The 131,590-nt window shown below is 41.5% G+C and overlaps 5 protein-coding genes and 1 long non-coding RNA gene across 15 annotated transcripts; 3 read left to right on the top strand and 3 right to left on the bottom strand.

Annotated features, from left to right (window-relative positions):
• Positions 1-19,415: 19,415 nt before the first annotated feature.
• Positions 19,416-59,301, bottom strand: LOC122871216. 5 transcript variants are annotated; one of them, XM_044186078.1, is made up of 6 exons: positions 58,643-59,301; positions 29,548-29,964; positions 27,754-27,894; positions 21,190-21,240; positions 20,524-20,589; positions 19,416-20,397 (listed from the first exon to the last, which is right to left on the bottom strand). In XM_044186078.1, the coding sequence occupies exons 1-6, from the start codon at positions 58,653-58,655 to the stop codon at positions 20,327-20,329; spliced, it is 759 nt and encodes a 252-aa protein (XP_044042013.1). In that variant the 5' UTR covers positions 58,656-59,301; the 3' UTR covers positions 19,416-20,326. The 5 variants fall into 5 exon arrangements, with proteins under 5 accessions (XP_044042013.1, XP_044041975.1, XP_044041983.1 ...); XM_044186040.1 differs by lacking the exon at positions 58,643-59,301 and adding an exon at positions 36,710-36,898 and having other exon boundaries at positions 29,548-29,979; XM_044186048.1 differs by lacking the exon at positions 58,643-59,301 and adding an exon at positions 36,710-36,898 and having other exon boundaries at positions 27,754-27,885; positions 29,548-29,979.
• On the bottom strand, positions 42,937-58,592 carry vps37c (VPS37C subunit of ESCRT-I). The gene is made up of 5 exons (XM_044185917.1): positions 58,023-58,592; positions 57,481-57,590; positions 54,414-54,585; positions 51,446-51,528; positions 42,937-49,586 (listed from the first exon to the last, which is right to left on the bottom strand). Exons 2-5 carry the CDS (start codon positions 57,571-57,573, stop codon positions 48,858-48,860), a joined length of 1,077 nt encoding a protein of 358 aa, XP_044041852.1. The 5' UTR covers positions 57,574-57,590; positions 58,023-58,592; the 3' UTR covers positions 42,937-48,857.
• A 1,624-nt stretch (positions 59,302-60,925) lies between the features above and the next one.
• si:dkey-9i23.16 (uncharacterized protein LOC571915 homolog) lies at positions 60,926-68,039 on the bottom strand. Of its 2 annotated transcripts, none has more exons than XM_044186264.1 (6): positions 67,902-68,039; positions 65,647-65,731; positions 65,445-65,555; positions 64,918-64,974; positions 64,295-64,462; positions 60,926-63,950 (listed from the first exon to the last, which is right to left on the bottom strand). In XM_044186264.1, the coding sequence occupies exons 2-6, from the start codon at positions 65,725-65,727 to the stop codon at positions 63,843-63,845; spliced, it is 525 nt and encodes a 174-aa protein (XP_044042199.1). In that variant the 5' UTR covers positions 65,728-65,731; positions 67,902-68,039; the 3' UTR covers positions 60,926-63,842. The 2 variants fall into 2 exon arrangements, with proteins under 2 accessions (XP_044042199.1, XP_044042205.1); XM_044186270.1 differs by having other exon boundaries at positions 65,647-65,763; positions 67,902-68,024.
• Positions 68,018-91,238, top strand: tmem176 (transmembrane protein 176). 5 transcript variants are annotated; one of them, XM_044186111.1, is made up of 8 exons: positions 68,018-68,191; positions 81,970-82,098; positions 84,006-84,116; positions 84,285-84,341; positions 84,572-84,718; positions 86,159-86,278; positions 89,760-89,868; positions 90,857-91,238. In XM_044186111.1, exons 1-7 carry the CDS (start codon positions 68,018-68,020, stop codon positions 89,817-89,819), a joined length of 798 nt encoding a protein of 265 aa, XP_044042046.1. In that variant the 3' UTR covers positions 89,820-89,868; positions 90,857-91,238. The 5 variants fall into 5 exon arrangements, with proteins under 5 accessions (XP_044042046.1, XP_044042056.1, XP_044042036.1 ...); XM_044186141.1 differs by adding an exon at positions 81,571-81,712 and having other exon boundaries at positions 68,079-68,191; positions 89,760-91,238; XM_044186121.1 differs by having other exon boundaries at positions 86,162-86,278; positions 89,760-91,238.
• Positions 91,239-105,227: 13,989 nt separating this feature from the next.
• LOC122871335 lies at positions 105,228-105,667 on the top strand. The gene is made up of 2 exons (XR_006376846.1): positions 105,228-105,405; positions 105,506-105,667. It is a non-coding gene; the product is annotated as an uncharacterized LOC122871335 (long non-coding RNA).
• A 7,966-nt stretch (positions 105,668-113,633) lies between these two features.
• On the top strand, positions 113,634-128,575 carry tmem109 (transmembrane protein 109). Its single transcript, XM_044186218.1, has 3 exons — positions 113,634-114,184; positions 118,826-118,928; positions 127,132-128,575. The coding sequence occupies exons 1-3, from the start codon at positions 113,936-113,938 to the stop codon at positions 127,503-127,505; spliced, it is 726 nt and encodes a 241-aa protein (XP_044042153.1). The 5' UTR covers positions 113,634-113,935; the 3' UTR covers positions 127,506-128,575.
• The last annotated feature ends 3,015 nt before the right edge of the window (positions 128,576-131,590 follow it).

Here is a 131,590-nt window from a genome sequence, read left to right as displayed (position 1 = left end):
CAGAGCCAGGTGAGACCAGGGATGACGAGGTATGGGCAGAGGATGCAGCAGACTAGTACTGGGGCGAGTAGAAGATTTGTTCCAGGCACAGACATGACAGGCAGAAACAAACGAGTTAGTGTCCTCAACCATAAATGGCCACCAAAAATGCCTACGGAGGAAAACCAGAGTGTGGTTAACACCAGGATGACAGGTCAACTTGGAAGAATGAGCCCAGAGGAGCACATAGGACTTAACAGCATCTAGAACAAACAGGCGGCCTTTGGAGGACTTGATGGACGTGGAGGACATGATCAGTGAGGTCTCTGGAAAAAATCTAAATATCATCCAAACCAGTTTAACATGTCCCTAAAGACATCATTTACCAGAGTCTGGAAGATGGCTGGGGCGTTGGTGAGTCCGAATGGCATTACCAGATACTCAAAAGTGGCCCAAAGGAGTGTTCTCACTGGCGGATTTGGATCAAGTGGTAGGCATTGCAAAGTAACCACACAGACCACACCACCACAGTGTGGGGTGTGAAGCCGGGATCGAACCGCCAACCTTCTGATTGGTGGATCACTCTACCACTAAGCCACAGTCGCCCTGTTGCACCCTGAAGTGAATCAAAGGCAGTGTTTAAGAGTGGCAATGGATATTTGCTTTTTACCATGATGTTGTTGAGACCTCTGAAATCAATGCACGGGCAGAGGGTCTTGTCCTTCTTTTCAACGAAGAAGAAGCCTGCACCAAGGGGTGAAGTTGATAGGCAGATCAGACAGGGCACAGATTGAGGCAGAGCAGACTGAAGGCGCTGAGCATGACAAGGACTACAACTAACAATCTTGGACGAAACCCAATCAGTGGAGATTATGTTTCACCAGCCAGAAATTACCAAGAATAAGGGGAACGAACGATGGTCATCTCCTTGCCCCTGGCAAGGAGATGACCATCTAAAGCATTAGCATCTAGAGGATTTACTAAACAAAAAGTGGACAGTCTCAACTGTTAAACAACAACACAGTCCAAAAAACTGTCATCAGCTCCTGAGTCAACTAAAGCCAAAAAATTCATGTGACTGACCTTTCCAAGAGAGAGTGGCATGCAGCTGGGGACGGGAATGGGAAGACTGAAGACAGGCAGCGTGGCTCATTAGGATTCTCCCTTCTCCCGACGAGCCTAGTTGTTTAACAAGTGTTGATGGCAGGTGGCCCGGTAACAGCCCGAGTGACCACAATAGAGACAGCTGTTGGAGTCAATGTGGTGCTGACGTTTCTCCTATCCAAGGCGGAAATGGCCCAGCTGCATCAGCTCATCGTCCAGTGGAGAATCTCTTCCTTCTATGCTCATGTAGACGGTTATCAATACGAACAGCTAGGGAGATCAGATCTTCAAGTTTATGTGACTCAGGATATGATACAGGTTCATCTTTAATTAACTCACTCAGACCACTGGAAAAAGTGACTCCTCATTCCATCCACTCTCAGCTGACAGCGTCCGAAACTCGATGGCATACTCTGCAACACTCCAGGCTTCTCCCTCATGGCGGTGGCCCACGCCAGCACATGTACTCGGAGGGGACTGATCACAAAGGCGATCTTTGCTGCATCCGTCTGTATTATTGTTATCATTATTATTACTTTTATTAATATTAACACTAATATCATTACCACTACCATTACCATTACTATTCCTTTAAATCTGTATATTAATCTCTAAATTTGCATTGTGTGTATGTTCTCTTTCGTCCTGCTTTATCATGATCGTTTAACAAAATTCTGTTGCATGAATGAATGATTCCAATCAAACTGTAATCAGAAAGTAACAAAATGTATTACTGAAGTTTTCTTTTTTACACATGTGAAAAGTCTGGTCTGATATTATGCATAAAAGTGGAAAACAGTTCATTGCATTTAAAATGATTGACAAAATTTACAGAGATCTTGTTGTCCTTCCCTTTCTAGAAAAAGAATTTAGAATTTGAAACCAAACCTATCATAAATCAAAATGCAAAATGAGATTAATACTTGTAAGTGTAGTATATACTGCAATTCAATTCAATTAAATTCAGTTTTATTTATATAGCGCCAGTTCATAACAGAAGTGCAACTACATTGCACTTTTCTTATAGAGCAGGTCTAGACCGTACTCTAGACTCTAGGGGAGAGAGAGGCACAATTCAAATACCACCTAGAATTTTTAAAATAGTAATGTAATATTAATTTGAATAAATTAATAATAATAGGAATGAATGCTATATGAATAATAATGACAGTATTAGTAACAAAGCCAATAACAGCTACTGTAGTAGCAGTTATCGAGCAGGAACATGGGGCAGCAAGTGGCCCACAACCACAGATCCAGTCTCTGCAGCTACAGAGGCATGCTGAAAGCGACAGAAGGAGAGAGGAGAGAAACGACAAAGCACAGAACTACGGGAGAGAGAAGATGGTGAGTCAGTAACATGCAGTAATGGGATAAAAATGCATACAGATGGAGAGGGAGAGAAGGAGAGTGGAAAGAGCTGCATCATGGGATATCTTCCCGGCAGTCTAGGCCTATAGCAGCATAACTAAGCGATGGTTCAGGGCTCACTCAAGCCAGCCCTAACTATCAGCTTTATCAAAGAGGAAAGTCTTAAGCCTACTCTTAAATGTGGAGTGGTGTCTGCCTCCCAAACTCAAACTGGAACCTGATTCCACAGGAGAGGAGCTTGATAACTGAAGGCTCTGTCTAACCCTGCATTCTGGGAGCGCAGTGTTCTAGTTGGATAATATGGTATTATGAGATCTTTAAGATATGATGGTGCCTGACCATTAAGAGTTTTGTAGGTGAGGAGAAGGATTTTAAATTCTATTCTGGATTTTACAGGGAGCCAGTGCAGAGAAGCTAATATTGGAGAAATATGATCTCTTTCCCTAGTTCTTGTCAGTACATGTGCCGCAGCATTCTGGATGAACTGAGAGTCTTAAGGGACTTATTCAGGCAGCCTTATAATAAGGAATTGCAATGGTCCAACCTAGAAGTAACAAATGCATGCACTAGTAGCAAATGCACATTTTGAGACAGGATGTGCCTGATTTTTGCAATGTTATGTAGGTGAAAATAGACAGTCCTTGAAGTTTGTTTCATGTGGGAACCCTGATCAAAGATAACTCCGAGGTTCCTTACGGTGCTGCTGGAGGCCAGAGCAATGCCATCTAGAGTAACTATATCTTTAGATAATGTGTTTCGGAGGTGTTTGGGACCAAGTACAATAACTTCAGTTTTGTCAGAGTTTAACATCAGAAAGTTGCAGGTCATCCAGGTCTTTATGTCCTTAAGGCATGCTTGAAGTTTAGCTAACTGGTTAGTTTCATCTGGCTTGATCGATAGATATAATTGGGTATCATCTGCATATCAATGAAAGTTTATGGGGTGTTTTCTAATAATATTGCCTATTGGAAGCATTTATAAGGTGAATAGAATCGGTCCAAGCACAGAACCTTGTGAAACTCCGTGACTAACTTTGGCATGCACGGAGGACTCACCGTTACCATGTACAAACTGAGATCGAGCTGATAGATAGGATTTAAACCGGCTTAGTGTGGTTCCCGTAATGCCAACTGAAGACAAGTACAGAGACAAGTCCAATGTCTGATGCAATTAAAAGGTCATTTGTAATTTTCACCAGTGCTGTCTCTGTGCTATGATGCACTCATTGAACTGCCCGGACATTGAACTGTTAGCTGTGGGACTCCGGCCATATTATTTGCCACATGAATTTTCACATACCATTTTTATGGCTGTTTACATCCCCCACTCTGCTAACCTGGCATTGGCATGCAACGCCATTCACACTGCCATAGCACAACTACAGACTCAACACCCGAGTGCACTCATATTAATCTCGGGTGACTTCAACCATGTCAGTGTTTGAACAACACTGACTAATTTCACCCAGTATGTGAGTTGTCCTACTAGAGAGGAGAGGACACTGGACCTGCTGTATGCTAACGTTAAGGATCCATACAGCTCTTCCCCTCTCCCGCCCTGGGTAGGTCAGACCACAACCTGGTCTACCTCAAACCCTGCTATGTGCCTCTGGTTAAAAGGCATCCTGCGACCACAAGGACAGTGAGGAGATGGTCAGGGAAGGCCTATGAGACACTGCAGGAATGTTTTGAGGTGACAAACTGGGATGTACTCTATGAGCCTCATGGAGAGGACATTGATGGGCTCACTGAATGCATTACTGGCTACATTAACTTCTGTGTGGACTGCAATGTCCCAACTAAGATGGTCCATTGTTATCCAAATAACAAACTGTGGGTAACAAAGGACATCAAAGACATCCTGAATGCCAAGAGGAGGGCCTTTACTGATGGTAATAGGGAGGAGGTGAGGGCTATCCAGGCCGACCTGAAGGTGAAAATCAGGAAGCTGGAGCGGAAACTCCAGCAGAACAACATGAGAGAGGTCTGGAGCGGCATGAAGACCATCACTGGCTTCAGACCGACTGGCAGCAGAGGAGTTGAAGGCAGTGTGGACAGGGCCAACGAACTTAATCTGTTCTTTAACAAATTTGACACACCGGCTCCTGCTCATCCCCCCTCTAACTCAGCTGCTGTCTGCCCTCAAGCTCCTCTGAGTACTCTGCTCCCCCCTACCCATCAGACTAATGGCCCACTTCAGACTAATGACTCCCCCCTCCCCCACCTGTAACCTCTGCTGTGTGCCTGACTGCTGACCAGGTAAGAGGACAGCTGATGAAACTCCACTCAAACAAGGCTGCAGGCCCCGATGGCGTTTGCCCCGCGGTGCTAAAAGCCTGTGCCCCCCAGCTATGTGGAGTTCTTCAACATGTCTTCAACCTGAGCCTGAGGCTCCAGAGGGTCCCTGTTCTGTGGAAGACATCTTGCCTCGTTCCTGTGCCAAAGACGCCACGTCCCAGTGGCTCCAAGGACTACAGACTGGTGGCACTGACCTCTCACATAATGAAGACCCTTGAGAGACTAGTGCTGGAACAGCTGCGGCCCATGTTCAGACCCCTCTTAGACCCCCTTCAGTTCGCCTACCAGCCCCGGCTGGGAGTTGAGGACGCCATCATCTTCCTGCTGAACCGCATCCACACCCACCTGGACAAGATCATGTTTTTTGACTTCTCCAGTGCTTTCAACACCATCCGGCCAGCCCTGCTGGGTGAGAAGCTGGCAGCGATGCAGGTGGAGGCCCCCTCGTGTCCTGGATTGTGGACTACCTGACTGGCAGACCACAGCACGTGCGCCTGCAGCACTGTGTATTGGACAGCGTGGTCAGCAACACTGTCCTCTCTCCCTTCCTCTTCACCATCTACACCACGGACTTCAGCCACCACACAGAGTCCTGACACCTTCAGAAGTTTTCTGATGACTCTCCTGTGGTGGGATGTATCAGCGGTGGTGATGAGTCTGAGTACAGGGCTGTGGTGGGGAACTTTGTCTCATGGTGTGAGCAGAACCATCTGCAGCTCAATGCGACAAAGTCTAAGGAGCTGGTTGTGGATCTATGGAGGGCCAAGGCACCAGTGACCCCGGTTTCCATCCAGGGTGTCAGTGTGGACATTGTAGAGGACTACAAGTACCTGGGAGTACACTTAGACAATAAACTGGACTGGGCTAAGAACACTCAGGCTGTTTACAGGAAGGTCCAGAGCCGCCTCTATTTTCTGAGGAGGCTGAGGTCCTTCAACATCTGCCGGACAATGCTGAGGATGTTTTATGAGTCTGTGGTGGCCAGTGCTATCCTGTATGCTGTTGCATGCTGGGGCAGCAGGCTGAGGGTAGCGGACGCCAACAGACTCAACAAACTGATCCGTAAGGCCAGTGACATTGTGGGTGTGGAGCTGGACTCTCTGGCGGTGGTGTCAGAGAGGAGGATGCTGGCCAAACTACATGCCATCTTGGACAGTGTCTCCCACCCACTCCATGACGTGCTGGTCAAGCAAAGGAGCACCTTCAGCGGACGACTCATCCCCCCAAAAAGCTCCACAGAGCGCCACAGGAAGTCATTCTTGCCTTTGGCCATCAAACTCTTTAACTCCTCCCTCTAAGGGTTAGTCTATATGACCCTAGGTCACTAAACTGGACATTGATCATTACATCTCTGCAATACTTGAATAATTGTGCAATATCCGTGTAACACTCATGTGCAATATTTAGCATTTTCCTATTTATTATACTTTCCAATATTATACCTCCATTACTGCTATTGCAATACTACTTATTACTTATATTATTACATTGCATTATTATACCGGTAAACCCACTTGGTACTTCACACTTATTTTATTTTATACTTATACCCACTTGGTACTTGGTCCTGTTTTTATAGTGTATTGTATTATATTTTTTTTGCTAGTACAAACTCCTGTGTACACTGACGTAAAGGCGAGCTGCTGTAACAAAGAGTTTCCCTTCGGGGATCAATAAAGTATTTCTGATTCTGAAATCCTGACTGAAAATCCTCAAATAAACTATTGTTATTTAGAAAGTCACACAACTGATTGGCGACTGCTTTCTCAAGGATCTTAGAGAGAAAGGGAAGGTTAGATATAGTTCTACAGTTGGCCAAAACTGCTGGATCAAGAGTGGGCTTTTTAAGAAGCAGTTTAATTACAGCTACTTTAAAGGATTGTGGTACATAGCCTGTTAATAAAGACAGATTGATCATATCCAGTAACGAAGTGCTAACTAAGTTGTTTCTAAGGTTCCTGTGTTTGAAGATAAATCAATACTAGTTGATGGCAGGACGTGATAAATTTTTCTCTAATAGTTAAAATTTTATTATTAAAGAAGCTCATGAAGTCGTTACTACTGAGGGCTATAGGAATACATGCTTCAATAGAGCTATGACTCTCTGTCAGCCTGGCTACAGTGCAGAAAAGAAACCTAGGGTTGTTTTTATTTTCCTCTATTAATGATGTGTAGTAAGCTGCTCTGGCATTACGGAGGGCCTTCCCATATGTTTTAAGACTATCTTGCCAGACTAAATGAGATTCTTCCAGGTTTTTGAAACACCATTTCCTTTCAAGTTTCCGTGATGTTTGCTTTAATTTGCGGGTTTGGGGGTTATACCATGGAGCTAATCTTCTTTGTTTTACTATCTTCTTTTTTAGAGGGGCGATAGAATCGAGTGTCGTTCGCAGTGAGCCTGCAGCACTATTAACAAGATGGTCAATTTGGGAGGGGCTGCGATTTGCATAGGAGTCCTCTATGATATTGAGGCATAACATTGAATTAAATGCAGATGGGATCGCTTCCTTGAATGTCGTTCTGATCTGCTCGACCTTCATATACCTGATGAAGGTCAAACTAATCGAATTGTCCTTTCCTCCGACACATCTGTTGGTGCGCAGAGACTTGATCTTGTGACCAATCCAAAACCACTCCAACAGGACATCTGGCTTGATAACTCTGCCAATCCAGCCCAGTTTCTGTCAGCAGATATACAGTAGTCCTGTTTGTCTTTATATCCACTGCCAAAAAAGAAAAGAAAAATTATTTATAATTAAAGTGCAACTCTTTCTTCCCGAGGACACAGTAGTCACAGGAGAATGACCTGAAAAGAGAGTCATAGATCATGAGATAAGCTGTATATTTGAGTGAGGGAGATGTCACATGTAATTGGTATTATTCTCTTTTTTTGTGTCTCATTTCCGCTTAATTTTTCCTTCTATCCTCCCTCTGTCCCTATATATATATGTCAGTTCCAAATCAGTACAATTTAAAGGGCTTTATTGGCATGAAAGTGTCAAGAATAATGTTGCCAAAGCATCAAGATATAATTTGTCCAAATATTTGGACAGCACACAATAACATATATCTCCCTTCCATCCTCTCTGTGACAGCTGTGTGCGTGTGTGTGTGTGTGGTGAGAGTGGTAATAGAGCAGCAGAAGGGGCTTAGAGGACAATGGATCCGACACTGAGAAAGGAGCTTAACAGAGGAAAGAGGAAAAAATGAAAAACAGCATCAAACTTTTACGAAACAGACCTCCACCTATTTACACTACACTCCATATTTTTAATACAATCCTCATTCATCCAGCAGTGGTCTATATTTGCATTACATTAGATTACATTAACAGTAATGAGTCCTGTGGCGAAATTAGGGTGTTGCAGCGGTAAATAACTGATTATTTTACATCAACATTTCATTACAAGATGTTGCACAAATTCTCAATATTTGTATTATGTATATATGTAGACTGTAGGTCCTCTAATGGGGAAATCAGACTAAAAGTTGGACATTGTACATTTTCAATAGCAATGGTGAAAAGTTTTGTTCTCGCTAGGAAACACTGTTACTGCAACAATAAACATGATTTTTTAGGGTGTTACTGTCAGACAAACTGATATACTGTCAATTAGCAAATTAGAAATGATGCCTCATTGCAGGAACTTGAGCAGGTGCATGCAGGCCTGGAGCCGTGATGTCTATTCAATTCTATTCAATTTTATTTATATAGCGCCAATTCATAACAGAAGTTATCTCATTGCACTTGTCATATAGAGCAGGTCTAGACTGTACTCTTTTTAATATTATTTACAGTTCCCACCATGAGCAAGCACGTGGCTACAGTGGCAAGGAAAAACTTCTTCAGACTCAGGTTGGACGGCCTTCTGCTGCTGCTGGTTGGGTTGAGAGTATGCGCTCATCAAGTCCTTTGAGAGGCTGCTGTTAAGCCCCCTGCTGAACCCCATGCAGTTTTATCTTCCTACACCTCCAATCACACCTCAGTTGCTCTGAGACTCATGAAGGATCCAGTTTGTGGACTTCACTTCAGTGTCAAGACAAAATGAATTATGTTCTGGACTGTGCATGTTTCACCACCCACCCAAGGAGACCTCTTCAGTGACACTGACAAGTGGGGAGTCCAAGGTATTTAAAGGAAAACTATGGTTTATTAAAACTTGGTTTTTATCTTTGTAGTTCTGGCCACTAGTTCGATCAGTTATGATAACATTGTACTCACTTATAACCAACTATAGACCTAACAGCCACCTATAGACCTATATCTAACCTTCCCTTTCTCTCTAAGATCCTTGAGAAAGTGCCAATCAGTAGTGTGACTTTCTAAATAACAATAGTTTATTTGAGGATTTTCAGTCAGGATTTAGACTGTATTATAGCACAGCATGACAGCATGGGTAAAAATTACAAATTACTTTTTAATTGCATCAGACAATGGGCTTATCTCTGTGCTTGTTTTGTTAGATCTTAGTGCTGCATTCGACACCATTGATGATTACATCCTATTACAGAGACTGGAACATTCAATTGGCATTAAAGGAACACTAAGCTGGTTTAAATCCATCTATCAGATCGATCTCAGTCTGTACATGGTAACGGTAAGTCCTCCATGCATGCCAAAGTCTTGGAGTTCCACAAGGTTCTGTGCTTGGACCGATTCTATTCACCTTATATATGCTTCCGTTACATGAAACTTTATATATGCTCTCTCCTTCTGTCGCTTTCATCAGGTATTTCTGCCTCTGGAGCTGCAGAGTCTGGATCTATGATTGCCGGCCTCCTACTGCTCCACAAGCACACTACAATTATTATTATTAGTCTTATTACTATTGTTATCATTATTGTTCCAATTATTATAATTGCTATTTTTGTTTTAATAATATTATATTACCACTACCATTACTTATTTTAAAATGTGGAATTTGCATTGTGCTACTGTATGCTCTCTTTCTCTTTCTCTCTCTCAACCCAACAACTGAGTCTAGTTCTGCTTGCGGTTCCTGCCTCTGAAAAGTTTTCCCTTGCCACTGTTGCCAAATGCTTGCTCAAGGTGGGAATTGTTGGGTCTCTGTAAATAATAAGAGAGTACAGTCTAGACCTGCTCTATAGGAAAAGTGTAATGCGATAACGTCTGTTATGAATTGGTGCTATATAAATACAATTGAATGAATAGAACACTGCGCTCCCAGAATGCAGGGTTACTTGTGGTTCCTAGAGTCTCCAAAAGTAGAGCTATCAAGCTCCTCTTCTGTGAAATCAGATCCCATTTTGGGTTTGGGGGGCAGACACCATCTCCACATTTAAGAGAAGGTTTAAGACTTTCCTCTTTGATAAAGCTTATAGTTAGGGCTGGCTCAGGTAAGTTCTGAACCATCCCTTAGTTATGCTGCTATAGGCCTAGACTGCCGGGAGACTTCCCATGATGCACCTCTCTCCTCTCTCCTCTGCTCCCTCTCCATCTGTATGCATTCTTATCCCATTAATGCATGTTACTAACTCAGCATCTTCTCTCTCCTGTAGTTTTGTGCTTTCTCGTTTCTCTCCTCTCTCCTTCTGTTGCATTCATCAGGTATTTCTGCCTCCGGAGCTGCAGAGTCTCGATCTATAATTGCAAGGCACCTTCTGTTCCTGCTCGACAACCGCTACTACAATGATTATTATTAGTCTTATAGTTATTATCATTATTATTCGTATCATTATTATTACTATTATTATTTTATCAATATTAATATTACAACTACTTACACTATTACATTATTATTACTATATTCTATGTGGAATTTGCATTGTGCTTCTGTATGCTCTCTTACCTCCTGCTCTCTGTCTCTTTCTCTCTCTCTCTCTTAACTCCACTGGCAGTGGCAGATAGCCGCCCACCCTGAGTCTGGTTCTGCTCAAGATTTCTGCCTCTTATAGTTTTTGCCTATTGCTTGAACACTATAGACACAAGCTTAGACCAAAGTTACAAAACTTGAAGCTTTTGTTACTATACCTTAAACACAGTGTAACCATACCTTAAACAAAAGTGCTGCTTTGCATTTCAGTTGCAATTCTGCAACACACTTGCTCCTGCACACTACACACTATTTGACACTTTGTTCATAAATGAAATCTCATGGGTACCATTGGGAAAACACATCTATTCAAAATACAAAACACATTGGGTGATTGAAAACACTTAGACACACACCTAAAAACACTTACTTACAAAACTGATCACCAATCAGCCAACCACAAATAGCCCTCAGTTGAGCCATTTTGAGAACTTTGCAAGCATGGAGGCAGGGAGAGCAAGAGGTAGTGGCAGAGGAAGAGGAAGAGGAAGAGGAAGAGAGAGGTGTAGGACATGGTCGAAGACGCTATGCACGGAACAATATTTCAGATGATATTAGAGCAACGTTGGTGGATCATGTGATAAATCATGGCCTGACAATGAGGGAAGCTGGGCAGAGAGTCCACCCCCATCTATGCCGGTTCACAGTTGCATCCATCATAAGGACATTAAGACTGGAAAACAGGTATGTCTTCAACTCCCCACTCCAGACTGTATCTACAGTATTTACAGTACTGTACCGTATCACATTACTGTATTGCAAGTTGGCTAGTGCTCCTTTTGTAACAAAAAATGGTAGTTACACGGTACAGTACATAGCACTGTACCATTGAGATTTTACAGTACTGTGTACAGTATACAGTACTGTAAAGAACCAAACCAATAAAAATTTGTGGTTGCATTTTTCTACAGAATGTCTAGAAGACCTTCTGGGGGTGGTCGGCAATGCCTGTTCACCCAAGAGCAGGAACTTGCCATTGTGGAAATGGTTAGAGCAAACAATGCAATCCGTCTCCACCAGCTACGGGAACAAATACTTGCAGATAGGCAACGGGTACCTGTGTGTTTGTGTGTTGGGGTGGGGGGTGTGTGGGATGTTCTGTATGTGAAGTTGTGTGTTTTGAGTAATGCCAGCCATCCATGCTATGCAATTTTTGTTGCAGAAAATCTTGGACATGGATGGAGCTGCACAGCCTCATGAATTGATTTACATTGATGAGGCTAGTTTCAACCTCAGCAAAAGTAGACGACGGGGTCGTAATATAATTGACCAAAGGGCAATTGTGCACGTCCCGGGGCAGCGTGGGGGAAACATCACAATGTGTGCCGCCTTCGAGGGCTACTACACCATCATGCCAAACTAGGTCCCTACAATACGCAACACATACTCACGTTTCTCGATGCACTTCATGATGCAGTGATACAGGACAGATCAGAGCAGCCCAGGTTTGTTGTTGTCTGGGATAATGTTAGTTTCCACCGGGCTGCTCTGGTCTGGGATTGGTTCACCAACCATGATCAATTTGAAGTTGTATACTTGCCCCCTTACTTGCCATTTCTAAACTCTATAGAAGATTTTTTTTCCGCTTGGAGATGGCGCGTATATGACTGCCGACCACATGCCCACATGCCTCTTCTACAGGCAATGGAAGAGGCATGTGGAGAAAATGATGTAACGTCAATCCATGGATGGATTCGGCACACAAGGCGTTATTTTCCCAGTTGCTTAGCAGGAGAAAATATTGCTTGTGACGTTGATAAGATCCTGTGGCCAGACCCAAACAGGCGGCAGGATCTGTAATCCCACCCATGCACAATTGGCCTATTTTTCTGTATTTACAGTAGTGTATTTTGTTTTATTTTTGTACTTGTGTTACTGCATTTACTGTACTGTGAAGTATAGTACTGTGATGTACAGTATTGAGTTTATGTCATTTGTAACCTTTTAGTACTTTCATTTTTGGTTGTTGTGAAAACCTTTGTTGGAAAAAAAAGAACAAAACTGATGAACTGAATAAAAACAGTGAAAATTAAAGACTGCAGTGTTTTATATAAAGTACACTAGTGTGTTGCTGCTAATCTGAAAGTGTATTCATATGATGCAAGTGTGTATCATTTTGTCATCAGAGTGACATTTTGACAAAGGATTGTTAGGTTTTCATAGCAGAGTTTCAATTTGACATAGATGTGAATAGTTTATTTCCCAGTGTTGTGTCTTGTGTGCTTGTGTGTACAGTTTTGACACAATGAGCCGAAGTTTTGCAAAAAGTGTTCAAGCAATAGGCAAAAACTGTAAAAGGAAGTTTTTCCTTGCCACTGTCACCAAGTGCTTTCTCATGGTGGGAATTGTTGGGTTTCTGTAAATGATATTATAAAGAGTATGGTCTAGGTCTAGACCAAGGGGCAACCTCTGGGGCTGAAAAATGAAACTAACCTGGATTATATTATATTAAGGCTTAAAGTTCTGCATAGTTAAGCGGGTGGCCTCTTTGAGTGAGGGGGGGGATGCCGGTGCCATTACCGCTAATGCTGTGTTCAGACTACTGTCGCCAAAGCAACAAAACGGCCAAGCGTGGCCAGCTGCAATGTCGATGTGTCACCTTTGAAGTGTTGCTCAATCGCTTGTTGATGTAGTATAGCGTCAGCTAACTTAGCAAAATAACACATTACCACAGCTAGCCATCGTGCGTTTAAAAATGCATACATACCTGGTGCTCCAGTAGCCACGCTGTGCCAAGGTGCACTGGGAACTGGCTAACAGAAACAAAATCAGATGTTTGGTGGATGCTTCACTGCGTCATTGGAGCACTGAAAAAAGTTGAGGCCAGCTCAACTTTGAATTGTAGCTCGTCATGCCCGTCACCCAGGGACAAGTGTCGGGCATCAGTTTGTAGCTTCATGTCATTGAAAATGACTTGTAGCCTGATGCTTGGTCGCTGGTAGTCGGTGAACGCAGCATAATGGTCTGCTGTCTGCTAGCCAAGCAGTCACCTCAGCTCAACTAGTCACCGAACTTGACCTCTCAGCCGTGTTTGACCCTTTAGGAGGCTTTTTCATGACAATATCTGAAGAATAATATGGCTTGCTGTGTGGTTAATTGTACCAACAGACCATCCAAGAAGTCAGTGCTCCAGTTTTTTCGGTGAGTGAAATTCTAGTATTTTTATTTATTTGTTAGCAATAATTAGCAGGTGTCGGTGTCTGTGCTCACCATACATGGCTTGTTAGCTAATTAGCCAGCTAATGAATTAGCTTTGGGTTAGCCTTTGAGCAAGATGCCTAGCTGTGCTAACGATACTAGCTTAACGGGAGTGTATGTTAGCCACAGTTATTAATCCGCCATGCACTGAAGTCAAAATGTAATAAAGAAGTGTTAGAATTTAGGGTGATAATACTTTTGAACAAATGGTGGTGTGTGAGGTTGGGAAATAAATGTCCACGTCACTAGTTAACTAATGTTATGCAATGTTAACGTTAACCTTACCATACGGGCAATGTAATATTAACAGATGTGACAGTTCTTGATTGGAGGTTCCTGGGAGGATGCGCCCTGCCAGCTACACACACCCACACACACACAGACAAACACAGAGGGAGAACCAACAGGGGACAAACAGACACTAGGAGTGGTACGTTGTACCATGACAGTGGCCGACTGAATGTAGGCTACGTTTTCATGGTCAGACCACACTACAAAAGGCAACTCGGACCCCTCCAACCAGTGTCTCCATTCTCAAAATTCTCTGGTCTGATGAAACAAAGATTGAACTCTTTGGCCTGAATGGCAAGCGTCCTGTCTGGAGGACACCAGGTACCAGTCATCACCTGGCTAATACCATCCCTACAGTGAAGCATGGTGGTGGCAGCATCATGTTGTGGGGATGTTTTTCAGCAGCAGGAATTGAGAGACTAGCCAGGATGGAGGGAAAGATGAATGCAGCAACGTACAGAGACCCTTGATGAAAACCTGCTCCAGAGCGCTCTGGACCTCAGACTGGGGCGAAGGTTCATCTTCCAACAGGACAATGACCCTAAGCTCACAGCCAATATAATAAAGGAATGGTTATGGGACAACTTTGTGAATTTCCTTGAGTGGCCCTGCCAGTGCCCAGACTTGAACCCGATTGAACATCTCTGGAGAGATCTGAAAATGGCTGTGCACTGACGCTCCCCATCCAACCTGATGGAGCTTGAGAGGTCCCTGAAAGGTCATTGAGGAACTATACTCTTGTGAAAACAATCATCTGCACACTGAATAATTTGCGATCTCTGAGAATGTCTTGTATGTATTGGACAGGTATTGCGAGGCCAATACTGTATAGTGAGGCAAAGAGAAAAAAACATGGCTGATCGAACACACCCTCACTATATCTATCTATATCTATATCTATATCTATATATATATATATATCTATATATATATAGATATATATATATTATTCATACTTGTATTACTGCTGTGCAATATCCACCGTCTCATAATAATCTTAATAAGCTGCACTTAACTTGACAGTACATGCACTATTACTTATTACTTATATTATTACATTGTGTTATTATACCGTACATACTTATCATCAACCGGTAAATCCACATTGTATTTTATACTTATATCCACTTTGTACTTAACTTATCTTACCTGTACTATAGTGTATTATATTTTGATTTGCTTAGAACTTCTATTCCTGTGTGCACTGACGTGATTGAGCAGCTGTAACAAAAGAGTTTCCCTTGGGGATCAATACAGCATTTCTGATTCTGATTCTGATTCTAAGCCTCACAATACCTGTATATTTGCCTGAGGAAGACCTTCTCAGAGTTTGCAACGTTGCAAATATATTATACCTCCTAGGGGGATTCATAACTACTCAATGTGCAGGTAAGTCAGATTAAAATGCAAAATCTAACATATTCAGTCAGTAGTAAAGACAAAAAGAGTGCAAATATAAATAGAATTTATTCAAATGTGAACCATGTTTTTTTTAATAAATGGACAAAACACAAAAAGGTGGACAATATTTAAAACAATAAATGTAAAAGTAAACATATTTATTCAAATAAAATCAACAGACTGGGCCTGTGCAAGTGGTAACAGCTATGCCCAGAGAGCTGCAGAGTCCATGGGGTGGTAGGGGGAAGAGGGGATAAAGGGTGCGATTGTAGGAATGAGGAAGAGCAGAGGTGGTAACAGTGTTATGGCTACAGATGTTGTTTTTTAACAACCATAATGAGCATAAAAAATAAACTCAACATTAGCCATGACGGTCAGGGCTATGTTTAGGTGTAACAAAATGGGTCCTAAAGTCCAATTCAAAAGCAGTGACGTGAAGCTAGTGCAGGTCCTCCTTCATGATGTTGACCAGCTTGACGCTGCTGACCTCCCCATGTCATTGCTGCCACAGTGGATGATGAGGACATCTGGTGCTGCTCTTCCTCTCAGGGACTAGGAAAAGAAGGGGAGAAGGCCGCAGTCCACCCAAACCAAACCAACAGACTATAGTATGATCTCAATATCAGATAAATCACTATTTCTTTGCCCATTTTTGGTTATCCTGGAGTTGGGCCGAGTGACGTGCTGCCAAGATGACGACGGCCAGCACCACCCACTTTGAGCTTCAAAACGGCTCTTCAGAAACCTATGGGTCACAGACACTACATCCATGTTTTATGCAGTCTATGGTCTAGACCTGCTCTATAGAACAAGTGCAATGAGATAACTTATGTTATGAATTGGTGCTACATAAATAAAATTGAATTGAATTGAACTACCAGATGAATTATAGTTGAGATAGTTGAGTATAATGTTATCAGAACCGAACATGATATTAAAAGATACCACTGAAACAGTGAAGGGGCGGAGCTGCGGTACCCAACCAAATATGATTGGCATGCCTGCCTCCACCTGTCACTGGATCACCAACTTCCTGTCAGACAGGAAGCAGCAGGTGAAGTCAGGAAAACTTACATCCATCATGCTGACTTTGCAGGTGCTGTCAGCAATGGCTTCTTCCACAGATGTGCCCTCCTTCTTTACATAAACTGCACCTCCAGACTGAGGGTGAATAAAAACAAGGCAAAGCAGACAACTGCTGTGGACCCCCAGGGGCCCCAAAGGCACCAGGTTGAGGTGTGTCAGTTGGTCTGTGATAATTTAACTACTTGAACATTTGTTAGAGAATGCACACCACTAAAGCACATAATAACTAATAACTAATCAGCTTAACTGATGTAGATACAGAACCCTGTACATACCTTATGCTACTAGACCTGCAGCATAGAACTTTACAGTACAGGGGATTCAAGAAGCGGCGGCTGCAGCTCAGGGGATTCAGGCGGCGGCAGCTGCACAAGAACCTCCCATTTTATTTTCTTTGCAACTAGCAGCTAAGTCAAAGCAGAGGCTGCACAGATACAGTTCAGTCCCTCAGTGGACTGTTATGTGGAGATCCTGGTATTGAATTTGTTTCTATGTTTGTGTTTGGTTTCATTGGGCCAGATGGCTCACACTGTAGCTTATCGTGAATTTCATTTTTTAAAATATATTTTTTTAATATTTTTTTCTATCTTTGGTGTTGCTGTGGTGTTTTTGTACAGCACTGCCTGGCGATCACTTATCAATCAAACATTGACCAGTAGTACACCTTTTAATGATGTGAGGATATGAAATGGATGTGAAAATATTCAATATGTTTTTCAGCATAAGCATTCAATATGGGCACTATTGAATCCGTTGAATATTGAATATGTTATTTTTAGGTAGTGACAGAGACTGCAAAAATGTGCTTAGAAGAAAATGTAACATACCATTGTTTTAAAAATGTTCTCTCCAATGGCTCTATATCATGCCCAGACTACTCCTTCTGTTTTGCTTTTATCTCTCCTCAATAACTCATCCCTTTTTGACACATCTTTATCTGTATATGGCACATACTCTTCCATATTTCTCTCTTTCTTCTCCTCCTCTCCCTCCATTTCTGTCCGCCACGTCAATCCCCTGCTGGATAATCTGCAGCTGTAATCTGCAGTCATCTGTCATTGTTTCTCTGGATGGGACATTTGCAATGAGGCCAGATTATCATCTCATACCGTGACCTGACCAGGGGGAGGACGAGGCACAATACACCCACTCATACACAGATGGACACACACACACTCACTCACACACACACACACACACACACACACACACACACACACACACACACACACACTCTCTCTCTCTCGAACACGCAAACAACATGTGCACTCACACACGGAAGTGACACTGTGTACTGGCTACACACACACACACACACACACACACACACACACACACACACAGAGGACAGGATGAAATACATTCCCTGTGTGTGTGTGTATATGTGTGTGTGTGTTGGTTACAATAGAAACAGGCCTGTTTATGGGAGATGAACCAAGCAGTCACTAAGTGAGGGAGAGGCTTAAGCCAACAATAGATGGATAGAACCACTTCATCTGCAAAGGGCAGAGAAACGATTCTGAGGTCCCCAAACCAGACACTCTCCTTCCCCCGGCTGTGCCTTGAGATCCTGTCTATGAAGATCACAAATAGAACTGGTGACATGGGACAACCATGGCGGTCAATGTGTTTGACCTCCTGCCGAGAATACGAACACAGCTCTCACTTATATAAGGACATGATGGCTCGTAGCAGTGGCCCAGGCACCCCGTACTCCTGCAGTGGATTGGCAAACTCCTTTGACCCCCCAATAACCCTGCAAGGGTGAAGAGCTGGGCCACTGTTCCACGAACAGGACAGAATCCATCTGGATCTGAGATTTGACAATCAGAGCCTCGTTTCTAGCACCCTCACAAAAGTTTTCCCAGGGAGACTAAGCAGTGTGATACCCCGATAATTGGAGCACACCCTCCGGTCTGCCTTTTTAAAAATGGGAACCCCCACCCTGGTCTGCAAGGCACTGTCCCCGATCTCCATGTGACACTGAAGAGGCGTGTCAGCCAAGACAACCCAACACTGTCCGGAGCCTTCAGCATCTTAGCTCGACAATATCCCCAGTCAGGCTCAGCAGTTCTCCTGATATAATAGTGTTTTCTTTTAGCAAGTCCAAGTCCCTTCATATCACCTACAGAGCTCTACAGTGGTATGAAGTTGGTGTAGCATTATTTTATACTACCTGATGTTGATGTCACAAATAAAAAATTCTGAACAATCCTCATTTATTTTGAGCCAACCAAGAAACAACAACCGGTAAATCTCAAAGTTAGTTTGAATTTATCTCTAAACTGAGAATACACGTCAGCTGATGTGCAGACAAAGTGAACACAGTGTGGCTAAACAAACAAGCCAGACTGTGTTCACTGTGCCATCAGAATGATGTGCGTCAGTCTCATTTCTTCTACACCACTATTAGAGAGGTTTTGATAAAAGCCAATCAGTGATTACTGAGATGTTGTGTAATGATGAACACAGGAATGAACAATCAACCTGAACCCTGACTTCACCACACAGGAGACGAAAAGAGAAAGAGGGAGGAAGCTAAGAACAGAGGCAGACAAAAGAGAAGACAAGAGATAACTGAAAAGAATGAGGTGGGACTGGAAGAAATATGAGAAGACAACAAGGATGAGAAAGAGAGAAGGAGACTGGGGGAGAGGGGGAAAGATATACAGGTTACGACAGAAATAACACTAACAGGAAATTGGTGTCAACGGCAGAGGAAACCACATCTCTGCACTTAGTAACCACCTTCATCTCTCACTCTCTCCTCCTCCTCCTCGCTGTCTTTCTGTCTTCTCAAAAATCTACAACATTTTCCATTTACCTACTTCAAAGACAACAAATCAGGACAAACTCAACTTAGATCATTTTACTGAAAATAATAAGTTCACAATATTAATCCAAAATCCCAAACGGTCAACAAAAGCAACAAAACTCATTATGTTACAATGTCAGTGAATCAGATGTTATTGAATCAATATTCTCAGAAAGTTTTTTATGAATGTTTTTCTGATTAAAGAAACGTTTTGGAAACTACTCTTGTTGTTTGTGAGTTTCTCAGTTTTATCCCTGTTTGTCCAGTACAGAGATAGGTCCTGAATGTGTTTAGCCTAGCTTAGCACAAAGACTGGGAGAAGGAAACTGCCAGCCTGGTAAAAAGTGAAAAATACACCTTCTAACAACTCCACTGCTGTTTGATTTACATGTTGGAGCTTTTTAGCAAACAAGCTAGTCACCAGTGTATCCAACACCATTCAGGACTTTTTAAGTTGCTGTGCCCAGCGGTTGTTATTTAAGAAGTAGCTCCAATGCTAACTGCTAAAACCAGAATGTATGAGTAAAATGTACAATGATGGCTAATAAGTGTGTTTCCCAAAATATTGTAAGGTTCCATTAAAATATCACATCTTAATATAACTTCAGTCAGGTTGATAATACCTGTTCTGGTGTCATTTTCCAGTTTAATTTATAAAAAGGGCTGCTTAATTGAGTTTATATACGATACTATACATTGATGGTTGTAAATACTGACTATTGGCTATAACAGAATTTTTAGTATGGGATGCAGCAAATGCAGGTATATGAAAAGATGAAGTATCACTTTTACATGATCTTGAATAATGTATTGGTAAGTAATTCCTCGACAAACAGGGGTGATATTCCTGCACAAAGATACAATCTGGAGATAGTCACATATGAAAACACATGTTCAGCCCACATATAGAGGATGATGATGATGATGAAGATAGAGGAAGAAGAAGCGTGTCAGAAGTTGAAGTCACTGTTCCTGTTGGATGAAGGCTCTCTGCTGTCACTGACTGCCAGTCGCTCCAGAGCTGATTTGACAACATACAGGAAGAGCAGTCAGATTAAAACAATAGAATAACTGCTGGAAGAGCAGTGAGCTAACTATACTGTATGGTTGGTTTAACATTCTAAATGTGTGTGTGTCTGTGTGTTACCAGGGTAGGACAGTCTCTTCTCTCCGTCATTGTTTTTAACTGCAGTTTTCCCTCGATGATAAGACACTGAGACAGAGACATAAACCCAAGAGAGACAAACATTAAAATGATAACTCTGGTGTTATTCCTTATTGTTCTTACTGTCAACAAATCTCTTATGTAGACTCAAACCAACAGTGCGTTAGTCCGTCTCTCAATACTGTCTGACTTCCTGTCTGTGCCACTCGGCCCATTGGTTCCTCCTGAAGACAGAAAACTTTCAAAACAGCTCACAAATATATACTCAGTCATTTCCTCAAACAGCTGCTCGCTGTAGTTTTTATCAGACTAACAGGAGGAAACAGTGCATCTGTTGGGGACTATTTCCAGCGGCGGATGAATCCACATGTGGTGCTGTAGTGAGTGTTTGGGGCAGCAGGACGGTGTGTGTGGGACTGAGTCAGAATAAACTCCAGTGTGTATGTTCGTGGTGATGAAGGAACATGTCACCCAGTGCAGCAGAACGGCTCACTGATGTGTTTTAATAGTTTCTGGACAACAGTGGAGCTCTGCAGCTCAGAGGAAGAAGGGCTGTGATACACACACAGTACAATGTTGACAGTAAAGTTAAAAGTTAAAATCACCACACTTATCCTTTAAGAATGTGTATGTGTGTTTGTGACTCACCACTGTGACTCTGTGTCGGTCCGATCCAGCGATTCTGCCTCCTGTCTGATACTGAAAACCAACAACATAGCAACAAACCACTGAACATGCATGTAAATACTCCAGGGATAATTCATAGAACTATAAGCCTGATTTTGTCTCAGTCTGAAAGTTGCAGTCATTAGCAATGAACTCTAGGGGGTAATGTTTTTGTGAAACATGGTGAGGCCTTGTGTATTTTGTACTGGAGTGACTTGTTGTGAATATGACATGTTGCATGTTGCAAAGACTTATAGATTTTGTGCTTGTGCTGCCTGCACACCAAAATGATGTGCACCTCTTATTTTTTTTTCTGCCTACCCCTATTGAAATTTATTTCTGCCTTCATTAGAGAGTAGACACTAGAAACCGACAGGAAATGAGGGAAATGATGGCAGAGAGAGAGACAGGGAATGACATGCAACACAGGTCCCCAGCCGGACTCGAACTAGGGATGTTGTGATTAAAGGGCACCCTACCTCTCATCTATCTGGGCTAGACATATAAAAGCAGAGCTATCTTTGTAGCTCAATACAAGTAGAGGTAAGTGCCAAAGTATTTATATATATAATATAGTGGTATATATTAATATCAGATTTGTGTGAACTGACCCCTCAATGCCCTGAATACATATTTTCTTGATCAACTTCTTACCACTGAGTGATGGGTTTCTACATGAACACAACATTTTGCGTTTGCCCTTCTCACTGATTTGAGGTGGGCGGGGCTTAATTTAGAAAAAGGTGATGTCACGTACTTCAGTGCTCTGTACCTCCCACAGGATATCAGTTTCCTGCTGCAGGAAGCTTTTGGAGCAAAACTTACAGAATGATCAGAACACAACACACACAGCTTCTGACTGGCCAGTCACACACTGGTTATGACCAACAGTGAGCCGCTGCACCATGTGCACCTGTGGCCAGTGCTTCAGATCCACACCTACGAAGCCCTGACTTGTTTCTTCAGACCAAATCAGCCCAGACGCGCCATGAAGATATGAGAACTGATGATTATTTACAGCAGGTTTATTAAATTCTATTCTATTGTGTACTCTATCCTGTTCTGTTCTATTCAATTCCATTGTGTCCTGTTATATTCTATTGTGTTCTATTCTATTCTATTTTGTTATTTTCTGTTGTGTTCTATTCTGTTCAACTGTATTCAATTCTATTGTGTTCTGTTCTATTATATTGTGCAGTATTCTTCACACTTCACCAGGTCTGGTGTTGTCTTGCTGTCTGTTGATTTATTGACTGTGGTCAAGCTGTTGTTGATTCTGTGTGTCATAAGAGTTGTCTCTTTTGTCTCTATAAAGTGCAGTCTCTGTTTATATCTGCATATTTTTCACTGCTTTTATCACTGATTGTATTTTCTATGCTTTTATTCATAACTATTGCCTGCCTGGGGACAATAGATGAAAATGAGCCTTTCTGACTAACTCTGGCATATTATCAGAAATGTTCGACGATTAATTCATCTATGCCATCAACCTGTCTCTTAGACCCCATTCCAACTAGGTTGCTTAAAGATGTTTTACCCTTTGTTGGCACCTCTTTACTGGATATGATCAATCTGTCTTTATTAACAGGCTATGTACCACAATCCTTTAAAGTAGCTGTAATTAAACCGCTTCTTAAAAAGCCCACCCTTGATCCAGGGGTTTTAGCCAACTATAGAACTATATCTAACCTTCCCTTTCTCTCTAAGATCCTTGAGAAAGCAGTCGCCAATCAGTTGTGTGACTTTCTAAATAACAATAGTTTATTTGAGGATTTTCAGTCAGGATTTAGAGTGCATCATAGCACAGAGACAGCACTGGTGAAAATTACAAATTACCTTTTAATTGCATCAGATAATGGACTTGTCTCTGTACTTGTCTTGTTAGATCTTAGTGCTGCGTTCGACACCATTGACCATCACATCCTATTACAGAGACTGGAACATCTAATTGGCATTAAAGGAGCCGCACTAAGCTGGTTTAAATCCTATCTATCAGATCAATCTCAGTTTGTACATGTTAACAGCGAGCCCTCCATGCACGCAAAAGTTAGTCATGGAGTTCCACAAGGTTCTGTGCTTGGACCGATTCTATTCACCTTATATATACCTTATATATATATAGCTTCCTCTAGGCAACATTATTAGGAAACACTCCATAAACTTTCATTGCTATGCAGATGATACCCAATTATATCTATCGATCAAGCCAGATGAAACTAACCAGTTAACTAAACTTCAAGCATGCCTTAAGGACATAAAGACCTGGATGACCTGCAACTTTCTGATGTTAAACTCTGACAAGACTGAAGTTATTGTACTTGGTCCCAAACACCTCCGAGACACATTATCTAAAGATATAGTTACTCTAGATGGCATTGCTCTGGCCTCCAGCAGCACCGTAAGGAACCTCGGAGTTATCTTTGATCAGGGTTCCCACATGAAACAAACTTCAAGGACTGTCTATTTTCACCTACATAACATTGCAAAAATCAGGCACATCTTGTCTCAAAATGATGCCGAAAAATTAGTGCATGCATTTGTTACTTCTAGGCTGGACTACTGCAATTCCTTATTATCTGGCTGCCCGAATAAGTCCCTTAAGACTCTCCAGTTGATCCAGAATGCTGCGGCACGTGTACTGACAAGAACTAAGAAAAGAGATCATATTTCTCCAATATTAGCTTCTCTGCACTGGCTCCCTGTAAAATCCAGAATAGAATTTAAAATCCTTCTCCTCACCTACAAAGCTCTTAATGGTCTGGCACCATCGTATCTTAAAGATGTCATAATACCTTATTATCCGACTAGAACACTGCGCTCCCAGAATGCAGGGTTACTTATGGTTCCTAGAGTCTCCAAAAGTAGATTGGGAGCCAGAGCCTTCAGTTATCAAGCTCCTCTCCTGTGGAATCAGATCCCAGTTTGGGTTCGGGAGGCAGATACCATCTCCACATTTAAGAGTAGGCTTAAGACTTTCCACTTTGATATAGCTGATAGTTAGGGCTGACTTGGGTGATTCCTGAACCAACCCTTAGTTATGCTGCTATATTGCATTGTGCAACCCCCCCCCAAAAAAAACCTAACACGGCAGCAGTGGATGCCCGCCAACGTGAGTCTGGTTTTGTCCGAGGTTTCTGCTTCTCTGCTTCTTTTACCTTGCCACTGTCGCCAAATGCTTGCTCATGGTGGGATTTGTTGGGTCTCTGAAATTAATATTATAAAGAGTACTGTCTAGGTTCTCTATAGGAAAAGTGCAATGATATAACTTCTGCTATGAATTGGCAAATTAAATGTAATTTAATTATTAACATGCACTGTACCTGTCAAATAAAGGAAGAAACTAAACTAAACTGAATGATTATAGTCTGTTCGTTTATATTATACTCTGTTTGGTTGTGTTCTATTGTGTTGTGTTGTGTTCTGTTGTGTTCTATTCTGTTGAGTTGTGTTGTGTTGTTTGTTGTTGTGTTGTGATGTGTTCTGTTGTGTTGTGTTCTTTTGTGTTGTGTTGTGTTGTGTTCTATTCTGTTGTGTTGTGTTGTGTTGTTTTTTGTTGTGTTGTGTTGTTTTTTGTTGTGTTCTGTTGTGTTGCGTTGTGATGTGTTATGCTTTGTTGTGTTGTGTTGTTTTTTGTTGTGTTGTGCTTTGTTGTGTTGTGTTGTGCTTTGATGTGTTGTGATGTGTTGTGTTGTGCTTTGATGTGTTGTGATGTGTTGTGTTGTGCTTTGATGTGTTGTGTTGTGTTGTGTTGTGATGTGATGTGTTGTGTTGTGTTGTGATGTGTTGTGTTGTGTTGTGTTGTGCTTTGTTGTGTTGTGTGATGTTGTGTTGTGCTTTGATGCGTTGTGTTGTGTTGTGTTTTGATGTGTTGTACTTTGATGCATTGTGTTGTGTTGTGTTTTGCTTTGTTGTGTTGTGTTGTGCTTTGATGTGTTGTGTTGTGATGTGTTGTGTTGTGCTTTGATGTGTTGTGTTGTGCTTTGATGTGTTGTGTTCTGTTGTGTTGTGTTCTTTTGTGTTGTGTTTTGTTGTGTTGTGTTCTATTCTGTTGTGATGTGTTGTGCTTTGTTGTGTTGTGTTATTTTTTGTTGTGTTGTGTTGTGCTTTGTTGTGTTGTGTTGTGTTGTGCTTTGATGCGTTGTGTGGTGTTGTGTTGTGCTTTGATGCGTTGTGTTTTGTTGTGTTGTGCTTTGTTGTGTTGTGTTGTGCTTTGATGTGTTGTGATGTGTTGTGTTGTGATGTGATGTGTTGTGTTGTGTTGTGATGTGTTGTGTTGTGCTTTGTTGTGTTGTGTGATGTTGTGTTGTGCTTTGATGCGTTGTACTTTGATGCATTGTGTTGTGTTGTGTTTTGCTTTGATGCGTTGTGTTGTGTTGTGTTTTGATGTGTTGTACTTTGATGCATTGTGTTGTGTTGTGTTTTGCTTTGATGCGTTGTGTTGTGTTGTGCTTTGATGTGTTGTGTTGTGTTGTGATGTGTTGTGTTGTGCTTTGATGTGTTGTGTTGTGTTCTGTTGTGTTGTGTTGTTTTTTGTTGTGTTGTGTTCTATTCTGTTGTGTTGTGTTGTTTTTTGTTGTGTTCTGTTGTGTTGTGTTGTGATGTGTTGTGCTTTGTTGTGTTGTGTTGTTTTTTGTTGTGTTGTGTTGTGTTGTGTTGTGCTTTGATGTGTTGTGATGTGTTGTGTTGTGTTGTGTTGTGCTTTGATGTGTTGTGATGTGTTGTGTTGTGCTTTGATGTGTTGTGTTGTGTTGTGTTGTGTTGTGTTGTGATGTGTTGTGTTGTGTTGTGTTGTGTTGTGCTTTGTTGTGTTGTGTGATGTTGTGTTGTGCTTTGATGCGTTGTGTTGTGTTGTGTTTTGATGTGTTGTACTTTGATGCATTGTGTTGTGTTGTGTTTTGCTTTGTTGTGTTGTGTTGTGCTTTGATGTGTTGTGTTGTGATGTGTTGTGTTGTGCTTTGATGTGTTGTGTTGTGTTGTGATGTGTTGTGTTGTGCTTTGATGTGTTGTGTTCTGTTGTGTTGTGTTGTGCTTTGATGTGTTGTGATGTGTGGTGTTGTGTTGTGCTTTGATGCGTTGTGTTTTGTTGTGTTGTGCTTTGTTGTGTTGTGTTGTGCTTTGATGTGTTGTGATGTGTTGTGTTGTGATGTGATGTGTTGTGTTGTGATGTGTTGTGTTGTGCTTTGTTGTGCTTTTGTGTGTTGTGTTGTGTTGTGATGTGTTGTGTTGTGTTGTGTTGTGCTTTGATGTGTTGTGTTGTGCTTTGTTGTGCTTTTGTGTGTTGTGTTGTGATGTGTTGTGTTGTGTTGTGTTGTGTTGTGATTTTGTGTGTTGTGTTGTGTTGTGTTGTGATGTGTTGTGTTGTGTTGTGTTGTGTTGTGCTTTGATGTGTTGTGTTGTGCTTTGTTGTGCTTTTGTGTGTTGTGTTGTGTTGTGATGTGTTGTGTTGTGTTGTGTTGTGATGTGTTGTGTTGTGTTGTGTTGTGCTTTGATGTGTTGTGATGTGTGGTGTTGTGTTGTGCTTTGATGCGTTGTGTTTTGTTGTGTTGTGCTTTGTTGTGTTGTGTTGTGCTTTGATGTGTTGTGATGTGATGTGTTGTGTTGTGATGTGTTGTGTTGTGCTTTGTTGTGCTTTTGTGTGTTGTGTTGTGTTGTGATGTGTTGTGTTGTGTTGTGTTGTGTTGTGTTGTGTTGTGCTTTGATGTGTTGTGTTGTGCTTTGTTGTGCTTTTGTGTGTTGTGTTGTGTTGTGATGTGTTGTGTTGTGTTGTGTTGTGATGTGTTGTGTTGTGTTGTGTTGTGATGTGTTGTGTTGTGTTGTGTTGTGTTGTGCTTTGATGTGTTGTGTTGTGCTTTGTTGTGCTTTTGTGTGTTGTGTTGTGATGTGTTGTGTTGTGTTGTGTTGTGTTGTGATGTGTTGTGTTGTGTTGTGTTGTGTTGTGTTGTGTTGTGTTGTGATGTGTTGTGTTGTGTTGTGTTGTGTTGTGTTGTGTTGTGTTGTGTTGTGTTGTGTTGTGTTGTGTTGTGTTGTGTTGTGATGTGTTGTGTTGTGTTGTGTTGTGATGTGTTGTGTTGTGATGTGTTGTGTTGTGTTGTGTTGTGTTGTGATGTGTTGTGTTGTGTTGTGTTGTGATGTGTTGTGTTGTGTTGTGTTGTGTTGTGTTGTGATGTGTTGTGTTGTGTTGTGTTGTGATGTGTTGTGTTGTGATGTGTTGTGTTGTGTTGTGATGTGTTTTTTGTGTTCCGTCTCTTTGTTTCAGTCTGACAGAATCCTTTGGAATCAAGACAACAGTCTTTCTTGAACATAATCTTTAATCTGACATGTCTTAATCTGAAAATTTTTGACTTTTTAGGTCAGTCAATTCTGATTGTATGCACACACGTGTAATGTGTCTATTGTGTGTGTGTGTTTCTGTAGGAATTTGGAGGCATACAGATGTGTGAGCATCTGTTCCTCCAAGAGTGTGAAGACTGCAGACTGAGTTTGAATATGTAGAGATGCAAGTCAGTAAGCAAATCTGTGTGTGTGTGTGTGTGTGTGTGTACTCACGTCTCTTCTGCAGGGCTTTGACGGTGGGTCTTGTGAAGCGGATCAGTAACAGGACCAGCAGCACACAGCAGAGCAAAGCTGTCACCACTTTGTAGGCATGCAGCTGCCCTTGTACATCTGCAAGGACCTCAACTGAAAACACTCACACACACACACACACACACACACACACAAACCAAAATCAAATCAAAACATGATGGCGGTTCAGTGTGGTATGGTCAGCGGTGGGGAATCTTCTCCACATGAAGTAATGAATCCAAACTCTGGACTGGTCCAGGAAATTTGGGCTCATTTCCTCAAACCCCTCCGTCTTTAATAATGTGAAAATATTACAAAAAGGCCAATTGCAAGCCTCATAAGTGCAGACTATTTCTCTGCAGGTCAGTTTCCAGATTCAGGTCTGGAAAACATCCACTGAAAATCCATGAAATGATGACAGAACTGGCTGCATCTTGAAACTCCAAACCCTTGAGTTAGAACTAGCATAGATCTAATCTCCCTATATTTATTCAGAAACTACAAAGTGTAGCTTTTTTAGCTCACATTTGACAGCGTTTGCAGAAAAGGCATGGTTTTCCAGTTTTGAAATCAGAAACAGAGACAAATGACAACCATGAGGGAAATGCTTCTGTTCAGTCAGCTGCAGATGAAATAACGTCTGCTGTCTAGCTGTGAGATCTGATGTTGGAGGTTGTTGTAGTAGCTGGGTCAGTTAAAAGGGGGCACACAGAACAAAAGCAGTGTTCAAACAGCAGCTGCAGGACTTGTTCTGTGCAGTGAGCAGTTCAAAAGGCCGATATCTGTCCTCCTTTTATCAGGATGATCTTACGCTACATCAGCATCACTAAGTGATCAGTCACACCGCTGCTGACGGCACTGCATTGCTGTGGAAACAGCTTGGGTGCAAGTTAACTATCAGTGTTGACAGCAAACACTGACATAGCAAAAACAATTTCTAAAGTTAAGTGAAGAGTGAAGTCTGTATTAGCTGGACTGGACTGACAACAAGTGGATAAGATGTGCTCTGTATATGTGTCTGAAGACTGAACGACAGATAACCATGCTGCCATTCTCAATCATCTCTTATCTCATAATTACAAGATCTTTTCTCCTAATTATGAGATACTGAGTCAGAATTATGTGAAGAGTCTCCTTTTTTCTGTGCTGTAAGAAGCTCACTTTTGTCTCATCTCTGCTGTTGCAGTGTTCCTAAACAGTGACAGAATCTTGTGTTAAATATGAGCCAGTACTTTTTAAGTATCCAAAACGTTCATAGCACTCATTTACATTGAAAAGAGGATTGAACACTGTAACATACTGAAAGCCGCATTGAATGCCATACTGCAATGCTATACTGTTTTTAAATTGTTTTATCATTGTTTGTCTACCAGTTTTATTTTGTTTTGTAAAGCACTTTGTTTCGAAAAGTGCTATATAAAGTTTATTTTATTCTTAGTTTACTTGGATCAGAGAGTTCCTGATTTAAATCACAATTTTCTTCAGTTCTTATTTGGCTGTTTGTTTTAAGACACTGTTAAACACAAATGCTTTTGATAAGTTTGGTTTCAAAAGATGAAAAATTGGTTTTATAGAAAAACTCAAGTTCAAGAATTGTTTTGGGATTAGTACCAAAAATCAAACTGGCACCTGTATTTAAACATCCAAACGATACTACAAAACAACACAGACCTAACCTGTAGGCAGACTGACAGTGGTGCTGTGGTGTCTTGTGGTTTTACACTGCATCACGTTAGCATCATGAAACGAGCTCACATCCACAGACAGTAGACCAACCTGTGCAGTGGACGCTCAGTGTGCCACAGCTGGTCTGCTCCTTTGCTCCGCTCTCTGTGATGTGATAACCATTCAGCTGCTGTTTGCTGTTTTCCCAGCGTGGTGCGCCTTTACAACCTTTCGTGTTCTCACACACATTTCTCAGAAGACTCTGGACGCCTGTCTCACTGCCATGACAGACAGGCAAGGAGGAGTTGGAGGGATGATAGAGCATCAGGTAAACTTTTCCTTCACATTTTCTCGTCCATTTAACTGTGAGGAGGCCCAAGGCAGGTGCAGCGCTGCTGGGGCTGGAGTTGGGGGCAGCAGTGGCTGCTGGAGCTGCACTGGGGCAGGAACAGTTGCTGGTGGTGCTGTTGGGCTCTGCGGGGAAGGAAGTATCTCTCACGTTTGTCCCAAGTGTTGTTGGATCTGATTCTGAGAGACAGACATCTGTTAGTATGGAGAACACAGAGATCAACACACTGGTTCAACAGTACCGCTCTGTTCTGGTCCACATTCATGGAAAACATTTACTGGAGGTTCAAACCTGCCGGGTTCATTTGACACCAACCCTGCTGCAATACTGTAACTGAAGCTGCTGATATTCTGGAGTCTTTTTTGCCCTATGTTTCGCCTTTCAGGCAACATACAAGCAAGACTGCATTCTTGCTGGAGGATGTTGGGGGTGTATGCAACCTGAAAGGAACACCCGCGGACAATAATCAGGGCTGAAAAGAGTCCCCCACGTCCTCTTCATTTTTATTTGAATTCACCGAAAAAGACACTAGAAAGAGAGGACAGTGCTCTTTGTGGTAAAGATGGAAATAAATCATTTATTGAGTATATGGGTTCATTGTTGATGAAAATTGTTGTTAAAATAGTGGTTTGAATTTTTTGTTAAACATTATATATGTATATATATAACTAATCGACTGCCTTGTGTGTAGCACCTTTTGATATTTACAGTATAATACTATTAGAATAGCAAACTCTAATAGCAAACAAGGGCAAAAAGCAAAAAAATTAATTCAGACACAAATGCATAAACATGGTAGATAAGGGATGTCTAAAAGTAACATAAAAACGTTGCAATAATCATACTAAGTCATCAGATAAAGAAAGAAGAGATAAAGAGAATACAAAAACAGTAGCATAAAGTCTGGTGGTAACGTGGTCAGTGGTGGAAGTCTAGGCAGTGCAGCTATACTAGGGCCCATCGTGTGACGGGGCCCGTCCATGGGCCCTACAGGTATGAGTTGTATTTCCAAATGATGTGTACGGTCAGATTATGCCTCTTATTTTGTCCATTTTGATTAAAACATTGTTGGACCAAAGCAGTTTGTATAAGGTACCTTCAAATAAATAATTTCTATGTATCATTTTTGGATATACAGTAGGTGATTAGGCTATTCTTTTGCTTTCAGATTGGCTGCTGTGCCGACCTGTTATAATTTGTTATTGTTGCGTGCGTGTTATAATGTGAGATATGATAGTCATGTACCAAAGGTGAGCAGAAAGCTGAGAAAACATTCTTCAAATATTCCAATAGTTTTAAGTTTGTGGTCAATGCCTGGAGTCTCACAATCTGTCTGGCTCACTTAGGAATGAAATAAATTTTGGTTAATAATTGTCATCAGAATTTAATTTACAATACTTGTATGTGGGATCAATGAATATATCCTACTATCAAGTATTGTGTGTGTGCCTGATACATCTTCTTCCTCTGTGCCATAGAGCCGCACTGCTGCACTGGGTGACATGTTCCTTCATCACCACGAACACACACACTGGAGTTTATTCTGACTCAGTCCCACACACACCGTCCTGCTGCCCCAAACACTCACTACAGCACCACATGTGGATTCATCCGCCGCTGGAAATAGTCCCCAACAGATGCACTGTTTCCTCCTGTTTGACTAAAAACTACAGCGAGCAGCTGTTTGAGGAAATGACTGAGCCTTTTTAAACATCAAGCTTATACTCTGTGATAGTCTGCTTTAAACCTTGATCACAGCTATGTAGCCCTAAAGTCCTGTAGCCTCTCACACTGCACTGCCCACCATGAAGAGGCATCTTTAAAACAAATAACAACTGTATTACAGTTTATATCTAATTTAATGTTCTTGTGCATAAGAAATGGTTTTGTGAAAGCCTGACCAATAAAATTTATAAAATGTCTGTGTGCATGTGTGTGCACGTACTACCTGATGCCACTGAGAGCTGTACAGTGCAAGCTATTGGTCGGACAATGAGGCGACTCAGAATGAATATGAACACCGTTCCAAAGCCAAGGTGCCAATACAGCTAAAACTTGATCATCCTCTAGATTTGAACCTGGACTCTGGAACAGCTAAAAGACCTAAACTACGAGATCTATGAGGTCTCTTGGGACAGTGAGGAGTTAAAAATAAGCATGAAAAGTGTGGTATGTAATCAGTAAGATTGTAAAATGGACCCTGACAGAAACTGGCAGTCAAAGAGGCTAAATTGGGTGATGAAAGCAGAGGTCTTAGTAAGTAACCTGGCTGACTGTCATCTACAGTGAAAGGACATGTTAGCATGACAAATGATATGTCCTAATGGTAGCATGCAGTGAGAATACGATTGGTCCAAGAATTGATCCTTGAGGTACACCACATGCTATCTCTGAATCAATGGAAACATATATATATTTGACAGATGAGAACCACGCCAGCACTATTCACAAATACTCACCCACTGTTTTAATCTACTGATTAGAATATCAGGATCAATAGGAGAGAAACCACATTATTAATACTTCTTTAAGAAGAACATGAACAACAAAAGTGTATTTGTATTGAACCGAATCATGATGTCACATTACAATCAGTACAGGATAAAGTCTTCCCATATACACAACCAGTGCAATATTGATCAATTTTAAATATGTAATCAGGGTTCAACTTGAATGAGTTTTGCTGATCACATCATTTTTTTTATATTCACCTGCAATGTGTTTTCATGATCATTTCGCACGTTTATAATTTAAGAATCAGCACAGTACATAAAACACAGCAAAACACATTTATTTAAGAGCCACTTCAACCCCCTCCAAATAAATAAATAAACTAACACATTTTCTCATTTACCCATCGAGGTATGTAGTTGTGCAGACACTTCGTTTTCACTGGAACTATCAAAACCGGTTCTCAATAAAAACAGTCACAGCTCTGTCAGTTTTTTCAAATGTCACTTTTTGATGCTCTGAACACCACAAACCTGTTTCTATTCAGCTCCGCTGCGTTTGGGTGGCGGCACAAGTTTCAGCGGCACGGATTTCAAAGCCTCTGCAAACAGAGCTGAAACTATCTGCATAGCTAGTGCCACTACGGGTAAATGTGAAATGTTTTTTTTTGGATGGACCAAAGTTCTACTGTTCTACTAAGTTCTACTGAGCTGTTTCTTTGTCTTCTGTTCCTGGGCCATTAGGAAGCTTTTATTAGACACTTTATACACTCTGACAGAAGCACAGTATTGATCAACTCTATCTAACCTTTAATTGATTTTTTAAAGGAAAACATCAAGCTCTCAGTAGTTGTTGAGGTTACTCTTCATTTCAGGACAAAAAGCTCATTTCATTTGGTTTGACGTGTTTAGCCCATAAACTACATTACTGCATTTACTTTCTACTTCTTCTGCATTTTTGGGGGAATAAATAAAACAATTACATTCTGAGAACTTAGAATATGTATACAAAATATGAAAAGTGTCATTGTGGTAAGCAAAATGACCTTTTAAGATTATCTGATTAGCTTAACATGAGCAACGAAACTTCAAAATTTCGAGTTGAAGATGCTTTAATTATAAATGTTTTTATGCAGTTCAGTGTAGGAGTTAACATACTGACACTCCACAGGTATTGCACAGGCACATACTGATGTGTGGATGCCTCCAGGGTCGGTGAGTAAAAATATACAAATTATTTTGCTGGTGTTAATACAGAGGACATTGTGGTATAATTATCAGTATCATTTGGTATATATATATATATTATTTTTCTTTTTATGTTTTAGTTTTATATTCCGCATGTGTTTTCATTATCATATATTTTTATATTAATATAATTTTTTTCTTTCTCTCATTTTGTATTCTTTGTTTTTTACTTATACAAGATCAAATCAATAAAATGTTCATTTAAAAATGACTTGCTGTGAAGTGACAATGACACGATCCCTCAGCAGCTTCCCACCCATGAACACTGACAGTTGGAGGCCAGAGACCCACCTGCCAGGTCTCTACACCACCTGAAAAAACTCCATGACCATAGCTGCCTCCTTAATGAGACACAATCAACTTTCAAGACTTTTAATGAAGCAGTCTTCCTTATTCTGTCTTATTTCAAGAAGTGCCGACTGGTTCTTGAAACAAGTCTGTTTATACTGGAAACAGATGACTTTTAGGACTCAATAATAGACCAAATGTGTGATTTGTTTTGCAGCAGCCTAATAAATACACAAAGAAAAGATTTCCCAGTGTCCCAGGGAGCCATGGCAGTGTGAGCCAGCATGAACAATAGGACCCTGACACTGCATTCAGCCATCATTCATTAGATTATTTACACCGGCGCTTTTCCTACTGTCACATGTGTTGAGTGAAAAAGGCCTGTTAAGAAAAGGCAAGCGACATTCACTTGAACTAAGTCCAATAGGTTCCTAGGTCAGCATTAAATATTCCTTCTGTACTTAAAACTAGTTTTAAAATCCAAATTTAAAATCATTCACTTCCTGGTTACATAGTTTTTGCTATGTAGGTGTGCAGACTGTCTCATACTGTACAGTACATTACTGTAGCGCAGTGGTTATTGTGATTTTAAAAACTGATTTTCCCTACATTCATTTCTCCAACAGGTTTGTGTCTTGATGGATCTGGAAGGGACGATGAGAATGAATCAACTCAATTTTGATCCCAGGCTGAAACATATTGAATATCATGTGTATGGAGGTGCATGTTCTACCGTAGATATTTGACTATTTGGGAGTGGTGGGTCAAGTCTGGAGTTTTATTAGCCGTGGATTCCAACAAACACAGTGTGTAGAAACTTTCTGTCCTGGATTTGTCACGCAGTAATCTGGATATCGCTTATTGTCTCCCGAGCCAATGTTTGGTTTCAGTCAAAGCTCAATACTTTATAGTCAATTCTGATGCGTAATAAGCAGATTCAAAAATGTAATCATCAAAGCAAACAAAATGACTTTTCATTTAATATTTGCCTAGTGAGCGACTTACTTTAAATAAGTGCTTTTAGTGTATGAAACGGTTGAACCACCTTTGTTGTTTTGTTTGTTATAACTGTTCTAATGCTCTCACAGTGAGCCAGGGGTCCTGGGGCCCCTACCAAGGGGCCCTTACCGGGTGGTCAGACAGAAACCAGCTCTGCATTACAAAAACACAACTGCGTTGGTGGGGACGTGTTGTTTCAGGTAATGATGAGAAATCCGATCTGGGGGGCCAGATTGAGTACGACAACAGATCCATGAGTTTGACGGATCAGACACTGCACAGAGGTTGATAACACCGTGGACAGGGTTTTACATCTGTGGAAGGTCACCATGCTCTGCCTCTGTGATGTAAACAGTAGACTGGTGTCACAAAGTCATCCAGCTCACATGTCTGTGCATCAATGAAGGATGACATAGAATTGTGTTGCGGCGAAAGTAGAGCCAGGTGCCAGGTTTTTTTCTGAAGCCTCTTGCAATGTGACCCCCCTGTCACTGAAATGAATGAGGGACCTGCTGTTGGTCTGAACATGGCTTTACCTCTGACCAGACAAATTACAAATGTGAAGTCACCATTCCTCTGTTAATTAAAAAGTATAAAAATATATGGAGCCTGGCAGGAGTTTGGGTTTTTTTGTGTTTTATTTATTTTAATGCATGTGCACAAATCAGTAATTCATGCTCTCAATATTGTTTGCGTTTTACTGGGTTAATAGACCTTTTACACAGCAGACAATTTGACTTGCCCTAGCATGCAAAGCACAGGGGAAATTAACATATACGATCACTCTGTTCCATCTTGGTGAGCTAGTAAGTCATGTCAGTGAGCCACCGTACACAACAGCAGGGCGTTGGTCCAAGACAGACATGACTTCTTGTCAGGTCCACCTGGTGACTGACAAGTCCAAATGTCTGCTGAGAGAAGGGTCTCCTTACTTTGGTTTCTGCTGCCTGGGAGACAAGCTGCTGAACCAGGCTGAGCGGCCTCCGAAAAGAAATTCAACAGCAAAGAGGCAGAAAGTCGGGACAACACAAAAAGCCTCGTCATGGCTGTGTGATAAGCACGCGCTAACGTCACTGTGTGCGTGCCGTGGTTTGAAATGATAACGAAAGGACTGGAAGGGATGCTTTTAGAGGATACTGCGCTGCTATTATTAGCATGTACCAGTGTATGCTAACTCCTAAAGCAAAAAGCACAGCATTTTTCAGCTTGACCTATGATCAAATGTTCCACGTGCAGGTAAACAGCTCTCAGTTTTTTGTCAGTAGTTTGTACAGTGAACAGCAGACTTCACCTCCCTAAATTGTTGCTAAATCTACTAGATTTCCAGAACCGAGCACTATGTGAATCAAACCCATTATATTTGGATGCAGCCCAACTTTTCAGGTGATTTTACAACCAAACAGGACATAGGTCAGTAGAACTGGGAGCCACACATGAGAAAACATTTTACTACATAATCAACATGAAAGTCAGCTCCAGCTAGCAGCCCTCAGGCTCGCTTTAGGCTAGTGTTGGCACCCAGAACTGGCCGTTCATCAGGAAGGTGGCATGAGCTGGTAACCAGGCGACACGGATTAAGATGCTGTTGAGACATTTTGACTGTCTGGGAAAGATGTTGGTCCAAAATGGAAAGTTCTTTGTGTAAAAATGGACACACGTCTGTTCTTCCTCATATTTGTCTCATTTGTTGTGTGTTGGATGTATCAAAATATTTTCTGTATTGTCTTACGAATTGTGCTGAAGCTTTAGTCTTAGCGGTAGCCGACTGCGGCTAGTTTTCCACACGTTCATATTGTATGCCGTGTCAGTTCAGTTCACTTCAGGCCTGCATGTCCCAGTATCTGAGGGGGTTAAGGCCAACATCATACCAAAGCAGTTTAATTGCCTGGTTCTTCTATTTTTCAATATTCTATATGTCCCCAAAATAATATGCACTTACCAGCAGTCACGAGTAAAAGAGCTGAGATGGTCACAACAGTCCTGAGATCCATCACAGTAACAATGAACACCAAGTGGAGGAAGAAGACAGACAGACAGAGCGACAGGAGAACAGACGACCCAAATCAGATCAAGACAACAGCAGCAGAAAAACTGATGAGAAAGGAAACGGTGCAGAGGTGTAACATTCTCTCTCTCTCTCTCTCTCTCTCTCTCTCTCTCTCTCTCTCTGTCTCTCTGTCTCTCTCTCCATACAGTGAATCACTTCATCCCCGGCCTGCTGCCGCTGCTGCTTGTGCAAAAGTGCAGATTTCCTCCCTTCAAAGCGAGCTGGGTGAAGAGAGGTAGAGAGGGTGGGGAAAATAAGAAATGATGATAAGAAGGGAGGAAGGAGGAAGAGGTAGGAGGAAGAAGTGAAGGGAAGAGTTACGTGACTCTAGACTAAATTCACTTTTTTCAACATGTTTGTGAGTCACGAGCCTCTGCTGAGTGACAGAGTACACGAGTGCACCGAGGCTTCAGGGAAGGCCGAGGACTCCAAAACGGTGTGTTAAGGATTTAGCAAATGAAATAATCAAACTGGATAATAAATGTCATTTTACCATACCAAACTCCTTACTAAATAAATGTTCTTTTACTCACTTACTCCATGTTAGTAGTAGTTAAGGTGGTGTTTCCATGTTAAGAAACATGCTTTTGTCTATCGAGATTTTTTTCAGTCGTCCCAAAATTATTTTTCACTCGCATGATTGGATTATGGTTTGGTTATATATACCCAACTTCAAGTGAACTACTCAGTCATGGTTGCTGTGTAAGTCTACAACTACTCCTACTAAAAAACGCTTTTTGCATTTGCACTTAACGCCTACATGTACGCAATTCGCATAGCCAATTCCGTGGTGTGTAAAGGCGACGATGGAGAGGGAATGTTTTCTACAGCAGAAACAGTATTCACTGCTCCTCTTTTATTCCCCTCAGGGAGCTTTAATCAGAATCAGAATCAGAATCTGCTTTATTGGCCAAGTATGTGATTCCGGGTTTTGAAGTGAGCTCATGTAACTTTTGTTGTACAGTGGAAATGCTAAAATGTAGTGAAACAGTAGCACAAGTAGGATTGAGTAATGTCGGTTACACAGCAGCGTCTATGTAAAGTTTTAGCATTAGCTAACATTAGCCACAGTAAACTTTGGATTGAATTGTGGATGGAATTTATTGCTTATGAAATCAGCTCATCATTTTTAGGAGGAAGACACAGTGAAAAATGAAATTATTGCACACTGTCTGACAGGATCATATTTGTGTTCCAGTGCTTCAGTCATACGAATAGACGCTCTTCAAACACAAGACTCCATGTTTCAGATGGAAATATTCTACAATATACATTTCAGCTGACATATGACATGCTGGATGCGGACAGCAGTGCCGAGAGGTTCGTCTGATGCTGAAATGAGTGAAGCAAACTTCTCTCACTACTTCTCTCAACACTACATGTAGTGTTTTATTGTATTCTTCTATTTTTGGGCACTCCAAGGTTTATTATAGAAGTCAGGAATTAAGCTACTTTGAAATTGTGTCACGTTTTTAAAAATATTTTTTCAATAATTATTAAAATAAAATAATTTTCTGTTATGGACTTTAGAGTTATGTTATGTTTTACAGTATAAACACATGACTGTTGTCATCATTAAAGCTATATTATTTTCTAATGTATTTTTAATAATGCAGACAGATTCTCTGAAAGTGTATCTTCTACAGTGGGCATATAGCATACGACAGTGTTTTATAACAAAACCTGAATGTAAAATCTCACTGAGGAGAAAAACAACAACAACAACAGAGAAATCAACATTTTACAACATTAAATGTGGGATAATAACAGAGAAATGACTATACTTTTAGTAAAGTGTACAGCTGTAATGGGAAAAGCTGAAGAATCTAACTTCATATTTAGGCTACTTATAGTATGTATTGTATATATCATGTATATATATACATGTATATACGTATATATATATACATATACTTATATATATATATACATGTATATACGTATATATATACATATACTTATATATATATATACATGTATATACGTATATATATATATACATATACATATATATATATACAGTATATATATATATATATATATATATATACATATATATATATATATATATATATATATATATATATATATATATATATGTAGTGACCCCCAAACCCCATGTTGTGTGCTTACTGGTTAAAAGAAAATGTATTAATAACACAATAAAGCTTACCACATTATTTTATTAATAAGCACCTGTACACATATGTATGTAATGCAATGATGCAGGGTGCTTTATTGGAATTCTGTATGAGAATAAGTCATTTATGTATGTAGAGGTATGCAACATGAACACTGTGTAAAATGCAGGTAAGTATGTTAGTAGTATACAGTACAGGTCGAGTCTGAAAACACTCCAGGAACAAACGCTGGTGCTCTTAAAAAAAAGGGTTCAAATCTTCAAACATGTACAAAAAGGCCAAACTGAGGCGCTCGCGGGAACAGAGGCAGCGGCAGTTAAAAGCTATCGTCGTACATTTCACACTGCTGCTGCTCCCACACACGTTTGTAACAGCTGTTGTGTCTCACCGAATGTCCACCTTCCCCAAACGTAACACTGGAGCAAAGGGGAGACCACTAGGACCGCGACTGCTCACTTCTCTCTAACATGCTGCAGTTACATGCTCCCAGTCACAGCTAGCCCACTAATGAGTTAACCATGTCTGGCCAGTTCTGACTCAATGACACTTGCAGCCTCCAATATGGCCGCTCATTAGTGTGGGAGTTTCTAGCTAGTGTGCTATATTCATTTCAGCCATTTTATCTGAGGGCATTCAAATAAAATGAAAAGTTCTATTGTAGTCTGGATTTCAAAGCACCATGATGCAATGCTTCACGCCTGGAGGATGACTCAGTGTGTAGGACCTTGTTTATGTAGGAAGAGTGAATGAGGGAGTTTTAAACGCATCATCTCCCGGTTCTGTCACAAGTGAAATATCTCGTCCTCCTGACTCATCTCAGCTTTGACTTCACACAGCGCTCTACTCCATCACCTCCGTCACTCTCGTTTTCTCTCATCCTCCGCCTCTGGTTTACGGAGCCGTCGAGGCGACAAAAGCCCCGCAGACTTTCACGTCCTCCTCCTCTCTGCTCGTCTTTCTCACCACTGTTCAGAGCTCTCTCTTCACTCTTCTCAGGGGCCCAAAGCATTTGAATTTGCATGAATTTGGGAAACGAAGTGTGTGCAGTGAAGTCTGAATTTCTGCTCACGGGGATGACCTTCACCTCATGTGTCTGTTAACGGCCTGTCGATCAGCTCGAGCTGTGTCTCACACACCGTAGGCCAGAACACAATCCGGAACCGCCGGGTGAGCTCACATGAAACACCAGAGACGCTGACTGCTTTTTCTTTTCACACGCTCCATCACCAAAACACGGCTGACACAAACACACACGTTTGTAACGGGTTTTCAACCTTAGAGCAGTGCTTCTCAAACTGGGGGTCTGGACCCCAAAAGGGGTTGTGAGATGTGATCACAAGAACACACGAAATTATTCTACAAAACAAAAAAAGTGGAGGCACTTTCTGTTTCTGTCCTGTGAAAAACTCTAAAGACAATTCCACTCAGACAGTCTGAGGAGGAAAAATCCCTCTTTGATTCTGCGACTCAACACACAGAGTATGGAAATGTTCTGGAGGCTCGTATCTTGTATTTAACAGGAGGTCTGCTGGAACTGTCTCGGATTTTAAATCTCACCTATAAAAGCAGTTTTGGTAGAATTCGTTATCAAAGCAGCACAAACATGTGAGAGCCGCGTCGCGTGCCACTCATCCTGTCTTCCACTGCCGCAGCTTACTGCTCTTGTCTTAGTTTTGTCTTGTTTTGCAGTTTTATGCAGCTTTCTTAATTAATTTTTACATTTAGTACTTTGCGCTTATTATAACAACAAAATAACATTATTATTAATAATATTAAGAGCTTAAACAGATTTGTTTAAAATCAGCAACAGTCTTGATTATCAATTGTTTGAGTCATTTTAAAGCAAACATGCCAAGACTGGTTCCAGTTTGTGGATTCTGTTGTTATGTATCGCCATACTAATAAACTGAACCTCTTCAGGTTTCGGACTGTTGACATCTGACATCTGAAGACGTCGCCTTGGACTCAGAGGGATTTCGATGGATATTTTTGACTATTTTCTGCCATTTTATGGACCAAATGACTAATCGATTAATAAAGAAAATATAAAACTGGTCGGATGAATTAATAATAAATAACAATAATAATAATAATAAATAAATAATCATTAGTTCCAGTGATAAAATAGTTCTATATGTTATAAACTGAGAATGGTTTTTAACTGAAATTCAGTTAAGTGTGGTACAGTATGTGAAACATAATGATTTATGAAAGATATGGAATTATGTCATCTCTGAAAACTACTGTAAACAGGGAGCACTTCAATAATGACTTTTGCTGCAATCGTGCAGCAACAAGGAAATAATAAAAATATGCAAATTATGAAAAGAAAGATGTTTTTTTAAACCAAAAAATGAAATAAATGTAATGAGCAGATATCAACACTGATACTGAGACGGGCACATCTTTCTGGGACAGAGCACGTTGAGTGCTTACTAATTTGACTTGTGGTTCCGGATTTAAATGATTTCAATTGTGCAGAACTTGTTTGCTCTGTCAAAACCACATCCTGCCGATCGAACTCGAAAGGGACGACAAAAATGGAATTTGGCCGGCGGATGGCTGCGGTGCGCTGAGGCCTGGTGCAGTTTTCACCAGCGGCTGCAGGGCGAGGAGAGCAGAGCAGAGAGAGGGTGAGGCTGGTGTGAACGGAGAGAAGGCGTGACTACTGGCAGTGAGTAACGCTGAACAACACCAGCACATCACAGCTGTGCACCGGCAGCTGAGCTCCCTCTAGTGTTCTCCATGCAGATGTGAGGGTCCGGGATTTATTGGTCCAGGTTTGAGATGTCTGTCCCTGAGATTTCCGCCTCCACCCCGACGCACCGGGATGGCGTTTCATTGGTCATGCTCTCATTCACACACCGATGGCGACAGAGCTGCCATGTCCATCAGGAACGCCTTAGGGTTCAGTGTCTTGTCCAAAGAGACACTTTGACATGTGGACTGGAGGAGACGGGGATCGAAACGACAACCCAGGGATTAGTGGACGACCCGCTTTACCTCCTGAGCCGGCCTTCAACAGCACAACCGTTCTGAGGAAAGTACTTTCATACATCTCAAAACCCCTGCGACTAGCCCGAAGGCCTGAGGTGGCAGAGACCGTAGGCTGGGTGAGGGGACCCTTTAACACATGAGCACAGACCGTTGCCCACATCACGCAGGTTAGAGTCTGTCAACGCTACACATGTGCTCTCTGAATGCGATATCACATTTGTATGCCTTTGGTACAGACTTTGACAGTTGAGAGATGAGATGCAAAGCACTCAAACTAACCCCAGTAGCTCCAAGTCTAATTCAGATCCATTTGGCAGCTTGTACATCTGTCAGAAATTCTCTACCATCCATTGGAAGTCGCCTCCGTGCTCTTGAAAATAGAATACAAGGCACTCAAGAGTCACGTGACAATGTGCAGGGCCGTGGATCTGCGTACTGTGCACTGGACTACAGAGAAGAGAAAATAGTTTGATGTCTGGTGAAAGATCTCTGATTGTATTTTTACAGTGTAGACTGTAACTCCCCAGGATGAGATTAAAAGCCCGGCTAACGTTTGTGTCAAAGTTCTCCATCCGAGTGAAAACCCGCATTCACTCTACAGCACTTTAGCTGATTGCTCGCTCCAATCAAATCTACTTTTGCTTTTGGACTTTGATCCTTGACCCGAACGGCCCGCTGGCCGAGGCAGCGCGCCACGCGCCGAGTGGTGAAGGTGTGTGTTCGGCCGTGCTGCGTGACAACACGAGAGCAGGCTTCATTTGAGAAATATTAAGGAAACAAACGCATTTGCGTCGACAGAATAAAATTGACATTTTTCCTTTTTATACTCATATTATTAACATTCCATTCATCCAAATCATATATTAAAATAACCAAGAAACCCCAATAAATGCTACACTTCCTGAATGTATATTTTGTTCTCCATGCTATTAAATGAACAGCACTTCAATATTTGGAAATGAAGACTCGTGAGTGTTTTCATTTAGATCAACTTGTTTAATAATTCACAACCCCAAAAGAGAAAAAACAAAAAAGGCTCTTTAACAATCCACAGTCATCATGATCATCATATGTCACCATCAGAAGAACGGATAATCCATCTGAACGTTATTTCCCTCTGGATATTATTAATGCTAGACTATATTAGAACATCTCCCTTGTGCTTCTTCTAAAACACTGTAATCATTGTCATTCTGTCTCTGGGACACTGACGTCCTCAGTGCAAACCCACTACAATCATTCCTGCCTTAAAGTTGAATATGAAAAGCTTGTCATGCTTTGTGTTTCAGTATCTTCATCTCAAGTGGAGTTGCCTTGTTGTCACACACACACACTGTGTGTGTGTGTGTGTGTGTGTGTGTGTGTGTGTGTGTGTGTGTGTGTGGGGTGAGTAAAAGGTAAGACTGAACTAAAACACAGGAGATACAGAAGTAAAGAGAATGATGTCAGCACCAGGACATCACCGGCCCGAAAACACAACTCCTGCTGTTGCTGCCGCACGATTCTTGTCTCTCCTGTATCCACATGGTTGAATGCCCTTACTGTAAGAGTCAGAGCACCAGCTAAAGAAATGGAAGGTCAATTGGAACTAAGGGCTTATAAATGGTTAATTAATCATTTCCTAGTATTTCTATATCAGCTCTAAACTATAGATAATGAGAACACATTTTGGGTTGGCAGGTTGTGCAAAATCCCATTGAGCTGTTTATCCTTTCATATATGTGTAATGTAATAATGCAGTAATAAGTGTTGGTAATCCACGGGGGCCGTCAGTTGTTAACAGTTGTTAAAGAATGCAGAGGAGGACCGGCCCTGCCAAACTGCGGCGGCCGGACGAGGACCAACAGCAGCCGCTCATCCGTTCAGACTCAGCTTAGCGGTAACTCCGGCGCTCACTACGCGCAGGCTGAGCATCACTCACTTAGAACAAACTAGTTCTTATGTCGAGACGAGTGGTTTCTAAACATCGACACCCACTAACTGCAGGTGGAACCGTCGATCAGCTAACTGACACCACTAACGTTAGCTTGCTAGCATGAGCCGTTTAAATGAAAGAGTGAAGATTTAGCGGGATCAAAATGCTGTTTATTAATGATGCGAACTGGGAAGACTTTAAAGTATGTTTCACAAATATCATGGAATATTCCTCAAATGACTAAATGTTATGACCTGATGCCATTAGCTGATCGTTCTAAACTGCATGAATCCAACTAACACACACACGTGGTTCTTCATGAGCGCACGTGTAAACCCAACACTCACTTAGGTGTTAGTTGATATATCCTTTGGGTCAGTTAGGATACGGCTTGTGATGCTACAGTGACTTCCTGTTTATGTAGTTGATAGCTTTGGATTGGACAGCGCTACAGATGTTTCCTAGCAACCGATTTACACATTCCTAAAGTCTTCAGCCCACTAACTAAGAGTTTTCTTAAGTTTTAATGGTGCAACCTGATTTAGTGAATTATTAGTTTGAAAGTAGCTGGTAGTTACTAAGAAGTCAGACAAGCTGAGTGACGGACTGATGAAGAGCGGCTGCAGCCTGAGAAGGTGGTGGCATTGTTTCTGAAGCATGAATAAAGGGTGCCTTATCAGAACAGGTGCTAGCTCTGACGGCGTCGTGCCGGGCCTGTCAGGAGTACAGCCCCACACCAGGAGACCAGCGACCCACCACACTTTCTGCTAAATAAATGTCGATTCTGAAACTTTGCTGACTGATCGAACAGAAGAGTGATCCAACACCTTTTTAAAGAGATTTTTCCATTTGCTGTTCCAATCATATAATGTCTGGTGGCTCTTTGCTCGAGAAAATTCTCTGGTCCCAAAGAAATGATGTCTTTAAAAGGTCGGCTGGGCTTGTAATAAGAACTCTGGAGTTGTAGCGTAGAGCTTTGAGCGACTACATCAAACCAAAAAAACCAATCATTGTCATTGTACAAATTCTGGGGCTCTGAAATTATCGCCAGTGTTTTTCTGGACATTTCTAAGAGACCAAAAAGCCGGCCCATAACATCGGCTGTGCTTTAGTGATGTAACGTTCAGAAACCTGCGCTGCGTCTTCAGGTAACTTTGTTGGTCAGCGGTTGGATGAGCTTTATCCATGTTGTCATTCCTGCTAAAAGAACCAATGTTAAGTAGTGATCTTTGGGAGAGCAGTGGCAAAACACCCAGTGCTCTCAAAAAATACAACTGCTGCTCCCATGAGTCTTTTGACATCCACATGTTGTCACAGCATCATGGAGCTGGAGTCGTTAAATGCTTATTATTCTGTATTATACAGCACATACTCCAGGTACACATTTAGCTCTGAATATGAAGAAATCATCGGGAAAAGAAAGTGATGCCAAACTTTAGGAACTGAATATTTATGAGCACCTGCTACCAGAGATGTTTCCATTGAAAACCTGCTTGTTAAAAACCACCTGGTCTTGTTTTCATCATGTTGCCCATCATCTCTATAAGATATGATAACTGACAGGAATGCTGCTGAGCTCTGCGGACGTGGTAGACACACTTTATAATGGAGTCCATTCAGGCAGACAATATGAGCGGTCAGACACGTTTAAACAGAAGGTCAGTTTTACCGTTCCATGGATAAACTAACGGCTGAAACCAGGAAACTCAAAAACAGGTCAGAAATAATAACACTAAAACACCACCAGCAGAGTTTTCCTTTGCTAATGGCAACCACTGTGCCTTCTCGGTGTTGGAGTCAGCCAGATGTCCAGTCGGCCTGTGGAGGTCACTGATTGGCTGCTGGTCCACGCTGCTGCTCAGGGCACCACTTACGGCTCTATTAAAGAGCCCAGCAGGTCAAAGGCCCTCTGCCATAAAAAAAGGCTAATTATTATCTTTTGGATTCTCTGGGCACGCAGTGTCATGGCATAAAAAGAAACTGCTGCTAAAACCTGTGCTGCTGCTCTGTGCCCTCCCTGCAGTCACTCAGCCACTAACAGCACAGCTGCCCTCCAACTCTCTTCATCTGGCTGCATTTCCACTTTTCAAACTGGAATTTAATAACCCATTCAGTTATGACCTTGCAACTCAGTAGTCCTTTTGCGCTCGAGTCAATGATCCCCTTCCTTTGCTTTTGGGGAGTGTTAACAGCAGTACAGTATTTTAGAGGCTGGGACCAATTTGGATTCAGTTCAGTCACTTCAAGATACAGCTCAGCTCAGCCATGAAAGAAATATTGTGATCTGAAACACTCAATATGCTGAAATTCCAACATATGTTGAATGTGACAATATTGGCACCTTAGTTTAAAGACAAACTTCCTGACATTGTTACACCATCCAGTCCTCCCACTTTACTGCTGATGTTGGAGCTGGGAGGAAATTTTAGGACTTGATGCTACAACAATATCAGGGAGAGAATGTTTCACTGTGTAGCTGCTTTTTAGCTAGTGATAATACCAAGAAAGTGCTCTGAAGTAGCTGAGGGGAGATGTCAAAGATAAAATATGATTAGTTTGATGAAATGTTACATTTCAAAGTAACAATTTCATGTGATAATCTAGTTTGATGGAAATCAAACTATTTTCTTCTGGTAATCATTGTCAAGCATCAGTTCATGTTCAATGAGCAGACGTGGGGAGGAGGAGAGTGATGGAGAGGAGGAGAGGACACAGGAGTGTTGGAGGGGAGGATACAGACAAAGTGGGAACAAAGAAGTGGAACCATGTTTGGTTCGGATTCAAACAGAGACTCCAGCGGGTATCATTGTCTCGAGTCAGGGAGTTACTACGGCTACGACTACAGCGCTCCTACCTCCCCCTAAATCTCCATCAAACAATCCATAGTTCATTGCTAACACCTCTAATCCACAAGACTTTTTCATCCGACTTACTCTGAGTGCAAAAACACCGTCCTTTATCGGTAGGGATTTGCATTTGTTGATAAACAGGCAGACCTGCCTGAGTCTACGGATTTGCTGGGACTGGTCCAATCCCCCCAGGCCCCCTAAACAAGCTGGCAACCCAAGCATCTGAAAGGTGAAAAGAGCTTTGAGTTGCTGAAAAACTTTAGTCCTGATGTGTTTGTGGATGTGGATATTTGTTGAACAGGTTGGCAATCTGTCTCCAACAACTTTAGTCGCTAGCTAGCTAACGTATGTTGTAACAAACATCTGCCTTCCACAGCAGCACGTTCTGTAATGTTTTACAAACATCTGGTAGTACTCCCTTCCTGACCTAATTTTTGTGGAATAAGCTACATACATGAAACTACGAACGTAAGATATGCTAACAAAGACTGCTAATAACTGAAAATGAAAACCTCTTTTAGCTCATCATGTTGGTTTTCGCTCTCATCAAGCTTGTTTCCAGCAGCAGCAGCAGTTTTCAGTGAAAAAGTGGCTGAACACGAGCTGCTGAGCAGCAGACAGACTCAGTCAGAGAGCCGCTGCTGAACATAGCGGAGCATCTAGCAGCTAAAGAGCCAGATGTTTCCCTCAGCAGCTGCTGGAGACCAAACACAGAGCTGACAGAGAGAAGACCGGACTGACGTCCATCAGGAGACACAGACTCGCCTCCTGATGAAGCGGCATGCAGCTCTGTAGCTGCTGGAGGCGGAAACAAGCAGCTGTTTGCTAAAACGATCGCCATATCATCTTTACAAGGGGATAATATCTCAATGTTGTTACAGTGGAAGAAGCTTTCCGGTGCCTCCAAGTGGCCAAAGAGAAAATCTATATTAGTGCAGTAGCTTACACTTATTTCTGTGACTCGAATGTAGGGCTAGGATGCGCTGTGGAAAACACACAAAGACTGGTTAACATGTTTGTTCACTCTTCAGCACAAAATTGAAACAAGATGAACTGACCTCGGACAGCAGCTAAAGAGCTTGCTTAGTTTGGAGAGCTTGTTCCCCCTTCAGTAACTCTACTGAATGAAATGATGAACAATCCTGAGAACAGAATACCAGGGGGAGTAAACTGAAAATACGTCACCAAGCTGGAACAACATACTTCGCTGTGCCACTTTCTGCTGTGACACTGATGAAAAGGGAAGCACAGCTGCTGACACACAGCTGCAGCTAACTTCCTCTTTAACGTTCGAGTTAAATTAAAGGGGGGGAAAGCACTGCCATTGTCACAAGGTGAAGAAAATAAAGGGTGACTGGTCGTTCTTCTGCCCACTGTCCACAGGTAATTGTGCATAATGAAATTCACCTGCCACATTTCTGTTTGGAGTAGGTAAGGGTCTGGAAGAACTGACAGACGTAAGGGTTTGGAAGAGCTGATAGACCAGCCATCCACTTTTCTGATTGAATTCTAAGTGAGTTAATGAAACTAGCCCAGGACGTAAACCTTCCATTACGAGATGTTCTCTCAGCGCAGACTGTGCTCATGAATAACAATATGATTCCGACAGATTCTGGTCAGACAGCTACTGGACACTGTTGTAGTGTTGCAAAGACAAGTTTTTTCATGTATTTGTCATAAGGGGGGAGTGCACTTGTGTCTTTCTGTTTGCCAAATAGCAACACACACACACACTTGAAATGGAAGAGGAGGAGGGAGGGAGAGAGGGAGGACACTGAGTGTATGAAGGGCCAGATACAAGTGTTTTAACACTCAAACACAACGCAACAACCTGAGACTAGTGTGGGGGAGTTGGTGGATTGTAGGGAGACAGAGAAAGGGAAAAGGAAAGAGAGAAAGACGGAGAGATCAACAGACAGATATTTAGAGAAAGAGAGAAATAGTGCAACAAAGATAAGTAAAGCGAGAGACCTCTTGAATCTGGGAGCATGGGAGAAAGGAAGGGGGAGGGTAGAAAAGGTAAAAAGACAAGAGGAGAGGGAATTAGGGTAAGGAGACTGGAGGGAGAAGAAAAGGGTGAGACAGCAAAGAGGGGAAGAATTGAGGAGAAGAAATCAGACAGAGGGGCAGCAGTGCTTTCAGGAGTACGGCTGTGGAACTCCATATCCTGGTCTGTAGATTGGTCTCCCTGTTGGCGACTGAGAATTGGAATAGGTGGGCCCGGCTGGGTAGCTGTAGCCGCCATAGCTGTAGGAGGCAGGGTAGGGAGCGGGGCCGCTTTGGGGCTGGCTGGGGGTGTACTGGCCGAACGCTGAGCCCGGGTGTGGGGCAGGGAAGGAGGGCTGGGTCGGGTAAGGGCAGGCGGCCGAAGTCGGAGGCCCGAATGCGGACCTGGGGCCGGAGTAGCTCCCTGCTGGGGTGAAAGGTGAGCCGGAAGCTGGGTATGGAGGGAACTGTGACGGGGGGTTGGCTGGGCCGGAGCCTGCTGCTGCCGCAGGGGATGGGTTAGGGGGGGGGGCAGGGTACGGGCTGTAGGGAATGCCAGAGGAGCCCCCTGAAGACGAGGAGGCCGGCTGCGAGGCGTTTTGGTAGCTGGAGGACTGATGTTTGGAGTTCGGCTGCTGCTGATTTGTCATCGTTGCTGTTGTTGTGTGTTGATTCCATGGTGAGGACGTGGGGGCGGGATCCTGGCTGATGCCTGCCGATGATGTCATGGTGGTCGGATTGCCCTCGCTCCTCTGACGCAGGATCTCCTGGAGTTTCTCTATCCGCACCCGTCTTTTGTGTGCGAGAGAGCGCAGGGAGAGGAAGCGGTCGAGGAAGGAGTCCAATGGCAGAGAACCCTCCAGAAACTCATCAGCTAGAGCCTGCAGACAGAGACACACAACTGGTAACAGGGATGCTTACTGCTGAGCAGATCATACTACTGCAAGTACTAAACTCGTCCTAAAGCACCTTCTCAAAATAACTCCCTCCAACCAGAAACTTCACAGAAGGGCCACTGGCTGTCTAATGGGCCATCCACACATATAGAGTCAAAAGCTGGGACAGTGATAAGCTGCTTTTCATTGAGAAAGGGACCTGGCGTTTTTGCCCCACGCCGCCCAGCTGAGCTACAGACATTTAAGAAGGTGCTCAGCGGCACTACAGGGGAACCAGTTGATAAAGCTGGACTTTATGCAAATGTCCTCTGACACAATGCAAGTGACACCCAGGCGAGAGCCAATCGCGCTGCTTTTAATGTCTGCAGAAACAGAAGCACAGAGTTGTTTACCACTCCTTAACACATCCAGAATGTGCATCGATTCTAGCACAAATACAGGACCGCAATGCTGATCAGTCTTGCCCGCTTGTTGTATCCAAACAGTTTCAACAGCACATACAGCGTTAAAAAAAGGCAGCAAACAAATCTGTCCTGCACTTAGAAAACAAACTGTGCAACAGGAAATTAACTACTTGCTTGTGTGTAGTACAGCACCAATGTCAGAGCAGAGTATGTAAATTAGGTGTTCAACACAACACACTCACAGAGCTGCCTAATGCATTATCTGTATGTGTGAACGCAGCGTCAGGCTGGTTGGAAAGGAATTTAAAACCCTGCTGCAGGTCCACAAACCTGTGAAGGGACTAGCCCAGCACCTGCAGCCAATGGACCTCATCTAGTCAAGAATTCTTTATGCTATGTCTCCATGAATTATACCTCTACAGTAACTATAGTTTTTTTTCTTTTTACTTCCTCCAAGCACTTCCTAGGCTCCAAGTCCAAGTCTGTAAAAGCTTTGAGCTGTGACCTGAAGCCTAAAAACTCTTAAACTGTAAGGACGCATTCAGACTGGCTTTAGCCCTGCATGACAAAACCACAGGCCTCTCATTCATTTGAATGGAGCCAATCCATCAGCACAGGGTCATCTGGCAAAAAACTTTTGCTAAAATGTCATCTGACAAGATGCTGCATTGGCCAATCAAATACATGCAAGCACACATTGCTTGTAGATTACTCTGCAGCCCCCTTCATTGTTTTGAAGCAGGGCTGTTTTAGGGCGAATTCAGTGCTTTCATTGTCATGAAATCAAAGTATGTCCAGGCTAGATATGACAGATGAGACGAGATGCACACTCACGACTACACCCCGTGACTGAGGCTGCAGCCTGACGTTCAAGCACGACTATCTCATGAGACATGACGAGTTCACTTGAACATCAGTGTCAACATATTGTGCTTTAGGATTCTTAAGTAGCATAGCGGGGATTGTGAGCTTTCAGACGAGCAGTTTTATAGACAGCTGAAGACATGAAGACATGTGCCACCAGTAAATGTCAAACAGCCATAACCTGACAGAACTGCCAGAGAGCAGAACAGTTTACAGAGGAAGTGGCAGCGGCTATGGAAGGAAACATCTTTGCCTCAGTCAAGTTATTAAATAATATGTTGCTGCTAATGGAAGAGGCTGCATCGTGATATATCAAAATATTATCATGACAAGCAGCCAACAACCGTCATGATATGGAGCGGAGCACTCAGGAGTTGCAGTGTATATGTCATGTGTTTGCAACTCTTAAATTTCCCTGGCTTTGACCTTTGACCTCTTTACAACTGCTTGCTCGTAATATTTATGGCCTACTAACTGAAGATATTGTGTGTGTGTGTGTGTGTGTGTGTGTGTGTGTGTGTGTGTGTGTGTGTGTGTGTGTGTGTGTGTATCTATATTTAACAGTTAAGTTCTGACCTCTGACTCTGCCTCCGTTTTGCTGCCCTCTGTCTGTAGTCGGGAGAACAACGCCTCTGGAGATACCTGACCCACCATCCCATCTGAGAAGGAGGAGGAGAGCAAGAGTGGGGGAGAAAGACACAGAGAGAACATAGGAGACAGAGAGAGATATGTTCATATTACTGTTATTATGTGCTGTCCAAATATTTGGACGAATTATACTTTGATGATTTGGCAACATTGTTCTTGAAACTTTCATGCCAATAAAGCTCTTTGAATTGAACTGACGAGAGAGAGAGAGAGAGACAGAACGACAGAGAGAGACACAGAGAGACAGAGACAGCAACTGACGCAGAGACACAAAGACAGAGACAGTGAAACAGAGAGAGACAGAGACAGCGACTGACACAGAGACAGAGAGAGAGACAGTGAGACAGACAGAGACAGAGACAGTGAAACAGAGAGAGACAGAGACAGCAACTGACACAGAAACACAAAGACAGAGACAGACAGACAGAGAGAGAGATACAGACTGACACAGAGACACAGACAGTGAGACAGAGAGAGACAGACAGAGAGACAGAGAGAGACAGACAAGATAAAACTACATCCCAGCAGAGCACAGGAAAAACAACTATTGATTCATTTTACATTTCTACATTAATCTTGTCTTTATTATTATGTGACTAAAAACTGCGCCAACACTTGCCTTGGATAGTCACCTACAGATAGCTTACAGAGTATTTGTAACATTTCAGCTGTGTCGCTGGTGTCTGTAGATGTTTGACAGATTAGCAATAGAGTATATGTGACAATACATGAAGATACTAGATGTTGTTTGAGCCTAACCAAACCTTTATTTGTCAAACAGCTGACACGTTACAAATACTCTAGAAACGGACTATCCAAGTCAAGCGGAACCAAAACGGCTTACTTTGTTTGAGTAACAGTCCAAAAACCGCCTAAGAATTCCATTTACAAACGAGATAGAAAAAAAGCAGCAAATTATACTTCCACTGGAGAACTAGGTTTGAAGCTTTTAAGAAAATGTTTACTAATGTTTTATGTCTAAGCCATTGGACATTTGAACACACTGACATCTACAGTAATATGAAACCAAACATACTACTGCTAAAATAATTATTAGAAAGCCATCATCATCATCATCATCATTATGATCATATGTGCACTGCGGAGCTCAGTCAGTCACTATGTAATAAAAGAAAATAGGAACAAGGACTCCCCAGTTTAGCTTTTACCTTGCAGATCAATTGCAAAACACCCTTCATTCAAACTGGACAAACAAAACTCACCAAAACCGTCTTTATTAATCTTTCCACTGTTCCAACAGTCACAAACTCTGGTTTGGTTGAAATAAATCTTTAATTCACCGCGTTCGATGAGAAAAAAAACAAAAAAACAGCTCTCCTCACAGGCAAACAGTTTCACACGAGGGACTCACATTCAATTTAATTTGATTTATATAGCGGCGATTCATAACAGAAGTTATCTCATTGCACTTTTCCTATAGAGCAGGTCCAGACCGTACTCTTTATAATATTATTTACAGAGACCCAACAAATCCCACCATGAGCAAGCATTTGGCGACAGTGGCAAGGAAAATGTTCCTTTAAGAGGCAGAAACCTGGACGCTGCTGCCGTGCCAGGTTTTGAGAGCACTCACATGCACTAACACATACGCACACACACTCACATGCACGTGCGGTGGAGCGGCTATATAAACAAAGCACACAGAGGCTGTGATAACAACACAGGCAGAGGGAGTGTGAGGTCAGGGTGAGGGTTTAACTTATTAAAATCACGAAGGTTTCAATTTCTGCTGCAGGTGATTTGTCTTAGAATATGGACAGCAAACACCAGGAACACGCGTCATTTTTTCAGAAAGACAAGTGAAAGAAATGGTGAATGAGAGATTGCATTTACTGCAGATACAGAAGCTAGTGGAACAGAGGCTAGACAGGAAGTGACATCAGGACTTTCGGCTCTCTATGGCAAGTGCTTTCTTTAATCTATTTAACATGAGTAAAATAAGTTAACGTAATACTCACAATAGCAAATCACTAAAAATATACCAAAAAGCAATACCAGTGTACCAGTGTTTCAATTATGTACTCAGACACCATATCACAATAGATTGCCAAAGTGATTACATTTTTCCATTAACTAAAGCATAGCTGATATCTCCGCCTTTTCTGACAGCAGCCTGAGCAGACTAGAATGCAATTCTGCCAAGCTACAGCTCGCATTTTGGCAGACTTACAACCTGTGGTATGTCATGTAATGCTTTCCCTAACAATATTAAATAGCTATTTTATAATTGAAACAACCAAGTTCAGTGATCAGGTTTTACTGGAAACCCTGCAGGATGATCACTGTTGGTGCTCTTGTCTCTGTTGCTGTAGTTCTGTGCTGATTCATGTATTTGACTAGCTTCCGGCAGGGTTGCTCATGTCTATCCTCCAGTCAACTTTAAGATGGAAAACTTTAACTTTCCTATGAGATGACATTAGTTACTGACTCGACATCTCTCTCCTGTAGTTTTGTGCTTTCAGCAGGTATTTCTGCCTCTGGAGCTGCAGAGTCTGGATCTATGATTGCAAGGAACCTTCTGTAGAATTGAATTAGGTGACTGTGCAGTTGAGCAGCTGCTCGTGTTGTTAATTGATATGTCATTTGGCTCATTTGTCAGTCTATTTGTTTGGACACAAGCTGGGAATTTTTGTGTGTGTTTCACTAGGTAATAATATCAATTGTCCTAACATTGATCAATCAGTGTGAAGAAGACTTTCAAGTTTTTCTTTCTGGCAGACTGCAGGAAAAATGTGTTAACATTTTATTTGTTGTGAAGCTGCTTGACAGTTGGACACAATCACAGCTCATGAGTTACTGATTGAATGTCTCAGAACTCTCCATTCCTCACGCCACTTATTCATCCACCCTTTGTTCCTTTCTCCTTCCCTCCTACCTCTCAGGGAGCAGTGTTGTCTGTAGGTTTCTCTGACGGCCTCTAGCTGAGAGTATCTCTCCACCAGCACCTCCTTCTGTGACTCCAGACGAGGCTTCATGTCCAGGTTTTGCTCAGCCAGGCTGCGATTTGATGCCAGGGCCATCTCTCTCTCCAGCTGGATGTTCTGGATCTGATTGGGAGAAAGACAGGCATCAGACTACGTCAGCTTTACATTTTGGGCAATTTGTGGATACCACTAAATGCAGAGGGATTATTGTTTTATTTTTTGCAGTGCAAATATTCTGTGGGGAGTAGGGCTGAGTATCAAACCTCAATATAAACTGTAAAATGAAGAAAGCCGGCATCTGGTCAGATTCAATATGTAGTTTTCTTATTCTCTGATCAGATAGTTCCTGATTTGCCAGTTTTAGACGATTCTATTTAGACAAAGTTCTAGTACACATGTTTGTGTTTACATATTCAAGATCTTTGGCTTTTTGTTTGTAGAAAACTATATTTCTCAAAGTAAGGTTTTGGCAAAGGTATTTTTAGCTTAATGGGTAAAAAATATCTTTGTCACAAAGTATCTTTCTATTATCAGTACCAAAACTGGGTATCATATTGATACTAGTATCAACAAATTTCAAACAATACCCAGTCCTAGTGGGTAGAGGGCACTGCGAGGCACTTCATAAGAACTGGTGGAGAGTGATTTCATATTATAAATGAATGTTAGAAAAGATAATCATGTGAACACACCACCTCCAACCTCATTTCCATGTACAGTATTAGCCCAATCAAAGGGGTAAGCATGTTTGCAGCCCTTTTCACATATGGATGATGTAGCACTGATGACTTCATTTATTTGTTTAAGTGACGGCTTCTTGTCACTCGGACATACAAGTAGGTATCTGTTACATAAATGTTCCTCATGGTTTCATTCAGACATGATGGGATGTTACAGAAAGAGTCAAAATGCTGGGTGACATTTAGCACAGAGGGAGTGGTGTCACAGCAGTGGTGAGTTGGAAAGTAATAATATGAGAGGAGTGTTCTCAGTTCTCTCACAGGCTGCATTGCTGATGGACTTCAAAACTAGTTTTGCCATTGAGGCCTTAAAGTCCAAAAAGTAATTTTTTTGTCTGCTACAGCACATATCTGCCGTGTAAATTACTTGTCCTGTGTTCTCCTTTGAGGAAAAAAAAAAAATCAGAAACCTAATAGGGAGATATTTTTATTTCATATTTTTGGGTCACACTAAGCTAGATGCTACACAACACAAGAGCCACAGACTCTGAACAACAACCCACATTAGCTTAACTGTTAAAAGTCTCCTTCTTATCTAACTTACAAACATGAACACACATCTTGTCCTGCACCTTAGCTTGTTGAACGAGCCACTGACAAACATTCACCAGGGAAAAGTGCACCGCTAACATCAGTTTGCAGGTTAGATAGCTAATTAGCTGCTCAGCTGTGGTACAATAAATAGCATGCAAACGCACCTGCAAATTGCGCTTGGGTCCACTTAGGTGCTGGTATGGTTCTTACTCTTCAGTACCACTAACAACATACTGTCTGCCCGCATGTAGCTGCAACACAAGTTTGTTTACTTTGTCTCTTGTTCCCTACGGTGTAACACCGGCACTCTCTAGTTCCCTGTGGTGTAACAGCTGTCAATCAAAAACAGATGGGGACATGCCCCTCCATCCTGTTCACACACACTGTATGTAAAACATTTTTCTGGATGTTCATAATTTTATTTGCAGTTTTAATGCAGTTAGGCATTAATACAAATGCAAAATATGAGGAGGGATACAGCTGGTTTTGAATATTATTGTGGTGTTTTTCACATTTTTTTTTTTTACCTTTTGCCCCGTCATTTTTACAGATTGATCTAACATGAGAAGAATCTCCCTAACAACTTAAAACTAGCTAATTCAAAGTGTTTCCAGGTTTATGAAATATATTTAATTTTCTTTGTGCAAAAGAGATTTGAATGATCAGTGTTACAGAAATGCTACAGGACTGACCTAGTCAGATTGCCGTTGTGATTTGAGTTCTTATTCAGACATGAGAAGGACATGTTAAAGATCTCTCTCTCTCTCTCTCTCTCTCTCTCTCTCTAGTAAGTTCAGATATTTTTAGTCTGTAAACTGCATGGAAAGCTAAAACCATTAGGTGCCACCGTTTCACATTTTCATTTATGCCAACAAGCGCTCCTAATTCTAACACAGCACTTTATCTTATCCCCATTCGTATTGATGCTGTTAGTTTTTATTATATGCAGTATTGCGTGTATAGATGCAGCACTTTTAATGTTTTCAATTCTTAATGTCTCAGTGAGAATGTCCCCTTGTGGGACAATAAAGAGCTGAACCAAACTGGCATTTGTTATTAGTTTAAACAGTTGTTTAAATTATTTTTTAAAAGCTTAGTTGATTAATCTAATACATAAGCTTAATTTCCACATTTCTGCTGATGCCACACATTGGTATATTTCATTGGACCCAAGTAATGACCAAAAGTTTTGCCATTTATCAACTGGTTTGGCTGCAGTAAACAAGTGGATGCAGACCAACTTTCTTAAATTAAATGGTCAGAAAACAGAAATTTTATTAGCTGGTCCACAAACAAAAAGAGAACTACATCTCGTCAAACTTCGCATATTGGACCCACAGGTTAAATTTGAAGTCACAAGCCTGGGCGTTATTCTAGACTCAGGCTTAAACTTTAAATCCCACATAAAGAAGGTGACCAAAGCAGCTTTCTTTCATGTAAGAAATATTGCAAAGGTACGGCTGTTCCTATGCCAACAAGATGCCGAAAAACTTGTTCAGGCGTTTATTTCAAGCAGATTAGACTACTGTAATGCATATTTCACCAGCAGTTTGGGTGGTTTGTGTCATTTCATTTTACCTACAGTGAGAGGCTCAACCAACCCCCTGCAAGGTTTAAGGACTTCTAAATCAAATGGCTAGCTTTTCACAAAACCCTTTTATCTGAGAGCTCAGCCTCTCTGAAAGCCAGAAAATGCTGCCTTTCATAAACGGACGCCAAATGGAAAGTGAAGCATCATTTTTACCTCGTCAGACTCCAGAGCCATAGACTCCACCCTCTCCGGGTTGTCGAGGAGCTCCTGTAGCTCTGATTGGCTCAAGTCCTGGAGCTTCTCCATTTGATTTGCCAGGATGGCTGTCCGTCATAAAGGAACCAGGAAACAAGAGTTAAAAACAATGTTTGGAAACAAAAAGTGGACAGTCAGAGGCCTAACTTAGATATTTTAATGTTACTAACCTTGAGTAGATAATTATTAGTCACCGACTTATCAAGATATTGTTGACAACTCAAGACAAAAAAACATGTCACCTGCAGCCACTCCCTTTATAAAATAACCGTGTCCGTGATATATGATAAATGTGAGCATTTTTTAATCAATAGAAGTGATGGTAACACATTTAGAATGCAATATTTTGTACACAGTTGGCTAATAGCTAGTTAGCATATTAAAGTCATAGTATGGTCATACTATCGAGGTGAGTGACTGTAGGCCACAAAAGAGAACAAGCCGTTCAGACACTGGTGACAGTGAAGCAAGAAAACGGGAGAAAATGAACTGGTACTTACATGATGCTAGCAAACCAAATTCAGCCTGACACTGACTGGCGGTGACATCCAACACCACCTATTTATTGCAAGTGACAGGTGACGTGACACGTCCTCAGGATCTTCGACCTGCCCGGAATCCAGCACAACGAAAAGCCGAGTCGTATCGACGCGCTTTGGCCGCCGAGCTAGCTAGCTAGCTAGCTAGCTACCCGGCCGACTCCAGTCTAACCTGACGGTTCCGCGTTGAGCAATCTGATGATAACAACAGTCGGTATGATCGTAATGTCAGGCTCCCACCGTCAACTTCGAGGGAAGCCCAGCGATTTGGCGATCAAAAACGGAGCCTAGAATGACACCGCTCGGCCCCGACGATCACTGTCAAACGTCTCTGTATTCCGATAATGCTTACTTTACTAAACAGACGACTGCAGTCGACAAAATATGCTAGAAAACGACCAAATTTCCGCCCAAAATATGAAAGTTTCACTCCACACTGACAGAAACCGCCGCCATTTCAGGAAGCATCCACGTGCCATCGTTTGCGGGGGGTGATGGGACAAAATTTAAATGTTCTAAAACAGCACTGGTGAACTGTAACGGACTCGTGATTCATAGTTCTAAACGTTTTGAATACTTACTGTGTGCCGACATATTTAGGTGCTATTATTTGAACTGGGCCCGTTCTCCCGCTGGCGTCCCCTACATCGCAGTGTAATGGTGGGGTCCTGTGCTCAGCTGATATAAGGGAAACCCCTATGTGACGGTAATGTTCCATCTCCTGCTGCCAGTGTGCTGCACGCGCTGCTTTCTTCAGAAACGAGGACTGACTCACAACAGACGTCATTTCAGCAGCGCCTGGATGCTGGAGCTGGCCCGGCACATTTCTAGCTCTAGCTTCAGACTTACATTTTTGGAGACGTCGATGGGGAGATAACATTTGGATGGCTTATGGTAATAGTAACTGTGCTGGTGCAGCTATATTGAAAGGATCACTTCAGGAGAAAGTACTTAAACATATTGCTCATGATTCTGGAAGATGGATCATTTTAGTTATTGAATTTATGGATGCTGTTTTTTTTATTAATGGTAACATACTGTATATGGTTATTATAATAATAGCCATAGAAACACAATCCTTTTTGAGGAATTGGAAGAAGACATTTGGCCTTATTGAACACCTCATGGATGCTAAATTAATGTTTGGGGTGCATGGCGATGGTTCACATCTTTGCACAGAGACAGATAACTTATGGTACTTCATTCCAAATTGTATCTTGAAAAAACATTGGCGGTATAGAGTTTCTTCTTTTGATGTGAATAAATTCCCTCTTCAATTAGCCAGTGTTCACAGGCAGCCTGTCTTATTTATACACACTCTCAGTTTCTCTCCACACAAGCATTTAATATGGAATAATAAAAATCTGAAGTATAAAAATAAGTCAGTATTGATAGATGGGTCCGAAACAACATTTTGATGATATCACTTACACTGAATTCCAATGCCCACACAAGAATATAGCATAGTATTTGATGCAGTAGCTGCATGTTTGTTGAGGCTGTTGCAGGGCAGCAGTCAGTGTTCGAGACAGACATTTTGTTAAATGGCATCAACAGACATACGATACGTTGCCCTGCCACTTCTCGTAGGAAACACTCCTGGAAAAATCTCCTTAAGAGCATTCATTGGGAATTGATTTGGACTTACCATAACAAATACTTTGTCAACAATAAAGTTAAGGAAGTGTATTTTAAAATGATACATTTAAAAATGACAACAGCAACATCAAGCCAATGATAGACGCTTACCACAATGAATTAAAGCGGTAGATTAAGACCCACACCTAATAAAGTACAGTTCTCGGTAAGACACTGTAAAGATAAAGAGCAGGTGTGCAAGCCTCTGTATTACATTAAGAGATTCAGCCTCTTAGTGGCTACAGGAATAAAAGAGAGGCCAGTGTGCTGTGTCCGGGTTCCCTGGTCAGAACGCTGCTGGACCTTTTTACAGAGAGCATCGGTATTTGAGTCAAAGCGCAGCGTATCAATGAGTGTTTTCAGTCTGATAGTTGTTTGAAAATGAAGGCAATCATCAGGGAAAAAATCCAAGACATCATTAAGCATTCAGTGAACACATTCAAAGCTGCGAGCGCTGCGTCAGTCGTAGACAGTGGCCACGGATGCATCTGAACAACTGATGATATTTGATTTGTTATAAAATTGTAAAGACATAAAACATTGCAAAACACAATGTAAAATATGTATGTACAGTAATAATAATAATAATAATAGAACTTTATTTATAGAGCACTTATCAAAACAAAGTACAACGTGCTTCACAACAAAAGAAATAAAATACCACAGTGAATGACAAAATATTAAAAAAAAAATACATAAAATACACAAAAGCAATAAAATAAACAGTCAGTTCAGGTAAAATCAGGATCTGCTTTCAGATAAAAATGTGTTTTGAGACGAGACTTAAACGAAGACACTGACTCAGACAGCCTGATGTCTTCGGGTAGGTTGTTCCAGAGCCTCGGAGCCCTGATAGCAAAAGCTCTGTCCCCCTTTGTTTTCATCCTGGACTCAGGAACAGACAGGAGACCCCTACCTAAAGATCTCAAACTACATGAAGGTTCATAAGGGATTACAAGGTCTAAAATATAATCTGGGGCCAGGCCATGAAGAGCCTTAAAAATAATCAACAAGATCTTAAAATCAATCCTGAAACAAACAGGGAACCGATGTAAAGAGGCTGAAACAGGTGTGATGTGGTCGTACTTCTTGGTCCTGGTAAACAGCCTAGCAGCTGAGTTCTGTACAGTCTGCAGTCGTTACACAGTTTTTTGATTAAGACAAGTGAATGTACTGTACAGTACTGTATGTGTCATCGGGGTAACCAATAGCAACTGCCAAAAAAAGGCTGTGCGCATTCTCATAAAACTGCAGTTACATCAGGTAACGTCGATTTCCCCAAACTGAAGTGTTTCAGTACATCTGCTATGGGTAAAACAATATGCACAGATTCATGAAGAGCAAGTGTGATGATAGATTCTGTTATATATATATCTGTTATATTTACAGTGATACACTTTTGTCATTTTGTCACATATTCATATTTCCTGCCCTGAAAAGGTTAACCAGTCACTTTAAGTATATATCAGACATATGGTCTCTGAATTTGGTCCTAAGCATTCCAACTCCAGACCAAGAGATTGATTTAAAGACACAGTGATATTGAAAATACATTTTCCAAGTTCTAATCCTGCGTCCCTCAGTTGTTTATCTCTACAGGTAGGCTACATGCCAAATATATTTGTGTTTTTATATCAAAATCCCTCTCTTTTCCTGTAAAACATTCAAATCATTTGGATGACTCAATCTGTGATTAAAGGCGTAAACATACATTTATCCAATCATACATAATTAGCCGTGCCCATCATATAAAAACCACACTTGACCGTTAGCTATTAGGTAGTAGCTAGCAGAGCGCTATCATAGCAGGAATTGTGTGTTTACAAGTCAGTTGGCAAAACCTTCGTTTACTGTACATTTCTACTGGAATCCTGGCTTGAAGCGCCAATAATCTGGGTTTCTTCTTCTACCACAGGATGTATAATATCTCATTTTCGCCTCTTAGTTTTAGTTCCATTGTTTGGTTCTAAATGCACTCTGTGGTTACTGCTCTTCTCAGCTGTTTCCAGCAGGCAGCTTTTTTTAACAAACACTGAACCATAAAGCAACTGTACACAGTCTGTCCAGCATCAGATGGCAAAAACACACTGTTAGAGACTGGCTGCTGAATAAAGTCAAACATCGAGCAGCTAAAGAGCCAGATACTTTTCTCAGGAGTTGATAGAGACCAAACCAGAGCTAAAAGAGAGTGAATATTGGACTGAATGCTACTTTTGCTTTGAATCAGTTGGAAATGTAAATATGTATTTGTGCCAACAAATACAATAGCGACTTTCTAAGGCAATAATATGTCAGGCTGTGGATTTGTCAGCTTGTTAGTGAATTTTTCTGCCCCCAAATGGCAAAAAATGCTTAGTTTAGCTTTAGAGCTGCAAAAATGAATGTGTTGTGTGTGTGTAGTACTCCAGGCCCAGCCACATCCAAGTTTACATTCACATCAGCAGGGCTCCTCATTATTAAGGCTCTCACAAATACGATGGAGGTTTAGGGAAAACATGGTGCACAATCTTTCACAAAAATTGTATTTAGTAGATATATTTAAGGCTGCTTGCCTTTAACCACCATGCCAGCTATGGCTCCCTGCTGAGGTATGTTTGTCATGGCTATGTGGGCTGGCAGTGTAGCCAGAATGTTTTTTCTAAATAAACAAGACGGCAATCGTAATAAGTTTTTGTTTTCTCTTGAAATCGTCATTCAATGGTTCCAGTTTCCGACTGTCTCACCTGAGCTCCAAAGAGCTGGAGCGATGATCAGGTAAGGGATATGTGGCCCACAGAAAAGATAGCGAAACGTCAACAGAAGTATTAACAGAAATACTTGTGGGGTCCTGATGCCCAGGTTGGGAACCACTAGCCACTAGGACACTAGAGAAAACTAGCTGACCAAAGTTCCACATACAGTAATGAAATCCAGGTGAATGAGGAGAGTGCTACAGGGGCTACTTGACCAAACTGACAGACTTTCCCTTGAACGCCTCGAACTTTCCTGCTGAGAGTGATTGATACCACTGTCATGTTTGTGGGTTAAGTACGGTGATGGAGCCAGAAGCTTAGCTTAGCATAAAGACTGGAAGAAGGTGGAAACAGCTAGTTGTATTTTGTTTGTTTCATTCATACACAAACAGACATGTAACAACAATGTGTGGTTTTAGGGGGAGTCAACATGTTAACTGAGCTTGAGAGGTGTTGGTAGGTATTTTTAGGCTAGCTGTTTCCCTCTGCTTCTAGTCTTTATGCTAAGCTAAGCTAATTGCCTCCTGGCTCCGACTCCATATTTACAGGTAGAGACATGAGAGTGGTATCAGTCTCCTCATCTCACTCTCAATAAGAAAGAAAATATGCATATTTCCCAAAATGTCAAAGAATTCTTTAAATAGTGCGACTACTGGAAAACACATTCTGCTCCAGGCTTCTACTGACCTCATCGCACGGTTGAGTCGCAAAGACTAAATAAATAAAATAATTATTTATATATTGGGCTACAATATTTTTGTTAAACATAAACACATAACATAGTCATCATTTATGAATTCATGAATTTGTTTTAGACGTATACTGATTGGGACGTGCCAGCGCTCTCTGGTGGACGAACTGTTTGACCTCAAACCTACTTTAGCATTTCTGTACTAACATTTACAGTTACTGATCAGACCACATATATACCGATTTATCGGCTAGCAGTCTTGCTCTAATATCAGTGATGATATAAAAATAACATTATTTTCATGTCTTATCTCACTTATGCCATGGTAGGCTGTGTTCAAATAATCCATTTTTTAAAGCTTGTTTGGTTGTTGGTGGTTAAATCAATTAAATCCATTTCTTTTCTTTTTATTTCTGCTTTAAATATTTCATCACTTATTTACTGGCTATTTAATTCTGTGCTAAGAACTTATTTCCTGCCTGCCACTGTTGTTACACTCTATGATGTCAGGACACATGTTGGTGTGAATAGAACTCCATTGATCAACTTTATGAAAACTGTGTCACCAAATCCACTAAAAGAGAAATCTGCAGGATCGACACTTTTAAAAATCTGTAACAAGTGTTTTTCAATTCTACTGCTAATGAGTAATTCAACACGTACAACATGTGTGTTTCCTGTGTGTGTGTGTGTGTGTGTGTGTGTGTGTGTGTGTGTGTATTAGTCTGTTTTGAGGGCTTTGAGGGCAGAGACAGACAGGAGGCAGTGCAGGACCACAGCCCCAGTGTCGTACAGCAGCAGCAGCAGGGTCAAACTCCAGAAGTAGGCCTGCAGGAGATAAGAAAACACATCATGCGCTTATACACACTGAAGTGACTAAACTTCTACAATTATCTACATTACATAATCTACACCGAGTCTTCTCATGAGACAGGACTATCCACTTGTCCTTATCTCTTAGGTCAGAAATCTGATGGTGCTGCAACCTTCTCTTTTTATCCTTCTACTGAATCTAGGCGTTCATTTACTTCTCCCCATCATCATCACCATTCTTCCATCTGGCCCATCTCTCCATCCTCCCTAACCTCCACCATTCAGCGTAGCCATTAATCCTATTATCTGTTTGTTCTTTTTCCTAGAAAAGAAGAGCTGGATGAAGGAAACACACTGACCGTCAGGAGCTCCAGGGGACAGCCATCACTTGAATGTCCGTATCGGTCAAAAGAAATGGGCGCACACAGCTCTTCTTGGTGCACAGTGCTCAAGCTGTAGCAGTAGAAGCAGAAGGCAAGCAGCGCCCCCAGCAGGCCAACCACATTACTGCACGCACAACCTTGAAGCTGTGGAGGGGGGCAGTCAAGATCCATCACTGTGCACTTTGAAACACCCGTACACTGGTTAAACTATAGTCAATTCTGGAAGAGGTGATGCTCTTCACTTTGATGTGAAATGACTGTAAACACTTAAAAAGTACATTACTATTATTACTACAAGTAAAGTAACATTACATTGGCCCCAAAAGGCACGGGCTGTCAGTTCACCTATTCCTTAGGCTGACGATGAGTATTATCTTATCATATGGTTGTAATATTATGAGTTTGTGTTCTTAGAGTACACAATGTAACACTCAAGTTTACATGAGATTTTATTGTTTAAGAAATATTTTCAGGAATGTGACATTAAAAACCTTCAATACTGCAAGAGCTACATTTTCAGCCTAAAAGTTTGCTGTTAGAATGGAAATACAGAAGGTGGGTAGATCCCATGAACCTTTACATTAGCTTGTTATCAATACCAGTAATCTGCTGGGGTTCCTCTCATTGGCCATGGTGAATGATCCTCCTGCCACAATCTGCAACACACACACACACACACACACACATTGTGATTTTGAGGCTGAGCTGTTGCTGTTGCTTTCAGTCACCACTGAGGGGCGCTTTAATGACACTGACGACTCAGCACACTCAGTGAGGAATGTGTACAGCTGTCAGCCTTACATTTAAGTGCTCTTATGGGTCTATTGGGGTTATATATACTACCCACATTTTAGATTTTGGTCATGGTATTCTTGCCTGATGATGGTCTTATGACCATATAAAGTTATATGCAAATGCAGACAATCTGCAAGAGCTTGTCACCTTTTGGTATATTTGACCTCCATGTCACTAAAGACTCTAAAGAGTGATACTCATTAAGATTTTTACAGTAGCATCAGTGTGCTAAGGGCTTCATAAGATATATACATTTACTGGAGGATTACAGTTGAAGCTGTTGAAACTACTGATAGACTAAGAATCAGAATAAGAATCATGAGGTACATACTACAATTCCTAAGACAAGTGGCAGTATGAAGAGCTCTGGCAGAGTTGGGTCAGTGTAAGCGAGCGGGACAGACAGCAGCACCTGGACCAGCCCCAACAGGATGGTCACCACCTGCACAGACGCAGAGATTTGGAATTCCACTCTACTGAATAATCATTTATGGGAAGTTAGACTTTAAATTCAAATAAAGCCCTGATCTCACCGCAGCAGTTTCAGGGTCAAACCAGGCGGAGAGGCGATGTGACCTGGGTTCTGCTGCTGGCACCGCCCCCTCAGAGGACATGTTACTGCAATCGACAGATACAACAGTAGAACTGATCTGAAGTGAAGAGATGTTTTCCACAAGTCCACTTTTGTTAGAATCAAACCAAGTACATACCACTCTAGATTACCGTCAATATTAACACATAAACAGTACATTTCAAATTCCACCCGCTATCACCGGCCAAGTGAACTCTGCTGGACTCTAAGACCCTCAGTCCTCAGCCCTGCGAGTGCAAAACTCGGAGATACTCAGAGATTGTGTGTGGAAGCTCCTGGCAGCAGAGGATGGGGAGGCCTAGTCAGAGGACTACAATGCACATATACAGGATATATAGGATATAGATTAGGGCCCATGAATCACAGTGTAAATATTTCGCACATATGGGCTACCAATGAAATAGCTACAGGGTACATACTGGTAGCTAAAGGAGGGAAGGAGTACAGGGAATGAGTGGGTAACAAATTTACATTTAGGAGGGACCTAGAAATAAATGACACTGTAAATACTTTGTTAACTACCCAAAACATATTAAATAATTATTTCATTGAAATGTAATTTGTAAGAATAGCTTGCCACACTGCTCTTTCCACTAAATTTCGCCCACTGAACCTTAATAAAGTTTGGTTCTCAGTGTAAGAATATGCATTCTGCCCCTTCATTGTTTATGATCTGATGATATGACAGGACATAAGAGGTGATTCTTTGACATCCGATTTGATCCTCGAATGGATCCTACACAGGATCCAAACTACATTAGTCTCCCCCAGTATTTTATTATAGTATGTATATAGTATGTAAAAACATACCCATAACTATTTTATAGCCATAGTTATAGGGATATACCCTTCTTCCACAGCTCACCATAATGTTTTGTTCCCCAGCAGCAATAATAATTTACATCACATCATATTAATTTGGCAACATGCAGCAAGTGAGTGAGCACAGCACTGATGGCGTAAGCCCACCGCCATGATTCAAATGTAGCAGTCAGACGTATGGATTTGATAGCAGAACCTCCTGTGTTGTGGCTCTCTACTGATATCCCTCCGCAATGTAAACAGTACAGCAGATGCATCCAGACTGAGCACCTGTTGAAATGTTAAAGCCTTACGTTCAACAGTTCGAGGAAATTTGTTCCCTCTGATTTTGCCCACATTACAATATGTAGAAAAAAATCTTTTCTAGAGAATTAATGTTGTCAATAGTGAATAATGTTTGAAAACTGAAAAACCAGAATCAGAGAGAAAGAGGAGCAGACTGTACAAGAAAAGCAAAGACATGAACAGACCCAAAGAACAACAGAGGCAGACCACATGAGCCCGACACACACCACTGGAGAGGGCCGAGGACAGTGGGAAACCAATGAAACGCTGCAGCGTGTGTGTGTTGGATTCATGCAAGATTATTCATGTGTGTTTCTGCTGTGTCTGTTTGGGCTGGGAGGAAGGGATTGAGGGACAGAGAACAAAATGAGGTATTGAAAGAGAGAAAAGTGTGTGAGTGTGTTACTTCATCAAAACCACATGCCAGAATCCTCTTAGGAAAGACAGGAATGCAGCAGGATGAAAAGCAGATGTGGTGGGAGGAAGAGGAGAGAAAGGGTGGGGACTGGGGGGGGAGGGGGGAGGTTGATGATGAAATGATAAGTGAGGGGAACATTTTGGCCATCACTAGTCTAGAAACAAAGTCACTTGATTCTCTTCATGCACACATTTATCCATCTGTTGGTTCATCTGATGCAGCTTCACTAACCATATGCTTATCAGTGTGGGCATCTAAGAGTTTGAGGATTTCCAAGTGGGTCCCCATGTCCTTAACAAACACAGCTAACAACATGGTTATCCTCTTAAGTCAGAGTTTACATACAACGTGAGACGAGGTCACAAAGCAGCAGAATTTGTGGGAAACACAATTAAAATGTTTGTGTATTGGTAGAGCCAGCTGCAGCCATGCAGACACAGACATGCACTTAGTTGCATTCAGCGCTTTCACACACAGACACACACCGACGGCAGCGAGCCACCATGCAAGGTGCAGACCTGCCACAGCACCGCTGTCTCTGACACCAAATACTGAATATGACAACCTTATGTGTCCCTGTCCTGCTTATGGACACTTTCACACAACATATCATTAACAACACATAACATTTAAATAATCTAACTATGTTCTATAAGCAGGGGGTTACTCACCTCGACTAGAAGTTAGTACAGAGATGTCTCTGGATGAGACCAACAGGGTTGGTATGGTCCTGTCCTTCTGATGAACTTTTAACGGTAAAAATCCGGACAAGAAAAAGATTCCTGGAATGAAAGTAGCAACGGAAGGGAAGGAGGAGCTCTGCTGGATCTCATCCAGAGACAGAGAACAGTCTCTCTCTCTCCACCACACACACAACAACAAGAGAAGGCAGGGAGGCGCACTCAAAATCAGGAGTGGTCGTAAGAAGCCTAAACTTATAAAGGAGAACAGAGAGATAAAGGTAGGAATGAGACATTTCGTGCTTTCTAATCTAATAACTAGACAATCCTAAATGATACCGTCAGAGTGAGACTGTGCTGAAAGTCTATTAAATATGTAGAATGAACTGACGATTAGGGGGTGATCCGTTCATGGACACATGGCGCACACAACGCAAGTTGCCAAGCGTAGGCAATATGCTCTAATCAGTTTACAGTAACAATATATCATGTGCAAGGTCCCAAAACTGTGACACTATGCTGTGAACACGCAGCTGTCACAGTCTTAAAGGGCCATAGCAGTGTGTTTGCATGTATACTGAACAGTTGTGCTGGCCAGTTTCCAGAGTAAAGTATAGCTTATACAGTTCCCCAGGCAGCCATTGGTTTCCACTCATTTCTGTACAAGCTGACAATCAATTAACAGACAGATCAAAAGACTGCCTCAATTGTGTTATTCATCACATTGAACATGAAGCCTGCGTAATCTGTTTTATTTCTTTCATTTAAAACCCCTGAGCCCAAGCGCCCCCGGTACCAGCCAGTGCATCTCGCAACAAACACCATACAAGGGCATGCTAACCATGTAGCAACATATTCATGCTGCACACCCACTTAACCATTTTTACCTAAAGCAAACACAAGTCAAACACCAAGCAACTGACTGAGTGTGTAGCTACAAGTATTCTATCTGAACAAGGTGCATGCCTGCAGTCACAGCGCTCCTGACAGCTTTCATTTCGCGCTATCCACACAAACGACACCTGGAATGAACACTGAAATTCCACAGATTCCAGCAGTGTAGCTCCTGTCACAATAAGAACAAACTTCCGTTTTTATATTTACAACTATAAATTGTGTCTTACCTTTGCTGTTTATGTAATCAAAAGTTGTGTCTGGTCGCATAAATCCATTAATACTTACTACTCAAATGTCTCTGGGACATGTTGAGTCCATTCCAGCTGGCATGTACCCATTTGCGTTGCATGGGGAAGAAACGGCAGTCGGCGTTACTGCAGTCGTCCATATGGACACACAGTCTGTGTCTCGGGGCTGGAAATAGGTTTACTTACAGTGGATTCATATTCCTTAGCCTCTGACATATCAAAGGAGACCAGAAATATGCATATAAGCCTTCTGATTGGGGAGCTATTTCTGACTCATTTTGGGTATGTTATTTTACGTTTACGTACGTTTTTTCCTAGGGCTAGGGTTTAAGAGATTCTTTTATTTGCATTTTGCACCAAAACCTTCAAGAAAAACAATTGTCTACTTTTAAGGACATTTGTATGTCTAGTCAAACATATCGTGAGTTTGAACAAAGTTTCATTCACTACTACCATACAGTCTGCACTGAAACTTATTGGTCATTAAGGTATGTTTCAATACTGTGTGATTTTGTCTTATTTTAGTAATTGTTACTTTAATATTGTTTGATAATGTTTAAAAATGTTCTTTTTTAAATGTATTTATTTTATTTAAAAGGGACCATGTACAGTTTAAAACATTAATGTCATCATTTGATGCAACGTACCAGATTATAGCATTAAGATAATTTCCATCTGGAGTCCCTTGGCAGGTCAAAACAAAGAAACAGCACAATAACATAATACAAAGTTATTCAAAAAGTCAGTTGTTACTGACCAAATGCTGAATAATTGTCCATTTAACATATTTAATTATGACACAGTAAATGCAGACATAAAGGAAATACCTGTAACTATGTGTTATAGTTTGAGGTTTAGTCATATTTCCTGTTTTATTTTGTAGTGTTCTCCTCCCCTTGTGTGTCTTGTGGTTTTGCTTCCGGGCTTTGTTTGCTTTCCCTCCAGTTTTGATTGTTGGCCCTTCCTTGATTGTTTGTACCTGTGTCTCATTGTCTCCCCTTCCTTAGGGTATTTAGTCCAGGTCTTGTCCTTTGTTCATTGTCGGATCATTGTGTTCCTGTCGTGTGTGTGTGTGTGTGTGTGTGTGTGTGTGGCTGTGGCTGTGGCTGTGGCTGTTGTGTGTTGTGTGTCACTGTCATGTGTCGCTGTCATGTGCATTTTCATTGTACCTTGTTCCCGTGTCCAGTTTCCCGGCATTTAATAATAATAATAATAATAAAACTTTATTTATAGAGCACTTATCAAAACAAAGTACAACGTGCTTCACAACAAAAGAAATAAAATACCACAGTGAATGACAAAATATTAAAAAAAAAATACATAAAATACACAAAAGCAATAAAATAAACAGCCAGTTCAGGTAAAATCAGGATCTGCTTTCAGATAAAAATGTGTTTTGAGACGAGACTTAAACGAAGACACTGACTCAGACAACCTCATGTCTTCGGGTAGGTTGTTCCAGAGCCTCGGAGCCCTGATAGCAAAAGCTCTGTCCCCCTTTGTTTTCATCCTGGACTCAGGAACAGACAGGAGACCCCTACCTAAAGATCTCAAACTACATGAAGGTTCATAAGGGATTACAAGGTCTAAAATATAATCTGGGGCCAGGCCATGAAGAGCCTTAAAAATAATCAACAAGATCTTAAAATCAATCCTGAAACAAACAGGGAACCGATGTAAAGAGGCTGAAACAGGTGTGATGTGGTCGTACTTCTTGGTCCTGGTAAACAGCCTAGCAGCTGAGTTCTGTACAGTCTGCAGTCGTTACACAGTTTTTTGATTAAGACAAGTGAATGTACTGTACAGTACTGTATGTGTCATCGGGGTAACCAATAGCAACTGCCAAAAAAAGGCTGTGCGCATTCTCATAAAACTGCAGTTACATCAGGTAACGTCGATTTCCCCAAACTGAAGTGTTTCAGTACATCTGCTATGGGTAAAACAATATGCACAGATTCATGAAGAGCAAGTGTGATGATAGATTCTGTTATATATATATCTGTTATATTTACAGTGATACACTTTTGTCATTTTGTCACATATTCATATTTCCTGCCCTGAAAAGGTTAACCAGTCACTTTAAGTATATATCAGACATATGGTCTCTGAATTTGGTCCTAAGCATTCCAACTCCAGACCAAGAGATTGATTTAAAGACACAGTGATATTGAAAATACATTTTCCAAGTTCTAATCCTGCGTCCCTCAGTTGTTTATCTCTACAGGTAGGCTACATGCCAAATATATTTGTGTTTTTATATCAAAATCCCTCTCTTTTCCTGTAAAACATTCAAATCATTTGGATGACTCAATCTGTGATTAAAGGCGTAAACATACATTTATCCAATCATACATAATTAGCCGTGCCCTATAAGTGAACAGGCTGTTACAATAATCAAGGCGTGAGGAGATAAAAGCATGCACAACAGTTTCTGCATCACTAAGAGTTAAAATAGATCGTATTTTTGCAATTTTTCTGAGGTGATAAAAACATGATTGGACAAGCTTAGTGATATGTTGCTCAAAACATAAATTGCTATCAAACAGACACCCAGATTTATTGCAACAGGCTTGATATGTTGTGGCAGGTTACGAGTAGATGGCAGTATTTTTTTAGTGATGAGTTGGGGCCCAATAACAAGGATTTCAGTTTTATTTGAGTTGAGCTGAAGAAAATGTATTGACATCCATTTTTTTATGTCAGACAGGCAGTCCTGCAGAGAACTCAGTGTACTAAGGTCAGTGGGCTTGACAGGGAGGTACAACTGCATGTCACCCGCATAACAATGAAAAGAAATACCATGTCTGCGGATTACATCACCCAAAGGAAGCATGTACAAGGAGAACAGTATTGGTCCCAGAATTGAACCTTGAGGCACATCGTAGTTGATATGGGAGAAGGATGACATGAAGTTATTAATGCTGACACAGAATTTCCTATTGGACAGATAAGATGAGAACCAGTCTAGTGCAGTGCCAGATATGCCCACCAAGTGCCTCAGTCTATCTGAAAGAATGCCATGATCAATTGCATCAAAGGCAGCACTTAAGTCCAACAGCACAAGAATTGAACACATGCCTGCATCTGCATTCATTAAAAGGTCATTGGTGACTTTGAGGAGGGCTGTTTCAGTGCTGTGGTGTTGACGAAAGCCAGATTGGAACTTTTCAAAGGTATTATTATTTTCCACAGCAGCAAGAAGCTGCTTAGATACAAGTTTCTCATCCACATACCGCTTCCTCATCATCTGCATTTGGGTCCTCATACTGCACCCCGTACAACAGAATGATCCGTCCAATCATGGACCCAGCAGACTTTTCTGAGGATGTGGACCAGTTGGTCCATGACTTGACGTGCCTCAAGGACATATGGGAAGAAATAAGAGACGAGTCCCACAGAGAGGCAATCGGATTTTGGGTAGAAGCAAGATTTTTGACATGGCCTGGGCTGAGGGAGGCCATCCCTGAGTGGCTCACGGACTAACTCTATACCCAGACACCCCAGCCTGCAACTCATCAGCCTGTTTACCAGCCAGACTCCTGGCCCGCTAGCAAGCAGCTAGACTACCTGACTGCTAGCCCTTTATCAGTCAGGCTTGGTTACATGAGCCTGCAATCTGCCTGTCTCGAACCGGTCCCAGTTCCGAACCCATACCTGGGTTCCTGCCTGGCTCTCATTGGTCCTCGCAGTCATCAGTCTGCACCCTGGTCTGCCAGTCATCAGCCTGCTGGTCCCCAGCTCATATCCCTGCATGCTTGCCTCCTGTGTGCTAGTCTCCAGTCAGCATCTCAGCTTGCAAACCAGGTGGTACCTCAGTCTGTTGCTGTCTTGGCACCTTCTAGTAAGCCCCCCAGGAGGAAGCATGGCTCCCACAGCTGCTCGCCTGCCCAGCTGCCTGCACCACCGCCCAGCACCCCAGAGCCGTCGCTGCCCAGCGCCCCAGAGCCGACGCTGCCGTGGCGGCCTCCAGTCTCTGCTGGATCACAGCAGCCCCCTGGACTAGGACTCCTTGCTGGATCACATCACGGTTTGGTCCAGATATGCTCTGTACGAAATTTGGTTGTGAATGAAAGCTGAAGGTTTGAAGTGACGAACAGTTAAAACCAGAGAAAGAGAGGGGGAGGGGGGTCTTATCAGAAGGACTGTGTTTTGGTGCCTCAGTCAGCAGATTGGGAACACCTGTGTGTGTCTGCGTTTTTTTCACCTTCAACTCTACTGAGTGCTACCCTTAGCAGGGTTCAAACCCACAACCTTTAGATCCAAAAGGGGCACAGAAGTGGAACGATCTTAAAGCACTGGACTATTCAATGAGAAGATATGGTTTCGACACACCTTCTTACAATGTGAGGCAATGACATCACGTGCCAGCCTATAGTCAAAATGTTGGTGAGAAAATTCACTCGTCATTCTGCTGGTTTCGGGTGTATTGTCAGATATTTTGGTGAAGTTTGATCCAACACTGAGCAAAAAAGAAAATGTTATGCATACAGTACTAATTACAGTAAGACATTGAATGTCACTGCAGACTCATTGTCTGTCTGTGTCAGTTTTGGTAGCATTTGAATGAAGACTAGAATATATAGATCTTAATTGATTTTGCATATATTAAAAATATAGAGTGACAGACTTCTGAATTGACCAAAGGGTGCAGTGAGGCAAACTTCTGTCACATATCAGTGTGTTGAAGCCATTTCTATGGAAGTAATAATATTTTGAGTTTAAATGAAATGTAGAAATTGGAATGTAAACAGTTAGCCAGTGATCTAGTATAATGCAATTTGATTAGCTGTTAGATTTAGCACAAAAGAAATAGAACCCTGCGAAACAGTCAGAAGCCACTGGACTCTGGAGCAACACAGTCTTTTGACCTATACGGAACTACACAGTTAATTTGTAAGAAAAGTTAAGATCCTAAGTTTTAAATTTTTTATGTTGCGAGATTAATTAAACAGTCAAACGAAGAACTTTGGATTCGAGACTTTTATTCACTGACGTTTTGTGTTGAGTACAGAAGAACATTGAAGTCTTGGGCTAGTGAGTTAGCTTGTTGCACTCACAACCAAAGTCAAAAGACTGCTCGATAGTCAAACTTTCGAGTAAATTCAGAAGATTGCTCGACGAAGCAAAAAGACGAGCCGCATGAGAAGATCGCTAAAGAAAAAGACACTCGTGATGACGGCGAGCTAATCGACTGGGCGGATCTGAGGGAAACTTGCTAGCGGCTGCTAACAAAGATAACGGACCAATATGGACGAAAACTACATTGCAGCAAAAGAATACAGAAAGAAAGCCAGAGGTAGCCTACCTGGAGAGTGAGTCGTCGGCTGAATTACACTGAATGAACAGTTCTGATATTTTCTTCATGTCTTTATTAGCCATCGTCCAGAAGTGGCAGTAAGTGTTCACTGGATATTTCATCTTAAAAGTCATAGAGCTTGACATAAATAAATCCTGCACATCAGTGACTCTTTTAAACGAGTGTTTACAAGAAGATTAGAAGCTGTGGACAATATTAAGAATTGTGACAATTTTGTGTGAAGATTTTAAGGTGACATGACATGGCAGGTGAAAGTGCAGCTGCGTGTGTTGACCAAAAGAGGGCGCCAAAGCTCACAGAAAAGGCTGTAGCGGATCAAGAAGCTTATGAGAACAGATATTCGGAATTTCAGCAGTTTATAGAAGACACAAATGAATGGATTGCAGATGTCCTGAAAGATGAGAAAGATGATATTAGGCCACATGATAGTGTATCCAAAGCTAACTCAGTAGTAAGCCACACTTCCAGTACTACTTCTGCAATGTTGAGAATTAAAGCTGAACGTGAAGCACTGTTGGCAAGAGCTGCAGCAATGAAAAAGAGAGAAGCCATAGAACAGGAAGAAATTCGCTTGAGAATTAGAAAAGAGCAATTGGATCTTGAAACTGAGCTTGCTGCTTCAGACACTGAAGGTGTACGAAGACTTTGAAGATGCTCATGAATCTAAACATGATTTGTCAGAGCTACCTTCAGGACCCAGATATGAACCCTTGATGTATAGACAAGAAAAACACAATGTAGACGATTATGTGCGTCGTGGAGCTGGTAAGACATCCCTTACATTCAATCCAAAGCCAGCCACTCAAGTTGGTGCTTCAGATAGAAGAAAATCATCGTCAAGGTTTGATGCTGTCAGCAGCACGCCGCATCTTACTCATCATGATCACACTGATTTTTCTACAGATAGCCTGCACAAAGTGTTACAGCGTCAAAACGAAGTCACCGAGATGCTCATTAAACAACAGAGTGTGTCTCAACTCCCACAAAGAGACATATCCACGTTTACAGGAGATCCTCTGACTTACAGATCTTTCATAAGGGCATTCGAGCATGCTATCGACAGTAAAACAGACAGTCATCAGGACCGGTTGTACTACCTCGAACAGTTCACGAGTGGAGAGCCACTTGATCTCATTCGGAGCTGCGAGCACATGAAACCCGACAGAGCTTATAAAGAAGCTAGGGAACTGCTTGATCGTCACTATGGAGATGAAATGACCATCGCTACAGCTTATATCAAAAAGGCTATGGAATGGCCTCAGATAAGGCCAGAAGACAGAAAAGGATTGAATGCGTTTGCTTTGTTCTTGGTTGGATGTTGTAACACAGTGAATGATGTGGACTACATGGACGAAATGAACAATCCTACCAACATGAAGTCCATTTTATCCAAACTTCCATTCAAACTGAAAGAAAGATGGAGAAGTTATGCTTATGACATTCAAGAAAGAACAAGAAAAAGAGCCAGATTTCATGATTTAGTGGAATATGTGTACCGACAAGCAAAGATTGCCAATGACCCGCTATTTGGAGATATCCTGGACTCCACTTCAAGTAGTCAGAACAGCTCAAAAAAGCAACCAAGCATCAGAAAGAGTGAGTCTAAAAGAAGCAGCTTTGCTGTGAATGTGTCTGCTACCGAAAATAATGTCAGTAAAGGCCAATCTGAGAAGAAACCTTTTGCAGCCAAGTCAGCAAGTGTTTTTCAAAGTCCCTGTCTTTACTGCCAGAATAACCATGCACTGAATGCGTGCAACAAGATTCGCCTCTGAAAGAAAGAATTCAGTTCTTGAAAACGAACGGCCTTTGTTTTGGGTGTCTGACGGCAGGTCATATGTCCAAGGACTGTAAAAAAAGGGCCTCTTGTCCAGAGTGTTCACTCAAGCACCCAGCTATCTTGCATGTTGTTAAGACAGATGCTTCATCAAAGAACAACAGTGCAGACGACAGGTCACCAAGCACAAGCGAAGTCACAAGTGCTCTCGTGTCTGCAGGATGCAGAAAAGGTGACCATACTGGGGCCGGGAAAAGTGAGTGTATTCTTCCCATCGTACCTGTGCAGATAAAACACAAGAAAGACACAAAGATAATCAAGACCTATGCTTTCCTGGATCAAGGAAGTACAGCGACTTTCTGCACTGAAGAATTGGCGAAGAAGTTGAATTTGCGGGGCAGAAAGGCAGAGTTCCTGCTTTGTACTATAGCGCAAGAACAGAAAGTGAATAGCTATGAACTTACCATCTGGAGGTGTGTGGCTTAGAGGAGCAAGAGTACCTGCAGATATACCTGCAAAAAAGGCCAACATCCCACAGAAGAAAGATTGGATTGGAAGAAGTGGTCTTACCTGAGTCGAGTCCATCTCCCAAAACTTGAAGCAGAAGTTGGTCTGCTCATCGGTGTCAACACGTACAAAGCCATGGAACCATGGGAGATCATTAATAGCCAGAACGACGGGCCATACGCTGTGAAGACAGCTCTTGGCTGGGTCGTCAATGGGCCAATCAGCAGATGCCAAGAGAAAGAATCAGATGATGGCAAAAGTCAAAGTTTCCTTGTCAACCGTATTTCTGTGATAAGCGTTGAAGACATGCTGATGAAGCACTACAATGCAGATTTTCCAGAAAGAAGATGTGACGACAGACGAGAACAGTCACAACATGACAAACAGTTCATGCATACAGTGACTACATCAGCTCAGCTCGTGGATGGTCACTTCCGCATCAAGTTGCCTTTAAAGGATGACAAGGTGAAGATAACATGCAACCGTGGTATTGCTGAACAGAGGCTTAACTCTTTGAAGAGGAAGTTCAGTAGGAATACAGACTTCTTTCAAGAGTACAAGGCTTTTATGGACAACATACTGGAAAAAGGCTACGCAATAAGGATTCCAGAAGAACAGTTGAGTCGCAGTGAAGGAAGAGTATGGTTCATTCCACACCATGGAGTTTACCATCCAAAAAAGAGGAAACTCAGAGTCGTCTTTGACTGTGCGGCAACTTACCAAGGTGTGTCGCTAAATGACCAGTTGTTGCAAGGGCCTGACTTAACTAACACTCTCATCGGAGTATTGTTGAGATTCAGACAGGAGCCTGTCGCCATGATGGCAGATATAGAGTCCATGTTTTACCAGGTGTGGATTCCAGACACGGACACGGATATGCTACGCTTTCTCTGGTGGCCAGGTGGTAATCTGAATGTGGAAGCAGAAGAGTACAGAATGTGTGTACATTTGTTCGGTGCTACATCTTCTCCTAGTTGTGCGTCATATGCATTAAGAAGAACAGCGGAAGATGCAGCATCAAAGAGTACCCCTGAAGCCACACAGACAGTCCTCAAGAACTTCTGAAGCGGCTGAAGTCAAAGATCTCAATCTGGAGCATGATGAGTTACCAGTGGAACGGGCATTAGGCATGCAGTGGTGCACAAGTTCTGACAGCTTCAGGTTCCTAATACATCTACCGGACAAGCCATGCACAAGACGGGGCATTTTATCTGTAGTCAGTTCGGTGTATGACCCAATGGGTTTTTTGGCACCACTCCTACTACCCATCAAGCTCATTTTAAGAGATCTCTGTCAAGAGAAGAAATGTTGGGATGAAGAGATCCACGAAAAAGCATGCCGGACATATATGAAGTGGCTGACAGACTTAGACAAGCTTTCAGAACTCCGTCTGAATAGATGTTTCAAACCTCCTGCATTTGGGCCTACAAACACTGCTCACATTTCAATTACACAATTTCTCAGACGCTAGTCAAGACGGATATGGCGTTGTGTCGTATCTCTTGCTAACAAATGACCGGGGTGAGAAACATGTATCATTCTTGATGGGAAAGTCCAGAGTCGCTCCACTCAAACTGATCACGATCCCGAGAATGATCGATCGATCAGATGTTGAAAGAAGAACTTGAAGTTCCCCTGCTGGAGTCGGTCTTCTGGACGGATAGTACAACAGTACTAAAGTACATAGAAAACTATGCTCTTCGTTTCAAGACGTTTGTAGCCAACCGTGTCTCTTTCATTAGAGAAGTGACTACATCTTCTCAGTGGAAGTATGTCAACACCTCACAAAACCCAGCAGATCAGGCTTCCAGAGGTTTGAAGATCCAGAGCTTCATGGAAAGTAAAAGCTGGTTTCAGGGGCCTAGTTTCCTGCGAAAAGAAGTTGAATGGCCAGAACAACCTGAACAGTGTCCTTACCTGACTGAAGACGATGTTGAGGTGAAGACATCCGCTGCAGCGTCGTGCTCAAACTCAAACGAATGCACAGATCCACTGAATCGGCTCGTTGAGTATTACTCCAGCTGGCATAAGCTAAAAAAGGCGGCATCTTGGATTTTGCACTTGAAAAGGACATTGCGGCACTTGAGCGAGAAGAGAAAAGAGTTTGAGCAGAACATACAGCAGAATGAGAATGATCCAGAGAAATGCAGATCTATAGTTGAACAGCAAATGGTGATGTACAAAAAAAACCTGGAAAAAAGAATACTTACCATGGAAGATCTATCCAGAGCTGAAATTGAACTGGTTAAATACAGTCAGAGACAAACTTACACAGAGGAGATACAAGCCTTGCAGTCGGCAGGCTACCGTGTGAAAAAGAACAGTTCTATCTTCAAACTGGATCCATACTTGCAAGAGGACGTGTTGAGAGTAGGAGGACGTTTGAACAGATCGGCGATGCCTGAGGAGGCCAAGCATCCTGCCATTCTGCATAAACAGCACAGAATAGCTCATCTCATTCTCCACCACATCCATCAAGAGTGTGGACACGGAGGTAGGAACCATGTCTTAGCCATATTGCGACAACGGTATTGGATACCAAGAGCCAATGCAGCGGCAAAAAAAGTGATTTCAGAGTGAAACCTCTGCAGAAGACTACATGCAAAGGCAGGAGAGCAGAAAATGGCGGATCTGCCACAAGATCGTCTGCTCCCCGACAAACCACCCTTCACCAACACGAGTGTAGATTATTTTGGACCTTTTGAGGTCAGAAGAGGACATGCAAAGGCTAAGCGTTATGGAGTGCTCTTCACATGTTTAACTGTCAGGGCAGTGCATATAGAAGTAGCCCATTCTCTTGACACTGATTCATGTATTAATGCCATACGGCGTTTTCAAGCCAGAAGAGGTCAAGTGTCAGTTATTCGTTCCGACAATGGCACCAACTTTGTCGGCGCTGAACGAGAGCTGTGTGAGGCATTGGCAGAGCTGGATCAGTCTCGCATCTATGAAGTCATGAGAAAAGGTGTACAATAGATTTTTAACCCGCCTGCTGCATCTCACCACGGTGGTATCTAGGAGCGTCAAATCCGTACAGTGAGAAAAGTGCTGAGCTCCGTTGTGAAGCAGCAGCTCTTAGAAGATGAAGGACTACACACTCTCTTATGCGAAGTTGAGAGCATCATCAATGGGAGACCTTTAACCACGAACACAGATCACCCCAATGACCGAATCATCTGCTTGCATTGAAAACACAGCCTAGTTTTCCACCTGGTGTGTTCACTAAGGATGATGTCTACGCCCGCCGCCGCTGGAGACAAATACAATACATGGCGGATCTGTTCTGGCGAAGGTGGACTCACGAATACCTACCGCTTCTGCAAGAACGGCAAAAATGGCTCGGCTTAAAGAGAAGTTTCAAGGTTGGAGATGTTGTCCTTGTCGCAGATTCTTTCCTGCCAAGAAACTCCTGGATGTTAGGCAGAATCATGAGGGTGATGCCTGACTCCAAAGGCATTGTCTAAAGTGCTGAAGTTCGGACGAAGACCAGCATCATTCAAAGACCCGTAACTAAACTTTGTTTGTTGCAGGGAGAAGACTGAAGATAGAAGAGAAAGACTTGAATAGAACAGAAATTACCAGTTGAATAATCTGTGAGAAGCATTTAGTTGTTAATACTTCACAGTTAATGTTTATCTTTAAATACTTTTCTGTGAAGAAAAGAATATTCTTGCTAAAAGGAATTGAGAAAGTGTTAAATGTAAGAATGTAAATGACTTCAGTTTAAATTTAAGTTGATAATTGATATGTTAAGGCCTAGTCAATTAGGGACTGGGATATGTTGAAGCCATTTCTATGGAAGTAATAATATTTTGAGTTTATTTTGTAAATCTGAGAAAAACTTGTGTTGCAAATGAAACGTAGAAATTGGAATATAAACAGTTAGCCAGTGATCTAGTATAACGCAATTTGATTGGCTGTTAGATTTAGCACGAAAGAAATAGAACCCTGCGAAACAGTCAGAAGCCACTGGACTCTGGAGCAACACAGTCTTTTGACCTACACGGAACTACACAGTTAATTTGTAAGAATAGTTAAGATCCTAAGTTTTAAATTTTTTATGTTGCGAGATTCATAATTAAACAGTCAAACGAAGAACTTTGGATTCGAGACTTTTATTCACTGACGTTTTGTGTTGAGTACAGAAGAACTTTGAAGTCCTGGGCTAGTGAGTTAGCTTGTTGCACTCACACAGTGGATGTGCTGAAAACATTTTAACTCTCTAGGACCTATGGTAAAATTTAAATGCTTTTTGAAAGTTTTGACTGCAATATAGATGAAAACATGTGTTTAAGCTTATAAACCTCTCCCCTTTTTGCCAATCATGACCAAACTTTTTACAATGAATTGAACATGGCTGTAGAACATGTGGAACATTTCTTACTCAAATCCTTGCAGTTAATTATGAGAGATACATTTTTCACATTTGTGGCGCCCCCTAGTGGCAGAATATCCCAGGACTGCTCAGCGAAGCTTGGACCTAGCATACGAACATGTGCAACGAGTTTGGTTACAACAGCTTAAGCCAATTTTGATTTATGAGCGTTTATGTAAAATTGAACTTGAAGACGTATAATTTATAGAATTTTGTATAATGTGTAATTTCAAAACTGTATGGAATATCAAAAAAGTACTTTTTCCGGGTTGGTCCAGATATGCTATATGAAAATGTTGATGGAAATTGCTCAAAATTTGTAGGAGGAGAAGTGAAAGAACAGATTTGGACATTTTAAATGGCAGGAAATATATCCAGGTGCAAATGGGCGTGGCTTACATGGACAGATTCGTCTGGACCCACATAATCCAGGAAAAAAGGAATTTGTTTCTGTCACTTATGGTTCAAAAGTTATAGGCCAAATGTTAATTTGTTGTTATAGCGCCACCATCTGACCAATTGGTACAATTTTTTTTGAGTAGTGGGTGAGATTTCCAGCCCATCTGCCGAGTTTGGGAACTGTAGCTGTTACAGTTTCTGAGATCCAGATACTTTTGGGGCACAAGAAGAAGAAGAAGAATCCTAACAGGCTTTGCTGCTTGGACCCCTAATAACAAATCCAAGGTAGGTCAGCAAGTTCTAGTGCCCTGGTATTGTATATGATGGCTTTCTGGAATGGCTTACTGGGACATTACCAAGGAACAGAGACTTCATTAACGCTGTTAGTTACACCTGTGCTTTACAAGTCATGTCTGATGTGGTAAAGGTCTACAGCGCCTCCAAAACTCCACAGCTACAACACACAACTTGGCTGGTTTTGTGTGAACTGATCTGTAAGAATGTCCTGCAGTTTGGAAAGTGAGCTCTTCTGTCCTCTGCAGGTGATGGCAGTGGCAGTATCCAGGGATCTGACAGTGCAGGTGCTGGAGGATGTGAACGCTGTCAAGCTGACTGAAAGACAGCAGGCTCTGCGCACTGCCGTCCTGAGAGGAGAGCCCAAATGTCTGGGGGTGAGTCTAGAAGTCTCTCTCTCAAAACATAAAAGCAACATAGGGTGATATATAAAAAGACATTTAAAAACACTTAAAAAGATTTCAATAGAAAATAAAAACAAGATATAACAGGAGAGTAAAAGTTACAGTGTAGTGTAAGAAATTAATCATTATTTGATTTAATTAAAGGTGGCAGCAAACAGAAAAGTCTTCAGCCTTGATTTAAAAAAACAGAGCAGACCTGCAGTTTTCTGGGAGCATAAAAACTGAACGCTGCTTCATCATGTTTAGTTTTAACTCTGGGGACAGAAAGCAAACCTGATCCCAGATGACCTGAGAGGTCTGGATGGTTCATAACATAGCAGAAGATCAGAAATGTACTTTGGCCCTAAACCATTCAGTGCTTTATAAACCAACAGTACAATGCAAATACCACTTAGAATTTTAAAATAGTAGTAATGTAATGGTAGTGGTAATATTAATATGAATAAATTAATAATAATAGGAATGACAGCTATAGGAGTGATAATGACAATATTAGTAACATAGCCAATAACAACAACTGTAGTAGCAGAGAGGGAGAGGAGGAGAGAAGGAAAGAAGTGCATCATGGGAAGTCTCCCGGCAGTCTAGACCTATAGCAGCATAACTAAGGGATAGTTCAGGACTCACCCAAGCCAGCCCTAACTATAAGCTTTATCAAAGAGGAAAGTCTTAAGCCTACTGTTAAATGTGGAGATGGTGTCTGCCTCCCGAACCCAAGCTGGGAGCTGAGTCGGATAATATGGTATTATGAGATCTTTAAGATACGATGATGCCTGACCATTAAGAGCTTTGTAGGTGAGGAGAAGGATTTTAAATCCTATTCTGGATTTTACAGGGAGCCAGTGCAGAGAAGCTAATATTGGAGAAATATGATCTCTTTTCCTAGTTTTTGTCAGTACACGTGCCGCAGCATTCTGGATCAACTGGAGAGTCTTAAGGGACTTATTCGGGCAGCCTGATCAAAAGGAATTGCAATAGTCCAACCTAGAAGTAATAAATGCATGCACTAGTTTTTCGGCATCATTTTGAGACAGGATGTGCCAGATTTTTGCAATGTTACGTAGGTGAAAGAAGGCAGTCCTCGAAGTTTGTTTGATCAGTGGAGTGGTGAAACCATTGTCAGGAATGTGTAATGTGTCACACATTACATGTGCTGCATGTGAATTGGGTACCCACTTATACAAAAACTGCTCCATAAACGCGACTACAGGTCAATAAGTCCACAGGGAACCATTAAATGGCCAGTTAAACGTATCATGTTGCTGTAACACCACTTACAGGAAAACTGCCATTCAATGTTGCAGTATTTATCAGCACTGATGAATGTGTGTATGTGTTGTTCGAAATTGTGTTCAAGAATTGTGGCAGTTTTTAGATTAAGCTAGATCATGTCCACCACACTTAAGCCAAATCTGGTGAAGATTGGATAGTGACAATTTGAAACAGAAGAGGTTTTGCTAAGTATAGAAATTGAAAAAAAAAAACACTGATCGAGAAAAAACTACACAGAGGAAGACTTTGAGATGTGGTTCAAAGCTGAAGAAATGGACCTTGAGTAAAGTTTTTTTTGTCAAAAACAAATGTGATTTTCCTTCTCTATCTGAAGGTTCAGGTGTTATGGGCCAAAATAGAAAGTGCTTCAAAAACTGGATCTAGGTCCACAACAAAGACTAACACCAGAAACACCAGAAGTAGTAGTTACTCACTCACATTTTCCACCACTGCCTGCTGTGTTGTGGTGGTGTGTTTTGGCAAGCCATGGCTTATTCTTCAACACAGTCGTACTAACTAGTTAGTCAGCTAGATCCTGGATCAATGGTGTCACAAAGTTGGTTACTGGTAATGGATTGTGTGTGTGTGTGTGTGTGTGTGCACGCCAGGTGAGTCAGGTGATGCTGGGGCTGATGGTCATGTCCTACTCCATTCCTCTGCACTTCACTGAGGTCACTGAGGTGGTCAGTCTGGGAGTTCCTTGGTGGAGCGGCCTGACAGTGAGTCTCTCTCACACACACACACACACACACACACACACACACAGTTAAAGTATTCATTTAGATTCCACTGATATCATGTGTGCTGATTGAGCTGAGCACAGGGATCTTAATATTGTGATATGTGTTCCTCTGTGCTGACTGTCTCCTGGGTGTGTGTGCTCCCAGTTCATCACAGCAGGAGTGGTCGCTATCATCTTGGACAAACACTGCACCATGAAGATTGTGAGTCTCTAGACAACACATACACACATATGCAGCTAGACAGTGTGTGCACATGCATGGTTATATACAAGGACACTGTCTTTTCCCAAGCTCCATTTATTTCTTACATCGTATCTATGCAGCTAGGCAGGATGTACTTGTACTACTGCAGTTGCTGCTCATATTACTACTACTACTTTTCTGCCTCCGCTAATGTTTAAAAAGAGGAAATGTTGTGTGCGTTTTTTCAGCTGTGGGCGTGTTTGATGGTGAGCGTGGTGTCCACTGTGCTGTCAGTGGTGGCTGTGATCATCTACTCTGTGGACATGGACAAGAATTCTGAGGTGCCCTGCGTCGAGACACTGCATGGCGACTGTAGCGAGATACACTACACCACGGTTGGTATCAACTTCATTTCACGTCACCCTGCTGTCGTACAAAAAACATAGCTTGAAGCTTAAAATACTTAAAAAGTGTGTCTTGTGGGTGGTGCTAGAGTAGAGGCAGCTAAATTTGCAAGATCACGTGAGATCATGCGAGAATCCATTTTGCCAGGCTTCAAGTTTTGCGCCCTGTGGCCAAACCACAGTGGTTCGGGCCGATCAGCGTCCTGTGAAGAACTACTGCCAGGTGATTTAGGTGTGACGACAACGAGAAGCGAAGCGCCGCGACTGTTTGTTCAAAAACAACAAAGTATTTTTTGAAAGTGCCAGCCCTTTTCCAAACTGTTTCCAAGGACGACTTCTCAAATGCTTTTGTGTAACAAACCATCTGGCACGTCAGGTTAGTGCTAGAGTGCTGGTCCAGTGGAAATGTTGACCTAATGGTGGTGCTCCTCTGGAGCCTCAGCCCATCCTGCTGCACTGTTGCCCCTGCTTCTACACCATCTCCAACTGAAACAAACTCACCAGCATCACACATACTGTACTGCCTCCAAAATCATCTGCCTTCGCACATCCAAACTCTCAGACATGACCCACAGATCCATCACACGCCTAGCACTCACAATAGCACTGGTTTACCCCTTCAATCATCACTTCACCTTACTATAGAAGGTGAATATAGTGAAGTGAATTTCTGTATTTGTTCAAATGCTGTATGTAAAGGGGACAATCAAGTGTGTGTCTGAAAGTGGCTCAGAACACTGGAAGAATTTTACATAGAAATTTCCAAAGAATTACAGGAACCCCTGTCCACAGAGCAAATGTATGTGGCTTATTGAACGTTTAGTACTCACAGTGCTTTGGTCCATTTATTTCAACGTACATCCAAAAACTTGAGGTTAACATTAAAGTTACAAGTCCCACAGTCACCTCTATTTCAGGCAGTAATCACAGCCATTCACAGTGTGCTAGGGGATTGGTGTGAAGCGAAAAGGAAGGATGGAGAAAAGTTTCTACAGCCTTGAATAAAAACAACACTTCCTTTTATGAAAAGCTGTCATTTTGGTTAGTAATTTCCTACCCTGTGTTGGAACATGGATAATCATGGGGTTATGGGATTTTTTTTATTTGGAGTAACTTGTGTTAAAAGTAGTAAAATGTTTGTCCAGGGCCACCACAACTCAGTACGGTCTGAGCAAAAGTGTGTGGCGTCGTGCCTGGATGGCTTTATCTATACATGAAATACTATGTACCTCACTGAACACCACTGTGACAGACATGTACATGTAACTGGGGATAAGCTAAACTCATTAAATTGATTAAAATCAATAAATAAATTCTCCCTCCCAGCTGCTGGAGGAATGGGCCTGCTGTCATACCTAATGAATGTGTTGTGTGAGTTGCAATGACAAAAGTGATGTGAAGTAATGTGAGTGCTGTGTGTGTCCTTTACAGCAGATGCTGAGCATGGGAGTGAAGTCGTCCCTCCTTCTCTTCACCCTGGCCCAGACAGCCATCTCTGCCATCCTCTGCTTCCTTCTCTTCAGGCACAGACGCTGCTACAGACAGTACGCTGTAAGACTCTAACACTTTCTCTTAATTAGCAAAGACTTGATTTGTCTACTCAAAGTAAATCAAGTGTTGTATGACAAGCAGGGCTGACATGTTGGGCTTTTATTACTATAAAAATCAGTGTGGTCCACGTTTGATTTGGTAGAGGTTTCTTGCTGTATTTAGTTGGTCCACATGTTGTTTTTATTCCCATTTTTGGCTTTTTAAGAGGTGGGTGGACCAGGGCATGCTTTAAAAAAGTGGTACAGGGCCAGTAGCAAGAGAGGAGTTAATCATTTGACATATGTGTGGACCTATACTCCCAATAACCAGTAGGCGATGTGAGGGGGGATTGTTAGCAATATGACCAAAATGCATCCCCCTTGTTAACCTGCCATCCCCCCTCTCCATCCCCTAGTAGCAGAGAGAGTGCAGGGCCGAGGGGTCGTTTAGTTGAATATGTTAGTCTAGTCTGATTGACTCATTGATCCTATATTTGACTGAGGTTTGTGCAGTTAGCATCTATGGTCCCGACCATGGCTCTGAGATATCAGTAGCCTAACTGTGCTGTGTATTGATTAATTAATGGTGCTGTCCATGGTTCTGAAGTAGCAGACGAATTCATAATTGTTACTTATTCTCTCAGTCCCGTCCTTCTGTCAGTTTCATCTTGGATATATAACATTCTCTAAACTATATACTATAAATACTCAATACTATACTATATTGTAGCCTATACTCTATGGAATAGTGCCACCTTCATGATCAATATTTCAATGATCCTTCAGTAGCGTTGGTGCTGCTGAAAATACACTCCCAGAGCAAGCCACCTCTGTAACAAAATATTTTAGGGGAGACATGACTACAGATGTAGTTTTTACAATAGATTTTTGGTGTAACCTGGAAGTGGAGCAGGTCATGTGACTCAGGAAATTAACCTGCACTGACCGCACCGCCATCAGCTGCTACAGTTACATAATTCCAGGTAAAGTTTATACCGCCAAAACTACAGTGTGTTTTGAAAAATAAGCATCATTAAAATGCTTAATGTAAAACAGAGGTGGATCTGAACTCAACTGATTGAACATATATACAAATTTACTTGGAGGGGCTGACAACTTCAATTTAGTTTGGAGTGAGATTTGGTATCGGTGAAGTCGGTGCATTTTATGAGTAGGCCATCTGTGACATTACCCACCGCAGGGGTCGGGGTCATCACTCATCAATCCCCAGGAATTTTTTGTAAAAAGTTCAGCAGCCAAATTCACAATTTTAAAGCATGTATAGATGAAAAGCCAAGTCAATAATCACGGTCCATGATGAGTATGGTTGATCAGCATACTTGCCAACCTCCAGACATTATAGCCTAAATCAGGAGACCAAACCTAACCAAAGTATCTGAGGATCTGGAGGGTATAACATATGAGCGGATATGATTGAATTTTGTTCACATATATTGTTAATGGTTTGGTGATTTGATTTTCAAATTTGTAGTATTCATCTCAAGAGCGTAACATTGGTTGGGGGGCGGGGGGCTTTTATCATATTCAGCTATTTCAAAGCAACACATTATAATTAAAATGCCTATCATGCTTAGTTTAATCAATCACTGGAGGGCTGCTTTTATTGGTCATATGAAACAGCAGCCACATTAAAATATTTGAGGCAGTTGAGGCTCCCACACAACACCGAAGCAAGAAAGAGGGAAAAGTCAAATCAGTGCTCTCTGTGATTCAAAGTAACAAATACACAACTCTATTAGGTAGATATGGAAAAATTGTACTAATTGACCCATTTATAAACCCTTTGCTAAGCCAAGGCGTGAATCAGAGTGGTAGTGAATTCAAAACACTTTGTTGTTACAGTTGCTAACAAAACGCAGTGCCATAGTTGCTGAACTCAAGCAAAGTTGAGCCCAAAATTAAAAGGGAACTGATTTGTACAGCTGTGAGTCACATAACATTGTCTATGGGAAAAATTAATGGGACTTCCAAAATAGCTCCTTCCACTTCACAACTCTATTTCCATTTCATATGTTTCTTTAACGATTTCTTCAATGTTACTGAACATTGCACACATTGAAACACAAGGCTCTTTAGGGTGATGTAACTATCATATAGGTTTATGTTATGGCCACCAGTTTAAATCATTTCAATGGTAAATGGACTGTACTTATATAGCGACTTTCTAGTCTTTCTGACTACTCAAAGTGCTGCAACTACGTTTCACATTCACACACATTTCACAGTCCGACAGGACTAAATACTACAATACCCCTTGATAGATACATGCATTCAAGACTGAGGCTAAAGCTACATGTCCCAGGCAAAGAGTCCTCATCCTTACCAGCTCAAGCTGATGATTCATGTAGAAGACATGTAAATAAAGAAAGTTAGCTTTTGTATAAAAGAATACTATATGGAAAAATGTAAAAAAAAGAAAAACTGTATTATAGTACAGTAGTACGGTAAATTGAAAAACGTTATATTCTAACATAACCATGTTTGAATACTTACTATAGAAAAATAAATAAAAGGTTAGATTTATGATTTATTGTTTAACTTATACAAGAGGAAATGCTTTTAGGATGAGGACTAACTAATGTGTTTGGCTAAGGTAACACTATTTTGGGTAACGAGTTTGGCTGGGGTTGCTGGATTGTGAACCTCACAAAATCCAATAAAGATCAGGACAGTCCATGTTTGTGCTTGCCAACTGTTGCATCTTCTTGTCGCATGTTACTCAGTTGTCAGCTGTCAAAGACTAAAACATCTGTGCAAATTGGTGGAAACAATCTTTAGGTGTGGTTTGTCCAGTCTAGGTCTTGTAGGTTTTAGCTCGTCTTCAGCTTTGTCCCAAGCTTTACATTTGAGCAGGCAAACACAATCCATTGCTTATACTTTTGCTCTTTTGGAAAGCCTATAACAAAAAAGACAAAAACAACAACTATGTAATATGCTAATGTGGGGAAAATAAAGACCACAGATCAATTGGTCCACTTCCAATTATTAAATTCCAATTAACTGCAGCGTAAACTTGAGAATCTCAGTACACAATAGGTCAGCTGTATATGCAAAATTTGAAATAACTTTTCAACATGGAGTTTAAAGTATCCAATAATAATGAATATGAATGAATATTTATTTGGATTTAAATGGAGCTTTTCTTTCAAGGAAATTGCTATTTTTCCCATAATTAGTACCAAATTACATAATTCTTTCCAGGAAACATCAGGGAAATGATTAGGAAATTACAGACCTCTTTCCAAACCTACTAGTTTGAAAATTCCTCCTTTTCACCAACATTAGCCTTGACTAATAATACAAATCAGTCAGCCACTGGAGATGTGTCCCAGTTCAGAGACTGCCTCATCCAGTCCACATTTCAAGACTGAATACAGTACATCATTATGAGCATTGTACTGACAACTTTCTGTTATGAGAAGAAAAGTAAGATGTGCAAAGTGCTGACATGAATGCTGATGCTCTCTTTCTGTTTTTTACAGTCTCTCACTAAAGCTGCTCCATCAACCCCGACAGCACTCATACCGCCTGACCTGAACTGATCAGTAATTGGATCAGTACTCATGGAGGTGATGGATCACTTCTCATCAGGTGACCGATCACCTGTTCTTCAGATTGAATTTGTCTGTCTATTTGTATCTATGACTTATCCACTGTGCATGAGCATCTGCTTTCAGATTGTTTCTATGAATGTCTGCCAAGACCTGGATATTAGATTATTGGTACACTTCAGCCAAATGATTCAAAACTTCAAGGAACAACAGAGCTGTAATAAAAGAAAAGAAGAAAGGAATAAATAGAAGAAATAATAACTCTTAAACATTGGCATAATGACAATGACAAATGCATTAAAGGAGACGTAAGAAAGATAGAACGAAGAAATTCTGATACATGAATAGACAAAGATATTGTTCTTTCCTGTGGTAAAACCATCACAAGACACTTTGGTGGCCATGAAATGTGACAATCTGATAAAGGTAGCAAACTTTCTGTGTGGTACAGGACACAAAGCACAGCCATGTGATCAGGAAGTGGTGGGTATTTTTGTGGCTGCAGGCTCACAGTGCACCTGGGTCACAGCTGGAGATCGGGAAGAATCTGTCATATACACAAAATAACTGTTTGCATAAGTAGTCTCCTCCTTAATGACACACCTAAACCATCACCACATAAAACATACATTAAAAGCTGCGTCAAGATCGCCTGTGTGTAATCGAGGTGTGACAAGTGATTTTAGGTTATATATTAGCCAACTTCCTCACAAAAACTTTGTCAAGTTGCCAGGGTGCTTCACCGGTCATGACTGTTGAAAAAACTCATGTCATCTGGGCCAGAAGGCAGTCTGGAGACGAAGTGGAAGATCCTGGTTATTATTAACACCTGGTTATTATTAACACCTGGTCTTCATCATCGGATGGAGTTTGCTCAGGATCTGTTGACATGCAAGCTCAGTAGTTCAGTTGTATCAGCTTCATCCAGTGATGAAGACTGTGTGATATGGTTAAAAGTACTTGAGAAAGCTAGTAAGTGGACTATGAGTTGGGTTTTTTTTCACACTTTCATGCTTATTCCTGACCAGAATTTCACCAATGGATTACCAATGGCACTGCAGTGCACAGAGAGTTGCCAAACACCAAACTAGTGCATGTGAGGAAGAAACCTTACTGAACATGAGGAAGACTTCGCTCCATGTGCCCACACAGACACAGACCCCTCTGACTTCTCTCCTGTTTCTTGATTTTAAAATGTTTTCATGGTGTTGTTGCAGTTTTCTGTTTTTCTCTCTCAGTTTTGGTTGTGTGTATGGAACAAAGTATATATATAGTCATGTGCCCTGTTTTTATTTTTCTTGACTGTTTACACAGTCTTATGATATGTCCATCTATTTTGTATTAACTATTTGATATAATCTTGTTTATTTTATACAAAATAAAATCATATGTACATATATATGAATTAAACCAGTGGTCCAGTGAAATCCATTTTGTCAAATACATTGTGTGTGAGTGTGACAGAAGAAGTATGGGGTTATAAAGACAGCTGAAGGAGTGGGCTGTTAAATAACAAAGGCCTTCAAATGCCCACAGTCCAAATACGAACAGGAAAACAACAGAACAAGCACACTGCTGTGATTCACACACAGCTCTCCTTTATTAATCCTATCAATGTCACATGTTTCAGAACATTATGGAATAAATGGAAACATCTAGATAAAAGCTAGTGTATGTTTCAAGTATTCATCAGCAAAGAACTCATCAAAACACAGTCAAATGAAGCTCAAACGCACAAATGTTTTTGTGTACTTCATTTGTCTGTGTAAATGACTTTCCCTTTCTACATTAAAGGCTAATGGCAGATAGACACATGAGCTGACTTCTTTTGCGGGGGTGGGTGAGGGAGTTTCAGGCAGTATTTTTTTTAATGAGGACAGCATTTTTTAAACTTATTTTGCAAAAAGATGTAGTAGATTGAGGGGAAAATACTGAAATTTTTTGGTGGAGCTTGTTGGGGAATAAGCACTGCCTGAGAATAGAGACAACATATTTGCAGTCTTGCTGAGGTGGAGGAAAGATATATTTGGTTTGGGAATGTATTCTTTTATGCAGAATATAGAGATAATGGAAAACATTTGCAAATACTCTTCCAGTTTTCTGCTGAAACATTGTGAAGATTGGGCAAAATTACAAGTTCTCAAAAATAATGAATAATAATAATAATAATGAATTTGCATTACAGTAATTCTTGTGACTGTAAAATCACAAATTCCTGTAAGGATTGGGTTTATAAGACCATTCCCAAACAACACTGCAGATAAGCTAATGACACAGCAACTGCTCTGCCTATATTTTTTGCCATGCTAGCAGCGTGGCTCTATGTCAGTGTTTTGTAGAGACATTCATCGTGCCGAGAGAATAAATCCTACTGATGCCACCCTCAGGACAAACTATTGTTAGCCATACTGTTGTGAGGCTCTAAGAATAGTAAAAATCTTGTTGCTCTAGTATGTTACCATTTGCTCTCTTTCTCCCTCTCTCTCCCTGCCTCTCTCTCTCTGTCTCTCTGTATCTCTCTGTTGAGGGGTCTGGTTTTAGTCTTGTTCCATGATGACCTCCTCTTCCTGTCTGTCAACAGAGATTTCTTTCTTTGTCTCTCTCTTGCTGAGAAGGAAGTTTGGGGTTTCTGCATGAAAATGGCTCAGTCGTCGGTTCTGTTGATTGTTCTCAGCCTCAACAGTATCACATGAAGCATCGTAACCAAAACAGTCTATAAGGATGTGTAGAACTTCCAGTGGAGATTCCAGTGGTGGCTGCGTAAGATTGTTTGTCACTCACATGATCCAAATAATTCTAATAACTCCAGAGCGTTTAAAAGTCCAAAAGTAAAACATTTATTGAAAGAAAATAGATGATTGAAAATACCTATCCATACTGCTATATATATTTTTTTTTTTTTTTAATTAAAAATGTAACTAAATGAACAATACTTAAATAATTTGACTCATGTCATCTCTTTGCATGCAAACAATGAATCTAAATTAAATTACATTTATATTACATAATCACAATAACCAAAAATCTAGGGTGAGTGTCAGGTCTGACCACAGAGCTACAATGGCTGTGCGCCAGAGCTGCAGCTGTGTCTGTACTGAGCATGTGCTCCTCATTACTGCACGCTCTCAGTTGAACTGCTGGGATTGTCATGGTTTTGGGTCTTGGGTTTTGTTATTTCCTGTTTTATTTTGTAGTGTGCTGCCTCGTGTGTCTTGTGTAGTTTTACTCCCTGTCTTTGTTTGCTTTTCCCTCCAGTTTTGATTGTTTGCTCCACCCTAATTAGTGTCACCTGTGTCTAGTTACCCTGCCGTCACCTATGTGTAGTCTGTGTGCTTCCCATGTTTCATTGTCAGTCAGTCTTGGTTCATGTGCCTTGCATTCCAGTTATCTTTCCTTGTGTTTGTTCCCAGTGTTTTGGATTTCCAAAACTTATTGGATTTGTTTGCCTGTGTTTGGATTGTCGTTTTGATCTCTACCTGACCAGCCCTTTAAGTCTTTGTACTTTGACTTTGTTAAACCACTGCACTGCACCAGCTCTGCTTCTGCCTCTGTGTCTGCAATTGGGTCCAATCCCTCGTGTTCCCTGTTACACGGCTTGAACTGTGATAGGGATACATGTCATCATTGGGAGAGATGGTTACACAGTATGTACATCTACAGTCAATGTTTCAAACCCCAAAGTCTCATTTTAATGTGGGCATAGCATAGTACATGGCTAAGCACAGGACTGTGTTACTTTGGTGAATGTACATGTATTTGGTTCATTGAGTTTTATTGTTGTGATGTGTTTTCACTGTTAGATTACTTTGGTAGCGACATGCTAAGTTGATGTTAGTGATGTTTCACATAGATACAGGGTCTTGCATGCAACTAACTATCCTCTTTTCTAACCTGGCACCGTTATCCTACACAGTTAACACATACACTTCAATTCGGCCCTTTAACAGAGTCATACTCTTTAACATACATTGCCTTGCTGCCATTTTTAAGTTCCTTTCTTTGTCTAACCATGCGGCCGCTGCTCTGCTGCTGCCATTTTGGACCCAAACAGCCATTTTGGATAACACACACACACACACACACACACACACACACACACACGCACCCTTTGTTCTGTAGTTTAGTGCAGTTAGACTTCATATTATTTGCTTTGTTTTCTTTCAATAAATGCTTGTGCTTGTAAAATTTATCAAGTCCTGCCTTTAACCGGTGCCGACTTGTCTTCAAACACAGGAACCTTAGAAACAGCTGTAGAGCCTGATGTGTGTTTTGGCTGCTTTGCTCCTGTCAACCTTCTTCAGCTGACTTTGACGATTAATTCATCTAAGCCATCAACCTGTCTCTTAGACTCCATTCCAACTAGGCTGCTTAAAGACGTTTTACCCTTAATTGGCACTTCTTTACTGGATATGATCAATCTGTCTTTATTAACAGGCTATGTACCACAATCCTGTAAAGTAGCTGTAATTAAACCGCTTCTTAAAAAGCCCACTCTTGATCCTGGGGTTTTAGCCAACTATAGACCTATATCTAACCTTCCCTTTCTTTCTAAGATCCTTGAGAAAGCAGTCGCCAATCAGTTGTGTGACTTTCTAAATAACAGTTTATTTGAGGATTTTCAGTCAGGGTTTAGAGTGCATCAAAGCACAGAGACAGCACTGATGAAAATTACAAATGACCTTTTAATTTCATCAGACAATGGACTTTCTCTGTACTTGTCTTGTTAGAGCTTAGTGCTGTATTCAACACCATTGACCATCACATCCTATTACAGAGACTGGAACATGTAATTGGCATTAAAGGAACCGCACTAAGCTGGTTTAAATCCTATCTATCAGAGCGATCTCAGTTTGTACATGTTAACGGTGAGTCGTCCGTGCACGCCAAAGTTACTCACAGAGTTCCACAAGGTTCTGTGCTTGGACCGATTCTATTCACCTTATGTATGCTTCCTCTAGGCAGTATTATTAGGAAGCACTCCATAAACTTTCATTGCTATGCAGATGATACCCAATTATATCTATCGATCAAGCCAGATGAAACTAACCAGTTAACTAAACTTCAGGCATGCCTTAAAGACATAAAGACCTGGATGACCTGCAACTTTCTGATGTTAAACTCTGACAAAACTGAAGTTATTGTACTTGGTCCCAAACACCTCCGAGACACATTATCTAAAGATATAGTTACTCTAGATGGCATTGCCTTGGCCTCCAGCACCACCGTAAGGAACCTCTGAGTTATCTTTGATCAGGATTTCTCCTTTAACTCCCACATGAAACAAACTTCAAGGACTGCCTTTTTTCACCTACGTAATATTGCAAAAATCAGGCACATCCTGTCTCAAAATTATGCCGAAAAATTAGTGCATGCATTTGTTACTTCTAGGCTGGACTACTGCAATTCCTTATTATCAGGCTGCCCGAATAAGTCCCTTAAGACTCTTCAATTGATCCAGAATGCTGCGGCACGTGTACTGACAAAAACTAGGAAAAGAGATCATATCTCTCCAATATTAGCTTCTCTGCACTGGCTCCCTGTAAAATTTAGAAAAGAATTTAAAATCCATCTCCTCACCTACAAGACTAGAACACTGTGGTTGCTAGAGTCTCCAAAAGTAGAATGGGAGCCAGAGCCTTCAGTTATCAAGCTCCTCTCCTGTGGAATCAGGTCCCAGTTTGGGTTCGGGAGGCAGACACCATCTCTACATTTAAGAGTAGGCTAAAGACTTTCCTCTTTGACAAAGCTTATAATTAGGGCTGGCTTGGGTGAGTCCTGAACCATCCCTTAGTTATGCTGCTGGGAGACTTCCCATGATGTGCCTCTTTCCTCTCTCCTTCTCTCCCTCTCCATCTGTATGCATTTTTATCCCATTACTGCATGTTACTAACTCAACATCTTCTCTCTCCCGTAGTTCTGTGCTTTGTCGTTTCTCTCCTCGCTCCTTCTGTTGCTTTCAGCAGGTATTTCTGCCTCTGGAGCTGCGGGGTCTGGGTCTGTGGTTGTGGGCCACCTGCTGCCCCCGTGTTCCTGCTCAACAACTGCTACTACAGTTGTTGTTATTGGCTCTGTTACTGATGCTGACATTATTCTTCCTATAGCTGTCATCCCTAATATTACTAATTTATTAATATTAATACTATAATTACTATTCTACTATATATAAAAAAAAATTCCATGTGGTCTTTGCATTGTGCCTCCCCAACCCTATCCCCTTCCCCCAAACCCCTCCTCTCTCTCTCTCTCTCTCTCTCTCTCTCTCTCTTAAAACCTTACAAGGCCGCAGCGGATGGCCGCCCACCATTGAGTCTGGTTCTGTCCAAGGTTTCTGCCCTCTTAAAGGAAGTTTTTCCTTGCCACTGTCACCAAATGCTTGCTCATTGTGGGATTTGTTGGGTCTCTGTAATTAATATTATAAAGAGTACGGTCTAGACCTGCTCTATAGGAAAAGCGCAATGAGATAACTTCTGTTATGAATTGGTGCTATATAAATAAAATTGAATTTAATTGAATTTAACTGTATAATTATGCTGGTTTCTTTAATGTTGCACAACAGTGAATAATTTGCCTCTTCTATGTTGAACTCCAAATCCTTTAACCTACTAGCTATTGCTGGTATTTTTTTCTTATAGTTAATTTAATTATTAATCAGCATTCCAGATTGACAGTTTAGTATATTTTATGAGACTGAATCAATTAATTAGCTATAACTTTCCCTTGGTTAAGGGTGGTGCCCCCTGGGGACTTTATACATTAGTTATCATTATGACTATCTTTGATAATTATGAGCCATAATGAATTGATTGCACCTACACAATTTGGTGCCCCTTTAACCAAGGTAACTCCCAAAAGTGTTCTGGCTGCCAGTAGTTACCTCAAACTTAGCTACACTTTACAAAAGGAAGCGCAGGGATTGGATTAAGTGCAGCAGACCGTGAGCCGATCACTGCCCATAACATCTTCCAACCAGCCAAACCAAACATCACCACAAGCGGTGCGACCACCCCAGGAAGAGGGGGGAGAGAGCGGGATAACAGCTAAGCTAACCCCAGATTGGACCTAAGGCTACTCCACTACCCAGCCTACTCCTGACTAATGTCCAGTTGCAGAAAAATAAAATGAATGAAATAAAACTCAGGCTAACTCAGCTATGGAAAATCAGAGACTGTTGCGCCCACATCTTACAGAGACCACCACAACATCCCAGATGAAGCTATTGCACTCAATGGGTGGACCGTGTTCCATACCGACAGAAAGCATCACCACATCAATCATGAGGAATATACATCATCAGTGACATCAGCAAAGGTGTTGATGATGTGGTGATCATAAAGACAATAAAATCATTCACCAACCAGAAAGCCTGGATGAATGGAGAGGTGATGTCCCTATCCAGAGTCAAAAAAGCTGCCTTTTGGTCAGGTGACAAGGAAGCTTACAGCTCCGCTAGAGCGAGACTGAAAGCTGGCATGAAGGAGGCAAAGCGGAGACATCAGCCGGACTGGAGAGAGACCTCAACACCAACAACACCAAAGAGATGTGGTGAGCGATCCAGACCATCACAGGCTACAAAAGCAGGAGCGCCCCCATCATGTGTGAGACAACGCTACCAGATGAGCTAAATACATTTTATGTTCGTAAAAGTCTACTCCGCCTCCAGAAGACTGGCTATTGTCAGTGTCCACAGCAGATGTGAGATGCTGAGTGAATGAGTAAAGCCGCTGGGCCTGATAACATCCCTGGCCGTGTACTAAGAACATGTGCCAACCAGCTAGTTGATGTTATTACTGACATTTTTAACATATCACTGTCACAGGAGATTGTTCCCATTTGCTTCAAGACAGCCACCATCGTCCCTGTACAAAAAAAGTCTGCAGTCTCTAGTCTAAATGTCTACCGCCCTGTGGTACTCACCCCCATTCTGATGAAGTGCTTTTTCTCCAGCATATCAAAGACAACATCCAAGTCAGCCTGGACCCTCAACAGTTTGCATTCAGAACCAACAGATCCACTGAGGATGCAATCTCCACTGCCCTCCACTCACTCTTCATACATCTAGAAAATAACAACACCTACATCAGAATGTTGTTCACATTCAACACAATCTCCCCCATGAAACTGTTCGGAAAACTTAGCACTCTGGGCTTGAGTGCCACACTCTGCATCTGGATATTGGATTTTCTCACAAACAGGCTCCAGACAGTTCAGACTGGCCGTCACACTGTTGAAGGAAATTGTGTTATTTGAATAATCAATTCATAATCTAGATGTGTTTTATTTTAATCAAAGCAAACATTACTTGCATGAACCTGATAGTGGTGAAGAAAAAAATCAACCACGACAACCAGTAAGTGATTTGAGGGGAGATGCCATCCCCAATCCCCAATATGACCAAAATCTGTCCCCCTGGTTAACCTTTTCAAAACCTGTGCTTTGTCTTTGTGGTGCTTCACATTGCCACTTTTAACAATTGTATGTGTGTGTGCTCATTTCTCTCGCTCTGTTTAGAGACAGCTGACAAATATGTATCAGTATCACAGCAGTGATGCTGCTTCTAAAAGTATTCCTATAGCACTCAGTAGCAAAAACTTCACAAGTTTCTTTAATGATAAAATTTTAACTATTAGTGAAGTGGCTGTTTAGTCTCACCTATGTACCATTCTTTGCAGTTTTCCTCACTGCACTGAATTGAATAAACTACATTCCATGTTTCCATGATGGCCCAGTAATCAGGCCTATTGTCTTCTGGCTGCACCTCCCTCATCACTGTTCAGTACCTGATTAGCATATGACTGGCGTGACCAAGGTGCTAATTTACTGTGGTAAACCTTGGTTAGATTGAATCTCAGACCACCATTCCTGTTCAAGGAGGGGTTTTCTTTTTTCACAAAAATGGCTTCTTTGACACACTGTTCAAACCAACTCTTCTCTCTACTTAGAATCTTCACCTCACTGTCTTCAAATGTGTGGTTTGTAGCTTTTAGATGCAAATGCACGGCGCTCTGTAATCCTGAGTTAGCGTGTCGTCTGTGCTGATAAAGTCTTTTGTGAAGTGGCTGTTTGGTTTCGCCTATGTACCGTTCTTTGCAGTTTTCCTCACTGCACTGAATGGAGTAGACAACATTGCTCTGTTTTTGTGTCGGCATCTTGTCCTTAGGATGAACAAGTTTCTGTCTTAAAGTGTTGCCTGGTTTAAAGAAAACAGGAACATTGTGCTGTCTAAAGATCCTTTGTAGTTTTTCAGACAGTCCAGATACATAAGGAATGGAGACACCGTTCCTTCTTGGTTCAGTTACACTTTTGTCCTGTTTTTTGGCTCTTTTAACTTTGTTGAGAGCCCGAGTAGGATAACCACAGGCTGAGAGAGCATTCTGGACATGCCTTTCCTCCTTCTTCTTACCCTCTGAGCCGGTGGGCACTTCTTGGGCTCTGTGTTGTAATGTCCAGGATTACACCCAGCTTGTGCTCTATGGGATGGTGTGAGCCAAAGAGCAAGTATTGATGTGTTGGTTTCCTGTACACTTCTATCTGGAGCTTTCCGTCCTCTCCTCTGAGTGTAGAACAATCAAGAAAGACCAGGTGGTTCTCTTTGGCATCCTCTCGTGTGAACTTGATGTTGGGGTCCACAGTATTGATATGCTCTGAGAACACTTCCAAGTCTTGTTTCTTGATTTTCACAAAGGTGTCATCCACGTAGCGATACCAATGACTTTGTGATGTGCCCGGGAACAAGGACAATGCCTTCTTCTCAAACTGTTCCATGTACAGGTTGGCCACGATGGGAGAGACCGGAGAGCCCATGGCACAGCTGTGAATCTGTCTGTAGAAGTGTCCCCGGAATTGGAAGTAAGTTGTGTTAAGACAGATGTCTAATAGTTTGCAGATGTGTTCAGGTGTAAGCTTGGTCCTGCAAGGTGGAGTCCTCCTGCAGTCTTTTCCTCACTGCTGTCACTGCTTCTGAGGTCGGAATACAGGTGAACAAGGACACAACATCATACGAAACCATTCCGTCATCTGGGTCCAACTGGAGATGTTTCACTTTGTTCACAAATTTCTGTGTGTTTTCCACATGATATTCTGTGTTCCCCACCAGCGGAACCAAGATTGTAGTCAAATGTTTGGCTACGTTGTATGTGATGGAATCTGTGCTACACACGATGGGTCTGAGTGGAACATTCTCTTTGTGAATTTTGTGAAGGCAATGAGCAATGTAGTTTATTCAGTTCAATGCAGTGAGGAAAACTGCAAAGAACGTACATAGGTGAGACTAAACAGCCACTTCACAAAAGACTTTATCAGCACAGCTAACTCAGGATTGCAGAGCGCTGTGCATTTGCATCTAAAAGCTACAAACCACACAATATTTCTATTTTTGGTTAATATTCAAGTTCAGCATTGGTCATAGTAGGCTTATGTGAAGTGTATTTATATGGGTGGCATACTGTATCTTGAAGTACATTTGTCACAGCCTATTAATGCATAGTAGTATGATATTTTTAACTAAGCAAACTTTGAGCTTATCAGGGAAATGCTTATTTTTCAGCCATACTTTGTTAATGCATCCATTTACCTTGTGCATAGTGGAGAAGCTCTCTGAACTTAACCACTATTTACTCCTCTCTTGGTCTTCTTCACGACAACAGGGAATGACACATCAAGGACACTAAACTGCCACCTTCTGGCCAAAAAGCAAAAAAATAAATACATTTAGAAATTGCATGAATGTATCTGAGCACAGCTGGCTTGTTATAACAGTAGAGCTTACAAACCTGCTGGCCTCTGGCCTCTCCACTCCCAAAATCTGCCAAGTGTGGCTTGTAGATAATTCACACTATTTGTTTCTGAAAAAGGGACTGAACAGTCTTCCAGTGTGCTTTAAAATCATGCACAAGCAATTCACTATCTGTTGTACACTAGAATGCAATTACAGTTACATTTAAGTCTAAAACTACCTCGTAGTACTTCATACCCTTGACTAACTGATCATAGCAGCTTTGTCGTTGAAGGATATGGACATGGACATGGAAAAGTATTACATTCTGTACAAATGCATCTTTGTTGTCCATGCTGACTGGATGTGTCCTGTCAGAAGGTAGTCCACTACAAGAGGAGAAAGGAGGGCTGGAGGTTCACCACCCTGGACTATGATTGTAGACATCATCTGTCCAATAGTGTGGTACACTCCATTCTGCACATGAGAAATATTCATTCTTAGAATGAAGCCATTTGGCTTGTGCCAATGTTTAGGACAAAAAATAATCATTCAAGATTCCATGACCATAATCTGAATACCATTAACCTGTAACAGAATTATTTTGACCATACATCAGGCCTCAAGTGTTCCAAATCTGAGAGGGCAATAAAACTTTAGTAACACTTTATAGGTAAAACACAAGTAACTACTTAGACCTTTATTAGATATCAGTAGGTTAGAGAACACTAATACTTAATGGCAATCTAATTAGCCGCATAGGCACTATTGGTTCCCAATGTGTTCCCTATATAAAAGTGTTATCCATTATCAAGATTTTTATCTAATAAAAGGTCTTATTGGTTACTTGTGTGTTACTCAGACTTTTAGAGGGCAATTTACCCATTACATTAAAAAAAAAGCATTTTAACACCACAGTAGTACATTTAACATGTAGTAAATAGAAATGTATGCAAAAAAGTTTACCTTCAAATGCTCCACTCGCATGACTTACTATTGTCATAGCCTGTCATGGCCTCACCAGCCTGTAATCACCCACACCTGCTCCCAGTTACACTCCTGCTCTCAATTAGCCCCAATCACAGCCAGTATATAAGCACACCACTCACCTCATTCAGTGTCCGACCTTGTTCGCATATAGGACTCTGTGTACCATATAACACAAGTGCTCTTTGTGTTAGTTTCCAGTGCTTTCCCTCGTTTCCAGTGTGTCTCTGGTTTCCTGTGTCTCCTGTGGTTTCTCCAGTCCTCCGTGGTTTCTCCAGTCCTCCGTGGCTCCTCCGGTCCTCCGTAGCTCCTCCAGTCCTCCGTGGCTCCTCCAGTCCTCCTGGGTTCCTTTAGTCTCCTGTGGTTTCTCCAGTGGTCCTCCAGTCTCGGTTTACTTCAGTGACCTCCCTACTTCCACTACCCCTTTCCTAACACTCTCCTGGCTGTCATTAAATAAAGTTCATTCCTGTCACTCTCGGTGTCCCCCTCCTGTCTGTAAATCGTAACAACTATTACTGCAGACATTTTTTTTTCCTGAAGTAAAGACACTTCTAATGTTCGTTTCATTTTAGTTTGCCAAGGAACTAAATATTGTGTTAGGACAGTGACATTAAATAATCATCGTAGAAAAGGTTTCAGTCGTAGTCATCTGGACACTGTTTTCAGAATCAAGACGTTTCGGCTCCCATCCGGAAGTCATTCTCAATTGTGAAAAAAATGGGACAGGAACTCAGAAATTTAAGCTACTCTGTGTTACATAAGCCCTGCCCTCAGGAAGGAGTCTACCTGAGTATCTGTTGATTAGCTAGTTTCAACTGTTGAAACTGACCTAATTGTTTCCATGACGGCCCAGTAATCAGTAATCAGGCCTATTGTTTTCTGGCTGAACCTCCCTCATCACTGTTAAGTACCTGATTAGCATATGATTAGCGTGACCAAGGTGCTAATACACTGTGATAGACTTTGGGCAGATTTGGGAAACAGAACCAAGAAGGAACGGTGTCTCCATTCCTTATGTATCTGGACTGTCTGAAAAACTACAAAGGATCTTTAGACAGCACGATGTTCCTGTTTTCTTTAAACCAGGCAACACTTTAAGACAGAAACTCGTTCACCCTAAGGACAAGTTGCCCACACAGAAACAGAGCAATGTAGTTTACTCCATTCAATGCAGTGAGGAAAACTGCAAAGAATGGTACATAGGTGAGACTAAACAGCCACTTCACAAAAGACTATCAGCACAGACAACACGCTAACTCAGGATTGCAGAGCGCCGTGCATTTGCATCTAAAAGCTACAAACCACACATTTGAAGACAGCGAGGTGAAGATTCTAAGTAGAGAGAAGAGTTGGTTTGAAAGAGGTGTCAAGCCATTTTTGTGAAAAAAGAAAAACCCTCTTTGAACAGAAATGGTGGTCTGAGATTCAATCTGCCCAAAGTCTATCACAGTGTATTAGCACCTTGGTCACGCTAATCATATGCTAATCAGGTACTTAACAGTGATGAGGGAGGTGCAGCCAGAAAACAATAGGCCTGATTACTGATTACTGGGCCGTCATGGAAACAATTAGGTCAGTTTCAACAGTTGAAACTAGCTAATCAACAGATACTCAGTTTATTTATATAGCAAGAGAGAGAGGAGAGGTTTAGAGAGAGAGAGAGAGAGAGAGAGAGAGAGAGAGTGAGAGAGGTTTTGGGGGGGGTAAGCACAATGAAAATACTACCTAGAATTTTTTAAATAGTAATAATGTAAAGGTAGTGGTAATATTAATAAATTAATAATAATAGGAATGACAGCTATAGGAATAATAATGACAGTATTAGTAACAGAGCCAATTGTGGTAGTAGTTGTCGAGCAGGAACACGGGTGCAGCAAGCGGCCCACAACCACAGATCCAGTCTCTGCAACTCCGGAGGCAGAAATATCTGCTGAAAGCGACAGAAGGAGAGAGGAGAGAAACAAGAAGGCACAGGACTACGGGAGAGAGAGATGTCGAGTTAGTAACATGCACTAATGGGATAAAAATGCATACAGATGGAGAGGCAGAGGAGGAGAGAGGAGAGAGGAACGAGGTGCATCATGGGAAGTCTCCCAAGCACTTAAGTCCAGCAGCACAAGAATTGAGCACATGCCTGCATCTGCATTCATTAAAAGGTCATTAGTGACTTTGAGAAGGGCTGTCTCAGTGCTGTGGTGCTGACAAAAGCCAGATTGGAACTTTTCAAAGGTATTATTGTTTTCCACAGCAGCAAGAAGCTGCTTAGATACAAGTTTTTCGAGAATCTTGAAAATAAAAGGCAGTTTGGAGATTGGTAAATGGTAAATGGACTGTACTTATATAGCCTCTTTCTAGTCTTTCTGACTACTCAAAGCGCTATTGGACGATAGTTATCCAGGAGGGTGTGATCAAGCCTGGGTTTTTTTTAGGACTGGCTGGACACAAGTAGTTTTAAAGAAATCTGGGACGCAGCCAGTAGACAGCGAGCTGTTAAAAAAATAATTAGCAAAAGGGGCGTAATACAATCCATAACTTCCAATAAAAACCTAGTTGGGATTTTGTCCAGAGGGCTGGAGGATATTCTCATAAGAGACATGATGTCTGCGAGTTCAGGCAGAGTAACAGCAGAAGAATTGCTCAAAGAATCGATGAGCAGGTGGTCCACATCTAAAAAAGCATGGTTGGGGGTGATACCAGATCTTATTAACCCCACCTTTCCAGCAAAGTGCAAAATAAATTTTTCACAATCAGCAGTGGCACAAGGAGATGCTGGGTTAACTAACTGATCGACGGTCTTAAATAGGAATCCGGGGTTGTGCTGACGGGCAGAAATAAGTGCAGAGAAATGACATGTTCTTGCATCCTTCACCATCCTATTATAAAGGAGTAATAACTCTTTCATAGCCACAAAATGGACCTGGAGACCTGATTTCTTCCATCTGCATTCTGCTCTTCTGCATTTCCTTTTACAGCTTCGAATACTGTTATTTAACCATGGCTTTTTTCTAGTCCTTGAGTTTGGTCTATTTTTCAGAGGAGCTATGAGATCTATGGTTGAAGAACACAGGTAGTTAAAAGAATCAACCAAGTTGTTGGTGTCGGAGGAATCAGGAAACACATTACCAGGAGAATTGAAAAGTGTTCCGAATTTTGAGGCACTATGCTCATTAAGGATGCGTGTGTACTTAGAGCGGGATAAGACAGTACTAGCAGCCTGTAATTCACAGTTAAAAACAATACATAGGTGATCAAATACAAACATATCCCTGATTTCCACAGATGGTATTCTCAGAGCCAGACTAAAGACTAGGTCTAAAGTGTGGCCACGGGAATGAGTTTGGCCAGACACATGTTGTTGAAAGTTTAAAGAGTTAGTGATATTTAAAAAATCAGCAGCAAGGGCGTTAGAAGAGTCATCAACATGAATATTAAAATCACCACAAAGAACAATTATATCATAATTTAAAACGAGACTGGATAAAAACTCAGAGAGTTCCAACAAGAAGGAGCCACCTGTTTTAGGGGGGGCGATAAATAAGTCACCAATTTTAAACATGAGCACTTCAAAGGAGGAAAAATCATTGCAAGCTCTGAGATTACACTTTAAATGCTTCCTATAGACAGTAATTGTGGTAGTCTGCCACCTTTTCCTCTCCAGCCCTGTGTTCTCTGTGTTCCCCTTCCTGGTGTGTCTTGTTGGTCCCCTACTTGTCTTTGGATATGTGTGTGTGTATGTGTGTGTATGTTACCTGCCTGGCTCTAGGAACCTCCCACCTGCGGCTGATCACCAGCACACCTGTCTCCTATCTACTCATCAGTCTTCACAGCTTATATACCAGGCTTTTCCACTACTCCGACGCCAGATCGTCCCCGTACATTGTACGACAACTACGTCTAGGCTCTCGCTAAAGCTAAGTACTTTTTGCAAGTGTGTTTTTCCTTTGTGTTTTTGATCCTGTCTGTTTTTGCTCTGCCTAAGGCATTACCCGGTGCTGGTGATAGCCGCTCCTGTGGTTTCCTGGATTCCTGTCTGCCTGTCTGCCTGCTTCTCCAGCCAGCTTCACCTTGCCTGTCATCTGTCTACACTGCTCATTCACCATTCGACTTTATTACGAATAAAGTGTGTTTTGGATTACAGAGACTTCTCGGTATTCTGCATTTTTTGGGGTTCGAAGATCGTGCATACGACAGTAATAAGGTCACCACCACGACCACAGTCCCTAGGGTGGCTAAAGCAGTCATAATCTGGAGGGCACAGTTCAGCAAGCTGAGTGTGATCACCAGGACATAGCCAGGATTCTGTTAAAAACATGATCTAAATCAGTAGAAGAGATAAAATCAGAAGGTGCATGGCTGTTTATGGTGGGCAGAGAAGAGAAAGAAGAAGAGCAAGGGGAGACAGGTGATGTAAATAGTCAACTATATGAGGAGGAGGACAGCACAGCGTGCTGCAGGTTATCCGCCAGCATGCGACTACCTGACTTGTTTGGGTGAAGAAAAATGATCCCAGCATAAGTTAAAATTGTGAATAAAACCAATGTCATGGCTACTGCAGACAGACTGGAGCCAGGTATGAAGGCTGAGGATCCTGCTAAAATGGCCAATTCCACGACCCAGTGTAGGAATTGGACCCGAAATAAAAGCGTGCTTTCCACTGCTGTTGAGCAGGTCAAAGAGGTGGATGAAGTCTGCTTTTGTCAGCTCAGATTGCTGACGGGCGGTGTCATTGGCGCCGACATGGACTATGATTTTCGATAGTCGTGCAGCCAGATAGTCGTGATAGTCGTGCAGCCAGAAGTTGGCTGAGCTTTTTGAGGATGTCGGGCGTCGTGGCTCCGGGAAAGCAGCGTGTGACCGCATTAACGAAGCGGACATTCCTTACTATGGAATCTCCAACTATCAGCGTAGTTGGGGGGCATGAGAGGAGGCAGAGTTGATGATTGTGGAGACCGCCGAGTTCCATCAGCTGTCCCTGGGATAGTCGTGGCCGGAGACTGCTGCGGCAAGGGGACGGCGTCCTTCTTAGCAGAGGTGTTCTTTGCCATCTCTGGATGAATGAGACCTCCAGAGCTTCTCTTGATCACAGCCTCTTTCAGTAACTTGCGGCCTCCACTGAAAGTCCTGCGTATCCAGGATGTCAAACCTGTTGGCCAGCGGGAGGTCCCGATGTGAAGGAGGTGCTCTTTGCACCATGTCTGTCCTTGGAGATGGAGCCAGGCTGAGCTGAAATGGCTTCATGCTCTGGGGTGCCAGGGATGATGGAGCTGAGCCACGGAAGAGTGGGATCATTGCCCAGTACTGGAGTAGAGCAGTCAGGGGAGTGAGATGGGATGGTCGCATTCTTGTTGTCGCAGCCAGAGGAGCTGAGGACTGCAAAGTGTTTTGCCTGGGCCGAGGCAACAGTGGAGAATTCCAGGATGAGCTCGTCTTTTTCTCTGAGCTCGGCTTGCAGACAGGCAATACTTTTCTTCAGCTTTGAGAAGGTAAGGTGACAAGATCCACACTCAGCCAGCACGCTTGCAGTTAGTCCATGAGAGTGCTCAAAGCTTAAAATCAACAGTAATGTCCATTAAAATGCTAAAAGCTTTAAATCCTTAATAAAAGCAATCGACCTGCCTAGCCGCCGGGCTAAAAACAAACCTGGCTGAGCTAGCAGAAGTGGAGGCAGTCTGGTAAACCACATCAAGTTGACAGCCAGCTTAAAATCACTTAAGAACCATACGTCTGATGACTGAAAACTTTTACCAAGTTAAAACATATAGGTAAAACAATAGCCAGGAAAACAGTGTAGCAGTGTAAAATGTCAATTTATGATGGTAAGACGAAGCTTCTGGCGAGCACACAAAAAAGCTGATGCATGCGCGTCTGTCACAACCCACAAGTACCACAAAATGTTTCGAATTAGAAAGTCACACAACTGCTTGGTGACTGCTTTTTCCAGGATGTTAGAGAGAAAGGGAAGGTTAGATATAGGTCTATAGTTGGCTAAAACCCCTGGATCAAGAGTGGGCTTTTTAAGAAGAGGTTTAATTACAGCTACTTTACAGGATTGTGGTACACAGCCTGTTAATAAAGACAGATTGATCATATCCAGTAAAGAAGTGTGAACTAAGGGTAAAACGTCTTTAAGCAGCCTAGTTGGAATGGGGTCTAAGAGACAGGTTGATGGCTTAGATGAATTAATCGTCAGTTGAAGAAGGTCGACAGGAGCAAAACAGTCTAAATATATATCTGGTTTTACAGCTGTTTCTAAGGTTCCTGTGTTTGTAGATAAATCGGTACTGGTTGAAGGCAGGACATGATGAATTTTTTCTCTAATAGTTAAGATTTTATCATTAAAGAAGCTCATGAAGTCGTTACTACTGAGAGCTATAGGAACACATGGCTCAATAGAGCTGTGATTCTCTGTCAGCCTGGCTACAGTGCTGAAAAGAAACCTGGGGTTGTTTTTATTTTCCTCTATTAATGATGATTAGTAAGCTGCTTTGGCATTATGGAGGACAGGTAAGAGCTGGGAGGTAGAAGGTCAGAGCTAAGAGGTGGTAGCTGAGAGATGGGAGCTGAGAGGTGGGAGGTGGTAGCACCAAGCTGGTAGGTGGGAACTGGGAGCAGCGAGGTTGGAGGTGGTAGCTGACAGGTGGGAGGTCAGGCTGAGAGGTGGGAGGCAAAACTGAGAGGGGCTGGATGCTCCCACAAAGATGCCCCTGCTGGAATTTGCAATTGTTTTCCCTTAGTTAAACAGGGTGGTGTCCCGAGGAACTTTAGTGTTAATTAAAGTTATTATTTAATATCATTTTTGATAATTCACAATAGCCCAAAAATGTATCTAAATAATCTGTTGCACCTATACAAGTAGGCATATCAGGTGTGTTTTAACAGGTAGCTTGTAGGTAGGCAATATGTGTAGCCTATATGATAAACATAGCACGGGACAGATGCATCTTCATTGCTGGAAACAACAAAATGATGTAATCCTTCTAGAAGTTTTGAAAACTCCACCTTTTTTGCTCTGTTCTCTGTGACTTCCCTGAACACCTAGTCAGATGTGCGCTGACCCAGTGGTGAGCACAGCGCAAATTGCATTGTGTCTGAAAGGGCCTTGATGAGCCTAACAGTTTTTATGCATGCTTTGACAGGGACAACCAGAAGGCGGCCATCAAGGCCTCCCACCCCTCTACTCCAGACTACCACACACCTACCTCCAACCACTGAACTTACACTTTCTTACTTGCACTATATATGCTCTCACATACCCATACAGTCATACTACTGTCCATACTGTATATATAGTATACTTATACCTGTACTGCCTACTGTAACTGCTGCACATGTTCATACTGTTCATACTATATATCTTAGCATATTTGTATCTACTCCTTACTGTTTATTTATACTGTATATACCTCAATACATATTTACATTACTTTGCACTTTACTGCTTTTTTCACTTCTGGTTAGATGCTAAACTGCATTTCGTTGTCTCAGTACTTGTACTCTGCGCAATGACAATAAAGTTGAATCTAATCTAAAGAAGTAGAAAGTGGGCGCCACAGTAGTCAGCCTGGTATAGCGGGTACCATGTATCAAGGCTGAGTCCTTACCGCAACAGCCTGGGTTCGAATCTGGCCCGGGCCCTTTGCTGCATGTCATCCCCTTTCTCTCTCCCCTGCCTTTCTTGTCTCTCTCTCTACTGTGACTATCAAATAAAGCACAAATGCCGAAAAAACAATCTACAAAAAATTATCATTGGTACCCATTGACCAAGCATCAGTAATATCAGTGAGGTGCCAGCGCAGAGCCAAAAGAATACTAAAAGCCAATTGCCTGTTCACCCTGCTGCCCGTACCACTAGACTACAGAGCAGCCTCTTTCCTCAGGCTGTGAGACTCCGCAACGCCACCTCACCCTCCGCACTCCACCATAAATAAATGACATGGAACTTTCTGTTATGCTGGTTTTGCACATTACCATACCACTACATTTTGCACTACCCTCATTCCCACTAAAACTGTGTATATATATATATATATATATATATATATATATATATATATATATATATATATATATATATATATATATATATGTGTAAATATATATGTGTAAATATATATGTGTAAATATATATATATGTGTAAATATATATATATGTGTAAATATATATATGTATATATATATATATGTATATATATATGTGTATATATATGTATATGTATAGATATATATATATATATATATATGTATGTATATATAGATATAGATATAGATATATAGATATAGATATAGATATAGATTTTGCACTACCCTCATTCCCACTAAAACCAAAGTCTTTCATTTTGCACAAAAATTTAAAAATACTCATATTACACTGATATTGCACATACTGTACATACTTTCTGTGTGTATACATGTATATATATATATATATATATATATATGTAACTATATTTTTTATTATTTTTATTCTGTTCTAATTTTAAAGGTACTATGTGAAGCAATTTACATGTATTAATCACTTTGTATTGCCAATGTGTGAACAGACTGTTACATAACTTAAAAAATGTAGCTACTGTAGCTATTTTCCAAGGTACACTAGCTTGGAAAATAGATATATGGGGCATTGACTTTGATGAATTTACTGTTTATCAGACCACAAATAAGACAAGAATTATGTTGGAAAAAAGATAGACGCGTGTTTCTTGGGGCCGGGGCTCACTGATTACTGTGCAAAAACACAACTTTGTAAGTTGTACAAAAACACAACTTTATAATTTTATTCACTAATTTTATTCAAACTGGATCAAATTTTATGGAGAAAATATTTTCTGGTTTTCCCTTTTGATATGTTCTGGCTGCTCTGCCTCAACTCGCGGTGATTTATGAACTTTCCTGATGGACAGATAGCTTTACTTGTTGCTAAAGTAAACGCTAACTGCTGCTAACTATAGCTGGCGTTTGCTCAGTTAGCGGTGCAGCTAGGGGTCCTATTAATTGACTCTGCCCGGACTGGGAGCTCGGAGCATCGGAGGAGTGTTGGTATTGTTTACGCTGCTAGCACAGGAGCTTTGGACTGCCGGGAGGAGGCAGTTTTCAGGCCAGGGGAAGGGGAGACCCAGCGGGGAATGCTGGTGGGGAGCAAGCAACAGAACCAAGCTCAGCAGCCTCCCAGTGAACACAGCTGGACCGGGACTGAACACAGCCTCCGAGACCGACAAAGGCCAGTTTGACGACAGGGAATACAATACTGAGTGGAGGTTTTCTTGCCGGGTTTGGCTCCTGGCACAGCGGGGCTGACCCTGCCGAAACCCCTGCTCAGGCATTTGGAGGTGGGTGCTGACTGATGCCCGACTTCCCTTTCGCTCCTCTCCCGCTTCACTCCTCTCCTGTCCCCGCCTGAACCCACTGTGTCTTCGTCGTCCCTGGAGTCCTGGTCGGAGCTACTGTAAATCACCTCTGTACTGTATTCCCTTTCGTCAAACTGGCCTCCGTCGGTCTCGGAGGCTGTGTACAGTCCTGGTCTGGCTGTGTTCACTGTTTTGGCCGATGCCCAGGATGCTCGCTCATGCCTGTGGGGTGCGAGCATAAGCGGGAGCACAAGCAACAGCATGCGGACTGCAGTTCACTTAACGGCCACCAGTGTCATAAATAACAAGGATTTTCTGAAAATTCCACATAGTACCTTTAAATATTTGTATATATGTTCTATGTGTGTGTAGCATGAAGGGGGCTACAACTTTCATTTCATTGTGGAACTCTGTGTTGTAAAATGACAAATAAATTAACCTTGAACCATGATCATTTCCACAATCCCTGTTTTTAGTCTTTTACTCATCTGCAACCAGCTGAAACTCCAGACGACTAGTCTTCTCTGGGATGTTTTTCTTTCTTTTTGTGGTAATCATACTGATTATTCATTAATCTGAACTCATGTCTAAGAAGGATCAAAAAATGAGGGGCATGAACATGGAAAATGCACACGGTGAGAGTCCCACTGCAACAGACAAGTACTGTATCTGATTGGCCAATGTTGCCATCTACTGGATCTTTTTTAAAACGTTCTTTCACATGTACAACAAAATTAACCTTCAGATGTCAGCAGCAGTGCCTCCCCCACCTCTGGCGTCACTTTTACTGTGCTCAACATGACAGATCACGGCAGCGGCGGATGGCCGTCCATCATTGAGTCTGGTTCTGTCCAAGGTTTCTGCCTGTTAAAGGAAGTTTTTCCTTACCACTGTCGCCAAGTGCTTACTCATGGTGGGATTTGTTGGGTCTCTGTAATTAATATTATAAAAAGTACGGTCTAGACCTGCTCTATAGGAAAAGCGCAATGAGATCATTTCTGTTATGAATTGGTGCTATATAAATAAAATTTAATTGAATAGATTACAGTTATCCATTCAACTAATGTGCAAAAGGGGTGCGATGACGTCAACACTATCAAAACAAACTCATAGGCTGAATTAACCTGCTTGATGACCCTCAAAAGACTTCAAAATTTGGAAGCAATGCAGGACCTGCCTTATAGGAATACTACTACATTGTGGGAAATATGCTTATTTACTTTCTTGCTGAGAGTGAGATGTTCAGATTGATACCACTCTCATATCTGAACGGTACATATACAGCTAAGGTCAGCAACCGGTTAGCTTAGCTTATCTATACCACTACCTTTGTATAATATATGTATATAAGTAACTATATATTGTTTTAATTTATTTATTTATTCAATTCAAATTTCAAATATTTGTATATATGTTCTGTGCGTGTAGCCAATTTGCCATTTTACGAGGGGCTTAGGGTTCTTGGCAACATGACATACAATGACAATGCTAACATGCTGATGTTTAGCAGGTATAATGTTTACCATGTTCACCATCTTAGCTCATTCTAATTAGCAGTAAATACAAAGTGTGTAAGTTCTGCAGGTATTTGGTCATAAACCAAAGTGTTGGACACATTGAAATGTTGACCTGATGATGGCGCTAGATGAAAAATCAGAGGATCAATAAAGTTATTACAATTAATCCTGAGGGGAACATGAATGTCTCAACCACATTTCATCATAATCCATCCAATAGTTGGTCAGATGTCAACCTCATGGTGGAGCTAGAGGAAAAGTCAGATGATCACCAAAGTCAGTAGGATTCAGCCTCTGGGGCTACTCTGCTAGGATAGTTAAAAACAAGACCAAGCTTAAAACAAATGATATACTGAACAATCAGTGCATGCAGTATGCTTCATTGGGACCCAACCCAACAGACCCTGAACTGTGACTGTTCCACCAGTAGAACACATATGTAAACTAGTTTACCTGTTATGTTCTGTGTCACAGATATCCTACTGTCCTTTGTCACCTCAGTCTTTGCAGGCAAACAATGGATGCTATGTACTGAACAGCTGATTTGGAAACCCCAGATGCTGGGCTTCCAGCACATGAATGCAGCATAACAGCTAAAGGATTAAAAATGGAAATTCCAGCTCCAAAGTGAACAAAATCTAACTAACCTATCAATGGGAAGAGGGCTGTCTAAGACATATCTGTTTATAACTTTTTGTGATTTAGACCAGATGTGAAACATACTGCACCTCACTGGTAGAGGTTAAAAACTCTCCAACCCACTTTACTTCATTACTTTACTTCAGTCAGATTACTTTCTAATACAGTCGATGGTCTGTACAGCTCTGTGCTTGTGCCATTAAAACATTTTCAGAAGATGTATTTCTAATTCAAAGATAATGATGATGACAGAGATATGCACTGCTTTCAACTGACGACTTGCATAAGATTCATGCCTGAAACGTCTGTCATCATTTTAGCTGTAAAGCTGATTTTTCTTGGACCTTCTTTTAGCTGTTTTTCTTTATTCTGTTGTCATTCTTTGCGCTCTCTTTTTAACATTTAAACTTGTGGTGCCCCTTTCCAAAAAAACAAAAACAATAATCCTTGTAAGATATCACATTGTTTTTGAAATCATCATTTCCTTTACAACATACCATCTTTTCTTATTATGGCGTATATCTTGAATTATGTTAGTTTGTAGTTCGTCCTACTTTTTACAAAATGGCACGTAAATGCGACCAATTCAACGGCTGGAGTACGGACTTTCCCATCAGCACGGGAACGCAGCACTAGATGCGGCTTTAAAGACTAGTCAGCAGAAAAATGTAACTGATTCTGGATCTGATAGTTGCCAGTCCATGTCTATTAATATCAGACAGAGCCCTTTTTAACTGTAAGAACAAAGGATAGACTGTAGCAAGACTTTACCGAGGGAAGGAAAGTAACGCCGTCATGGAAACTTGTTGCACACTCAGCCCAGTGGGTGGCAGACATCTCTTTTCATTCCTACTAGCCTACTAAGTTTTTCCACATCCTGTGCAGCCTCCCTTCGCTGCTTACCTGTAGATGCAACTTTTTACTTATAGGTTGTCATTAAGACCCACTTTCAATATGTTTTCTTATTCAAACCCAAGAGCTTTTAGCAGGCTGTGTGTGCTTAGCGTCTTGTTGCTGTTTGTTTCGGGAGAAAAAGTGTTCGACAGTCGGTCCGGGATGATCCAGGAGCTCCGGACAGCCCTGGCTGACCTGGCCGGGGAGGGAAGGACCTACCTGGGCAGGCTGGCTGGGGAGCAGACGGTGCTGTCGGTACAGAAGGTGAGAGATAGAAACTAGAGTTTAACGTCAGTAGAAGAGTCCAACAGTGTGTGCATGGCTTACTGAAGAAGGCCAATACGCAAAATATGCATTTGCATATGTATTTAATGTCTGACAAGGGAACAGAAACATGTAGGCTATTTCCTATAGGCTAGCCTATCCTAACAACAAAGGGAGGCATGATATAAAGGCAGCTGTCTTACATCAACGCGCTTTCTTTACACACGTGATAGCCCGGGAAGACTTAGTATAGGCTACGAGTTTAGCACGGTATATATTCATGTGCGCGGTGTAACATAATCTGTTATAGGCCGAATATTCTTTAGACATACATTTTAACACGTGGCTTTGAGGTGTGTTGCTAACTTGGTCACAAACATAGTTTACATGAGGGGAGAGTTGACCTCTGCCATGTTGTCTGATGTAATGTGTCCAGCAACATGTAGAGTTACTTCCTGGTTCCATTCTTTTCACCCTCTGTCTTAACCATGTCTCCTGTGAGGTAGCGAGCCAGCAATTAAATAACTAGCTAGCCTACTGGCTAACCAGGTTGCTGGCTAACCAGATAAAAAAAAAAAATTAATATCAAATATGAGGAAATGATTTGAGCTGACTTAGTTTGAGCCAGTGTTAATTTTGGCAGCTATTTTAGATATAGTCTTAGTCTTAAGATGAAAATGCTTAGTTTTAGTCACATTTTAGTCATTTTTATTCTTCATAGTTTAAGTCGACGAAAACTCAAAACGTTTTAGTCCAGGTCTACTTTTAGTCAAAATGTTTTCTCATGTTAAACTAACTAATTCTTTACCATTAAAACCACACTAGTCCTGAAACAGTTTGTCAATTAATATGCCTACTTTGCCTTTAGAGTTAAGAAATCATACACAAATATCTTCCAAATAAATTGCTGTGTAATCTTAGAAACAACAGTTTGACTAGATAATAATTGCAGTTCATGTTCAGGGCTTGCCATTAAGCTTTTCCTGGTAAGGACAAGTAAGTGAAAATGGATTGAGCATAATTACAAGTTGCTTGTCCACAAATAAATAAACTCGCAGGCTATAAATGTTACAGCAGCAACACGTGACGGATAATACACATTGGGGAAGAGGTCTGAAAACCAACACGGTTTTTCCCCATTTGTTTCACTCCAGCAATAGGACAATATATGATAAAGCATTTCACTTGTCCGATCAAAAAGTTTACTAGACAAGTTATGACGTTAATTGTCAAGCCCTGCATGTTTCACTCACAAGCTTTGAAGCTAGCAAACTGAATTTAGCTAACACATTAACCCAGCCAACATTAGCCTGGAAACCAGGCTCATTCATTCATTTGCTACCACAAACTGAAAACTTTTTTTGCAAGAAAAACTGGCTTCCAGCCAGGCAAGCCTATGTTGCTTGCTAGCAAATTTGCCACAAGTTGACATAGCTGACTGCCCAGTAACATTAATGTTAGAAAATGTATATGCTTAGTTAACATTAGGACAGTTAGCGCCTTCAAGTGTGTCTTTAGGTTGGTTGTATTCTTCCCACCTAATAGCCACAGGGCGTCTCTCTGTCTCCTGTTAATACAGTGCATTGTGTTTTCCTTTCTAACGAATTATGAATAAAGTGTGTCCATTAGGGATGTGCCATATCATATTGTTTACGATAATACCGGTATAATTTTGTTTTTCAAAATTGTGATAATGGTAACATTCCAACTTGTTGTCGTAATGATGTCCTACTGTTATGCATAGCAACAACAAGCATTGCTGAAAGCAAAAGTAACATTGATACCGGCTCCATGTTGGAGGAGTTGGTTCCAAAAAAGGGAGTGGTTTGGTGACAAAAGATCAAGCAGTGTTTCCCACACATAGACTTTACGTGGTCGGGCCGCCCCAGGTACAGTGGTGTGCAAAAGTGTTTGCCCCTTGTTTGTCACACTTAAATGTTTCAGATCATCAAACTAATTTAAATATTAGGCAAAGATAATACAAGTAAACACAAAATGCAGTTTTTAAATGAAGGTTGTTATTATTGAGGGAAAACAAAATCCAAACATGGACATGGCCCATGCCACACAGGGCCCATACACGGCCCTGTGTGAAAAAGTGATTGCCCCCTAAACCTAATAACTGGTTGGGCCACCCTTAGCAGCAACAACTGCAATCAAGCTTTTGCGATAACCTGCAATGAGTCTTTTACAGCTCTGTGGAGGAATTTTGGCCCATTCATCTTTGCAGAATTGTTGTAATTCAGCCACATTGGAGGGTTTTCGAGCATGAACTGCTCTTTTGCACACCACTGTATATTAACGGCGCCATCCACGATCGATTAACTAGTGGACAATCTCCCCTCGCTCGACTCCTCCCGTGCAGTCTATTGACAATCGCACATGCTCTGCAGAGAAACACAGAGAGAGAGAGTCTCCTACTTATGCAGTTGTGCAGTAAAAGCTTGTAGCTTGCACCTGTCGGTGCCGATGTCATTCGGTACCACGTTGGTTTCGATTGTTTTTTGATAGGCGACATCAGTAATAACAATCCTCCTTCACACGTGGCTCACCAAGCTGCTGTGAAAACAGACTTGCAGGTGAAAAAGTCCAAAACGCGAGTTTTGTTTTTTGGGCAACTTTATAAAACATACTGGCGACGAAGAAAGTCAACACATACAGGGAGAACAAGAAACAGAAAGAGTGTGTGTATATGTGTGTGTGTGCAATATCAACTTATTTTCATATCATTCAAACGTGGTTACTCAAGATCGCCAATAAGACATCCAATCGCCAGGGGGCGGCGGGAGTAGAAGGGGGTGGGGGGGGGGAAAAATGCAGCAACCTGCGGTGGAAAAGTTGAAACAGAATCAACTTTTGGAGAAACACACCCGACGTCACGATGCGGTGGCCAATCTGGCGATCAGTAAGTCTGCTCTACAGTCGGCCTGAAATATCACAGTGATACTAAGAAGCTTCCTTTGGTTTGTGTTCATTTGTTTGAGAGAGAGGTGGATGAGCGACCTCGAGAGTGAATGATTAGAGGGAGTGCTGGTAGCGAGAAAGCCGCTGCTGCTTTATGTAAATTTACTTGATAGAGATGCCCTGAAGGTAACAATATAGCCATGTGAAGTGCAGCTAGACTCGGTTAGCTTTGTTGTTATACGGAAGCCCACTGGGTGAGCGCGGGCATCAGAAGGTCACGATCAATGAATGCATCCTGGTACATGTTCACGGCCAAAGGAGAGAGAAGGGAGAAGGGGAGATAAGCCAGAGGAGGTGTGCGGTAGATTAGGACCACGCAACGGACCACTGAAAAACTGGTCTGGACCCCACGTCGGACTACTGAGCAACTGGTCTGGACCACAAGGACCACGGACGGACGACAAGGACCATGTGGACCACCGGTTTATATTTATAAACAGTTAAAAAAAAATAGCTACTCACATGCTGTGCATAGATATAGATTTAGATAGATAGACAGATATAGATTTATTACTATGTAGCTTTTATACGGTAATATACCAATAAGAATATAGGCATAATCGATAATAGAGTATATTTAATACAGATTAAGAAAAATTACGATCTCTGCCATTTATTCAGCGATGCCAACACGGCCAGAGGAGGGAGAAGGTGGATTAGGACCACAAAGACCACTCCACAGAGCGCTCACTAACTGGTCCGACCACTAGCTTCAGCACCCCTAGTGGTAGTAACCCAGGGCTGGGTATCGCTCAAAAAACAAGCTTGATACCGACTTCGATACCGGTTCCTGACCAATATTTTTTCGATACCAACTTTATAAAATCCATTTTAACAAAAGAAAATTACATTACACATTATGGAACAATTACTCACTTCAAAGGAGGAAGCCTGTTCAAAGACCTATGAGCAGCTGGAGAAACAGTTTTTACTCTGCCTAATTGAAAAAGAAGGGCATGACTGTGTGTGTGTACCACTGTTTGTGGTACTGGGAAATAGTGAGACCTCTTACTTTGTGCTGAAGAGAAGCTAGCCCGGGTCTGACAACAATCTACCAAGTCAACGTCAGGAGTATTTCTCTCCATTATCTGTCGGTCTGTAACGTTAAGCAACACAATGTTAGCAGTGAGAAACGCTCTCTGCCTCGGCTCCAGGTTATCCATACCCATGGTGGCAAAGGAGAGGATGCGCTGGGGCTTTGATCCCGACGAGCAGGTAATGTTACAGGTTAGCAGCACTGGCTAGCTAACCAGCAGCACAAAGTTCACTTAGTTTTCTGTGCAGATAAGCAGCTGGCAGTGAGCCCCGTCTCTGGGCGCAACATAGTGTTTTTCCTGCATGCCTCTATGACATGTAACGTTAGACAGCCAATCACCAGCATTATTAGATCTTGGTACAAGCATGCTGCATGCTTATTGGCGCACTGACGCTGATGAGACTTACTCCTTAGGTATTGAAATTTGGTACTGAATGACAAGGCATTTTTTGATACTCGATGGTATCAAAGGAATTTGGTCGCTGCCATAAAAGTATCAAAGTTCGGTACCCAGCACTATAGTAACTAGTGATCCGTGTTATCGACCATGGTCAGTGCACAGACCACTGAATTGGCTACAAGCCTGCTGTCTCCCGCCTTAACCCTTCGTTATCTAACCATGAATCCCTCCTCCCCTCCAGGCTTTCTCTCAGGTTCTGGGTGTTGTGGCAGTAAGTTTGGCCGGAGGTCTGAACGTGCTCCTACAGTATGTCTCACACTTCCTGCAGGCCGCTGGAATCCAAGGTGAACATCACACATCAAAGACTGTACTGTCCATCACAGAGACAGACCAGCATCACTGGTTCCTGTGATGCTGCAGGCTGATGATGAGTCAAGGAGCTCTGCTTCTATCAGCAGGACAGTCCAACCTTTAGTCTCATTGCAGTTTCATACAACTTGGGTCTTATTGTCTAGTTTTTGCCATCATTGGTATCAGTAATAATATTGTACCCACCAAATTAATTATTGAGATCCTGTGAACACAGCTCTGCCCTCCTGTGGCTTACAATACATACTAAACAGTACTTAAGTAAAGTAATATTACTGATTTTTAAAAATACTCAAAAAAGTACATGTACACAAAAACAACTAAAGCATTTTCTCTGAGTCTAAGATACATATCATCTTTGCACACTGTTGTGGATCAGATCATGATCACAAGGCAAGGCAGCTTTTTTATATAGCAGTTCAAAAGTGCTTTACATAGGCAAAGACCAGAATAAAATCAATTAAGATAGAATAAAATGAAGTTTTAATGTGAGATCAAATGAAATAAAATATAGTGAATCAAGTAACAGTGAAGTAATAAGTTGTAAGTTGCCCCAAATGCAACATAGGAAATAAAAGTGCTGTAGATAAACCAATCAAGCAAAGGCACAGGAGAACAGAGTTTTTAATTTAGATTTGAAAGTGGCAAAGGTTGGGGCGCATTTGAGATCATTGGCAAGTTGGTTCCATGTGTGTGCAGCTTCATAGCTAAAAGCAGCTTCACCCTGTTTGGTTCTGACTCAAGATACTAGCAGTTGACTGTTTCCTAAAGATCTAAGGTTCCTATTGAGTTTATATTATACAAGGAGATCAGAACAGGAGTAATGTGCTCAGTTCTTTTGGTTCTTGTTAGAACTCTGGCGGCAGTGTTCTGAATGAGCTGAAGTTGTCTACTGGTCTTTTTGGGAAGACCAGACAAGAGGCTGTTACAATAGTCCACCCTGCTGGAAATGAAGGCATGAATGAGTTTCTCTAAATCTTGTCTGGACATGACTACTCATTGCCTTGATGTGGCTGCTGAAGCTCAGATCTAAGTCTATTAATACACCAAGATTTCTAACTTGGGTTTTTCAAGCTGAGCAATAACTTCTACTTTGTTGCCAAATACAATGATTTCTGTCTTTTGATAGAGTGAGTCTAAGGGACTGTAGTCATTTGGTGAAAGAGCTAAGTAAACCTGAGTGTAGTCTGCGTAGCTGTGATAAGCAACATTATTGTCACGCAGCGGCTGTGGCTTGGTGGTATAGAGCGGGTCGTCCACCAATTGGAAAGTCGGCGATTGCTCCCGAGTGCTGTGCCTTTGGTGTGTGTGTGAATGAGTTAGTTTCTTTGAACTGATGAGCATCAGTGTATGAATATGTGTGAATGGGGTGAATGTGATATGTAGTGTAAAGCGCTTTGAGAAGTCAGAAAGACTAGCAAGGCACTATACAAGTACAGTCCATTTACCATTTACTATGTATGATGTATGATTTGAACTAGAGGGAGCATGTACAGGTTGAATAATAGCAGTCCAAGAATTAAACCCTGAGGGACTCCACATGTCATGAACGAAACGATCTCCCCTCGGGGATCAATAAAGTATTTCTGATTCTGATTCTGATGGCAATCCACTCAAATTTATGGTCACTGGTGGCAACGACATAGCCCTAGCCTTCGAGATATGGTCTGAACCAACTGAGGATACTAATAATAATAATAATAATAATAATCTCACCCACCCACTTCTGTCAAGAAGTGTTTTATGGTCCACAGTATTAAAGGCTGCACTAAGATCAAGCAGCACCAAAACTGAATCAGTATTCGGACGAATGTCATTTAACACCTTCATCAGTGCCTCTATCAGAAGCCAGATTGAAATCTGTCCAAAAGTCCATTTACATTTAAAAACTGATTGAGTTGAATCAAAACAGCTTTCTCAATAATTTGTCCAATAAATGGAAGATTAGAGATGGGTCTATAATCATTCAAAATTGAAGGGTCCATGTTGCCTTTTTTTAGAAGGGGCTTAACAACTGCAGTTTTCAGTGATTTGGGAAAAATGCCTGATAGGAGTGAGCCATTGACAATTTTCAGCACATACATTTCCAAGCAACTGAAAACATTTTTGAAAAAGGACCTTTTGCTTATTTTAACCTATGCACTCTCACCTATTTTAAATACTGAGCTCACCGGTATGGTTGGGTACCGTTCACACCTAAACCAATACCAGTACCGGTACCTGGAATTCAGTACCAGTACCCAACGGTACCTTTTTTCGGTACTTTACTCTCTCTGTAATAACAAATGTAATTTCAGTTGTAAAAAATAAGTCCAAACTTCTGAATTTCAACATTGTTATTTATTTAGAACATTTTACCTCACTGCCTCACTTAAAGTTTAGTCATCCATGGAGGGTAAGTTAACTTCTGGCTGCAGGCGTGCTAACGTTAGCTGCAGCTGCTGCAGGGGACTTGGCTTTCAGACTATCAAACACGGTACCCTCTTCAGCTTTTAGATATATTTTGTGTTTGACCAGGTGTTTCCTCAGATTAGACGTGTTGCCCTGGCCAGTTTATGCAGTGAGTGTTGTCTGCCTCGAGTTTTGAAAAGTGTAACCACACTTGCGACCGCTTTCAGCTCGCCCTTTTTACACAGAGATCCCGCAATACAAAAAGAAGAGCCGTCATTACGCCTTTATTCACTGACAGACTGTAACCTACACTGTACATTTAATACCAGGTTGACAGGTTCACTGCTTACCTTTTCCTCTGCACCGCTGCATTCACGTCACTCTCTGCGCTCTCTCTCTCTTGTTCAACCACACACTCACTACGCACACACGTCACTGTGACTTGAACAAGCGGCAGCGGTGACGTAGTCTCTCTCTCTCTCTCTCTCTCTCTCTCTCTCTCTCTCTCTCTCTCTCTCTCTCTCTCTCTCTCACCCAGATGCGCTCTCAGGTACCGAAATTTGGCACTGATTGATTTAACGTGAATCAGTACTTGGTAGTATCAACATAATTCAGTCTGTACCCTTAAAAGTACAGATTTCGGTAACCAACCCTATTTACCGGTGTATAATAGTGAAAATGACAGCCAATACTTCTCAGAGCATTGTAAATATTAGAATATGGTAACACAAGCATAAGCATAAGTGTCTTTTTACATATATAGTAGTATATACTTGTTTTCAGATACAAGAACAGCCACTATACACACATTTAGTTCCACAACTATTTATTAATCTGTAGAAATATAAATGTGCAAAATACAGTGTTTGTGTGCTTCAGCAGGAGGCGTGGGACGAGGGCTGCTGGGGGTCGCAGGGAAAACACTAGTCTCTGCAGCCTGCAGTTCAGTGTGCCTGCCCGTTTCATCTGGAAAGCACATTGATAACATGATAACAGAACATTAACATGATATCATTTTGTACAATTGATTTCGCCAACCATTGCCTTAAAGAACACCACGATTCTAAACCATCAGCATTAGTGGTTGGCGTTAGAATGTAGCTAACATTAGCTTTTGGCAAGGGTAACATTAGCATGACAACAGTTAGCATTATAGCATTTAGCAAGAATCTTGTGGGCCATATATGATTTGCCTTCAACCGACTGGTCATCTGTTTCCGTGTCTTCCATCACGGCTTCAACAGCGCAGTAGCTGAGCCGCTGCGCCAGATAAGGTCGGCCTGTGACCCAGCAACGCATCGATCCAGACGGTCAAACCACCACTGGTCCACTGGTCGGAGCTCAACCAATCAGAAATGTTCCTCCAAAGGTTCCTAGTCCCTGGGGGGAAGTTCCTGTAGTGGAAATGTGGCTTTGGAGTTTTACAGTCAAAATGATCAAAGAGTGAATCAACAGAGTTTATTGTCATGGACATAGATTTAAATTTAGACTTTATTGTCCCAGAGGGAGATTTGTTTTCACAGCCAGTTCAACATAGAAACACACAGATATAAACTGGGCAACATACTGAGGTGAGGTGGCTCCCCTTCAAGGTTTCTGGTGTGTTGTGTTATGTCTTGATGTTGTTTTGATTCCTCTTGTCCTTAGCAGAGGGAGCAGATAGGATGGAAGTGAAGTAGGTTTGAGGTGAACAATTTTACTCCTTACTTGTTTAGGCAAATTCCATCAGCCCTAAAACGCTGTCTGCGGTCCCAGAAAAAGTTAAAATTGTCAATGAAGTGCACTGAATGGAGGCAGGGCTCCATGCTAACTTTTTTTCCCCAAGGAGACCATGTGAAAAATGTTCAAATAACAGTTTATTAACAATTTATTACATATTTATACTGCGCATGCATGTGTGTGTTTGTGTGTGTGCTCCTTCTTCTTGTGTGCAATTATGATGTGAAACCCAGTGGAGGACCCTAGTATCGAGACACTAGGCACGGGCCTGAGAATATTGACAGAGCTTTTTAAAACACTGATCACTCATCACAGTGATGAGTGAAAACACTCAATCACAGAAAGCTCTACTGTGATTGGCGCATTGCGGCTTGTGGAATGGGGCACTTGTAGTTTTTTGAACCAGTGACGGATGTATGACACCAGCACCACCCACACAACCCACGCCACACTTTATGTAAACAAGATTATTGAACACTATTTATAACAATAACTTTAATAAAATAGATATAAAATAGAACAAGGGGAACATGTTGCTCTTGGGAGGAGGCTGGCTAGAAGGAGCACATATTGGCACAAAGGCACTGGCATCCTGGCTCTGGCTAAAGGGAGCAGTATTCAAGTAGTTGCAAACTGCAATTTCACTGCTAGATGCCACTAAATCCTACACTCTGCTCCTTTAAATAAAAAGTGTAATGTTAATGTAATAATATAATGTAAGCATAATATTAATATATTAATTATATAATGTTAGTATAGTCATTATAATTTCATATAATAGTATGCTATATAGCCTACCACTAGTATAATACAGTATTAATTCCAAAACAGCAGTTTAAGAAACACACTACCAACATTTATCATTTTTGTAGGTTTTGTTCGTTCATTAAATCCTCGTGCAAGAAAAATGGTCTACAGTGGTGGTTAGTCTCTAATTTGTTAATGTTAAGTACTAACTTGTCAATTATTAAAACCATTCATGCATTACAATAAGTTCAACATTTCGAAAGTTTACTGTAGCAGAGAGCCCTGGGAGGGTACATGCAGTTGAAAGCCAGGAGTTCAGTTCCAACAATCTGGTGGTAGATAAACACCTCAGTATTCAAGGAGCTTAGTGTGTTCCAATAGATCAGTAGTCTTGTTTCAGTATCTCTGATTGCTGTTTCACAATGTCATCGATCCCCATGTGCACTGATGTTTTTCACAGTCGGGTGTGCAGGATTCTTTCTCTCATGTCACAGACCGTATCCTTGGGAAAGCAGTATATTTTGGTGTTCCTAATGCTCATGCCTTTTACATCTTTTACAGCAAAATCACCGATAATCGGAGTTTGAGGCCCACTTTTCTGTGGCCTTTTGCTTCCAGAATTACTCTCTGTCCTTACCCTGCTGTGTGAGGAAGGAGGAGGTTATCCAGCTCATGTGACAGAGATCCAAGGTCCTGAAGCAGTCGTGCAAATCTGTTCTCAAATCTGTACACTTTGTTGGAGAGGTTTGTTGCTAACTCTTCCTTTCCCAGCTGTCCACGGCTGTGTCCTACTAAGCACAGGGGTTGATGAGGCGTTCTGCCTGGATGGTAGTGCAGACCAGCCAATAGCGTAAATCTCAGGACGCTGGGCTCTGGCTATCTCTCATCCTTCCATTTCCCACGGAAATGATTTATTCCAGCTGCGTTACTGACTGGTAATGCTAGATAGCCTACCAGCTGGGCCGTATACCCCCACAGCCCCGCAATGTGAGGGGCCGCAGCTTCAGCGAGCGAGAGCCCGGTGTGCACCCCGCAGCTTCTGCTCAGGGTTAGCTGCTTCCTAATCGTCTCCTCAAACCCGTTAATAATAATAATAATAATAATATTTACAAGCTTTATAAACACTGTGTTTTATTAAACAGGGGTGGGGTTTTGTGAACCTCAGTGATGACTCTCAGCAATGCCATCTGCCATGTTGAACATGGCGCCCTGTAAATATGGGTGGATTTTCAAATTGCTCTGAAAGCGATATCGTTCGCCACTGTCGTCATTATAGTTGTGGTGTGGACTCCGCCATCCACTTGAGTTAGAATGGTTTTTAAAATGATATATCCTTGAATTGGTGAATTTGAGGGGGAATCAAGGCCTTAAAAAGTTTTTGAAAATAGACATGGGTTATTGAAAGTGCTTGAATTTATATATTTTGTGCAAGAATAGAAATTTGACGTTCTTTTGATAGTTTCTTAAAGTAACATCACTGTAACACAACACACATTCAAGCCTCTCTCTCTGTTGTCTGTGAGCTACTGTGAAGCCGGCTACTTCTCATTATAAAAACTCTGTGTTGTAACAGTAATTAACCTTGATCTAGTCTCAAACTATGCCATGTTGTGTCCTTGAATTTGAGGGAATTGGGCCCGGAAAGTCCTTGAATGTGATGTTTAAGAAGGTGTGGGAACCATGTTTATAGTTATTGTTATAGTTATCGTTCTTGGTGTGGACGGCCCTTTAGGCTTTGCACCAAGAGAGTTCCAGAGAGGACGACTACTTGCAGATTAATTGCCAGACAGACAGCCCTCCTATTTCGTAGTAGTCTTGTTGGTGTTAGTTAGCCGTGTGTTAGCATTCTCTTGTCCACTGTTTTGAGTCTATGGTAAAGTGGTATCATTCCCACATGGTCCTTTCACCTCCACATTCACTTTTTATCAGTGTGTCTTAGTTTCAAGCACTGCAATTTTCAGAAGAAGTTTGTGGAAGTCGTCCGTGGAGAACGTGGGAATCCTGCTGCTAACTAGCTGCTAACAGCTAGTCCCCGGTTTCCAGTCACTGTAGTTCAGTACAGTGAGAAAGCAAAAGGCTTGTGCTGTTTGTAGGTCACGCTCGTGCAGTACTGGAGAAGTAACAAAAGTGATTTAAAAACTATGGTGGTAGCCTTTGATGTCTTTCATAAATAAAAGTCCCAGTGATTTATAAGTATCCAGGATGCACTGTCCATAACGTTTTGTAGAAAAAACAAGGATATCAGCAAAAGAATGCAACCAAAGTGGTGAGCAAGCAGTAAAGCTTCTGAACTGTAAGAAAGCAGGACGCAGAATCCTCCAAGCAGAAAAACAAAGACAAGATACAGCAATAAATACACATGCCTAACACTCTCAAGTCCTGTTAGAGTCCCCTAGAGGATGACCGCTCATTCGTCCCCTGATATGAAAGTGATGCACAGTAAAGGAGCTGTCTCATCTGTATGCGTTAGAACAGGAGAAATGATTCTTTCCTTTAAATAACACAGGGATATGAGACTTATCACCCTTTAAAAAAGATTTTAAGATACAAAACAATAAAAGATTGATCACAATAAAGAAAGCATTGGGCAGAAGAAAAAAAACGTAAACAAAGATTGTTATTTATAATTCAGTAGAGCTGAAATGATTAGTTGATTGACAGAAAAAGAATCACCAACCATGTTGATAATCAATTCATTATTTAAATCATTTTTCAAGCAAAATGCCCAAAGCTAGCTGGTTCCAGCTTCTCAAATGTGAAGATGTGCTGTTTTTCTTTGTCTTATGTAATAATAAATGAACATTTCTTTAGGGTGTTGACAGTTTTTCAGCCAAAAGAATTCTTTTAAAGACGTCACCTTGGACTCAGGGAAATTGTGATGGGCATTTTTTTTAACCTATTTTCTGACATTTCATAAACCAAACAATTAAGAAAGTAATCGTCAGATTGATCGATAATGAAAATACTTGTTAGTTGCAGCCCTATATAATTGTTTATCATCTTTACATAAAATGAGCAAAATGTGTGTGGCATCTGAAATAATTAAGATCTTTACTTACTGTAAGATATTTTTTGTTTTTTGAATATGAAGGATATTGGTTTAGTTAAACACTATGTAACAGTCTTACTCATTAAAATGAACATGAATCTTGTGGTTGTCATAATTATTGAATTATTGAACATAATTATTTGAATTAAATGATCTTTTCTTTGTAATCTTCAATAAATTCAAATGAGATTGAGATTATATCTTGCAGTATAACATCACTAAACTGTTCTCTTTGCTCGTTCTTGCTGTCCTTGTGTTCCTGTTTTCCACAGTTGGCTCTCCCATCAACAAAGTGACCCCAGAGGGGCTGATCTTTGTTGCCCAATGGGTTCTCGTGGCTCTCATTGGCTACTGGCTGCTCTCCCTCACCTTCCGATTGGTTGCCTCCACTCTGAGGCGGACTCTGTGGCTGCTGAAAGTGGGCGTGGCTTTGGCCTGTTTTGGACTAATCCTGAGCGACCACAGCGTTGGCACAGAAACCATGGCCGTCCGATTGGCTGTCCTGGTGTGCATCTGCGTCCTATTGGGCGTCGGGACTTGGAGGGGCTCTAATGCAGCTGATAAAACCACTCACCTGGAGGAGCAGGTGAAGATCCTGGAGAGACGGCTGAGAGAGATGGAGAGATGGAGGAGGACGGAGGAGTGAAGGGATTGAAGGGATTGAGAGAAGTCAAATGTTTGTCTGTTGTCTTTTCTGTCTTTCCTACCTGATGCCACATGTACAGATGATGGAGCACTGCTGTCCTTTTAGGGCTTCTGGAACTTCAAAGGAGAAACATTTTTACAGTTTTGATTTTGATGTGTTCAAAAAGTAATTCATTACTCATGATTTGTCCTGACGCAATATAATTACTTAGTTATTCCTGGAAGCAGTACTTTGTTAGTCTACATGTTCTGTTTTTTTACTGTTAGTCCCTTTTTAAAATGGCAATTTGATCCTAAGAATGTGCTACAGTGTGAAGGAGCAGGGGGTAAAAAGCTTTTACATCCAGTGCGCTAACCGTCCTTTTACTACATTACTATACATCTACAGCTATAGCGTGGGCAGTCAGAGCTGGTTAATGAGCACAGGTATTAGTATAAGTATACAACTCCCCCTAAAACCACAAATTACTGTTTTCACATTTCTGTTTCAGTGTGAATTAAACTAACAATATACAAAGTGTTTATTAGTGAGCTTTAAAGGTGCTGGTTGGTGTATTTTTCACCGACAGAGCCAGGCTAGCTGTTAGCCCCTGTTTCCAGTGTTTATGCCAAAGCTAGGCTAACCTAGCCTGACTCCAGCACTGTACTTAGCGTGGACATGATATCAATCTTCTCATCTCACCCTCGTAAAGAAAGCAAAGTAGCATCATTTTTTTAATTATTTTTAAATTTCAAAACAATTCCTTAAATTTATAATAACAGTAATAATACTTCCAGTCAGATGAATTCCACTTTTCTGGCATTTCTCACAAATAGTCTCAACCTGATATACAGAGTTTAGATCTGTGCTCTTAATGGATGTGGTACATGCTTTTGTAGTACAAGTGGTACAAGTCATGAAGGTTTTGATTCCATAATGCTTTGGATCGATTCTGAGAGAACGCTAGAACACTCCTGGACGAATGAGGGACTACACCGTCTGACTGGTACTTTTACTTTTTGAATTTTTTTAGATGAATGTGTACTGCTATAAATGCTGTTTGATATAATAAATAACACAATATAACATTTCACAGGTGTAAAGATGTGATCCTGATTAGAAAAGATTTTTTGACTTGGAGTATGTGCAGAACTGTAGCAGAGGATATACTAACCCCAGTTTGTGCTTCTTACATTGGAGTCACAGAGCTAAGCGCTTTGAGTAGTCAGAAAGACTAGAAAGGCGTTTATATAAGTACAGTCCATTTACCATTTAAGCAACTGTTTTTCTGAAAGATAAATCCCAGACCATCTGTAAAAAACCCAAAAGGTTGTTTAACAACATGTACACTGTTATACATAAAGCCTCTTGCTATGAACACATGCTAATAATAGAAGGCATCTCAGATGTGTGTATCAACATTTCAATCAGCCCCTCTTTCATCTAGAACAGCTGGACAGTCAGAGGACACTGTGTAGAGAGATTTTAGCAAGAAAGCCAACTGAAATTATAAGTTGTGGGGATTCTAAATATGGTGGGAAAGGGGGCTTGCCGCGCATGCTCAACATATTTTACTGCACTTGCTGCTGCATGTCAGGTAGACTGCTGAGAATATTGTTTTCTGTTTATTGAGGGATGGACATGTATTTTTCTCTTTTTCCCCAGTTGGAGGTGATAGATGCTTTATTTCCCTCTATGGTTTGAGATGCCTGCAGAGAAAGACAGAACGTGCTCTTAATCTCATGCAACTGTTTACATGAGCTGCCTATGACTGGAATGAAGCTTGTCCATTCAGAGCACTCCACACATATAACACACTCTGTGTCAGTGCTATATGCTACATGCTATTATAATAATAATAATAAAACTTTATTTATAGAGCACTTATCAAAACAAAGGACAAAGTGCTTCACAACAAGAGAAATAAAATACCACAGTGAATGATGAAATATAAAGAAATAAAATATACAATAGCAATAAAATAAATAGCCAGTTCAGGTAAAATCACAATATAATTTCAGATAAAAATGTGTTTTGAGATGAGACTTAAACGGAGACACTGACTCAGACAACCTCATTTCTTGGGGCAAGTTATTCCAGAGCCTTGGGGCCCTGATGGCAAAAGCTCTGTCCCCTTTAGTTTTCATCCTGGACTCAGGAACAGACAGGAGACCCTTGCCCGAAGATCTCAGACTACGTGAAGGTTCATAAGGGATTACAAGGTCTAAAATATAGTCTGGAGCCAGGCCATGTTATATATCCTAAGCCACATCATCCGAGGGAGGTGGACTCCCTAAATCAGCTCTGCATTTTTAAACCTGTGCAATGTTTAAGTGTAACAAGGGGAGGGAGGAATGTGCAAGATTGTTCCTGTTCAATTCAAATCATCTAGTGCCAGAGGTGTATCGTAATATTCAATATTTGAAAGTAAAAAAAGGCTTTTAACAGTATGCAGCCAATATTTCTTTCCGCAAAAACATGTACAGGCAGTGATGTGTAGCATCCTTCATGTTATTTTGAGGGCTTACATACATTTTTGTTTGTAGAAAACCAGTTAATGGAGGAAGGATATTTTACAACTGAAAAATACACTTTATTATCAAAGTTGACAGTAGCATAGCAGTAAATATGACAAACAACTTTAGAAATATATTATAAATAACTAAATAAAAAAAAAAACAATCAGCCTGTTCAACACTTACCTACTGCATATCTGCCAACATACAGTGGTGTGCAAAAGTTTGCCCCCTTCCTGATTTCTTATTTTTTTGCATGTTTGTCACACTTAAATGTTTCAGATCATCAAACAAATTTAAATATTAGTCAAAGATAACACAAGTAAACACAAAATGCAGTTTTTACATGAAGGTTGTTATTAAGGGAAAACAAAATACAAACCTACATGGCCCTGTGTGAAAAAGTGATTGCCCCCTAAACCTAATAACTGGCTGGGCCACCCTTAGCAACAACAACTGCAATCAAGCGTTTGTGATAACTTGCGATGAGTCTTTTACAGCGCTGTAGAGGAATTTTGGCTGAATTGTTGTAATTCAGTCACATTGGAAGGTTTTTAGAGCATGAACTGGTCATGCCACAGCATCTCCATAGGATTCAGGTCAGGACTTTGACTAGGCCACTCCAAAGTCTTCATTTTGTTCTTCTTCTTCGTCTGTCAGCCTCACTAGAATGCTGTATCAAATTCACATCTGAATCCATATAAGGTTCGGCTATTATGCAACAGATGTTGAATAAACATAACAAACGGTTTGCTCAACTTATCTCCACTAGGCCACTCCAAAGTCTTCATTTTGTTCTTCTTCAGCCATTCAGAGACCCCACAACAACATCCAAAGAACTGCAGGCCTCACTTGCCTCAGTTAAGGTCAGTGTTCATGACTCCACCATAAGAAAGAGACTGGGCAAAAATGGTTCCAAGACGAAAACCACTGCTGAGTAAAAAGAACATTAAGGCTTGTCTCATTTTTGCCAGAAAACATCTTGATGTCCCCAAGACTTTTGGGAAAATACTCTGTGGACTGACGAGACAAAAGTTGAACTTTTTGGAAGGTGTGTGTCCCATTACATCTGGTGTAAAATTAACACCGCATTTCAGAAAAAGAACATCATACCAACAGTAAAATATGGTGGTGGTAGTGTGATGGTCTGGGGCTGTTTTGCTGCTTCAGGACCTGGAAGACTTGCTGTGATAAATGGAACCATGAATTCTGCTGTCTACCAAAAACTCCTGAAGGAGAATGTCCAGCCATCTGTTCATGACCTCAAGCTGAAGCGAACTTGGGTTCTGCAGCAGGACAATTATCCAAAACACACCAGCAAGTCCACCTCTGAATGGCTGAAGAAGAACAAATTGAAGACTTGAAGAGAGACAAGTAGGTCTTGGCATCTGACCTCAGAGGAAGTCTAGAGGCACTCAAACAGGAGAACAGTGTGCTCCGTGCTCAGTTAGCCAAAGTGAAGGAGGATGCTGTGAATAGAGAAAGGAGCTTCACCAAGCAAGTCCAATACCTGGCAGACCATTTGTATTTGACTGTATTTCTTAAAGAAACTTTAGAAGGCAATTCCCGTGCCAAGTTCTTGTTTACTTT

The sequence above is a fragment of the Siniperca chuatsi genome, linkage group LG3, assembly GCF_020085105.1.
Source record: "Siniperca chuatsi isolate FFG_IHB_CAS linkage group LG3, ASM2008510v1, whole genome shotgun sequence".
Classification (NCBI taxonomy): domain Eukaryota; kingdom Metazoa; phylum Chordata; class Actinopteri; order Centrarchiformes; family Sinipercidae; genus Siniperca; species Siniperca chuatsi.
Note: the sequence above shows the minus strand (reverse complement) of the source record. Positions and strands in the feature narration are given on the sequence as shown.

Bases quoted from the DNA above. Each gene is read 5' to 3' on its own strand.
- LOC122871216 (XM_044186040.1), bottom strand. From the start codon at position 36,761: ATGGATCTCAGGACTGTTGTGACCATCTCAGCTCTTTTACTCGTGACT. The intron at 29,980-36,709 runs GTAAGTGCATAT...CCATACTAACAG, and splicing joins TCTTTTACTCGTGACTGCTG to ATGTCTGTCTCTCAGAATCA. The intron at 20,590-21,189 runs GTGAGTCACAAA...TCTCTGTCTCAG, and splicing joins ACCGACACAGAGTCACAGTG to TGTCTTATCATCGAGGGAAA.
- vps37c (XM_044185917.1), bottom strand. From the start codon at position 57,573: ATGGAGAAGCTCCAGGACTTGAGCCAATCAGAGCTACAGGAGCTCCTC. The intron at 54,586-57,480 runs GTAAAAATGATG...TCTCCCAATCAG, and splicing joins TGGCTCTGGAGTCTGACGAG to ATCCAGAACATCCAGCTGGA. The intron at 51,529-54,413 runs GTAGGAGGGAAG...CCTCCTTCTCAG, and splicing joins ACAACACTGCTCCCTGAGAG to ATGGGATGGTGGGTCAGGTA.
- si:dkey-9i23.16 (XM_044186264.1), bottom strand. From the start codon at position 65,727: ATGTCCTCTGAGGGGGCGGTGCCAGCAGCAGAACCCAGGTCACATCGC. The intron at 64,975-65,444 runs GTATGTACCTCA...TGTGTGTTGCAG, and splicing joins CACTTGTCTTAGGAATTGTA to ATTGTGGCAGGAGGATCATT. The intron at 64,463-64,917 runs GTATTGATAACA...CCCCCTCCACAG, and splicing joins GGAACCCCAGCAGATTACTG to CTTCAAGGTTGTGCGTGCAG.
- tmem176 (XM_044186111.1), top strand. From the start codon at position 68,018: ATGAAAGTAGCAACGGAAGGGAAGGAGGAGCTCTGCTGGATCTCATCC. The intron at 84,719-86,158 runs GTTGGTATCAAC...TGTCCTTTACAG, and splicing joins GCGAGATACACTACACCACG to CAGATGCTGAGCATGGGAGT. The intron at 86,279-89,759 runs GTAAGACTCTAA...TGTTTTTTACAG, and splicing joins GCTGCTACAGACAGTACGCT to TCTCTCACTAAAGCTGCTCC.
- tmem109 (XM_044186218.1), top strand. From the start codon at position 113,936: ATGCAACTTTTTACTTATAGGTTGTCATTAAGACCCACTTTCAATATG. The intron at 114,185-118,825 runs GTGAGAGATAGA...CCTCCCCTCCAG, and splicing joins CGGTGCTGTCGGTACAGAAG to GCTTTCTCTCAGGTTCTGGG. The intron at 118,929-127,131 runs GTGAACATCACA...TGTTTTCCACAG, and splicing joins GCAGGCCGCTGGAATCCAAG to TTGGCTCTCCCATCAACAAA.